This window comes from Colias croceus, chromosome 12 (assembly GCF_905220415.1).
Source record: "Colias croceus chromosome 12, ilColCroc2.1".
NCBI lineage: Eukaryota > Metazoa > Arthropoda > Insecta > Lepidoptera > Pieridae > Colias > Colias croceus.
Window position 1 is genome coordinate 10,015,994 of NC_059548.1, and position 130,539 is coordinate 10,146,532.

General features: G+C 34.0%; 12 protein-coding genes across 27 annotated transcripts in view; 7 read left to right on the forward strand and 5 right to left on the reverse strand.

The window, feature by feature from the left end:
* The window catches only part of LOC123696533 (Down syndrome cell adhesion molecule-like protein 1 homolog), a 52,030-nt gene extending 47,466 nt beyond the window's left edge, over nucleotides 1–4,564 (forward strand). Inside the window, exon 7 of the mRNA XM_045642807.1 lies at nucleotides 2,566–4,564. Within this exon, the coding sequence (XP_045498763.1) occupies nucleotides 2,566–2,717 (152 nt within the window). The 3' untranslated portion in view covers nucleotides 2,718–4,564. The remainder of the gene's footprint in view (nucleotides 1–2,565) is intronic.
* Nucleotides 4,565–12,991: 8,427 nt separating this feature from the next.
* On the reverse strand, nucleotides 12,992–20,180 carry LOC123696248. The gene is made up of 4 exons (XM_045642320.1): nucleotides 20,058–20,180; nucleotides 14,085–14,330; nucleotides 13,588–13,676; nucleotides 12,992–13,181 (listed from the first exon to the last, which is right to left on the reverse strand). The coding sequence occupies exons 1-4, from the start codon at nucleotides 20,178–20,180 to the stop codon at nucleotides 12,992–12,994; spliced, it is 648 nt and encodes a 215-aa protein (XP_045498276.1).
* A 509-nt stretch (nucleotides 20,181–20,689) lies between these two features.
* LOC123696249 lies at nucleotides 20,690–21,745 on the reverse strand. Its single transcript, XM_045642321.1, has one exon. The coding sequence runs from the start codon at nucleotides 21,743–21,745 to the stop codon at nucleotides 20,690–20,692; it is 1,056 nt and encodes a 351-aa protein (XP_045498277.1).
* Nucleotides 21,746–21,897: 152 nt separating this feature from the next.
* On the reverse strand, nucleotides 21,898–25,212 carry LOC123696250. The gene has a single exon (XM_045642322.1). The coding sequence runs from the start codon at nucleotides 25,210–25,212 to the stop codon at nucleotides 21,898–21,900; it is 3,315 nt and encodes a 1,104-aa protein (XP_045498278.1).
* A 2,394-nt stretch (nucleotides 25,213–27,606) lies between these two features.
* On the forward strand, nucleotides 27,607–58,839 carry LOC123696376 (6-phosphofructo-2-kinase/fructose-2,6-bisphosphatase). Of its 6 annotated transcripts, XR_006752069.1 has the most exons (11): nucleotides 27,607–27,989; nucleotides 49,221–49,346; nucleotides 50,007–50,167; nucleotides 50,700–50,834; nucleotides 51,133–51,393; nucleotides 53,008–53,226; nucleotides 54,627–54,861; nucleotides 55,621–55,748; nucleotides 57,039–57,068; nucleotides 57,654–57,737; nucleotides 58,149–58,839. XR_006752069.1 is itself a non-coding variant. In XM_045642511.1 (10 exons), exons 1-10 carry the CDS (start codon nucleotides 27,821–27,823, stop codon nucleotides 58,150–58,152), a joined length of 1,479 nt encoding a protein of 492 aa, XP_045498467.1. In that variant the 5' UTR covers nucleotides 27,607–27,820; the 3' UTR covers nucleotides 58,153–58,839. The 6 variants fall into 6 exon arrangements, 5 of the variants coding, with proteins under 5 accessions (XP_045498467.1, XP_045498465.1, XP_045498468.1 ...); XM_045642511.1 differs by lacking the exon at nucleotides 57,654–57,737 and having other exon boundaries at nucleotides 57,039–57,079; XM_045642509.1 differs by lacking the exon at nucleotides 57,654–57,737.
* On the forward strand, nucleotides 32,224–35,618 carry LOC123696378 (DNA-directed RNA polymerase II subunit RPB1-like). Its single transcript, XM_045642514.1, has 3 exons — nucleotides 32,224–32,729; nucleotides 33,697–33,855; nucleotides 34,675–35,618. The coding sequence occupies exons 1-3, from the start codon at nucleotides 32,487–32,489 to the stop codon at nucleotides 35,527–35,529; spliced, it is 1,257 nt and encodes a 418-aa protein (XP_045498470.1). The 5' UTR covers nucleotides 32,224–32,486; the 3' UTR covers nucleotides 35,530–35,618.
* Nucleotides 58,840–63,124: 4,285 nt separating the features above from the next.
* On the forward strand, nucleotides 63,125–72,378 carry LOC123696375 (muscle M-line assembly protein unc-89). 4 transcript variants are annotated; one of them, XM_045642505.1, is made up of 7 exons: nucleotides 63,125–63,352; nucleotides 63,426–63,511; nucleotides 67,345–67,509; nucleotides 68,800–68,903; nucleotides 68,976–69,116; nucleotides 69,222–70,315; nucleotides 70,485–72,378. In XM_045642505.1, exons 1-7 carry the CDS (start codon nucleotides 63,304–63,306, stop codon nucleotides 71,573–71,575), a joined length of 2,730 nt encoding a protein of 909 aa, XP_045498461.1. In that variant the 5' UTR covers nucleotides 63,125–63,303; the 3' UTR covers nucleotides 71,576–72,378. The 4 variants fall into 4 exon arrangements, with proteins under 4 accessions (XP_045498461.1, XP_045498463.1, XP_045498462.1 ...); XM_045642507.1 differs by lacking the exon at nucleotides 68,800–68,903; XM_045642506.1 differs by lacking the exons at nucleotides 63,125–63,352; nucleotides 63,426–63,511 and adding an exon at nucleotides 63,991–64,275.
* A 3,004-nt stretch (nucleotides 72,379–75,382) lies between these two features.
* On the reverse strand, nucleotides 75,383–76,800 carry LOC123696379 (acyl carrier protein, mitochondrial). Of its 2 annotated transcripts, none has more exons than XM_045642516.1 (3): nucleotides 76,561–76,800; nucleotides 76,113–76,226; nucleotides 75,383–75,710 (listed from the first exon to the last, which is right to left on the reverse strand). In XM_045642516.1, the coding sequence occupies exons 1-3, from the start codon at nucleotides 76,726–76,728 to the stop codon at nucleotides 75,531–75,533; spliced, it is 462 nt and encodes a 153-aa protein (XP_045498472.1). In that variant the 5' UTR covers nucleotides 76,729–76,800; the 3' UTR covers nucleotides 75,383–75,530. The 2 variants fall into 2 exon arrangements, with proteins under 2 accessions (XP_045498472.1, XP_045498471.1); XM_045642515.1 differs by lacking the exon at nucleotides 76,113–76,226 and adding an exon at nucleotides 76,259–76,375 and having other exon boundaries at nucleotides 76,561–76,799.
* Nucleotides 76,801–77,095: 295 nt separating this feature from the next.
* On the forward strand, nucleotides 77,096–87,599 carry LOC123696397 (protein HID1). Its single transcript, XM_045642542.1, has 17 exons — nucleotides 77,096–77,259; nucleotides 77,338–77,551; nucleotides 77,804–77,949; nucleotides 78,230–78,283; nucleotides 79,070–79,269; nucleotides 79,811–79,952; nucleotides 80,202–80,273; nucleotides 80,753–80,947; nucleotides 81,511–81,601; nucleotides 82,006–82,236; nucleotides 82,605–82,769; nucleotides 83,204–83,342; nucleotides 83,981–84,084; nucleotides 84,435–84,577; nucleotides 84,960–85,120; nucleotides 85,593–85,751; nucleotides 86,175–87,599. Exons 1-17 carry the CDS (start codon nucleotides 77,194–77,196, stop codon nucleotides 86,236–86,238), a joined length of 2,346 nt encoding a protein of 781 aa, XP_045498498.1. The 5' UTR covers nucleotides 77,096–77,193; the 3' UTR covers nucleotides 86,239–87,599.
* Nucleotides 87,600–87,711: 112 nt separating this feature from the next.
* On the reverse strand, nucleotides 87,712–94,591 carry LOC123695940. 2 transcript variants are annotated; one of them, XM_045641879.1, is made up of 5 exons: nucleotides 94,159–94,591; nucleotides 92,732–92,861; nucleotides 92,027–92,294; nucleotides 91,141–91,302; nucleotides 87,712–90,794 (listed from the first exon to the last, which is right to left on the reverse strand). In XM_045641879.1, the coding sequence occupies exons 1-5, from the start codon at nucleotides 94,229–94,231 to the stop codon at nucleotides 90,627–90,629; spliced, it is 801 nt and encodes a 266-aa protein (XP_045497835.1). In that variant the 5' UTR covers nucleotides 94,232–94,591; the 3' UTR covers nucleotides 87,712–90,626. The 2 variants fall into 2 exon arrangements, with proteins under 2 accessions (XP_045497835.1, XP_045497834.1); XM_045641878.1 differs by having other exon boundaries at nucleotides 92,021–92,294.
* Nucleotides 94,592–95,268: 677 nt separating this feature from the next.
* Nucleotides 95,269–117,590, forward strand: LOC123695942 (SPRY domain-containing SOCS box protein 3-like). 2 transcript variants are annotated; one of them, XM_045641880.1, is made up of 6 exons: nucleotides 95,269–95,591; nucleotides 97,513–97,709; nucleotides 100,389–100,611; nucleotides 103,918–104,148; nucleotides 105,607–105,680; nucleotides 117,493–117,590. In XM_045641880.1, exons 1-6 carry the CDS (start codon nucleotides 95,453–95,455, stop codon nucleotides 117,577–117,579), a joined length of 951 nt encoding a protein of 316 aa, XP_045497836.1. In that variant the 5' UTR covers nucleotides 95,269–95,452; the 3' UTR covers nucleotides 117,580–117,590. The 2 variants fall into 2 exon arrangements, with proteins under 2 accessions (XP_045497836.1, XP_045497837.1); XM_045641881.1 differs by lacking the exon at nucleotides 117,493–117,590 and adding an exon at nucleotides 115,672–116,873.
* A 2,344-nt stretch (nucleotides 117,591–119,934) lies between these two features.
* Nucleotides 119,935–127,413, forward strand: LOC123695943 (annexin B10). Of its 5 annotated transcripts, none has more exons than XM_045641882.1 (8): nucleotides 119,935–120,114; nucleotides 120,702–120,878; nucleotides 122,037–122,241; nucleotides 122,483–122,562; nucleotides 123,867–123,992; nucleotides 124,617–124,749; nucleotides 125,587–125,768; nucleotides 126,977–127,413. In XM_045641882.1, the coding sequence occupies exons 1-8, from the start codon at nucleotides 120,103–120,105 to the stop codon at nucleotides 127,034–127,036; spliced, it is 975 nt and encodes a 324-aa protein (XP_045497838.1). In that variant the 5' UTR covers nucleotides 119,935–120,102; the 3' UTR covers nucleotides 127,037–127,413. The 5 variants fall into 5 exon arrangements, with proteins under 5 accessions (XP_045497838.1, XP_045497839.1, XP_045497840.1 ...); XM_045641883.1 differs by lacking the exon at nucleotides 125,587–125,768 and adding an exon at nucleotides 125,191–125,372 and having other exon boundaries at nucleotides 119,936–120,114; nucleotides 126,980–127,413; XM_045641884.1 differs by having other exon boundaries at nucleotides 119,936–120,114; nucleotides 126,980–127,413.
* The last annotated feature ends 3,126 nt before the right edge of the window (nucleotides 127,414–130,539 follow it).

A 130,539-nucleotide genomic window follows, 5' to 3' on the forward strand; every position in this document is an offset into this window, starting at 1 on the left:
ACTTCACTTCAATATTTTGATAAAATGCACGCTTTTCTTTAAAGTACTAAAATGACAAGTGCCAATATATTCGGCTGCATTAAATTTTTCAAATATTATTAGGATTATTTAATGCGTTTAAAAGATACGCTTTATGTATACTGTAATAAGATAACTAATTTTTTGAAAGCTAAAAGCTATATAATTTAAACGTTAAATTGGGCTCTAGTGAGAAAGGTTTTGTTAATTTTTTTTTTTTTTTTTTCTTGCTTTTTTTTTTGTTTCAAATCATTATTTTGATTAAAATAAATGTGCAAATTGAAGCATTGTGCCTTCCCGTTTTTTGAAACAGCGTATCTTTTAAATGCACGCTTAAACGGCTTAAGGTTTTTAATCAAATGTATTCCACTTTTTCACGTATTCTTAATATATTCTTAGGTAAGTCATGGACCAACGGCTACTAAAAGTCAATTATTCCGTAGTTAGCTAATCGTAGATTTCAATTATATTATTTTTTGTGCCTGGACGTCAGTCCTTTGGCAAATTAATATTTTTCGCTAGTTTTTGCTAGAGTAGTTTTAAATTTTGAGGTGTTGGAGATCAATAATAGCTTATGCTTCCATTAGAGGGTAATAAATAAAAAAAAACAATGTCATAGACATGAGAAAAAAATGTTTTAACTAGCCGTAGGAATTTTATTAGCGTATACGACGGTCTTGCCAAAGTATTAGTTAAAAAAACAATAATATGTAGTGTTTTTTGTGTGAAATTTAGATTTTTTTTAAGAAAAATAATAATCCTTGCAAAAAATGTATAGCTTTAATCGAGTTTAGCAATAAATGGAATCAATAAATAAATATAAGCATAATCCCATTTCCGATGCTAAAGTTAATATTTTAAATGATATTCGACTCTATCGATATTAGGATAAGAGCTATTTTGGCACTAATCAGCTTCCAGGGTACTTTTTATCTAACTCCAACTCTTATGACCGCTTAGGACCACTTTACACATATCTTTTAGCAAACAATTACCTTAGTAGTGCCTATAAAAAGCACATTAATATTTAATTAAATTAAAATGTATTTTAGGTACTTATTAAGTAAAAATATACTGTTATCAAATCTATACTGTATATAATAAATGTTCTATAGTTTCTAATGTAAAAATAAATGAAGCATATCAGTCTATACATTTTTTTTTAATATTTGTCTGTGATTCGATTTAAAATATTAGAGAAAATTAAAAAAAAAACTTTTGAAACTTCATTTAAAATGATTCTATAGAATCTAATAAATACATTTCTTTTTCAACATTGTAGTAAGCTTATTATCCTCTCTTGCCTCGTGAGTTCAAACTTAATAAGTACCTATAAAGCATACAAATATACCTATAAGACATGCCTTCAATATTAAAGTCCCTATTAGAATGTTCCACGCGAAAATATACCTATCCTACTACACAATAGAGTCTATAATTCAATGCACATTTCAGCTTTAAACTTTAGGATTTTCTACATTATATTTACACTATTAGATTTTATTATACACTTCGTAGATTCATAGATATATTATTTGAACATAATAATTTAGTGAAATCTCATTTATGATAGGATTCAATAAACTTAAAAAGAAAAGACAGTGAATTAAGATAATATTAATTATTATTTAGTAACTCATGAGGCAGAATAACGTGACATTAGAGTTATTTACCATGTACATATGTATATATACATATGTATGTATATATTGTATATGCATAAATATAAAAAGTCCAGATCATATTATAGTCATCAAGTAGATAAAAAATTTAAACCACGAATTACAAAAAAATTAGAACACCTAAATATAAGAATAACCCGTGCCAATAAATAAATAAATCGAATAATTAAGTCACAGTCCATATGTGTGAGCGAGACAGTGATATGTTTATAGTGTTGGTGCAAAAGAGATAGCTGCAAAGAATTATTTATTAGCACAGGTTATAACAGAGTATTACCTTACATATACAGCAGAATTAGATATAGATTCAATTCCCAAAACTATTATTATGACTAATTTGTATGCGAAAGAGAATTTAAAGCGTTTAATATGGGAAGGTTCACTCCTGTGGAAGCGTCAACTTCTATAATAGGTAAGGTTTCTTTTTTTATGGTTTTAGGTTATACAAGTATTTTTTTCTAATTTTCTATTTTGTTAGTTAAAGAAGCAATAGCGGTATCCATTCTTGGATGAATTTACGACAATCTTTTTGAATTTTTTCATGTTGAAATTGATTGCCTTTTTTTGCTTGAAAAACTACAAAAGAGCTCTTTAGGTCATAGAATTTAAGCTTCATCTCTTTACGTATTGCTTCTTCAACTAACCGTTTGTAATTTCAATTTAAACTAAAAACCTCTACTTGCATTGTCCCAAACTCCGCACACAGGAGTGAACACCCTACAGCATGATGCATAACCTCAAACGCAAATTGATTCATTTTATTCATTCAAAATTTTTCTTCTTTCCTTCTATCGCACGCTTGGATCGCGGGACACTAACATTGGTTATGGTATGTATGATTTGCCCTCTGCATTACTCCATGTAGATTTCACAGAGGAACAAGATGTCATGGAACTCGTTCCTAACATTATACTGAACCCGGGCTTCATGGAAACCGACCCGGTGCCCAGGGTGGGGCATGGGCATATCATCAAGTCGGCGGAATGCCCCGGCCCCGGGAAACCCAGGCGCGTTTGATTCTCGTCCATACTCAACCTTAGGATATTCTATCTGAGCGATCCTGGCCTTTTGTCATGATCCGAAAACGATGGTAGAATGGGGAATTTTGCGAGCGATGCTAATTTTTTTTAAGTACTGTTTTTTATTTGAAAGGGTTTGGGAAATTATAACTTGGTGTAACCAGCTCTTTTTGTGTTACAAGCATTGCAAAGCGAAGTTATTGATTAGAAGTTATGTCCAAAGCATTTGGCAAGGGTAATAATGGACATATCAGAGTGTAATGTGGTGCGGATAGAATATCCTAACGATTGATGACTTTTGGAAATGTAACTAACTTTAATACATTGCGAGTTGTTTTTTAAATGGTCGTATTATACTATTTCAACATACACAGGGATGTCTAAAATTTATCTACCTATAAACGTTTCAATGTCAATCAAATATTCAGTCAATTATTTTTCGATATAGCAACACTTGCACATTTAAAAAACAACTCGAATGGGCTTAGCTTATAAAACTGAGAGAGAACTTAGCGTAAGTTTAAAAGTATTGGGGCTGCCATATATATTAGAATTGCAACTTGTTATGAATACGTAAATTCCGGCTTTTCGACTGTGGCAACCCTGGCACGAGGTTTTTTAGTGATATTGCTTACCGTTCGCAATAAATTGTTAATGTTGCTAGCTGTGTACATAGATAGTAATACTTGTGTTATGGATTTACAAGTGTTAATATGGATCTCAAGTGAATGGATTGATATGGTGTTTTATTGTGATTTTTTACTGTGATTATTTTCCTTCCAAATATTATTGCAGTTTTATTTTAATAATATTATACGATATGCTTATATATTTTTGTATTTGTGTCATTGTTGCTTATGATATAAAAATGTAAGTAGTATTTAATGTGAACGAGTGACCGCGTTACCACAGCTTAGGTATATATGACCCGCGACCAGAGACAATATGTTGAAAATGTTGCTAGTAGTGAAAATGTGCTCACGAGTAAAATTTATGAAGCATATAATATCATCACATATATTTGTGCAAACAATAGTATAAAATTGTAATATTATATAAAGTGGTTGTTATTAATTATTGGTAGAGCATTATTTTTGTACACGTCATAAGCATATCACAAGCGCCTTAGAATAAATAATATGAAATATATCAAATTTTAACCCTGTCCTTTAAAAACTATGCGCTGTTCGCAAAATTAAATCATATCGAAGATTTTTCATATATTTGACGGCAAATTATAAAAATAATGAAGCAATATTTGTACAAAATCTTTAATTTGGTGAACAGTGCTCGTTTTTTTCTTAATCTTGCTGGCTTCGTATTAATTGTAAATGATATTATTCTGGTCAAATTATCGGTCTTGTGTGCGTGTCTCAGAAGCACTTCCTAGCTGTGTTTATCAAATATTTCCTAGTGCATTAAACGCACAGTCTTATAGATATCCTTGTATATTATGTACTGTCTTCTATTTTATTTTAATCTAGATTTTAGAATATTTCCTTTATCCTTTTCTTAAATACCTCATTAAATCCTGTGTCTAAGCTTCTATCATTCTAACGTCTCTATATACTATTCCATTCTCATTAATTTAAAGAGCCAGTCAATTTCTCTAGTACACTCGTAACAGAATATTTAAAAATTTTAACCATAATTAACTTATTTTTGTATGAGCGTAATAAATCAAATGAAGCGTTGTTAATTGTAATTTACTTATAGATAAGTGCTTTTATAGGTTAGATTTAAGCGGTTTATCAGTGAAATGTTGGGTACTGGTAGTTTTTAATCTAGAATTTTTGACGATGGCAATCTTTACAAGCGATGCTTTCTGGTTTTATTTAAATTAAATGAAATAAAAAAAGGTATGATATATGTATGTTTACTACGAATATGTTTTCCACATATAAAAAATTAATATATTTAATATAGTATTTTTTTTATTCGTTATAAAAGTTTTCACGTTATAATTTGTGTTTTTGTTGTGAAGTTTTTGCGGCACGCTTGTGACGTCATTGCCGTCAGTCGAAATGAAATTTTGACGCGAAAACAATACTAGATAAAGATAATATATCGTTAATAGATTTAGGTGTTTTCGCTAGATCTAGACGCACGTAGGATAGCCCGAGAATCAAGACTGGGTCGGTGGGAGGTTTTATAGGCGACAATATAATATGTGGGCTGCTAAATTGTTTTTTGTAACTGGCAACTTAATCGAGTAATGTTGTTTGTGTGAATACACTATACGCTATAGTCTATACTGGTGTGAATACACAGAAACGATAATATTGTTAAAGCATTCCTATTGTTAACTGGTGTTTGTAAATTGTAATGCTGTGGTCTGATGCTAAAAGTGAAGGTTTTCGGCAAATTGCCTAATCAGCTAAAAATACTACTAGGTAACTAACAATATTCAATTTCAATGAAGAATGTTGTAGTGAAAAATTACAGCGATATTCTTTTAACCTAAAAATGTTTAAGACAGTTTAAAAGTTCTATTACTAATGTTAAATAATATAAATATTGCCTCATTACTTCAAATGTCCTTTTAGTTTCAGGCCTCGGTAATAAAATAAATATCATTATCCTTACAACAGTTTACAGGTTGCATGAAAACTTAGCATGGGGGCTACGTGGCTTGGTAGTTGCACATGGCAATGGTAGCTTTTTAGTATACTCTGTATTTTTTACCGCTTTATAAAAAGGTAAGTTCTTACACCTACAGTGTTCATAGCTGCTGTGAAATTGTGTCATGCATTACCTATGTCATAGAATTCCTTTTTTTTTTTCGTGCAAATGTCGTTTGTTGTCTATGATTCTACAGTAAATTACTCTATCGAAAACGCACATAGAAAATATAACCATTTTTTTTTAATTATTAAAGATAAACTTCTGCGTTTTTGAGTTGATCTATAGTAAAGTATTTTTTATTTCAATGTTTGAGAAGAAAAATAAGCTGAAAATTTCACTTTTTATAAGCTTATACCAGATGCATTTATTTCTTAAAAGACATTTTTAAAATAGTAGACTCAAATACTTCTATAAAAAGATAATTATAACACACTAAAAATATTCATACAATAAATATTTCACATGTTTTTCTGTGTATATATTTGAGAACATAAAAATAACTGGTTTAACTTTACAAAAGTATGGATTATTAGATAATTTAATAAATCCATATAAACGAGTCGACGTCACGTTATTTTGTCTCATGTCGTAATATGATAATTTTAAGCAACCCACCATTTAGAAAATACGTGTGGCTTTTTATTTTAGTTTTATAATTAATATGCACGATTGTTGTGTAAAATTATTTGTGTTTATATATTATATTCAGTGATACTTTCGCTGTGATGTTATCGTACATAATTATATACATATATTTATTGCATGAAAGCATAGACAACAGAGGCGCAACAGTTTATGGCAATAAATGTGTTCGTTTGTCATATTAAAAAATATCACGGTTCAATGTTGTCAGCCTATAATTATATTATGTTAGAGATAAGAGATGTTTCTTAGGGGGCTTACAAATGTACTGTAAGAAGATAAATAATTAATTAAAGAGCCATGAAATGAATAAGTTATTTTATAATATTATCGCGCATTGTTTTGTTTGTTTCTAAATATTCATACTAAGTAATAATATTAAATAATCCGCAGAAATCTTCCAATTATAAATATATTGATATTCTTCTCAGGACATTTGGAAATCAGTTATTTTTCGGTGAGCCAAAGCTCCATGCCTTTTGAAACATCTCTATTATGAGCATTCCGACGTTCATAAAACATTCCCTTGAAATTTGTATCCACGAAATAATAATAATCAGCTAGTTCATTCACCAAATCTCAATTAAAACTATTTTACTTTATATTAAAGTAATATTTTAGGTTAAGATCGCCTTTTATAAGCACGTCCATGATATAGGGCAGCGAATGTATGTTACTTTGCCTTTATATAACTTATACTTAAGGCTATGTTACCAAATTATTCAATTGATTGGCAATATTTTTCTATAAGTAAATTTAAGATTAGCTTTATTCGGACCGGACGAGAAAGGCAGAATGGTTATTTGTCGGTGCCTACTTTAAAAAAAATATTCTGTCTATGGTCACATTGTGTTCCAAATTTGAAAGTTTGGCGGTAAATTTTGGTATGAAGTAGACTGACCAACTTTTAATTTTCTGTCTTCCTGATTCGGGTCATCCTAATAGATTTAAGCTTTACAAAACAACACTAAGAAACAAATGCGAGATTAGACGACAAAATGCTTTAAGTGTTCTATCAATGTTAAATAGAAGTGATCAATAACCCATTTCAAGGCACCCTAGACAATTTTCGAGATAGGTAGAAAAAAAATGTTGTAGAGTTTTACAACTATTTTCAACAACAAATGTGTTTTCTTTTACACAGTTTAAATGATTTGCGTATGTATTTTAATTAAACAATAAATATCGATAAAATATGCCTTTGAAAAATTAAATTCCTTTTTTTATTATTTAAGGGTCATCTGTAAGTACAGACGGTACCTATAACTTTTGAAACAATAATAAAAATGAAAAAATTGTCTATGGTGTTTTAAAAATTACCAACAAATTACAAATTTAATCACGATTTGGTTTATGACAAATTTATGCACATTGTTTTAAGTAAAAGTGATTTTATAATGCTGTTTCACTCTGACCCTTTAAAATGGTTGCTCGAATATATATTCGTCCTGCTTACTCTTTGTAAGTTAACTATGAATCTCATTGGATCCAAAATAAAATGTGCAATATGTATCTTTTTAATTATATGTTGAAATTGGGTTAAATTTATGTAAAAGTTTTTTTTATATTACAAAATGTATTATTTTTTAGATTTTTTCGTTACTTGGGTTAAGGAATTTATGTTAAGTTTAATCTAAATTTGTATGTTAAAAATTGTACACACAAAATACGAAATACGTCATGTAGAAATTATGATACCAATATTTTTAATACAATTTCTTATAAATAATTCACGTCTTGGCTCTGGAATTTAATTTCATTTATAATCAATTAATGTTCTTATATTTTATGTTTCAAAAAACACAATTAACTTTTTCATTGAATTTCCGATTAAGTAGTATGTTATATGACGTATTTCGTATGAAAATCTCATTTAGTTTTATTATTATATAATAATTATGTAAAGAAAACTAATAAAACTGAAGTACAATGCAGTTTAAACAGTTGTTGTGATGTTGGCAGCCATTCCCATTAAAAATACTTTTTACACAAATATTTTGTTTTATTTTACTTTACCCTATCGGTGTCTGTGTCGGTGTCTGTGTCTGTGTCTGTGTCTGTGTCTGTGTCTGTGTCTGTGTCTGTGTCTGTGTCTGTGTCAGTGTCTGTGTCGGTGTCGGTGTCTGTGTCGGTGTCTGTGTCGGTGTCGGTTCTGTGTCTGTGTCGGTGTCGGTGTTGGTGTCGGTGTATGTGACTGTGTCTGTGTCTGTGTCTGTGTCGGTGTCTGTGTCGGTGTCGGTGTCTGTGTCTGTGTCTGTGTCTGTGTCTGTGTCGGTGTCTGTGTCTGTGTCGGTGTCTGTGTCGGTGTCTGTGTCTGTGTCGGTGTCTGTGTCTGTGTCGGTGTCTGTGTCGGTGTCAGTGTCTGTGTCTGTGTCGGTGTCTGTATCTGTGTCTGTGTCGGTGTCTGTGTCTGTGTCTGAGTCTGTGTCGGTGTCTGTGTCTGTGTCTGTGTCTGTGTCTGTGTCTGAGTCTGTGTCGGTGTCTGTGTCGGTGTCTGTGTCTGTGTCGGTGTCTGTGTCGGTGTCTGTGTCGGTGTCGGTGTCTGTGTCTGTGTCGGTGTCTGTGTCTGTGTCTGTGTCTGTGTCTGTGTCTGTGCCTGTGTCTGTGTCTGTGTCGGTGTCTGCGTCTGTGTCTGGTTCTGTGTCTGTGTCTGTGTCGGTGTCTGTGTCTGTGTCTGTGTCGGTGTCTGTGTCGGTGTCGGTGTCGGTGTCCGTGTCTGTGTCTGAGTCTGTGTCTGTGTCGGTGTCTGTCTGTGTCTGTGTCAGCGTCTGAGTCTGTGTCTGTGTCTGTGTCAGCGTCTGTGTCTGTGTCTGTGTCGGTGTTGGTGTCTGTGTCTGTGTCTAAGTCTGTGACTGTGTCTGTGTCAGCGTCTGTGTCTGTCTGTGTCTGTGTCGGTGTCGGTGTCGGTGTCTGTGTCTGAGTCTGTGTCTGTGTCGGTGTCTATATCTGTGTCTGTGTCGGTGTCTGTGTCTGTGTCGGAGTCTGTGTCTGTGCCTGTGTCGGCGTCAGTGTCTGTGTCTGTGTCTGTGTCTGAGTCTGTGTCTGTGTCTGTGTCGGTGTCTGTGTCTGTGTCTGAGTCTGTGTCTGTGTCTGATTCTGTGTCTGTGTCTGTGTCGGTGTCTGTGTCTGTGTTGGTGTCTGTGTCTGAGTCTGTGTCAGTGTCTGAGTCTGTTTCTGTGTCAGTGTCTGTGTCGGTGTCTGTGTCTGTGTCTGTGTCTGAGTCTGTATCTGTGTCTGTGTCCGTGTCTGTGTCTGAGTCTGTGTCGGTGTCAGTGTCTGTGTCAGTGTCTGTGTCAGTGTCTGTGTCTGAGTCTGTGTCTGTGTCTGTGTCGGTGTCTGTGTCTGAGTCTGTGTCTGTGTCTGTGTCTGATTCTGTGTCTGTGTCTGTGTCTGTGTCGGTGTCTGTGTCTGAGTCTGTGTCAGTGTCTGAGTCTGTTTCTGTGTCAGTGTCTGTGTCGGTGTCTGTGTCTGTGTCTGTGTCTGTGTCTGTGTCTGAGTCTGTTTCTGTGTCAGTGTCTGTGTCTGTGTCAGCGTCTGTGTCTGTGTCGGACGTCGGTGTCTGTGTCTGAGTCTGTGTCTGTGTCTGAGTCTGTTTCTGTGTCAGTGTCTGTGTCTGTGTCTGTGTCGGTGTCTGTGTCAGCGTCTGTGTCTGTGTCAGCGTCTGTGTCAGTGTCAGTGTCTGTGTCTGTGTCAGTGTCGGTGTCTGTGTCTGTGTCTGTGTCTGAGTCTGATTCTGTGTCTGTGTCTGATTCTGTGTCTGTGTCTGTGTCTGAGTCTGTGTCTGTGTCTGAGTCTGTTTCTGTGTCAGTGTCTGTCTGTGTCTGTGTCTGTGTCGGTGTCTGTGTCTGAGTCTGTGTCTGTGTCTGTGTCTGTGTCTGTGTCGGTGTCGGTGTCGGTGTCGGTGTCTGTGTCTGAGTCTGTGTCAGCGTCTGTGTCTGTGTCTGTGTCGGTGTCGGTGTCTGTGTCTGTCTCTGTGTCTGTGTCTGTGTCGGTGTCTGTCTGTGTCTGTGTCTGTGTCTGTGTCAGCGTCTGTGTCTGTGTCTGTGTCTGTGTCGGTGTCGGTGTCTGTGTCTGTGTCTGTGTCTGTGTCTGAGTCTGTGTCTGTGTCGGTGTCGGTGTCGGTGTCTGTGTCTGTGTCTGTGTCTGTGTCTGTGTCTGTGTCTGTGTCTGTGTCAGTGTCTGTGTCAGTGTCTGTGTCTGTGCCTGTGTCTGTGTCGGTGTCGGTGTCTGTGTCTGTGTCGGTGTCTGTGTCGGTGTCTGTGTCTGTGTCGGTGTCTGTGTCTGTGTCTGTGTCTGTGTCAGTGTCAGTGTCTGTGTCAGTGTCTGTGTCTGTGTCTGTGCCTGTGTCTGGGTCTGTGTCTGGTTCTGTGTCTGTGTCTGTGTCGGTGTCTGTGTCTGTGTCTGTGTCTGTGTTGGTGTCTGTGTCGGTGTCGGTGTCTGTGTCGGTGTCTGTGTCTGTGTCGGTGTCTGTGTCTGTGTCTGTGTCTGTGTCTGTGTCTGTGTCTGTGTCTGTGTCTGTGTCGGTGTCTGTGTCTGAGTCTGTGTCTGAGTCTGTGTCTGATTCTGTGTCTGTGTCTGATTCTGTGTCTGTGTCTGTGTCTGAGTCTGTGTCTGTGTCTGTAGTGGTGTCTGTGTCGGTGTCTGTCTGTGTCTGTGCCTGTGTCTGTGTCTGTGTCGGTGTCTGCGTCTGTGTCTGGTTCTGTGTCTGTGTCTGTGTCGGTGTCTGTGTCTGTGTCTGTGTCTGTGTCGGTGTCTGTGTCTGTGTCTGTGTCTGTGTCGGTGTCTGTGTCGGTGTCGGTGTCAGTGTCTGTGTCTGTGTCTGTGTCTGTGTCTGTGTCTGTGTCGGTGTCGGTGTCTGTGTCTGTGTCGGTGTCTGTGTCTGTGTCGGTGTCTGTGTCTGTGTCTGTGTCTGTGTCTGTGTTTGTGTCTGTGTCGGTGTCGGTGTCTGTGTCTGTGTCTGTGTCTGTGTCTGTGTCTGTGTCTCTGTCTGTGTCTGTCTGTGTCTGTGTCGGTGTCTGTGTCGGTGTCGGTGTCTGTGTCTGTGTCGGTGTCTGTGTCGGTGGTCGGTCAGCCACATATTTTGACTAAGGAGTAGAGTTTGTGAATTTAGGCCTTGTAGAGTTAGGGCGTGTAGTGTTTAGAAGCTTGGCTCTACATTAGATCTGATAACTTTTTGACAGTGCGAGTCATATGGGTGAGCCTGCATGGGTTGGCAACATTTTACATGAAAATGTTTTTGGCGGGATTTCATTTCTTTTTGTAAGTTGTTTGTAACAAAAAAAATTTATATTTTTTTCTTCTTTTTTTGGGGTGTATTTCTTGCACATCAGAGACGCCTTTTTTATAGCCCACTCTCTTATTTTTTCTTATTCTTATTTTTTTTTTATTTTTAGCTACTGTGTGGACGTAAGAGGCAGGAGACGTTCGCAACACTTCTATTCATATTTATATGATCTGATCTGAAGTAATGTCTCGATATATCTTGCATGTCGATTAAATTTTTAAATATTTTTTTTTAACAAGGAGTACCTATACATATATATATCTAGGGGAACCAAGTTTTAGATTATTATATTAGACCTCTAGCGTCATCAAAATTTAATTTAAAATTACAGGTCTCATACAAACTCCCATCCCCTAGTTTAAGGGGTTGGGGGATGAAAGTTACAAGTTTTATAATTTTTTTGTTGTTTGTGTGCTAATACTAGCTTACATACAAAATTTCAGCTTTCTAGGACATTAGGAAATACCTTAAGAATTTTGATGATCATCAGTGAGTCAGTGACGAAATTAGCGTTTTTTAGATATAAATAAAATCTGAAATATAAAAGCTAATGTAATTAAAACTTAATATGTTCAATAAGTCCGCTATTGACAATATATCCCGAAAATTTTGTTGATCTAGCATAATCCAAACCCAAGTTATGAGGGTTCAAAAAAACGTCGAAGCGCTTCGAGAAAAGATAGGTAGTGCCCGTGCGCTTCGCTTTCTTCTTTGGCTAGTCTTGGCGGGGGCACTACCGTGCCCCCAGATATAAAAATGAATCGCAAAATGTGTTGGTAAGCGCATAACTCGAGAACGGCTGAACCGATTTCGATAATTCTTTTTTTATTATATTCCTTGAATTACGAGGATGGTTCTTATGTAGAGAAAACGTAAATATGTACCAGGGGCGAAGCCGGGGCGGACCGCTAGTAGAATATAAAAATAAACATTTTTACAGCTCCATTTAAATTGATTTATTAGTACTAGGTACATTAAAGATTAGCAAAAAATATTATCCATAAAGTACTGTAGATTTCATAATATTATCACAATATATTATTGAATTTCATCCGGTAAAGGAAAGCCTTTGCAACTCTTGTAACAAATGACAAATCTTTTATCACACTTGTCAACTGTTTTATTATTATTTATTTCATGTGTAGGTAATCTTTACACATACGCACGCAACATTACGTTAAACCACAGATAATATAATACTACCTATACTAGTAGTTAATAGTTAAACTATGAGTCATATTCATTTGAAATCTTGCGAAATTCATTCATTTTGTTCCTAAGCTATGGTCAATGTATTTGAATCGAGTCACATCGCCTCGTTTGTGATGTCAATGAATTCTTAGAAATTAGATTATTGAACTCTGATTCATTATTACTTGATTGTTTGATCAGTCTAGTCCGAGTTTAATTATTTTATTATTTTAAATAAATAAATAAAAGATTAATATAATATAATAAATAAAAGTCATTGCATAGGTACGCAATTAATGTTTTTGCAAACTTTAATTTTATATCGTTCTTTAAAATTTAAAATATCTATTTTCTTGCGATTGTGTAGGAAACGTAATAAAACCAAAGTTATAATAAATATTAAATACGTTTAAAAAATTAAATATAAAAATATTTTAAAGCGTTTTATTTTTTTATCACTTATGTAAGTACGATTTTTTTAAATAAATGGATACTGGCAAAAAGTGTTTTATTTTTTTTCCTTGACAAAATTATACCTTTACTTCCGAATCAGCTAGAGCCTCCTGAAGCGCAATGTACCCAGGGTCATCAGGACTGAACGCTCTGCACTCCTCTTCGAAGAACCGCTCCATCTTCAGACGTAATTCCTCATTGTAATTGGGTTTACCGATTATTGAATCGGTATCGGTACATTCGGATTCTGATTCTTGATAGCTGAAACTGTAAAGGGATGTTTTTAGTAGATGACTATTAACCGCTACATAGTAGGTATGTAGTTACTACAGAAGTCTGTCCGTCCGCATCTTTAAAACTATGTAACGGATTTTGATACGGTTTTTTTTTAAATAGAGTTGTTCTTCTTGAAGTTTTTAGTACCTAGGTACCTATATATACTTTTTTAAGTTTTCGACAAAGCGAGTGAAGCTGCGGGCGGAACTCTAGTATAGTATAAATTTTGAACCGATGAACTGATATTTAAGATTTATAATCATTTAAAGGTACTTTTTAAATCTATATTTAATAAATAAAATTAAACGAAGTCTTTTGTTCATCTATTAAATTGAAATAATGAAATGTTTGCTCTTGCTAAAATATAGATAAATATGGACAAATTAAAATTTCTTACTTATTCAGTGAATCTAAATATCCAGGGGGAAAAGAGTTCAAAACTTTTCTCATTTCTAACCACGGATCACTGAGAGTTCTTTTCTGAAACTGATTTTTAAAAATTTATATTAATTTAAATTTACTATTTGCCGACATTTACAACACATTGTCGTAATATGTAAGAATATACTATGTTTGTTTGTTACTCTTTCACAATGAAACCACTGAACCGATTTTGATGATAGATACATTGCACTAATGTAACTTATAATATCAGAATAACATAATATATTATAATAATCTAAAGAAATACTTGCTTTTGCTTATAGGATCATCACATCCTTGGTGTTTACTGTTAAATTACATATTTTATCAGTTTTAATTTTTAAAAATATTTATTGTTTAAAAGTTAAGAATTTATTTAGGTAGGTAAGTAGGTACCTACGACTTCAATTTACTAAAATACGTAATTATGTAAATCTTCAATTTAATTAACCTTGCTTGAACAAATCTCACCCGTCTAAACCTCTCATAATCTATCTCCGAGTCTGTCATAGCCCTGGACAGCGCTAAACTTGAGTCAGACGACTCTGTCCTAACTTCCTCTTCACTGAGCGACGATATACTGTGCCTTGGTGACACCTCTGGAGTCCAGATGTATGGAGTTACAGGAATCTCTGGTATGTCCAGGTCATTTACGAATTGAGACCTGGTTTTAGGTACTGAGTCGAAGAGCGATGGAAACATGTCCAATTGTCCATGGTTGGTTCAGCTTCTGTGTTTAATTTTATTATTTTTTGTGTTAAGACAAGCAGCCTGAATTGGAATTAAATTAAAATAAGGATATGTGGTAACTCTCTTTTATAAACTCTTAAGATTATACTATGGTCCACATCATATGGTAGCTCTCTTTTTTATAAACTCTACTTTTGCGACACGTTTTAATTAATTACAAAAAAAATTATGGTGACGTTATAGTAACTAAATTATACTTGAATTTATTAATTGCCTGCTGTAAATAAGCAATACTTGAGTCTTTTCTTCAAAACGACTTCGATTGAAGTTTTAAACTAAAGTCAAATTTTATTAAAACTTTGAAGTACAGTAGGTACTTATACCACTAAAAAAGAAAAAGAAGAAGAACGAGTACTTACGAGTAATCCACAATTTTGTAAATTAAACTACAGACTGATTTTTACCTAACTCTGATAGACGAGGCAAAGGTCACGTAACCCTGCACTGGCTAAGACTTTCGTCTTCAACTTTGGTCGATACGTGATCGTAACCACGCAACGGTTGCCCAAAACATCTCGATTAAGATGATTGTAAAAATGGTTGATAAAGATTGTAAAAAATTGTCAGTCATGCTGTAGGTAATGTATTAAATATGGAAAAGACCAAATTATGTATATTCGATTGTTCATATAATGTACGACCAAAAATGCTCAAAACTGTTAGTAGTAAAGTAAGTTTTGTTTTCCAAAACCTATGAGTTTTTTTTATTTGTTAGAATTTAGTTGTTCTTGGCACCTAAACCTAGTATCTAATCTGTGCCTAAACCTAAGAAATGGTTCCTAAAATCTTAATTTCAGACTCCCTAAGTGGAAGGCAGGAAAAGAGCGGATTATCAAAGAAAAATAATTTCTGTAAAACCGCAGCGGTGACCGACGCAGCGACATCTTAATTTATTCATAGCTCTAGGCTAGGTTAATAATTATTAATTGCTTAATAACAAGGCTGGAATTTAAACTACTACTACATACCTACATATAGATAGTTTACGATGGATATAACAGTAGTCAGTAGGTATTGTCTATTAATTGAATAGATAATATTAAATAAACAATGACTAAGCGCAAGTCAAACATAAATTTATTTTGTAGAGTTCAATATTTCACACTTTATGTAGTTACTTATCGGGATTCCCTTTAGCCTTTAGGTAATTGCTATACTTAATAATAATAATTTGTCATTGACCGTCTCCTTTGTACAAAACCTACCATCTAAAGGCTGTAAGTAATAACTAAGTAGTTCTAATTAACAATTGGGCAGACATGATTTCGATTTAAAAAATATTGAAAAGTTCGGCAGTTAAACAAATGTGAGATGCATATTTAGCATAACACACAAGATAAATTAGAATTTTATTGTATAAATACCGTGATTTGTACATTATAGACTCTATATTATAGAATATATTGTATTGACGAATTCAGGACACGTATATATAGGCGTGTTCTATTGGCAAACTATGGCTTAATACTGTGCTTAATACAAACAAGATAAACAATGAACTTCGATGACGTCAATACTTTAATCAACAATTTATTAAAAGCACTACATACTTTATCGTATTATACGCTCAATAACAATTCTCTCTATTACCCAGAGCCACACCTTCCTAATAGATGAAGTTGATACGCTATTATTACATTTATCCATGCCTACTTCTATATGTACAATAAAAATGCGAGAATTTTTCCTTCTGTTACGCTTTCCCGGATTAACAAGAGCAATTTGTATGAAATTTGGAAGAAAAATATATTAATTTAGAGAAAAATAGGCCACGTTTATCTCAAAAATCAACATCATATTGATTGATTGATTGATAAGACATGGGAGTCTTCCGTTGTTTTGCTAGCTTAGCTAATATGATACTTACTAACTATTAATATAAACTATCTTTTATCGCGACTTCGTTCATGTTCACTTCACTGTGGCAAGCGATAGTCTACTGACTATCGCTTGCCACAAAAAAATACAGAAATTCTATATCATCGTTAAAACTGAAAATACGTTCATGAGACATAACTACGTCATAAGAATTTTCATCAATAGAACATACAATTACATACTTGCATAAAATATTATTATTATAAATAATACTTGCACCATATACTTACTAAAGATAATTAGATGGGCGTCGTACGCGTGCCAAACATACCCTGTGTCGATCTCTGTGACTATGTAGTAGGTACATAATATTATGTAGGTAGGTAGGTAAGTAGATTTACGTCAATAACTATAAATAAATTCATTATGAACATACACACCTCTTGAATTCTTGAATACAAGTGCAACATTTTAATTATATAATTAGAAAGAAGAAAACAAAAACAACATCATAAACATCATGCTTTACGATGTGATTCTGGATTAAAAAAAAACACTTTTGAAACTTCTAACTTATATTTTCACACATTTTAAACAGATAAGCAAAACAGGACATATCCAAAGGTTGAGAAACTATCTTCAATTAATTATTATTGGATTATTATTTGTATTTGTCGGATAAGAGGCCGTTTCAATTTAATTGGACTTCGTATATCGAACGAAGATCACATACATTCTGTAACAAATACATAACAAGCTAATGGAAAAGATTATAATAATGAGTAGTATCTAATGTGGTATATTATGTTCAACTGCTTAATAATGTTATAATAATGTTGACGAATTTCTTTGCAAAGTGAAGTATTTTTTAAGAAGATATACCTACAATTTACATACATAAATATCTACTTATAAAGTGAGGCATCTTTTTTATGAAAAGAAAGGATATAATATTATCTTAAGATCTTAGGAATTTGAAGTATGAAGATACAAGTAAATGAAGAAGACCACTTAAAAATTCTCCTTTCATCTTTGATGAGCCTTCCAACCTATTGTCAATCTGGACATCCTGATGTGGCATTTTTTTACTGAATAAAAGTTATTGAAGTGAAACTTCTTTAGGCGCGTTGAGAGTAAAATTTCAAGGTCGCGTCATGGCAAAACCGTAACTTCATAGAGTATGGCAACGATTGTTGTGTCTAATCTTGCCAACGAAGTTTTAACTTTCACTACTGACATAATATTATGTGCTCACACGCTCATTTTTTTAAAACAAATCGACTGTAAAAAGATAGTGACATTGATTGAATTTATTTCAATGGAAACCTTATACGGATTCATAAGACGAAGCCTCCCAAGTGGATTATGATTGTTCTTATTATAGACTTATCCAGTGTATTTTCCAATCACAATAAATGTAATGAAATCATTGTGTTTTTATTTATTTTTAACTTTAACTTAGAAGACTAAGATGTTATTTTGTCTTCTTGAAAAAAAAAGCGCTCCCTATCTTTTCACTTTCGAAGCATCTTTTTTAGTAAAATAAAAATTTAAATAGGTAACATGTTAATTTATTTCCATATTAAAATCGGTTAATCAGAATAAATGTCGGTTCCGTCGTTTTGATTCCATCGAAATATAAACACTAACATACATTCATACGCGTTTATACCACAATAGATTTACTAGATAGCATAGAACCACAATTGAGTGGTAATTAAAAACCATTATTTATAATTTTCCTGTAGATACGTACCATGGCACCTTGAGGTAGATCACTTATTTATAAACGTCATTTCCTAGACATTTTTATAATATACTAACAATATAATTTATCAAGGCTTGTATTGTAATCGATGCTGTGACAGAAACTTAATGCCTATAATAGGCCTTCTGTTATGATACCCATCCTAAAATATCAGAGAGCCTACATACTTACATTTTATAACGAACTATATGTAAATGAAACATCTAAAATCAGTCAGCCAAAACGGGTCAGAAACAACGCGTATTAGAAATTCCAGATGAAAACAGGTCAAGCAGCAACCTTAGGATGACTGAGTTTTGAGACTATCCAGGCTAAAGCTACTTATATAGACAACTAGGTAGCTGCTCCGCGCGGTTTCACCCCCGTGGCTCCACTCCTGTTGCCCGTATCGTGATGAAAATAAATATTGCCTATAACCTTCCTCGATAAATGGGCTATCTAACACCGAAAGAATTTTTCAAATCGGACCAGTAGTTCCCGAAATTAGTGCGTTCAAACAAACAAACAAACTCTTCAGCTTTATAACACTGGTCAACAATGATTTTGTTGCCCTGGGTGTGAAAGTGGTTTCTAATAATTTAATGCATATTATAAATAAAACTATTAATGGTTTTGGTAGACTGGCTCTAGTTTTTTTTTAATCCTTATTTTCTTATTAGACTCTAAAACGCAGCATGAAATACTTAGAAGGTGTATTTGTTTAATATCATTTATTTATTACAATTTTTACTTATTTTTTTTGTTTTAGTTTTTGATTAATTAAAATAGATATGAAAATAGAGAAAAATCATCAAAACTTATGAAATAGTACAAGAAAATATATTTTATAAGCTTCTCTTCTATAGTTATTTTAGGGACAATCGTTTCTTAAGGACCATCAGCAATCTGCCATCAGTTGACGATCCCATGTACCCTGATACCTTTATTCCATAATTTTTAGTTATTTTTGGATGCGTTCTGCCTGTTTCTTAAAGAAATTTCCCAGATTTACTGGAAATATATCCAGGAGACTGTGGGGAAAGTATACCTTGATGTTCGTATCTTCGCTCATAAAATATTGAGTTTTTCAACACCTGTTGCGCAATTTCTATATAATTTGGTACTTTAAATTTACCTTAAATTTACCAATACTATGCCTCTCCATAGTTCACATTCAATTAATTTTGTTAATTTTTCATCTTTTATCAATTTTCGACACGTCCGACCTGTGGGGCCGTAGGGTACCTATTCTTCTTATACTTCTAGATTCCCTCAAAGGCCTAAATTCCCATTTTTATTAATTATTCCCAATGCTTTTGCTTTGTTTGATCCCATTAATAAAAACATCAAGGGAATTTGGTGTATCCACTTTGACCATTGTGCTACTCGGTTTTTTCAACTCAATACAAACCGAACAATTGTTGTGCATTAAAATGATTTTTTTAGAGAAACTATTAATTATTCTCATATTCTATAGTCAGTTTTATAGAATAGGGCATTGAGTCTGAGCGAAGAATGTGCAGAAAACGTAATTCACCAAAAAATAAGCACTTGTTAGCAACCCGTACTCTAAAGAGCCGTAAGAAAATTAAACATAATATGAACCCACATTAAAAAAAAACTAGAGCCAATTGAATAATTTTAAGGACTGTAGGGTTCGTACACCTGAGGATGTGCTGCTGCTGATAATAAAAACTAGGCTGCTAATATTATATGCTTTATTGCTATGCTGAGTTACACACGTACGCGGCTCGCGACGTTTTAATGTGAACTAACGCTATATGAAAATGAAAATGCTGTGGCATACAAAAAATGATGATGATGCGCTTTGAACGGTTGCACCGTACATGCTCCCGGGCAACAAGATGGAAATGAAAGCTATGAAATGACGATGAGCTAACCTATTACAAGGTGAAAACAATATTCTTAAAGCTATTAACAAATGATGCCCGACAATCATGCTATCGATCTTAAGGCTACACTTGTTCTAAAATAGGGAATTGTTTCTTTTATTAAGTGATTCACTGAATGACGCACACACACATTGCTCTGCTTTTTGTTACACACACACATTGCGCTGCTTTTTGTTTCACGCACATTACACTCACACACTTTTCACTAAAACTAACACATGGGTCACTGATGGCACGCTGCGCGCGGGTGCGCGGCGTGACCGCCGCCGCCGCCACGCACACCACAGGCCCGCTGCTGCTGCTATCCCCTGAATGCGCTTCCCGAGAGCTGGGAGTCATTGTAGCTTTTTACCCAGCTCCAAATTTGATGGGTACCGGTGTTTTTAAAATGTTGGTTGGATTTCGGATACACCTCCGGCTCAATATTTATCTTAAAAGTGTGCTCTTTATGTGAATTAATCATGAATATTTAGCTTTAATCTCAGACAATGTATTCGCAATAATATACCTGACACCATTGATAAGGCCTGGTCGCGTGCGCCTCATTGAATCGAAACGCTGATTCAGTAACATGCGGTTATGGAACTTCAATTGCTTAGAATCGTGGCTTATTTGTATAATACGATGTTACAATGGATATTACTTTTTAAAGTTTCATACAGCTGATGATTTCCAGATGATTGATATAATTAATTATAAATAAATTGGGTTGCTTATTGGAGTAGTTAATTAATTTCTATCCATCTTCAACTATGTTAATTTATTGAAGAATATAAAATGTTTGTCGACGTTTATTCTTGTTATATTGAAGTTGTTACTATGTATTATGTTTGTAGCTGACGTGAGCATTAAAATGAATAATGTTTACATGAACGATAGATAATAAGTGTATATGAATGTTTTAATTGGAATGCGGTGATTGCTGGTGATGAGCTGCTGGTATGATTTTGCTGATTTGTTTCTTCCGTGTTAACAGGGAGAATAGATAATTTAATTATCGGTCGCTTGATAATGCCCGTCTTAGTTTTTACGCTTACGACTCTGACGTAGCCGTCCGATCCAGGGTGTAATTCAATCACACGACCCAACGCCCATTTTCCTGGAGGTAGAAGAGCGTCATGTATGATCACGATGTCGTTCAACTTGATGTTAGGCTTTGATGTTTTCCACTTGCTTCTGGCTGATAATGACGTTAAATATTCAGCTCGCCACCGTTTCCAAATATCACTTAATATTTTTTGCGTCAATTGCCACCTCGTTCTCTCATCTCTCTCGGTTTCTATGATTGTTAAAATTGGACCGCTCGCTAAAAAGTGGGAAGGTGTGAGATATGCTAAGTCATCAGGATCTTCAGATAGAGGAGATAGGGGTCTCGAATTTAGACAGGCTTCTAGCTGATAAAGTAGAGTGGCGAACTCTTCGTACGTTAGCTTTTGATCGCCTAGGACTCTACGTAGATGATATTTTAGGCTTTTAACCGCGGCTTCCCAAAGTCCTCCCGCGCTAGGCCAGGAAGGTGCATTGAAGTGCCACTCAATTTGCATCTCGCTAATTTCCGTGAAAAAATCCTCCGTTAAAATAGATTGCTGGTCAATAAATTCATTCGCTAAAATTTTGCTGGCTCCTACGAAATTCGTTCCGTTGTCACTGTATAAGTGACGAGGAGTTCCTCTTCTTGCTGCTAATCTACGTAACGCTGCTAAAAAAGTAGATGATGATAAGTCTGATACTAACTCTAAGTGAACCGCTTTTGTGACCATACAGATAAATACGGCCACATATCCTTTGCTTGTTTTGATACCGCGACCCTTGCTTGATTTCACGTCTACATGTCCCGTGAAGTCTACCCCCGTGTGATAAAACGGTCTTGTAGGGTTTGTTCTAGCTCCGGGTAAATCTCCCATTATTTGTAGTTGTTTTACCGGGCTATGTCGCTTGCATATTACACAATTATATAAACGTTTCTTAACCGCTCTGTTTCCACCGAGTATCCAATATCGCTGACGTAGCCAAGAGTTCGTCAACCTCGCTCCACCGTGGAAAGTTGACTTATGTGCTAAATCAATAATAAATTTGTAAGATGACTGCTCTGTGGTATTATATAGGGATGTTTCATGTTATATGAGATGTTGCTGTTTTTTAAACGACCTCCAACTCTTAATAAACCTTGTTCGTCTAGAAATGGATTAAGACATAATAACTTGCTCTTTGAATCTACTCTACTTAAGCTATTTAAATCATTTATTTCTTGACTAAATTCTAAATACTGTATAGCTTTTATAATTTTTAATTGTGAATTTTGCAACTCTTGTGTAGTTAAATAATGTTGTTTTGTTACGGACGAGGATATTCGCAATATCCATGCTAGTACTCGTGACGCATATGTAAAACTGCTATATTTATCAATAAAATCGCTAATAAAGTTCGCTGAAATATTATTATTCTTTGTAACGACATTTGATAATATTTTCTTTGCTTCTAATTTAGTATTATACGTTAACTGTTGCTGATGTTTAAGATCGTACGTATCGCTCGCTAGGTTTTCTGCTTTATCAACGTCTTCTAATAATGATGACTCATTCGCTGACCATTTGTGGAGATTAAATCCTCCCGATTTGAGTAAATCGATGAGATCTCTTTGCAATTGCTTCGCTGATATGATGTCAAATGCACCGCTAAGAAGATCATCCATGTAAAATTGTTCTTCTAACACCCTCGCTGCTATCGGGTAACGGTTGCATTCGTCCTTGGCTAACTGCTTGAGCGTCATCATTGCTAAAAAGGGCGCTGCTTTTGTACCATACGTAACAGTTGACAAAGTATATTCCTTGAGTGGTTGATTCGGATTTTCGCGCCAAACTATTTGCTGATAACGTTGATCTTGCTTTGAAATTAAAATCTGTCGAAACATTTTTTCGATATCTGCTATAAATGCGTAAGGATATTGTCTCCAATTTAAAATTAATAATAAGATATCCTGCTGTAAATTCGGACCTCTATACATGACGTCATTAAGGCTTACACCCGTCGATGTTTTTTCGGATGCATTAAACACAACTCGTAATGACGTAGTACTCGAATCGGCTCGATGTACACCGTGGTGCGGCATGTAGTAGGCAGGTTTCATGTTACGCGCTATTGTTAAGTGCATGTGACCCAATTCTTTGTATTCGTTTATGAATGATTTATATTTATTAAATAAATTGTCGTCTTTTTGTAGCTTTCGTTCTAATTGATAAAATTGCGCGCATGCTTTTGTTTTCGATAAACCTAGCTTTTCGTCTGCGTCTGGATGTAAAGGGAGACGAACAACGTATTTTCCATCTGACTGACGAGTTGTTGTTGATTTGTATTGCTGAATACATTGATAATCCTCTTGTGATATATCTATGTTTTCGTTAATGTCTTCAATTGACCAAAATTTTTGAAGGCTATCCACGTCGACCATGACAACGTTACATTGGAACGACTTTACGTTGCCGCATAAAATCCACCCAAGGCGTGTTTGCTGCGCTACAGGAATAGATTCGCTTTGCTTAATAATTCCCTCCATGATAATAGATGAATAGACATCGGCACCTAACAATAAGTCGACTGGTCGGCGTCGATAAAACTCTGGATCGGCTAGCTGTATGTCGTTAATAAATGACCACGCTGGTTTGTTGAACGATTTGTTTGGTAGATTGTTCACCGCATGATTCATTATAAAAACTCCTGTATTTAATGAATAATCGCTATATTGTGAAGATATTTTTATGTTCATAAAGCCTTTACACGTGTTCTCTTTCGCTCCTAAACCTAAAATCACTCCCTTACAATGCTGACGCGGCAGACCGAGTCTCTGGGCTGCATTTTCGGTTATAAGGGAAGTCTGTGATCCTTGATCTATGAGAGCACGCATGACTAATGACGAACCATCTGCAGCTTGAACTGAAACTTGAGCTGTTGCTAGTAAAATTTCTTGTGTATCATCCAGAGACACGTTAGAGCTATTTTTCGGTTGTTTTTCGAGGCTTGCTGTGCTAGCTGTATTTTGGGATGTCCGCTGTGCGAACGCTTCATGAACCAAAGTATGATGGTTCTCATTGCATACTCGGCATCTTTTCGTGGAAAAACACTTATTACCATTATGATTATACAGGCAGTTTTGACATAGCTGTAACCTCGTAATTGTTTGTAATTGCAGTTTAGGTTGAGATTCCGCGAATTTATTGCAATATATTATTGCATGATTATTGTTGCATATTGGACAGTTTTGCGTTGTGTAATTGATACCTTTTCCGTTTTGCGATGAATTATTATGGTTGCTAGCGAATGATTTAAATAAATGTGATTTCTGGAATGCTTTAGGATATGCTGCTGGTGTTGGTTTTTGAGGGTGCTGGAATGTTTTAGGTGGCTCTTGCTTGCGCTTAGATGATTCTAATGCAGTAAATTTCATCTCGAGGAAACTTAGAAATTCTTGAAGTGTTGGTAGCTCTCTAGGATTTTTCAATGACTCGATGTAATCGTTATGAGTGTCAGTATCTAATTTGAGCGCTAAAATATGAACGATCATCGGGTCCCACGTGCTTGTATCAACACCAAGGTTCTTAATGGCATTCAGGCATTCCTTTGTGGCATCGTGCATGTTTTTAATTTGTGTTAGCGATTGCTGCTGCGTGTTGGGTAGACCTAAAATTACATTTATGTGAGATGTAAAAATAAGCTTTTTATTCTCGTATCTGTGATTTAATATTTCCCAACAGGAAGTATAATTTTGTGAGCTTATAGATAAATGCTGTATGAGGCGTTCTGCCTCGCCTTTGATCTTACTTTTCAGATACTGCATTTTTTGGGCATTCGATAAGGATGGATTTAGATGTACTGCTTCGTTGAATAAATTTTTAAAAGATACCCATTGCTGATAGTTTCCATTGAAAATCGGAATGTCAACCTTCGGTGTTATATTTTCTCTGTGAGAGACTGACCAGAGCTTTGTGTTTATCGCTTCTTTAAGGTTGTTGAAAATGCTTTCGTGGCGAGTGAAAGAATTCTCGTAATCAACGTCTTCCCCGTCCAGAATGCTGTCGATTTCCCAATGAAGGGAGTCAATAACGCTCCATCGGGAATTTAACTGATGCAGGGCATCCTCGAATTTCCACTTCGTGCATATTTTTTCAACATCGATACTTGTTACAGTTCTTTTAAAAGCCTTAAAGTTAATTGCTTGTTTATGTAATAATTCATCAAGTTTGCTCGATGTACCTTGCGATTTAAATGATGGCTGAGGATTAAAATCCTGTTGCTGCTTACTTGTTCCCGGCTGAGACATTAAGCCAGGTGTTGCAGGTATAGCGCTTTCCTTGCTCTCCGCTGGCAAGTGCCGCATTATGTAAGAACGCGTTTCATAATAAAAATCGGCCGTTCGCTTATAAATATTGTTGCTAAAATATTCATGCGATTTATCGTCATATTCACATATTTTAATATGATTGCATTGAAATTCTTGCCAGTAAGAATCTAACACACTTAATCGCTTATTAATATGAGCCGGGGTCTTTCGTTCGACACCGTCTTTCTTAAAATTGATTTGGAGCTTTTCTATCGCTTCGATGATCATGTTTTGGCTAGCTACTAGATCTTCCATGATGAAAATGCTACTTCGCTTCGATAGATAGTATAAGTAAAAAGCTGTGGACTCACCGCTGCTGCTGGAACTTACGTGGCAGTTCCCACTACACGAGTTACGCTTTAACACACGCGAATGGGTCCTGCTTACGGTTAAGCTCGAAGGACCATAAAGATTTACGGTTCGTACACCTGAGGATGTGCTGCTGCTGATAATAAAAACTAGGCTGCTAATATTATATGCTTTATTGCTATGCTGAGTTACACACGTACGCGGCTCGCGACGTTTTAATGTGAACTAACGCTATATGAAAATGAAAATGCTGTGGCATACAAAAAATGATGATGATGCGCTTTGAACGGTTGCACCGTACAAGGACTACATTCGCAAACTGGGTAGTTGAATTATATAAATCCGTAGAAATATCCAGGGCAACAACAAAAAACTTTTTTTTTGTTGAGCTGTGTAATATTAGTATAGATATGTAGAGGTCATAAGATATTGCCTTTCGTGTTCAATACTTAAGAGCTAAGATGATTTATTATTGTTTCATATAAAAATAGAGACGAAAACACAGTCTAACATATTATCATTTTCTATAATAGGTACTATTAACTATACTGTGGACGAAAACGGTCGTATTTCGACCACAGAGGGACCTTAAACTAAGTATTTACAATCAAACAGAAAACGTCCGATCCAATAAGTTATTGATGCAATTCTGTATTTGGCTTGAATTAACTTGAAGCTTAGAATATAACTTACGTCGTTTTGCCGGATCAATCGATCAATCGGATGTGGAAGCAGCATCTAATAAATAATAATCTGTATCAATGCATTCTTTAATAGGTACCTACATTTTTCGTCGCCGGGCGATGGAACGGGGAATGTAATCTATCGTCCTGTGCGGTGAAGTGGCTTGAGACGTGTTCCGCTCATGCCGCCAACAGGAGGGGAGAACAGGCAAACCACCGTTCCTGTTCTTGGCTTGCGCCTGGCCTGGAGACTGGCTGTCGCCGAGGGGGTCGCGGAAGAATTCCAACCAATACTCGCGGCCCCAGCATTAAAGCGGCTCGACGGAACACAGTGAGGTTTTAGTCGGTAAAAATCCTTCCCCGGGGGTACCTATCTTTGGAAGATTTCCCCACTAGGTAATTTGAATTTTAATATTATATAAGTTAGATATAAGTTACATATTATGTAATATTGACATGATTTTAAAAGAGCAACTATGGAGTTTCTTGCCGATTCTTCTCCATAGATACTGCTTTCCGAATCGGTGGTAAATGTTAAAAATACTTATGTAATGACGATTCGAAACTGCTACTAAATAGTAGTCTAATTGAATAAATGAATGTTTGAGTTTGAGTTTGAGTTTGAGTTTAATACGAATACAAAAATACATGATACAGTAGATAAATATATTGTGATATATAAGTAATGACTATCATCAAGAAACAAAACAAGGAATGTAGAGCACAAAAAGCTCAATTATAGAGCGTTTATATTTATATGTTCTCTATATCTAGTCTCTACATATTATGTAGAGTTCGAATAGACAAACAGTCTAACAATTTTTAATTGATAATAAGAGTCTATCAATTGATTTAAATCGAGGCACGTTTTTCTATTGTTTATTGTGCTCATCTTTAATTTCTTTCATAAAGATGGTAGAGTATCTATTATTTGTTTTGTATTGATCAGACGGAATTGTAAAAAAACATTTTATTACATAGAAAAGGATCTCAGGATTGATTATTATGGATCGTGTGTGTGGTGATGTGAATGTTTAATAATTAAAAATGATATGGTTGAATTCTGGCTGAATTCTTAAGTTTTAATAGTTGTTAATATCATCTAACTGCTGAAATTCAAAATTATAGAAAGTATGTACCTATGTAAAAAAAATAAAGATGTTGCTGGTGTAGTTATAGGAAATACCGGAACAATTATTCCAGAAAAATATAGAGCTCTCTATGTACTAGTACCGGCATTTACATAGAGAGCTCTATATTTTTCAGAACTTCGCCAAATTCACAGCCATATAGATAAAGCAGCCTACCTTGATTCGAATCCAGACAGTGAATCGAGTGACGTCACAAGAATGTGACGTAAAAATTGCTATCTCGTATTATGGCAATCTGCCGAAAATCGGTCCAGTCTCGACTGCGGCGCATACAGCATCGCGCGTGTATGCATGACGTTCCGGCAATCTTGTAACTGCGCATTTGTGCAAGCGCAACAAATCAACCGCGTTGAACGAATAATTCCACAAAATCAGCTGATATAAGACGAGCAAACCGACCGCTCGGAGCGCTCCTACATCTCTAGTCTCTAGCCGTCAGTCATGCCGCGATAGCACGCGCAAATGGACGCGTTGAACGGCCCGTCGCTGCGTTTACGCGGCGGCGTCAACGCAAACTGTGAGAGTAAAAAACATGAGTTGAATATGTGCACCAGTGCCATGTCGCCGGAGACGCAACGGCTGCTGCCGCCGACGTCGGAGACGATCATGACGAAACCGTTTCCCATACGAGGTAATATCGCCCGCTAAAAATATAAAGCGCTCCGTGACAGCTGCGGTGCGTTCGCGGAAATCTGTGAGATCCGATTCGAAATTTTTTGTGATTGAGGCAGGATCGAATTGTAGGAATGTAGAGTCGTTTCTCTTTCTCTATCGTCTGTTGATTTGTGTGTCTCTACATTTTTGTCATTATTTTTAAAAACTTTACATTTTGCCTCTATATTTTTAAAGGTATTTGATAAGTCGCTTTACATTTATTTATATAATCTATACAAATCGTGTCCTATTCTCAAGCTACGAAAAGCCCTTTTATTACATGTACAGTAGGTTATCTTCCCGGAGGTTTTTTTTGTAAATAAATATTTATGACAACTTCAAATGCTTGTAGTGTATTATTATTATAGAGCTCGCAATTATGTTTTCGAGAAATGTGCTCTCTTAAGTTGCAGGTAGAGTCATAAAATGTCATTTTAAAATATATGGTCTATAGAAAATGAACAATGCTGAAACCTATAAACATTATGTATTAATTTAATTTATTTTTCTATTACCTAACTTACCTTACTTAGGGCCGATTTTTCAATCCCGAGATAAATAGTCTAATAACTACCCCTCGAATAGATTTATTCAATTGTTTATCTAACTCATAACGGATCGCCTATTTTTCAATCGTGATTTATTTGATGAATAACTATCTGACCAAATATTTCCATATTGGCAGCTCTGCTCTCGGAGTGGCGAAACAAACATATTAAATTAGTCAGGTTAGAGCGGGATAGAGTCAACTCTTGCAATTTGTCAACAACCGTCATTATGACTCACGTCAGGAGTGCATTTTAAGTTTATCTTGTGTTCTATGATTGTTGATTATTGTTTTGATTCGAGTAAAGAGTTTGGATTAAATTTGTGTTAAAATTTATATATTTTACGATGGAAACGACATACAGGCAGCGTTCGGCAAATTTTGAATTGCATGGTCATCAATACTACCAAAAACATCAATTTCAATATGATTTTAGTTGATAATAATTTTAAAGAAAGAGGCTTAACTGTTAATAATTCTATGCTCTATGTTATTACATACGAAAATATCCCAAATTTGACGCGTCAGTTGTCAAATCAAACGCCTATTCGTCGAATAGCGCGCTATCTGGCCGTTGGAGCGGCAAATAGATTTATTCGTCAAATAACGTAGTTATTCGATAGATAAGTCCTATTCGTCTATTGAAAAATTGAATATTTTGTTAACTGAAGAATAAAGTCTATCTAGCTCTTTATCTGGGCATTGAAAAATCGGCCCTTACTCTATGAGATATTCGAATTCTATTCTGAAGTAATAATGTATTTTTATTTATGTTAAACACCTGTCAATCAAAGTATTTTTGTTTTTTTTTCAACTTATTTAATTTTACGTGAATATATTACATTTTCTACATATTATATAACAATAATAATGATGATAAGTATATACATCTTCATTCAAAAAAATTTCTTGAAAAAATAGCTAAGCATTTTGTATAATATATAAGTATAATATATAATATATAAAACTATTGCTTAAGTATATATTTGTATAATATATAAGCATTATATTATACAAATATATAAGCATAAGTGTTATATATTATACTATTTGCAAGGTCATGATCAACAAGTTGATGATTTTATTTTCATCCAAAAGCGAAACCCGGATTCCCTTTGTGATAGGACAGGTGCATTTCACATCTGTTTAGCCAATCGATTTTATTTACATGCATCATGCATGTAATACCTAGGCCAATATTATAAAATAAAATAGCTTATTCTTAAATATAACTCCATAACCCTGTACCATAGATAATTTAATTTTAGTATGTTAATACTATCAGCTGTGTTTAGTAACTCAGGTACTAAAATCAGGGTTATTTTCCAATAATTAAAACATCTCCCAACACCATAATAAAAAAAACTGTTATATAAAATAAACAATAATGTCTTATCTAGATTATACTATACATCAACTAATAGAATACAGACCATCTACAGACGATTACTAATATAACGTCGATATGATACAGTCACGCTGTATTTGACCTTCAATAGCAGTTACTCCTTGACCCACAGTCTATCTATTTATGCGTTTTTTTATTATTTTTTGTTTGAACGTACAAGTTTAACGACCTCGGATGTACTTGCATATATTTTACACGTTTATATTTTGGAAAAAAATGTTTCTATAAATAGAAATAAATGAATAGGTAGGTAAGTACTTACTGAATAATTTGAGTTGAACATTACCCGCAGTTCCAATTCAATTTATTGTTTAATAAGTAAATAAATATAGTGTAATTTAATATTATTAGTTATACCAATTTTAAATGACTGGATAAAAAAATCATGTTCGATATTATGTTTATGCAGCTTTTGTGTTTATTTTTCATTCGAATTTTTTAAAAACGTTCCACAGAGAAAGTAAGAATTGCCAACGTTTGGAATTTTTTTTACTTATTATATAATATTATATTATCTATAATATCAAAATACATTAATGCACTTCATGACCATATAATATTTAATTTAAAGATTAAGGATATAAAATAAATATCTATGTCAGTAAAACGTAATTATCAATGCACTCAAATGTCACATGATACATGATAAGTGCAGCTTTTAGGTATAGAGGTTACGAATCCTTGATATGAAAGACTATATATTATGTTCAGAAAAATAAATTATACATTCACATACTAATATAATTATTTTATAAAATATCGATCTCATAACTGGCAATATTAATTAAAAATTATGTTATGTTTAGGGGGGAAGGGGTCATAGTTTTTGTGACGATATATTTGCAGGGGGGGTCACAGAAAGTGTGACACAGCGTGACAACCGGGGAGGGAGGGGGTCGAAAAACGTTAATTTTAGAGTAACGTATTTTATGAACTTGTCCCTTACTTTTTTAGAGAATCATAAAAATGTATTGTTGCATTAAATGTGTTGAGTAAATCATTCATTTTATCAAGAATACCTAATAACATTCGTTCAGGTTATATTGACTGGCAGTCGTGCTCTGTTATTTGAGCCGCAAGTCATCAGTATTTACTGGTCCTCACTGAAAACCAGTGTTGCAGAAACACTCTGTAACTTTTGCTGACGTGGGGATCCTTTTGGCATCACTAATTATATTTATTTCTTTCAATTTTAATTTTTATTTTGTATTTCTTCTTTTTGTTTGTTTTAATTACCTTATTTTTGTAAAAATTGGTGCCAAATAAATGAGATTGAGTTTGAGTTTGAGATTCCCGCCAAAAAACTTATCAAATACAAAGCCGGTTTGAATAAAATTGCGCGGTTCTCAACCGAATTTTTAATTTGTTTTTTCGTGCGAATACCACAGTCAAATCTATAAATACAGAAAGCAAGTAGCAACGAATAAAACTGGTACTAAACACTATTCTATTTTGATAGCAAATTCGGCTATCATGAATGTCAAACGTGATTGCCGCGTATTTTTATTTTTATGGCAACTCGTATAATCGAGCATTCGTTAGATAATCTGTGATGACAACCACCGCCCGTCATTTTAAATTAAATTTCTTGTGTAGTAAAAAATACGATCTTTATCTGTGATCTTTATTAGTAACTATAGTCTTCAGCTATGATGATTCCTGTGACACTTCATCGTGTTCCGAATTACGTATTTTATGTTTAAAACGCCAAAATAATTTTAGTGCATAATATTTTTATTTTATGGCGGCATTATTACCAAAAATATAAAAATGAAACATCTTAATCTTATAAATCAAAAACAGTATTGTTTAGTTTAATATAATGAAAAATAAAATAAAATAACACAAAAATGTAATACCTACGTAACTCGTGTACATAAAATGGATCGTTGAAAAATCATAGAGTTGGAAAATCATATAATCGGCGCCCATCTTGTGATCGTTTGTCAATCGAGTCAATCGTCTGTACGAGTGCGTCAGCCTTGTATACAAGTTGTATTTTTATATTGATACTTTACGTGGTATTCTGCTATTGTTACTAATTGTTATTGTTGACTTTTTGTTGTTGTTGTTTGCTAAATTTCCTTAGTTAATTGATGGCGAAATGCCGAAAAAACTAATTTTGGTACATTATTCAAATCGATTTCATTTCCATATAAAATATTATCGATTATCGGAAAGAATTGATATGATTTCAGTACAGACATCTCTACACGTGTCAAAAATCGATGTGTCACAGAAATCATCTTATAGCATCTACAGACGCTCCGATTTGGTTGGTGCCAACCATCCGACCACGACCAAATCGGAAAGTGTAGAGAGCGGTCGGTCCGACATAATTATTATTAATATTGGTTTGACGTGGTCGGATGCGCCAGCGATACCAACCAAACCAACTTCCTATCCGACCCAACCAAATTGGAACGTTTGTAAGCTTTGTTCCGACCAAATCGGCTCATTCCATAGAGTAATATAGGTAATTGACTCATTCGCATTCGCAACGCCGCCGGTGTGTCAACATGAACGCCGAGGGAGTTACAGTCACCGAACGTGATATTATAATAAAATTACTGGAAGTATATAAAGACTTTCCCTGTTTATGGGATTTAACTAATAAAGATTACGCAAACAGAGATGCCCGAAATCAAGCATATATTATTATGTTAGAACTATTAAAAAAAATTGACAGTGGGGCTACATTAAAAACATTAAAAAATAAGTTAGATAATATGCGTACATCCTATAGGAGGGAGCGAAAAAAGGTAAGCAAATTCAAGTCAAATATCCTGTTATGTATATAAATAAATAATGTGTTTTATATGTTTTTAATTTATGAGCATTTTTGTCTGATCTCGATGACATATAAATGAAATGTAGAAACTTTGATTCACTAAAAAGTATTTAATAAATATCAAACCTATTTAATAAATAGCACATCTAAATAATATGTAGTAGGTAATTAATAATATCAAATCTTTTTTATTTTTTACTTCTCCGTTTTTCAAGTCGGTTGTTTTTAACGTAGTTATTTTTATTGCGTTTTATTATGAACTAGCTGAGCCCCGCGGTTTCACCCGCGTGGCTCAACTCCTGTTGGTCTTAGCGTGATGATATATAGCCTATAGCCTTCCTCGATAAATGAACTTTCTAACACCGAAAGAATTTTTCAAATCGGACCAGTAGTTCCCGAGATTAGCGCGTTCAAACAAACAAACAAACAAACTCTTCAAGAAAGAACTCTTCAGTCAAAGAAAAACCCGCATAGTTCCCGTTCCCGTGGGATTTCCGGGATAAAATCTATCCTATTTCCCGGGGTAAAAAGTAGCCTATGTCCTTTCTCGGGTATCAAAATATCTCCATACCAAATTTCATGAAAATTGGTTCAGTAGTTTAGGCGTGATTGAGTAATAGGCAGACAGACAGAGTTACTTTAGCATTTATAATATTAGTATGGATGACATGATTGCTAAAGGATTTCGCCCATTCCCTAGACTGGCTTCTACAGTCTAAATAACAAGAGAAATATGAAGTGATATACGGCTGCGCAATATCAAAACATGTCTTGATGTAGCAAGACTAGCAAGTATACATAGTGGTAAATCAAAACATGTTTTGACAATACTTAACAAGTAAAAAAATCATTATAATATATTCTAAGTACTTTATTGAAGAAATAAAACAACTATGGGTTTCAGTAAACAATAAATTTGGATATTTTACATATTTTAGGTGGAAGCTAGCAAGACTAGTGGCGCTGGAAACGATGAGGTGCATACGCCATCACTATGGTACTATGAACACCTCTTATTCTTGGATGAAAAAATCACGCCGACGACAGAGGTTATTGATAATATGGAGACGGATTCTTCCCAGTCACATAATGATGAGGTAAGCTTTAAATATTCATAGTATTAATCATTCTTTCTTGAAAATGTACCCGGCCCTGATTGTTAAAATATTCAGTGAATATTTGTCTAACAGAATTACCATCTGCAGTACGTTGCCTTTCTGTTCTGTTAAGGCCTACTAAGTTGTCATTTAATCTCCAGTCTCCTGGCCGAAAAGTACATGTTTCAGTATCCTCGGTATCAACACAATTTCTTGTTATATAGTTTGATGACTTTTTTCTTAAATAATTGTGCAGTGTGCATGAAGCCATTACAACTTTGGGTACATTATGAACATTAATTTGAATTGGTCTTTTTAATACTCTAAAACGTTCAGCTAAAATACCAAATGCATTTTCTACAATTCTTCTTGCTCTGGAGAGTCTATAATTGAAAATTCTTTGATCATGTGTCAAATTTCTTCTTGGATATGGTTTTAAAAGATTTTCATTAATGGCAAATGCATTATCTGCCACAAAACAATATGGGGCGATAACATTTGATTGCGGTAAAATAGAAGGTGATGGTAAATTTAGTTGGTTCGATTTCATTTTTTCATGAAAAGTTGTATGTTTGAATACTCCACCATCAGAAATACTGCCATTAGAACCTATATTTACATAAATAAACTCGTAATTTGCATTCACAATACCAAGCAGGACTATGCTAAAAGTTCCCTTATAATTATAGTACAGTGTACCCGATTTTGGCGGCTTCTCGATAATAACATGTTTGCCGTCAATAGCACCCAAGCAATGATTAAATTGCCATTTTATTTCAAAGTCTTTAGCTATTTGTAACCAGTCATTTTCTGTTTCAGGAACCTGCAACAAAAAGAGAACGCGTTACGAGAAGAAAGCAAAATGACATTTTAAAGAAACAGTCGGAATTACTAGAGTCTGCTAAAATATTAATATCTGGTGACGGCACATCAGCTGATGCTTTCGGGAACTCCGTGAGTTCTCAGCTCAAGGAGCTCCCAAAAGTACAAAGATGCCTCGCCGAAAAATTAATAGGAGAAACATTGTTCTATGCAAAACTAGGAGTGCTTACTTTTGAAACCTCAATAAATATTAAAAGAAGATCAGTACAATATTTAGGTCAGGGGTACGCGTACCAGCAGCAGGTGCCACAAACATATGCACCATCACCAACACCATCACCTCAGCATCACCAGCCGTCACCATATGCACCATCACCATCACCATCACCACAGCATCACCAACCGACACCATTTGCACCATCACCAACACCATCACCACAGCATCACCAGCCGTCACCATTTGCACCATCACCAACACCATCACCACAGCATCACCAGCCGTCACCATATGCACCATCACCATCACCATCACCTCAGCATCACCAGCCGTCACCATTTGCACCATCACCATCACCATCACCTCAGCATCACCAGCCGTCACCATTTGCACCATCACCATCACCATCCCCACAGCATCGTCAGCCATCACCATCACATAAGTACTCACATACATCACAATCACTTCAACTCAGTCAGCCATCAACGTCATCAACATTACCTCAGCTTCCACCATCATCATACCAGCAACAATTAGATTCCAATTCATTAATTAATTACATAAGCAGCAATCAACAACAGGTAGTCAGAGGAAAGGGGAAGGAGTTAAAAAAATATTTGATTTTTAAAAAGTAATTTTTCAGTGATATTCGTACTTTTCCATTTTAATTTTTACTAGCTTTCCGCCCGCCTTTGTCTAAAACCTAATAAATTATGTACTAAAACCTTCCCCTGAATCGCTCTATCTATAAAAAGAGCAACTATGGAGTTTCTTGCCGGTTCTTCTCCATAGATGCTGCTTTCCGAATCGGTAGTAAATGTTAAAAATATGACGTTTCAAAAGTGCTTCTCGAAGAAGTCTAATTGAATAAATAAATGTTTGAGTTTGAGTTTTAGGAGCCATTATTTAAGAGAAGAAGAAGAAGAAGAATTTGAGTTTGAAAAAAAACCACGTCAAAATCCGTTGCGTAGTTTTAAATATATAAGCATACAAAGGGACATAGGGACAGAGAAAGACACTTTGTTTTATACTATGTATACTATTACTTTAGAAAAATAAATAAACTATTTTTTATATATTAAAGTTGTTTTATTGAATACATACCTTTAGGTAATCTTTGAGTACTCTAATGATAGCTTCGCAGGTCTCTGGTATTATCTCAGACAGTAGTTGTGGTGATATACATGTGCTTAATTTAAGATCATTATATTCTCTTCCTGACGCGAGATATTTTAAAGTTGCCACTAATCTTTCTTCGGCAGTTACAGCTTGCCTCATAACTGTATCGGTTTTCGCTATATATCTTTTCAAAAGATTTAATATTTCATCGAATGATTCTGGAGTCATTCGAAGATATGTTCGGAAATCTTCATCATCCAATTCCTTAAGGAGCCGCATATGACTGTAATTTTCTCTATTTCTATAGTAGAATTTAGCCTATTCTCTTCGTTTTTTCCTTTGTTCCTTTTGCAGCGGTGCTGTAGCAACAATGGTTGCTGCAACCAACGCTATTTTAGCATTTTTCGATAATACCGGTGGCATGAGGCAAGACGTCCGTTCACTACTTCATAACAAAGTCAACTGCATATATTATATTAACTCTATGGTCAACTGACAGCTGGAAGGCCAACCGTCGGACAATCTGTAGCAATGTCGGAATGGTTGCCATGTCGGTTCCAATATGGTTGGCACCAACCAAATCGGAGCGTCTGTAGATGCTATTAGGTGGAAAGGACTATAGCTTACCGCCCGCGGCTTCGCCCGCTTGGTCTAAAACATAAATAAATTATATACTAAAACCTTCCTCTTAAATCACTCTATCTTTTAAAAAAACCGCATCAAAATCCGTTGCGTAGTTTTAAAGATTAAAGCATGCAAAGGGACATAGGGACAGAGAAAGCGACATTGTTTTATAATATGTATAATACCACAGACTAATAATAATATACTACGTATACAAATAATACTATTAGATAGGGAGGCGAAGAGGGGAATTTTCTGTAATACTCGAGCGTGGCAGTTTAAGATATGAGAGATACCTTAGACCTAATAGAACAACCTTGTTAACTATTTAGCTCTATATGTAGTGACGCGCGCCTAGGATAGACGATCAGATTAGTAAAAAAAAATCGATAGTCTGAAATACTCGAGCGCGTCAGATTAAGATATTGGGGGTTGATTTTAGTGTTTTAAGACTAAATTTAACTAATCTGACCATAAGTCCTTGACGCCGCCGAGTTATAGGGTCGCGAACTTGTAAAAAAAAAACGTTAATCCGGCATTCTCGAGCGTGATTGTTTTTATTTTTATTTTGAAGAATATAATCTAAAACTTATTAAAAATACAAAATCTGCCGGTTTTCGCATGACCGGAAGTCTGGAGGAGCCATTTCATCTTCCGAAAAACGCGTTGCAGCATATAAGTCGCAAACTTTACTTTTTACAAAAAAAAGATTAAATAAACAAAAAAGATAATTTTATTTTACAAAAAAGGTCTCTTTTCATTTTTGTCCAAAGTTAAAACTTTTTTTACTTGAAGCATCGTAAAAACTCAAACTCCCGGTTTTTTGAGTATATCTCGAAAACTGAGGGAGTTAAGAAAAATTGATATGAAATAACGATGATTAAAAAAAAGAAACCCACAAACCTTTTTCGGTCAGATTAAGAGAACCCACCAACATTTTTGGCAGATTAAGAAAATATGCTTTCAGGATACCGAGATAAACCTCCCCTATGAAAATCTGACGCGCTCGAGTATTTCAAAAGGACTCTTTTTTTCTGCATTTTCAAAAATTCATCATAACTTATCGTCATGTCGTAATCGTCAGTTTTTTTAAGGGGAGCTTCCTTGGGGCCTACTTAACACCCCTTCCGAAAATCTGACGCGCTCGAGTAAATTTTTTTTTTGTGCATTTTTGACGAATTTATATGCCTAGCCCCACCACGCAAACCGGCAGATTAGTATACCGTTGTTATCAGAGGGACTTGGGGCATACGTAGTATGAATATCTGACGCGCTCGAGAATGCCCAAGTAACTGTTTTTTTTTACATTTTTGAAAATCCGTATACGCCAAACCCACCGCTAAAATGGTTTTTACCATAGAAGCTTTTCTTTTCGAAATTATTTTCTCTTTCGATTTTGATAAGTCTCGACGACGCCGTTGAATTACGCCATTTAGCTACCTCGCCTCCCTATCTATATGTATGTTATAGTGATGATAATTTAAAATTCCTAATCCAGTCCAAAGGATGAACAAATATTTATTATTTATATTTCAAAGTGCTTATCTTATTTGTAAGTAATTAATTTAATTTCATATAGTTCGTAAGATTTTGTGTTCCTCTAATATTGTTTAATGCTACCTATACTTATCGGAGAATAAACTTCACGTCTTGAGGAACATATCCTAAAGTGATGTTTATGTTTCGATTTCAATCTGTTTAAATCTTTTATTTCTAATACGTACAATAAATGTTTAGATTCATTCCACATGAAACCGAATTTGTTTGGTGTAACCAAATACGAACCCGCAATAACTGGTTGTAGCCATTGAGATAATATTACTACGTATGGAGGAGACACCACGAACAAAATCTGTGCGCCATTTTTTTGCTCTAAGTTTTAAAAATTATTATCTGGTTAGGTACTTACCGATGAAAGTTATTCCTTTGCACTTTTCCGTATTATTTGTGCAATATCATTACACACACGAAGGCATATTTGATGCGTTTCACTTTAAAACAAATAAAAAATGAGCGTGCAGTTACGCCATATGGCGTATGTTGAGCGGAACATAAGTGATGTAGGCGGTGTCGTCTCCATATGTATATCTCAATAGTTGTAGCAGCTAATTTTAACGGAGTAGGTATCAATTTGAACGAATCTATAGGAAAAAACGATGAAAATTTAAAGTGACACTTGAAATAAATTACCTCAGTCATCACCAATGAGATACTAATTGATCTTTTTTTTAATTGATCTTAATTTGTTTTAGATACTATCGCGTCGTAGTAAAATATTTAATACTTAATTTATTTTGTTGTTTAATGTGGAAAATAAATAATAATGCTCAGATAAATAATTATTTAAATAAATTATGGTTTAATTTAAATACCTAGTCTATAAAAAATCATTTTTTTTAGACTAGGTACAATAATTACTACTAGGTAAAATTTTAATACTCAGGTACTAACTACCTTGTTGTTAGTACCTGAGTAGTAAAATTTTCTTTTAACGTATTTTTTATAGGATTAAGTATTAACTAAAGATGATAAAAATGACAATCGAAAATCGAAAAACACATATGAATATTCATTATGGTAGTTAAAACTACTAACCACAATATAGTGTCGGTCATCACCGAATATTTTGAATAATTTGTCGAATGGATTAATTCTATTTGATTGTATATTTATGTATATAGGTCGGGGATAAACAGTTCATTGACCGTGAGTTTATCGTCCGCGAATTTTTATTCAATATATTCCAATACGTCACTCGCGACACTCGTGAAATGTCTTACAAATTATACAAAAAAATATCTAAGTAAAAAAATACATAATTAACAGTAGTACATAGTAGTTACCTACGTAAATAAAAAATGTAGCCATAAGATTAATGAATTAATGGAACGACAGGGAACGACATTTATTAAGTTTTTGAAAGACATTCCTTATCTATCAGTTGTTCACGGTTACAATTTTTCATAATTTATTTTTCTTAAACCGGCACTTGAACAACTGTAAAATAGTAAAAAAAACTTCTCATTCTTTAAATGCTTTTCATTCAATTTTTTTTTATCGTATAAATGATAATCAGACAATTTTCACAAAATCTTGGTACCCTATAACTATATTCTACCTATAACTATATTCTAATAATTATAAAATCAACCAACCTCCAAAAAATTCAATCAAGAGCAATGAACCATCTTTGTTGTAACGTTCTATATTGTAATACTGTGACGTAAACAACATCGCTAGACAAAACAACATGTTTAAAAATTAAATACCTAATAAGTAATGAAATATTTGATGTAAATTATTTAGTCGACCCGCTTGAGTCACGGGCACGGTTCGCCCGCGTGGTCGTCTATCAGGCCGTTATAATTTATTTGGCTAAGTGTAAACAAACAATGCTATTTATAATTTTGTATTGTACTGTATATGAGGAATAACTATCGTCTACTTAGAGTTCTTATTAGAATTAGAACGTACATATTATTATGAAATTGTAACAGGCCGATGCCTGTACAATGTAGCCATGTTCGTATTTTTATTACTTACAACAAATAAGAACATTGTACATACATAAGTCGTGATCGGCAAAGTCAAAGATAACACAGATGAGGTACTCGTTCTTCACTATATAGTATAAAACGTCGCTTTCTCTGTCCCTATGCCCCTTGGTATGGATTATTAGGTTTTAGACAAATTAAGCGGGCGAAGTCGCGGGCGGTAAGCTAGTAATAAGTATAAAGCAACTGGCAACTAGTATATCTATATTGACAACTGAACTTCATCGGTTAGTCCCTAATAAGATTAGAATCAATTATTAAATTCCGATTTTGCTATACTTATAAAAGTTTATCATATAATTGTTATTTGTTATGCCCCATATAAATGAACACACTTGATTATAATCATTATCTGTCTAGATAAAGGACTTAAAACGTTTATGTTGGATAAGCTAGGATAAAGTTTGGATAAAGATAAATACATTAGACTTAGAGTTCTGCAAGATTTGTTTGAGTTTACAAAAATTCCCATAGGGTTGTCAACTCACAAAATTAGAATTTACTAACTACCAAAAATTACTAAATGTCAAGTGAAATTTTGGTACCATCAAGTCGCGATAGCATAAACGTCACAGGTTCTAAATTATTCATAGATTTTATGTATAGTAGAATGCAGATTATTCCAATACAGTAGTATGTTTCATCGCGATACGTGGAACGGAGCAATCTTTACAAAGATATAGTCGAAAATCTACCAATTAGTTTAAAATATAACATAAAAAAAATCATAAAAGAAACATTGTATTTATGTTTGTGCTAGTTTTATGTATGGAGCTACTATTAACTATGACGTTATAGTTGATTATGAAATGAAGACTAATCATCCTTATTCCTTATATTATATCCGCGTTATTATTTTACTAAAAAGTAAAACCAATGCTTGGTCAATGGTCGGCTTATAGCCGGCCATATGTACCTACTAAGTACTAACTACTTACAACAAAAAGTATTTTCTTTTTTTATACATATCGCACCTTCGGTAGAACAAGGGCATAATTGTCATAAATTGCCAAAATGACTTAAATATGCAGAAATGCTTTAAAAAGGCCCTTTCAACTGGAGGGACAAAGACATTCGTTTAATTCCTACAAAAAACAGCCAGATTGAAATAGTGGCGTTGTCATTTTGGCGCTATTTTGTTTCTCTCTTGGCGAGACAAAGTCTCATTGGTTAGTTGTGCCATCGGCGGGGACTGAGCTAGCTGTCACTTGGAGCGCTAACGTCGTTTATGTAAATATGCCCTATAATGTTTTTGATTTCTGGAACGACAAGGCCATATCTGTCACACTTATGCCTAGTTTACGATTTAAAAATTGGGAGGACAAAATCGTTCAGACAATTGTGCCCTTGTCTGTCCAAGATTTGTTATACTCCATGGTCTTAAAAGTAACATTTTATTCCGATAATTGCTGTAGAGAGCAAAAAAACAAGTTAGTTTTTTAGAAATTTAAACGATAGGACTGCCAATCAAAATACAACAAACATACCCTCACACCCACAAATCTATCCTCAAAAACTTTCGAGTTTACATAATAAATAATAATATTAGTAAGATATTTATTCGTAAATAATTATTTTTCTTTTTCAAATTTGTTTTTGGAATTTATTATTTTGCTGTGAACACATTGCCTATAAAATCGATCATACATAAATTAGGGGACTCAGCATAAAGCCGATGCCGTCCATTCTGGAATGTAAAACGTGCAAAAAAAGCTGGCCCAATATCAATATGCACTCCGGCAGAATACATAAGCCTTTTAAAAAATGCCACGAAAAAGGAGGAATTATTTAATGTCAAGGAATTGAATTATGATTCTTTCTTGTTCTGTTATCTTAATATAATATTATTCCAATTTTTAAAGCGATTCCAAAGAATTTTGCTAGGAAACATAATAGTTTCAGATTGTTGAAGATGTGTAATGGCTGATTAGTAAGTTTTGATCTCTATTTTTGTGATAAAGTACTGCGGCTTTCTAAAGTGTTTAAGAAAATAAAACATTTATACAAAAAAACACGTTATTATCATTCCAAAATTATTAACTTAAAACTTTAGATATGGCCATATTTACAAATTAATTTTCTTGTTGGTGGAACAAGGGCACAAATGTACACCTACCTAAGAAAAAAATATTATTAAAAAAAAACTAGCAGTTTTTAATATTTGTAAACGATACACCTAAAAGAATATAGTATATAGTTTATGTCATTCAAAGCAGAACAACCATAAAAAATTATTATCATAGCTAGACCACATTAAGTACTACAAATATCTTAAAATGGCTCTCCTGTAAAATTGCAAAAACTGTAATTGTGCCCTTGTTCTACCGAAGGTGCGATATAATGTTGAGTTCTTTTCAAGAAATGATATATCGGATATTGACTCTCATGAGTGACATGGTAACATTTTTAAGGAATAAGTATTATTCAAACTAGCTGCTCCGCGCGGTTTCAACCCCGTGGCTCCACTCCTGCTGTCGTAGCGAGAGCGTGATGATATTATATTATATTATAGCCTGTATAGCCTTCCTCGACAAATGACCTATCTAACACCGAAAGAATTTTCCAAATAGTTCCTGAGATTAGCGCGTTCAAACAAACAAACTCTTAAGCTTTATAATATTAGTATAGATTATAATAGACTTTGGTAGAAACAAAGGTACTAACCTACTAATTAATTAATTAATTATTATTCATAGTTTACAATTTTTGACGTTGGTTATTGTCTTTTTTGTTTAATACATATAACTACTTACTTATTTAAATAACATTGTTAGTTTTCCATTTGTTAAAAATAAATGAGAAAAATTTATGCGTGTACTAGTGTACACACGTAAGAAGTGAAACTTCTTTATGACCTTATTTTTCAAAAAATAACTTACTACATATATGCAACTTTACAGAAATTATACGTCAAATCACGCGTGGTAGGGATAAGAAAAAGATGGCGCGTAATGGAAAAATGTTTACGCGTGACATTTTACGAAAAAATGCACTAAATTTTTTTCCAGCCCCGATAAAGAAGTTTCACTTCAATAATAATTTCAATGGACAATGTTGTGTTTAATGTGTTTTAAAATTGCACATAATTCTTTACGAGTTACATAATACATAAAAATGAATATAAAATGCAGTTACCACCGGTTTTGTCGTACCCATAAAGATAATATTATATTATCTCTTGCGTTACAAAGGTCACTGTAAGTGCTGTAACATTGTTACTGTAAAAGTTGTCGCGGTCAGTGAAAGGAATTAGCAACCATTATTAAATCGATACTAATATTATAAAGCTGAAAAGTTTGTTTGTTTGAACGCACTAATCTCGGGAATACTGGTCCGATTTAAAAATTCTTTCGGTGTTAGATAGCCTGTTTATCGAGGAAGGTTATAGACTATTATCATGCTACGGCCAAGAGGAGTGGAGCCACGGGGGTGAAACCGCGCGGATCAGCTAGTGTCTCAGGAAATATTAAATCACAAATTGAAATTTGAAGGCCTTCCATAAGCTGGTATTTGTGTAAGACATATCTGCCAATCGTTTCACTATGTACTTAGATACAAAATGAGAATGTGCGCCAATAATTTTAAAATAAAATTAATTATTATTAATTCTTAGTTAGGTAATAAATAATTCTACATGTAGACTATAAAAAAAATTCACAAGAAAAATATCATTTTAAAGTAATGTGTAAATCACAGAACAGAAATTAATTAAAAATCCTTTGATTAATTAAAAAAATACCAATGCAAAGACAGATCTTAGGTAGAAGGTTAGAATTACAATAAAATCTGTATATCCTACTACCTATGTAAGAATAACATATAGATAGCAAAATTCACACTACATAGTACCTAGTGAGAATTATGTCCAATCTCACTACTACAAAGTCGTTTTTTTTATGTTTTATCTCACTACAAAGTCGTTTTCTCCGGCCTAAGTCTCAATTTATGCTTAAATATTTAAAACTAAACAACGGTTTTTATGCGATTTTTTTAAATACATAGACTGATTCAAGAAGGTTTTAGTATATAATTTATTATTTTTTAGACAAAGCGCGCGAAGCTCCGGGTGGAAATATAGACTACAACACTACTAAATTAATATTCTTAATTGCCTAGACAGTTAATTAAGATCTTGTATTATATAAAAAGCGGTTATTCCCACATATCTCGACAACAAGAGGTATTATCTCCTACGTAGGTGAATAAATATGCAATAGGTAGGTACTTGGGCTTATAGGTATTTTTTGGGAATTATATGCCTAACTGCCTGAAAACTAAACTAAATTAAGTAATAACTCATTTTTTTCTATAACGTACAAAATTTAGGCGCCGGCTGTTGACAATTAACTATAAGTTATAACATAAAAGAGTAGCAGCACTTTTTAAAATGCATCCTTAGAACTTCAAACAAAATAATATACCTAGATGAATATAGATATTATAATAGATACGTAGGTATGCGACGGTACATACAACTTACAAGAGCAATCTTCTATACATCTTAATCTACCTATGTACCCTATATCAGTCTCAATAAGTAATAATAATTATCGTTTGTCCATATCAACTTTACGATGTAAAATGAATAGACATAAAATAATTACATTCACATGACAACAGCACGTGTTTCAAATACAATTAAAATAATCTTTGGTTAATTTTAATGTTAATTGATTTAATGGTCATGTAAAAACATACAAAACTTATCATTACATATTATATCTATTATTTTTTTCGACGACTACGACTAACGATTTTATCTAATATAGTTAGACATAAAATTGCAATAACAATACAATAATAATTAGTAGTGGTTAAATTTCATTGTTACGTAGGTACCTAGTAGGTACTCGTTGGAAATTCTTATGCTAAATTCTTTAGAATATTAATTTATGCATACCTACATAACTACTTATTAGTAGATTTATTATGGCTCCCTTACGAATAATATATTAAATCTAGTGTACTTACTGACTAGAATTTCTTATTTTCTTGTCTATTGTTCTGGCGTTTTTAAATGCCTAATAAGTATAATAAATCTATTGATCGAACCCTTCGAACCCAATGAAAAAGAATGATCAAATTTTAATTTCTTCTGAATATCACAAAACAATACATAAAGTAGGTAGGTTCGAAAAGTTTCTAACTTTCAACGCAGAAATCAGAATCAGAAAAGAGCGGGAAGCAAAAAGTTAGTGTAGTGTAAAAAAAAAAAGAAAAAATACGATACAGAATATAAACTGTTCTAATTGATATAGTGCCATAATGTCATGTATTTCTTATCTATATTGTCGATGGTCAACAAGCAAAGGCACGTGAATTTAAACCATTGACGTAAGTTTAATTTGATAGCTTTAAAGTTTAAATGATAAAATATAATATTTTTTAACGTTGTTGATAAATTATTAAGATGAATCTGCAAATTCATGTTTTATAGAATTAAGTTTATCATAGAGCTTTCTGGATCTTTCTAGATTTGAGCATAAGTACGATTAAAGTTTTAAAAATGATTATTTGTAAACAAAACTGAGGTAATTGCACGGTAATTGAGTCCCACAAAAAAAATTTTTTTTTGAAGTGTGAAGTGTGTGAAGATTAAGTATTCATAATAAATAATCATAATAATTGCTAAATAATGATGGAAACTATTCTGACTGTGATTACAACGTAAATAAATCATAGAGTGAAAAAGGGGCATAGGCCATAAAGTACAGAAAACTAATAATAATTATAATATACCCTCCCCGCTTCTCACTAAATCTTAATACGAAATAAATATAATTCAATGTAATAAATAGTAGGTAATTAATTTTATAGTATTATATATGTACCATCTCCGTGGGGAATATATCTTATGTTCACCTACATAGATATTATAATTTAACAAAATCGAATAACCAATAAAAAAAGTGTTATCGTTGATAAGATTTATCTATGTATATCATAGAGCATTACGTATTCTGAATGTTTCCCCGATTATAAAACAATATAATCTGAGCACATATCTATATATAAACAATAATTTACTAATATCATCGCGTACATTCACTCTGGCTATCATACGGTAGACTCGTGATATCGGAAACTCGATAACTCAACTACATAATAATAATATAGGCTATGCAACTTGTTTTACTAACTTTATATGATTACAATGATGAATTGGATATATTGTTACCAGCGCCAGCGTTCATAATATGCATTTATATTTACCTGCACTTTACCTGTCCATCTAGAATATTTTTTCTTGCCTCCCATTAAGAAAAACCGTTTTTCGACCGACCTACCCGAATTCAAAAAAAAAGGAGAAGGTTATCAATTCGGTTGGTATATTTTTTTTGTCTAACCGCTATGACGTCCGAGACATGGTCAGTTTGAGCCTTGGTTTAAGCGTAGGTAATTAAATTGAAATGCCAGTTAAAATAAACTACATCAACAAAACTAGACGTCCCACATGAAAACGCCTACCGTCTGACTGAATATTTGAGGATATTACGTCCCACACATTGTAATAAAACATGACTATCTTCATTGTAATAATCAACTGGAATCAGGATAGTTTTGTCGAATCCTTAATTAAAAATAACGGATTTTCTGTATCCTGCATCAGATAAAATAAAAAATAATAATACGTCACAGGTGAAATTGCAGTTACCTTGTGACATGGGCATGTTGTAGTTACATGGGCGAGGATCTTCCCAGCTCCTTTCTTCCACGGCTTGATTACTATATCATGGAAATAAATGAAAATAAATCTCACATATTAGTGAGGGTAGACTGGTATGAATGCGAAATAATCAATAGAGAATTTTTTTTTCCCTCCAAACTTCCGTGGGTTCGGTATGGCCACAGACTACTAAAAAACTACCTATGTAATATAATATAAATTCGCTGCTGTTTATAAACAAGATGAGATTGAAAAGCAAAAACACCAAAAAGCTGATATTTGTTTATCTATTGATAATAGACATCATGGTAAAATTCCAAAATTAGGAACAATAAAAATTAAAAATTAATCTTGGAAATTTATTATCTTTACAATATAATAGAAACTTCCATCAAAGTCAATGTGACATACACTGAATTGATTAAAATCGGCTGACCGCTGACACTTGACAGTCGCGAATAAGTATACAAGTGATACGGCTGTGAGTTGTAATAAAGCAGTGAATTAGAGTAATAAATTATAATTAATTAGTTATATTATCATAGACGAATTATCATTTGCGAATAAAGTTAGTGGTTACAATGGATCTAGAAGATAATCGCGCTGAAGGCTGGAAATATTTAAATAAACAGTATTTCGGTGATGGTTTGTATAATTTGATCAATCAAAAAGTGGAAAGGTGTAATCAAGGAATTTATAAATATCAAGGACATGTGTAGGAAATATTTAGATTCCTCGTCAATCCGTCTTGATATGACCACGAGATTTTATATTGAAAATTTTTGTTTTCATTACGATACACGTTTAGACTTTGAAATGATTACGGCGTTCGAATAATACAGACGGGGTCAGAAAGGTGTTCTATCTGCTTCTTATATACAACAATATTGGCTTGTTGTCTTTATCTCTAATTACTCGTCAGATAAACTATGTAATTAATCATGAATACTGCTTTTTCTGTACCTATATGAAGATGGGTGTATGCTGATAATTAACTTATTGGTTGTTTTCATTTTAATAATTAGCATTTCATTAGTTTATTGATTTTACTTTCTTAAACATACTTAATACGTATACTGTGCACCTAGAAACATATTCATTTAACCTACAATTTTGTATAATAACCCTTGTTTAGTACATACTTACTTAATTTTTCAAGCGATTATTATCAAGGATTTTATTATATAATGGTTATCAATTAAGCAAACATAATTTACTATATAGTACACAAGATAGTTACTACCTTTCGACATAATCTTATTTTTTGCATAGCGTGTAGAACATTTCAGTGATTTTTATTGATTTCAATTAATCTTTAGTAAATATATCATTTAGAACTAACTATTGAGAGCCAACAAAGATTTTTATTATCTAACAAAGTTCCTAGAACAACTTGTACACTCTAGAAGTTTAAAGAATTCATATTGGAAAAATCATACAAGACGAAACTGTATTTTATTGTACTGTACAGTTTATTAAACTAAAACTTTATTTTTAAATTGAAAAATATTTGAAAACTAATAAGACAATGGCCACATTACATATTTTATTACCAGAGAAAAACATACAATTCATAATAAGGAATATTTTCAACATTAGATTATTACAATAATACATAAGACTTAACACCTATCAAATGTGCTAATAAAATGTATATACTTAGTAGTTACATCTAGGTGTAGGATATAACTACTGCATACATAATGTCATTCAATATCAAAGTGGATATTGTTTACGTGTGTATTTATTCATTTGAAAATATAATCAAATGGCACTTAAACGTCAACCAATGGTACATAGAAATAACTGAAATAAAGAAAGGTTGATACATTCTGTTTCATTGTTTTTAGTACTGATTACAAAAAAATTTAAGATGAACCTCTATAAATGTTTAACATACATATTATTAAATAGATTTTTTTTTAATTATTTATTTCATTCTCTCCTGAGGATCCTTAAAGTTTAAACATTGTTTCCAGCAATATTATTAATGAACTGTTGCTCAAATAATATACCAATAGACAATCACACTTCTCTTCTGAGGAGCATCATCATTTAAACAAGGTTTCCAGGATTATTAATCAACTGTTTAACAAATACTTACCATGACTAGACAATCAAATAGATTTTTGAAGTTATACTTCTTTTGGCGCAAAAAATGATGAGAGTGTATTTATATGATGCGCGCGCACACCAATACCTAAATTTAACAGCATGAAGTTAGTTCTAGGTGGTATGAAAATTGATAACTATGTTCCAGTTGTATATTCTAGTGTTTTTCCATACAACAAGGAAGTATAACTTCTAACGCGTGTACATAAGTACACACACTCTTTTTTAACTATGTATTTCCTCTTTCCAGGTGAAAGGGCCAACTATGTAAACATTCCCCATGTAATCGCGATGGTAGGTCTGCCTGCGCGCGGCAAGACGTATATCTCAAAGAAACTGTCACGGTACCTTAATTGGATTGGAATAAATACCAGGGGTGAGTTGTATTGTGGATTAGTTTTAGTTTTAAATCCTTCTATTGATCAAGTTGAATTTTTGTTTAATATATAAAGGCCCAAATCACTACATAGTATATTTAAAACAAAATCGCTGCCTATTCATCCCTGTTTTTTTAAATCTTTTAAACTATGCAACGGATTTTGATGCGTTTTTTAATAGATAGAGTTGTTCTATAGAAATGTTTTTGTATATCATTTGGTAAGTTTTTGACAACGCAGGTGAAGCCACGGGCGGAAAGCTATATATTACATAGATATTCATTTCCAGATAGAATAAACAAGATTCAAGTTTCTGACTCAATACAGTGCTATCTAGTCAAAACATGTATTATTAGAATGAGACTAAACAATACTTGAAGCTCATACTGATAATCCAACAATAATGTGATAACGAAATGGGCAATGAATAAAAATAGAAACTACTTTACCCTCCCAATATTATTAATATTATAAATTGTGAAAATAACTCTGTTTATCCTTCACGCCTACTGAACCGATTTGAAGGAAATTTGGGGCTGGAACTATGCAGGTGGAAAGCTAGTCACGAATAAAGAATGATCAAAGTGAATAATAAATTTACAGTTTACATGTCAGAAAATATTATTAAATGCTATAAAACTTACTATTAAATATTTCAGTATTCAACCTCGGCGAGTACAGAAGGCATGCGACCACAGCGTACACAAGTCATGAGTTCTTCCGAGCTGACAATAAAGAGGCGATGGCCATCAGACAGCAGTGTGCGTTGGACGCCTTGCATGATGTGTGCGAGTGGCTGGTCAAGGGGGGGGAGGTGGCTGTGAGTATTACTTAGTTATATTGTGAATGAGTTTGTGTGTTTTTGTCTTTTTTCCAAGTAGCTCGTCAGATCTATGAGGATAATAAGTATTGGGGGATATGTTATGTGTTTCACTAATCCATTTTTCGTAGACGAGCAGGCAATTAACTCATCTCTATTAACAGTAAACTCATTTTCACAGCAGAGATGGGAAAAATTAGCCAGTCCCCACTGTGAAAATTATAGTGATCAGTCAACACTATATTATTATAAGGCTACGAATAAACTATCAATTATCTAATTTATAAATAAGCTATAAAATACTCTACCGATTGTAAAAACTCTTACCATTTAAAGATACCGAAAATACTTCTAAAATGGAGATTTTTCTATTTTTTTACCAAGTCAACACGGGCAAAGTCAAACATGTACAAGCAGCATGTGTGTACTAAAAAAAAAACTAAATTATTTTAGCTATCTTTTTCCATTTCATTCTTTATCTTTCTGGAAAACTTGTATGCTCACTCATATTTTAAATAACAACTCTTTCCAGGTGTTCGACGCGACAAACTCGACGATGGAGCGGCGGCGGATGATCCGTGACATCGTTGTTCACAAAATGGGCTTCAAACTCTTCTTCGTGGAGTCCATCTGTGACGACCCTAGGATCATTGAGCAGAATATTATGGTGAGTATGGAAAATTGAACCTTATTTAAAGGATATAGATGCGAATATGGTTTGGATATTTAATGCTATAAAATAAAAAATCTGACAAATCTTCAAACACTTTCATGTATAGGTTTAACTAAGTTTAATTAAATAAAAATATGTAAGTAAACTATTATCTTTTTTATTACCATGTAAAATATTTCTACAAATGTATTGGTAATAAATAAAAAAAAAATGTTTATAAAATATAAAAAATCTGAAACATCTTATTTATTCAATCCTTTATTTATAAAAAAAAACCGTATTACCTTTTCAGGAAGTAAAAGTCAGCAGTCCAGACTATACAAACATACAGAACACAGACAACGTTCTAAACGACTTCCTCCTTCGCATAGAGCATTACATGGAAAAGTATGAGCCGCTCAACGAAAGCCTGGAGTCAGAGTATAGTTTCATGAAGATATATGATACGGGCGAGAAGGTGGTAGTCCATAAACACGAGGGGCATATACAGAGCAGGATTGTTTACTATCTGATGAATATACATATAGTGCCAAGGACTATTTATTTGACGAGGGTGAGTTTCGGTGACTTTTTCTTATATGTTTAGCGACTAATAAATTAGAAGTTATATAGACGTTATAACAATAAAATAACGACACAAGTCTCGTTATTTTATTGTCATAACAAAGTGTCTTGTGGAATTTTCGAAAAGATAGGAACTAATATAAGCATATATGTTTGTTTAAAAACAATTATGCATGCGTCCCTAAAAAATTATGGTTTAATACATTGACACAGAATACATAATATGTAGTAGCTAAACGCTACAGAACGGACACTCTCCGCCTCCCGCCAAAATTAAACACTTACCTCACCCCGCACGATCAGCCTGAAAATGGTCCGCATTTGTCTGCAAGGACGATACGCAACGAAGATTGACAACATTAATCAAATTGACTTAAAGTAATTTTATTATTTTGGATTTGTGATTATCGTTTTTCGTAGAAAATGGTTAGATATTGTGCTGTTTACGGATGTATTTCATCAGAAAAACGCGAATTTCTTTTTACGCTAGTCACAAATGTGCCAACCATAAAGCGTTAACACACACATTTGCAGTCTCAACAGTGTGACTGTGAAAACGATAATTTTGTATGGAGTGTCCGGGGTGTGACATTGAGAAAAATCCTTCATTGAAAGTCACAGCATCAGAAAGAGTGGCTAAGGGTATTATTTTATAGAATTTACGAATTTTCGCGTCATGGCAATACCGTTACGTAATGGAGTAATGTCACGATTTTGTTATCTTACCAAAGTAATTTCACTTCTGACACGTGTGCTCGGCACACATTTTTTAATCATGTGCAATATGTTATAATTCGTTCATTCGTTCACTCAACGGTTCGGCAGACGCTATTTTTTAATCATGTGCAATACGTTTTCTTTTTCTGAGTGGATATTATTCATTTTGTACCGTGTAACTAGTTACAAGTTACCTAATTTTATTTTATGACTAGCTGCTCCGCGCGGTTTCACCCCCGTGGCTCCACTCCTGTTGCCTGTAGCGTGATGAAATATAGTCTATAACCTTTCTCGATAAATGGGCTAACACCGAAAGATTTTTTTTTCAAATCGGACCATTAGTTCCCGAGATTAGTGCGTTTAAACAAACAAACAAACAAACTCTTCAGCTTTATAATATTAGTATAGATGTATTGGTATGCAATAAATTATTTGAAATTCGATATTTTTGACGTGATAACGTCTTTAAAATCGTTTTAGTCGGGTGACATGTTCAGAAACTTGTGTCACACCAAAACCTCACGAGCGCGATCGCAGGTATAACGAGAGACGGACCGATCTCCCGTCTCATCTCGAACGCTGCCACCAATAAGACGTTATCACGTAAACATCTCGACCGTAAACCTACTTTACAAACAACCAAATTTTTGACGTGACAACGTCTTAAATTAGGTTGCGGCTGGGAGTCACTTATGAAAAAGTGTAACGCTCGGTAACGTTACGATGAGTCACCGAAAGAGGCACGCGGGCATGATTAGCCCGCCTAAGAGCGAGAGAGACAGACATAAAAAGTCGTTGTCACGTAAAACTTTCGCCCGTACACCGACTTTACAAACAACCAATTTTTTTTGTTAAAAATAGTTTATTAATCTATCGTTCACGTTAGCACGGTGAGAGCATGCACAACCTGGTGGGTCGCATCGGCGGGGACAGTTCGCTGTCTGCCCGGGGCCGGCAGTACGCGAGTGCTCTGGCCGGGTACATCTCGCAGCAGCACATCCCGGGGCTGCGCGTGTGGAGCTCGTGGATGAAGCGCGCCATACAGACGGTGAAGGACGTGCGCGCGCCGCAGGAGCGGTGGAAGGCGCTCAACGAGATCGACGCGGTGAGCATTCAGATAATATTACTTCGTATGGAGGGAGACACCACGAACAAAATCTGTGCGCCATTTTTTTTTTTTTTTTTTTTTGCTCTATTACTAAGTTTTAAAAATTATTATCTAGTTAGGTACTTACCGATGAAAGTTATTGCTTTGCACTTTTCCGTATTTGTATTATTTGTGCAATATCGTAACACACACGAAGGCATATTTGATGCGTTTCACTTTAAAACAAATAAAAAATGAGCGTGCAGTTACGCCATATGGCGTATGTTGAACGGAACATAAGTGATGTAGGCGGTGTCGTCTCCATATTATGTATATCTCAATGGCGGTGAGTGACACAGTACATACGCGGACGGTATTTTTATTGAAGTTATAAATAAATATTATTCGGGACAATTTTCACACATGGCATGATCTGATACCCTACTAAGCTTTCGCTTGTGTTATGGAAACCAGGTGGCTAATAAACATAGGTACTTATATAATTTTAAATAAATACTTATATAGATAATTAACACCCAGACACAGAGCAAACATCTATGTTCATCACACAAATATTTGCCCCGGATGGGAATCGAACCCACGACCTCTAATGGAAGGCAGGGCCACTACCAAGCAAGCCATCCGGTCAGTCAACGCGTAAGTCACTACAAAGATAACTTTGTTAGTGCTCATGGGCGGTGGTGATCACCTCATTAGGTGACCCACAATATGCTCCATTACCCGATCTTTTATATTTAAAAAAATAAATACATATACGCAGACAGTACCGCAACTGGTCGCGAAAGAATACTAACCAATACCCGCGGCCTCATCATTAAAGCGGCTCGACGGAACACAGTGGGGTTTTAAGTCGGGCTTCCCCGGGGCCGTGGGTAACTATGCAAGATTTCCCCACTTAAAAAAAGACAATAGCGCAACTCCCGAGGCTGCGTGTGTGTGGTACAATAAACAGATACGGACAGTAGCAAAATTAAAAGACGTTCTAGACGGACGCGGCTCCGTCATACAAACTTACCTATCTGTTCGTTTGTTTACTGCGGTTGTAGCTTGGTGGCGGCGCATACGCAGATCTGGTCTCTTACGCACACAATTGTGATAAATAGAACGTGTTAAAAGCTATATTTCTTTCTTCATCAAGCTCTTCAACGTAAGTAAATTAAGATTAAGTGTTCAAAATTGTTCAGAAATTATATTAAAAAAAAATACAAGCCTTCTTTAAAGTAAAATAATACTGAATTGTCAAATCTACCGTAATAAACCAAACCTTTTGAAATAAAATTTCTTTAGGCGCGTTGAGAGTAAAATTTCAAGGTCGCGTCATGGCAATAGCGTCACGTCATGGAGTAAGGTGACGATTTTGGAATAACAATAATAAACATTTCCTATCTTCAATCCAGGGCATCTGCGAAGAGATGACATACGCTGAGATCCAAGAGAAATACCCGACAGACTTCAACGCTAGAGACGCGAACAAGTTCGCGTACCGGTACCCGCGCGGGGAGAGCTACGAGGACCTGGTGGCGAGGCTGGAGCCCGTCATCATGGAGCTGGAGCGGCAGGGCAACGTGCTGGTGGTCTCCCACCAGGCCGTCATGAGGTGTCTGCTGGCTTACTTCCTGGATAAGTCCGCTGGTGAGATGAACGCTAATATGATCGACCCACATCAGTTTTATACAAGTTTATTTATTTTTAGTGTTCCGTACCCAAAGGGTAAAACGGGACTCGCACTTGGCCGGTTTTATTTTTATTTTAATCGACCCACATCAGTTTTATACAAGTTTATTTATTTTTAGTGTTCCGTACCCAAAGGGTCAAAAATGAGATTTTCAGCACGTCACTAACTACCCACTAATAAAGTATTAATAAATAGATTATAACAAACTAGCTGTGCCGCGCGGTTTCACCCGCGTGGCTCCGCTCCTGTTGGTCTTAGCGTGATAATATATAGCCTATATTACACGTGGATAATGTAGCTTTCGAATGGTGAAAGAATTTTTAAAATCGGTCCAGTAGTTTATGAGCCTATTCATTACAATCAAACAAACAAACAAAGTTTTCCTCTTTATAATATTAGTGTAGACATGACACTTTCAGTGCGGATCCAGTACCCATGACTAAAATCCATACTAATATTATAAATGCGAAAGTAACTCTGTCTGTCTGTCTGTTACTCAATCACGCCTGAACTACTAAACCAATTTGCATGAAATTTGGTATAGAAATATTTTGAGACCCGAGAAAGGACATAGGCTACTTTTTACTCCGGCAAATAGGATAGGTTTTATCCCGGAAATCTGACGGGAACGGGAACTATGCGGGTTTTTCTTAAACTGCGCGGGCGATGCCGCGGGCGGAAAGCTAGTATTCTATAAATTTTTCTGAAATCCACAGAAGAGCTCCCCTACCTGCACGTGCCACTCCATACTGTGATCAAGCTCACACCAGTCGCGTACGGATGTAGAGAAGAACACATCAAGCTATCCGTTGATGCCGTGGACACACACCGGCCTAAACCCTCTGTGAGTAATCTATATATATAAATATATATATAAAACTCAAAGGTACTGGTGACTGATATAGTGATCTATCAACGCACAGCCCAAACCACTGGATGTATCGGGCTGAAATTTGGCATGCAGGCAGATGTCATAACGTAGGCGTCCTCTAAAGAAGATTTCCCGAAATTCTTGCGGGAACGGGGAAAAACGGGGATGCACGTACAAAGTCGTGGGCGGAAGCTAGTTCTAGATAATGTGGTATTGACGAATCATAACACAATGTAAAAAAGAGTGTGTGTGAAAACAGGTGTCAGAAGTGAAACTTCTTTGGCTTTTGAAGATTCAAAAGATACCAAAATCGTCGCCACTACATGATGTGACGGTATTGCCATGACGCGACCATGAAACAACGTGCAAAAAGAAGTTTCACTTCAACTAAGTAACAGTCAGCAAGAAGATAACATGGTATTTGACTAATCAGAATACACTATACACAACATGCAATATAAAACGACCAATCAATGACGAGCTAACACGTTATTGACCAATCAGAACACAACATAAAAATAACTTGTGAGTACCAACAAATCAGAGATAATGTGTTATTGATCAGTCACAACACATATAACACTAACTAAAAATCTTTACCTTTTATCTTTACCTAGGGCAGCCTGGAATTGATCGCTAATAAGCGATGCGATTGCACTATGTGCTTTGTTAATCCCTTATGTATTGAATTTTTTTGAAGTGAAACTTCTTTATCGGGGTTGGAAAAAAATTTAGTGTAACATTTTTTCGTTACGCGTGACATTTTTCCGTTACGCGCCATCTTTTTCTTATCCCTACCACGCGTGATTTGACGTATTTCTGTAAAGTTGCATATAGTAAATTATTTTTTGAAAAATAAAGTCATAAAGAAGTTTCACTACTTACGTGTGTACACTAGTACATGCACACATTTTTTTTATAATTCTTAATTTGTTATCCAGACAAATCAGAGACGACATTGTATTGACCAATCAATAACAAGCTAATAAGTTACTGACCAATCATGCTTTGATCTTCATCCAAAACGTGACAAAAGAATTTATCAAATATTGTACAGTTTACATAACATACGAGCAAATACATAAACATGTGCATATAAAATATTATCAACCAACAAAATATAGGTTGTATAAAATAAAAAATAAACATAATATTGTTTTGAATTAGGTTATGGATTCTTGTAACTTTTTTTTTGTTTTCATTGTTTTTATCTTAATTCAATTATAACGTACTAAAACATTCATTAATTATAATATTTAACAGGATGAAGACAACGCTGCCGTCGAAAATAACGTATGCAATGAGTAAATGTTACCTATTTTATAAGCTTATACTAACAAATAACATGAATCAATACAAAAAACATATTAATCTAGTACAAAAATAATTATAATTACCTTATTTATGTATTTATTACTATTATTCTGAATAAGTTCTTATCCATACTTCCATACGTAATATTATAAATGCGAAAGTAACTCTGTCTGTCTGTCTGTTACTCAATCACGCCTTAACTACTGAACCAATTTGCATGAAATTTGGTATAGTGATATTTTGATACCCGAGAAAGGACATAGGCTATACTTTTTACCCCGGGAAATAGATGGATCTTATCCCGGAAATCCCACGGGAACGGGAACTATGCGGGTTTTTCTTTGACTGCGCGGGCGAAGCTGCGGGTGGAAAGCTAGTATATTATATATTGCACAATAATATACTATTAAGTTTGACTCCACAAAACGCACAATATTGTAATTTTAAGTTATAATACTGAACCTTAATCTCTTTTGGCCAACTTTTTTTATATAAACTAGTATATTTTAATAAAATATTTACTATATGTAATTATTATTTTACAACACTCGCTTATTATTATAGGTAACATACTCAGAAAAATAATTACAATGCATCTCAGTAGTAGACAATAAAATGTATGAATATCGCAAGAAATCACATTTGAAGTTAAGTTTTTCAAAATTTTTATACATACGGATGTGGATATTTTTGGAATTTTTGAAAAGTGTGATGTTTTCGTGTGATTTTCCAAAATGGGAGAGGCTTGGGCACTTGGTTTATATTTTGCATCCATTGTTGTCAAGGAATTGCTTGTGGTATTTTTTTGGTGAATTTTGGATGGGGTTTTAATTATTTAGTTTAGTTTTTTTTTTTTGTAAATCACGAACACACATTGTAGCACAGTTAGACAGTCATTTTGATTTTTGACAGTTATTTTCGCGCCTTTTTTTACCTACATTTGTCACCTGTCACTTTTACTTTTTTTATGTGGGGTTGCGGATGGTTTTAGGTGTTATTGGTTTTGTATTATTTGAAAATATCGATTTTGTATTTATCTAATAAACTATTTGATTACAGGTGATACCAGCCCCGCCTATAAAGCCTCCCGTCCCGCCAATTTTGAATGGCGATACGAACGGCGAAGATAAAGACAATCAACATTAACATAGATAGATAATCACCATAGACAAGTTTATCATTTTAGCTTCTGACCAATAAATCGTGAATGGTTAATATGCTGGCATATGACTTCAATCACCTGACGACCTTCTATTTAATACATAATAAAATATTTTAAATATGGTATATTTACAAAAAAAATACATTTAATTGTTCCAATTTCAATTTTGTACCCTCAGTGGGTATTCGTATTTTACTATATTATTCCAAAAAAATGTATGTTTTCAAGATTATGTTATTTTTTGTTAGCATAAATGAATATATGTATATTTTTTGGGTTGCCAGGGAAGTCACAGAATGTCGACATGAGACTGATGTTAAGTGAGTGTACTCTTAAGTCATATTAAAACGCCATGATAAAAAGTAAAAAAAAAATGAAATTAAATTTCATCAATTTCCATTGTATATATTATTATGAAAAGTGCGGAGTCACATTTATATTAATTATTACTTACAATTTTAATATTTTTTCGTTTTTATTGCAATAGAAAAATGATTCCTACATTTGTAGTTGTTCAAGAGTTATAAGAAATGAAAGAATAAATTCTGTATGGTATTGTAAAAGAAAGCAATAAAAAATAAAACTTTATTTTTATTTTTTTTGTCTACCAATTTCAAGTACACGAAGAAACGCAATTGGACAATGTGTATAAACACAAAAAACCGTTACACGGCCTATGGAACTAAATTCGGTTATTATTTGAATGTATTATAATAAACACTTCAAATAATTTTACTAGTCTCTTGAGATTAATTTCGGTATAAAATACCGACTAAACTTCTTATTCTTTACCAAAGATTCTCATTTGTTATATCCTGCTCTAGCTTCATGAATACTGATAAATGTGTTTCGATGTATGAGTTTATAATAAGTTGATTTTTTTTTTCCAAAATCACAGGCTGAAGACATTTATGTCACCGTCAAAATTGACAATACTCTTAAACATAGTGTTCATATTTTAAAAACTATAAATTTGTAGGTACATCGAAACATAAGCCTATTTCTCTATTTTTAAAGTGAAACTTCTTTATCGGGGTTAGAAAAAAAATTAGTGAAACATTTTTTCGCACAGAACAGTAAGAACATAATAGAAGTGCGATGTGGGCGTGGCCCACGTGTCACTAGTAAGGTAAGATCACCTAACTCGCTCTCAGTTGTGCGCAGAAAAATATTCGAGTCGGTTGTCAGCTGTCAAACCTTATTTCCATATTTATTCATTATTTAGAGCGTGTTGTTCGGTATTAGAGTGGAAAAATGATAGCAGACGAAATAATATCAGCAATCGAGGCATTTCATACCATCGGTAAGTCTTATTTTAATTTATTTTAAATATATTTTACGTTACAACTTCGCTCGTCATATTTGTCAAAAATTTATAAAAATATTAAGTCAAAATGAACCTTAATCCATAAGAAATAAGTACTAATATAGATTGAACAGCAAACAAGACTTTCTGGAATATTATTGCAATAAACAAACGAATGTTGGATTAGTGATGCATGTGGCGCATATCGACAGTATCGATACTTTAGAAAAGACAAACATTATAAATATTAAATTTTATTCTATTTTTCCTTAGCTTTCATTTGTCCTATTTATTTATAGATTTTCGAAAGAGCCTAATTTAAAAGAGAAATGGATAATAAATGCAACGTGACGAGTTAACTGGATGCCGAACAGCAATAAGCAGTCTAACAAAGGCCACCGATACATCAAACCTACGGCAGTTCCAAGATTTAAAATAATGCGTATTTTCTGTTTGTTTTGTAAATATAGATTTATACTATTCTATTCCGTTTTTTATTTAAATATAATAATATGAAAAGACGTACTTAGTAGTAATAAACATACTCCAAAATGTGACACATTATCCTATACTCATATAATAGAAAGAAAAAAAAATGCACAAAAATATATTAATTTGTGAATTATCGATAACAAGGCTGACATCCCTTAGAGCATAGCATCAGGTTAATGTCAAGTTAATGTCATTAATTTAGAGTGACACAAATTTCAACCTTATTTCTATGTGTTGAGGTTCAAAGTTATATCTATCGAAAATTAACGCCCTCTGTTGTGGAGTAGCTGAATGTTTTCGAATTTGGAATTTCTGAACAAAGAGAAACAAAACAGCTAATATACCTAGGGATGTTATACTAAAATAAACCGTAACATAGTGATTTAGGGTACATATTGAAATGCTGAATTTATAACCTTAGTCGGTTTTTACTCAAATTAAGCTGTCCAATCAAAGGCATAGTTTACTTGTAGTGTACTGTATAACTATCGGTTTAAATGTGTGGGTTTGGCGACACTGGTTTTCATACTAATTATGACATTATAGCACTTCTATTACCTATGTTCTTACTGTTCTGTGTTTTTTCGATACGCGTGACATTTTTCTGTTACGCGCCACCTTTTCCTTACCCCACCACGCGTGAATCGACGTATTTCTGTAAAGTTGCATATAGAAAATTATTTTTTGAAAAATAAGGTCATAAAGAAGTTTCACTTCTTACGTGTGTACACTAGTACACGCACACTTTTTTTTGTATGTGACTCCGCTATTGTATATTTTTATAAAGCATCAATTTGTCTATACTTCCGTCATCTTAATGATAATACATTTATCTAATATAATATTTATTTATAAGGGTTTTTACAAAGTGGCTATACGTTAATTGTACTATTATTGTAATTGTTTATTTAAATTTTAAATATAAGCTTATTATAAGAGAACTTGTTGTTTTTATTCTCCTGAAAATTTTATAAAATCAATCTGCAATATTAAATTTATATTTTATAACTATTTTTGGTTTTAATTCACACCATTTAAGTTGCTCTACATTCAAATTTATTAAGGATATATAATATATAAAAATGAAACCCGTTTCGCGTTGTCACGGCATCACGCGTGAACGGGTGGATCGATTTCGATAATTCTTTTTTTATTTTATTCCTTGAAGTACGAGGATGGTTATTATGTAGAGAAAAAACGTAAATAAGTACCACGGGCGAAGCCGGGGCGGACCGCTAGTTAAGAATAAAAAAGGCACATTATAATATACTAATTAATAATTATATATATAATAGTATATAGTATAGAAAAACAGTTATAAAAACATAATGCTGTTTTTATAACTGTTTTTCTGTAGAATGCAAACTGATATTTTTTTATGCTAAAAGATAATATACAAAAAAATCTGACCAAATTAATCCTATCCTACTAATATTCTAAATGCGAAAGTTTGTGAGGATGTGTATGTGTGTGTTTGTTACTCTTTCACGCAAATACTACTGAGCCGATTACAAATCACAAATAAAGAGGCTATGTGGGTTTTTCTTTGAAAACGCGGGCGAAAGCTAGTGTTGTATAAGTACATCCTAAGTGTGTATGAAGCTAATAGAATATTTTTTAACAAAAATAAAAATGTTGTTTTTTTGCTCCTGTTAGATAAGTATTAAAATATAATGTCTCATTTTAGAGCAAAGAAGGGAATAATTATTATTTCATTCGTTTCCATAGAGAAAATGTTAGTAATAATTATTGAATAATAATTAATAGTATAGTATTTATTACATTATCTGTGATAGTAATCTTCCAAAATAATATATCCCTGTTATTTGTTTTAAACGCCATCTATTCTTTCGTGAATACTATATTTCAACCTTGAATACACTGACGCAGACATCGGAATAAATAGGTACTTACCTATCTATCGAGTATCGATTTATTTTGTTACTATGCAATTTGTATGCCTGAATGGAAACGGCCCAAAATAGTTGGGTAAAAATAAATGCCTTGAAAGTATGTAATATTGTTATACCTATTGTTATACTTATACCTGTTATCAATTATTATTCTGGTTAAATATTAAAGGAATGTTTAAATTATTTATATTTCTAAACTTCTAAAAATACCTCAAAACTTCATCAAAAGTTTAATGAATTCCAAAATAAAATGAAAATAATTTAATATTTGAGACGTCAATCATAATTTCCCCTAATAGAAGTAGGTAGTTAGGTTAGCCCATTGATTCACATATGCAAAACAGCTCCAAACTAATTACCAAAAGTCAGAGACGTTAATTTAAATTTGCCGCTCATTAGATGAATATTGTTCAGATAACACTTCATATTTCTAAAAATAAATATCAACGAAATTGATATTTGAATACACTAAAGTGTAACATTCATATGACCTAGATTAACTTGTTACGAAATAGGTCGTATTCCCAACTACCTATGCGTGTCTATAACGGGTATACAGTACACAGGTATTACATATATATATATAAGTGTAGGTGCGTCAGACGTCCACTCCAATACATAAACGCCTAGCATTGAACACGAGTAATCAATAAAGCACGTATATAAAAACGATGTATGTTCTATCCCGGGGCTCGTCAATTCGGTGTAGCATTTGCTACAGAATCACGGGCTATAAAATGAATGGAGATGCCATTTATGGATATCATATTATTACTTATTGTAGGGAATACAAACTACATTGCAATTGTCACGATCATTAGACATTGATAAAATTCAGTTGCGTAAGTTATATTTGTTTATATTTTATACTATCAGCCCCCCTAGACAAGGTAACTTTTGTAATAATAAACCTTACGAAATGGAACAATAAGTCCTAATTAAGTATATTGATAAAATTGTAATATAATTTAGTTTAGTTACATACCCACATTAATACCTTAATGAGTAAAATGAGTAAAATCACAGAACAGTAAGAACATAAGTAAAATCGATAAATATCGATTGTCTTATTGATCATCTGCCATAGATCATCGATTTTTGTTTATCTGTCATAAGTCATCACAGCTGGCACTGACATTTCATCTTTCAAGGGTCGAACGAAACAAGGGTCATTCGAAAAATAGTGTGAATTTTGCACTTTAAAGTCTTGTTTAGTTTTTAATTATATAACGTTTTACAATATGTAAATAAAATGGCATATAAGTGCAATATATTTCATGTGTTTAACATTGCAACGTGGTAGTGCAACGTATAGATAGATATTGGTGACAAATATTATTCATGAACACGATGGTTTCGACTTTGCAACTGCAAGAAAAATATAACAAGAGTATGAATTATAAATTATAGCATTGATATATTTTTACATAAGAAACGATCCCTAAGCTTTTCTGTTGTTACAGTTCGTAAAAACTTCTGCTTTTATTTGGATATACAAGAACCATCTATAGCGCGATCTCTATCTCGAAGACTGCAAGACATGGGCTTAGTAAGTATTTTATTCATTTTGGCGCGAAAATAATTTGTTTTTAATGTCTGAGAACCTTGCTATGCATACCTAGAATTTTTTGGGTTATATGTATAGATACAATCTGAATATTATGATGTTTCATAAGATACGTCATTAGTTTCCTCACATTTCAAACAAATAAATGAATATTTGAATTGGCTTCTTATACATCGTGCACGTTCAGGTTCACAAAATTTTGTCTTAGAAAAGCAAAACTTATATTTAATATTATCAATAATTCATACAACTAAATTATTAGGTTTAAAAATAATCAATGTAAAATGAAGTGCGAAAAAACATGTGCATAATTATCAAAAGTTTTAGTTTAATAATTAAATGTAGGTAAAAGTAGAATAATAATTTCATATACAAAAAATACATAGAATGGAACGTAATCAGAATCGGCCAATCGCATGTCTTTCCCCTTCCAAGCGACACTAGCGCTGCCAGTGACTGTAACAAAAACTACAGCAAAATATCTCCATCTTGTATGACAGATTTGTGTTTGTTGTTACTTTTTCGATTTTATTAGGCAAATCTATATAAATAAGACTAAAAAGTAGTTATTACGCGATTGTATGTGATAGTGCTTGGAAACAATATTCAGTGCAGTGGACGTATGAAGTGTACATTGTGTTTCCATGTAATTCAAGCAGTGACGAAGTGTCCCGTCTCGGTGACTAGTATATAGTTACTTATTTTTGTGATAAGCGGTGCGCGGGGGCCTTCCGGACGGCTTTTGTGTGAGTATAAGCGACTACCAATATCCACACGTGCCGTGTTATACTTGGTTTTAGTTACAATGATTAAGAAAATAGTTTAAAATTGAGTTGTTGTAGCGGCTAGTAGGCGCGTAGCTAGCGTTCGATTTTAGGTCATCTTTTGTACGCTCGCGTTAGAGCCGCTGTCGCAGAGCGAAATGCAACGGGCCGAGGCCGCGCGCCGCGTTCGATCACGCTGCGTTGCAATACATCCATATAAAAGCTGTTTGAAATGTAGTTTTCTTTGGCTAACGCGTGTGTATGCTTAATTTTTGACAGTTGATATTGCTTTTAGACCGTCAAGGCGATATGATTCTTAAGATTGTCATGCTAAGGATGAAAATAGCATGTAAGATCGTAGTGTGTTATTTTTTTGCGCGGGACGGTTGGCGCGATACAGGGTACCGCGCGATGCTCGTTCCGGCGTCAATTTCGCCGTGTGTATTTCAAGGAAAACTCCATGGTTGCGCACGGACTCGGATTGCATAGAAATAATCGGTCACTTGAGTGCCACGACACGTAATTCTCTTGTTTTGATGAACAGTCCGTTGTCGAGTCTGTTTATAGCCGTCGTCAGCATTCTGGACGGAAATTTTCTTATATTACGAAATCACATACGTGCACCTTTCAGGTCAAAATACGTGTTTTTGATGACTTTCACATTACATTTTACCAAACAAAATAATATGTCACAACAATTCAAATTGTCTTGACAGTTCTTATAAGAGTTGCCAGTTTATTTAGTGTCTTTAATTATTATAATTCAAAAATATTAAATTGATTTTGTGTATTTTTATCAGTGATTTTTTTATTCACTAATAAATCTTTATTTATTTTATGTATTAATTATTTTGTAAAGTTTAAAATCTTTTTATGATAATTTTTATGTTTGTTATAAAATAAATTACTTATATATAAATATTTTTATGAATTTACTTTCAAGAAACAGTAAAGTGAATAAAAACACAGCATATTGTTATTTAATTTTTTTATTAATTTAATATACTTTGTCAAACCATTGTTTTAATATAATTAAACACTTATTTCATATTACAAAGGTCTATGAATAGTACTTAAAACATATCCAATCAATTTTTTACAAATTGCAATTTTTTTTGTTAATTATTGCTACATTAATGATTATTTTTAACAGTTACGGTTAGTATAAAATACCAAATTTTATATATTTTTTTTATAAAAACGATGTGTGGCACTCAGGGACTGCCGCGGTAAAGCTATTGCATGCTATGCCTTCAAGCTACACCTCCGCCCGTCGGAGTGGGGAGCGTGAGGTTTTTTCGTTACGGAATTTCCGATTCGGTCCCCGCGCTCAAGGCCCGCGATAGAAGCTATGCAATAGCTTAATAATTTAAATTCTATATTATTCAATTGCAGCAACATGATTTAAGTCATATTAATATAGAAAAAATATATATACAGAGACATATAGACAAAATATAATGGGTCAGTCAGGTTATCTACCTGGTGCATATTATCAGTAATATTATATTTTATAACAATGCTTACAATACCTATAAGTTTAAATATAAATGTATGATTAAAATTTTAAAACTACTTAGTAAGTTGTCGGAACATTTTCAAATGACATCAATTTATTTATAACTAGCTGTGCCACGCGGTTTTACCCGCGTGGCTCCGCTCCTGTTGGTCTAAGCGTGATAATATAATATAGCCTATATTACTCGTGGATAATGTAACTTTCAAATGTTGAAAGAATTTTTAAAATGGGTCTAGTAGTTTATGAGCCTATTCATTAAAATTCAATCAAACAAACAAACAAAGTTTTCCTCTTTATGATTATTTCTGTGTTTAATTAAAGTAGTTTATTTTAATAATCATAGGAATAGAAAAGTGATGTTATTTGGTGCCATTTTAAACCCTGGAGTGGTACCACTTCCAGGAATATTGGTGACCTTTTTTGTTATTTAAGTAGGTAAGACATTTTATAAAATTTAATATTAATAATTTCAAATATATACTAATATTATAAAGCTGAAGAATATGTTTGTTTGTTTGAATGCGCTAATCTCAGGAACTACTGGTTTGATTTGAAAAATTATTACAGTGTTAGATAGCCCATTTATCTAGTAGGGCTAAATTATATCATCACGCTAAGACCAATAGGAGCAGAGCAATGCGGATAAAACCGCAGAGCACAGCTAGTAATAAATATAATATCTTCACTAAGTATAGATGATTTTTTATCCATGTTTAGAAATAAAATAATGTTTGAAAAAAAGTTAACAGAAGATTAACACTCATATAATGGCAAGAGATCAAATATATCATGATGCTGGTTTACACCGGTTATAACCCATAGTCAATTCATAAACAATAAACAATTCATAACTTATATATTGCCTATATGAATGAAAAGACTAAAGATAGTGGAATTAAAAAAAAATACACATGGCTACTGTTAAAATACAAGTCAGGTCTACAACATTGTCTATTCCCAAAGGTAGTTTCGGCTTTACTGTTAACTTAGATATAACTCTTCATTTATACACAATTCTCACTTATGTGTTGTGAATACCATTATAACGATTGGACTTAATTATCAACTTATAATTATTCATGCATACATTATCTCTTTCCAAAAATTATTAAGCTTGCTGTGTCCCCTGTGTAAACCCAGGATACAATAAACTGGCCTATCCTCCTCATCTGTACCATGACTACTAGAGCTAGGAGTTCAATTTTTAATAATTATTATGTTAGTAATAACTTGACCTAGCTTCACTTGTGTTAGTTACTACCAAGATAAAAGTGAACTATCATTATTCACCCATTACCATTAACAAAACATTTATTTATTCAATTAGACTTCTTCGAGAAGCACTTTTTAATTCTCATTACATATTTTTAACATTTACCACCGATATAGAAAGCAGTATCTATGGAGAAGAACCAGCAAGAAACTACATAATATAGGATACTTATTACTAGGATAAAGCTAAAACGATCTATCACTCTTTACTCTGCTCATATTATATACCCAAAACTTCAACAATAATATTCCACCAACAGCGCGAAGAAGTGTTCCTAACATCGCGCGTCACCCACGTGGTCGCGGACGAGCGGCCGGCGGTATGGCGTGAGAGCCGCGCCCGCGCCGATGCCATGCTCGAGAGACTGCGCGCGCAATCGCCGAAGCACGCGCAACATAATTACGTGCAGCTCACCGTGCAAAAGGTATGTGGTGTTCGCTACATATGCCATACACTTTGGCAGGTATAATAGGAATGTTCATGTAGCCGTCACATGGCTGAATCTGCTATTTGATTGAATGACTAGCGGAGACTTGATTCAATGTACGCGCTAGGCATTCAACAATATGCCGAGCGTTGTATCTCCTCTGTTCAAAGAGCCATGTTTCAATAAAGTAGCTAGTTAGACGTTGAGTGACTTTTGTTAAATCAATGTTCAGCCTAGTCATTCAAAAAAGGCGCTAGTCATCTGATTCCTTTACCTGTAATACTGATATACACCCTACAAAAACTGCATGTTCTCGTTGGTCGTCGAAATTTACAAGGAATATAAAAAAATACAACATGGCCTTTATCAATAAAAATGTAATTACAAGTGGTTATAAATCTTTCTTTGTTTTTATTTAATAATTAAATCTACAAAAAAGTGTCCAATCTTTCTTCTTTATAATATCTGTTAGTCTAAATGTGTGCATAGTTTTAAAAACTTGAGCATAGTGCTTCTAATGTTGTTTTTGTAAATGTAATTGGGGTATTTAGAGTAGTTTCCTATATTGAATTGAAACCTCAAGTACTCAATTATTGCATGACAAGTTGAAAAGAGTGTGTGTACACGCGTTAGAAATTATACTTCTTTGGCGTATGGAAAAAATACTAGAGTATACAACTTGAACATAGTTATCAATTTTCAAACCACCTAGAACTAACTTCATGCTGTTAAATTTAGGTGTCGGTGTGCGCGCGCATCGTAAAAATTCACTCTCATAATTTTTCTCCATCGCGCCAAAAGAAGTATAACTTCAGAAATATTGTCCATGAAAGTATTTTGCAATCAATATGTCAGATTTTTTTATAAATGGCAAATTTATTTGGACAAGGATGCTCCATTTTACACTGCATGTGACCTATTTTGTAGATATTGTAGTTTTGCAATTTTACCAATATACAAGAACCCTTGCAAATTGTTTGATTTTATTGTTGTTTCTTGTGCTATAAAAAATTTGCATAGTTGCAACTTGAAAAATTTGCATGTCAACTAATTTTATTAATAAAAATAACTTTGTGCTAGATATTTCCCTTTTTCAACTAAACTTTTATTACTAATATTCTTAACTTATTATTTCTCAACCTGCAAGTAATAAACTACTCAGAAAATAATTTTTGATTGTCATATAGTTTATTATTTGTTTTTTTAATAGGTCAAGGTTGGGAAATAATACGCAATCTCTTCGCTATATATATTATATATCCTTACAATGTATTTATCATCTTTCAGGCTATAAGTCTATTGGATAAACTGTATGACACATTCTTCACGCAGCGTAAAGCGCAGGTCAACTTCTTCAGTAAACATTTTATCAAGATTGAATTTTTGGACAAGTATGGACCCCTATAATGAAATAAAAATTTGATGTGCGATCAATGGTATTTATAAATTCCCTCTTTCTGCAGACCGTGCCGACCTGTGTATAAGGAATTTGATGAGTGGCCGCAGATCTCACTAGAGCCGGATCCTCCCAAGGAGAAGAAAGAGAAAAAAGAGTCGCCGGAGAATCTCGTCGCAATTCCTTCTAATAATAATATCGGACACAAGTAAGTTTTTAACAAGAAATGTAAATTTTTCTAAGAATAAGCTTGTCAATTGATTGTTACAGTGTTATGTGTTTGTTATTTATTGTTGTTTTTGTCTTGTTACAGAATGACGCGGAAGAGTCGACCTCGTATAAAAGAAAAAGAAATAAAAGAAGAGAAGGGTGGTTATTGTGAAATGTGCAATGTTGATTACCCAGATGCCACCACACATCGACGGACGCCCCACCATCTTGCGTTCGTCAGGAACCACGCTAATTTCTTATCTCTAGACTCTCTTATAACCTCAGGTGCAGATGTCAACACCTTCCTTGACAAAGCCACACCAGTAAACGGTGAAAGACGTTCGTTGCGCAAATTGTGCAACGGAGACTCAGAACCAAAAAACAGACGTTCCAAAAGATCTCAATCGCCAGACGCTATAAACGGCAATATAAGCCCGAGACGTAATGGCGGTCTCGATGAGGAAAAGAAACACAACACCAGATGCAGTAAGAAGACGAGTGAGTCCACACAGTCAGAAGACCGCCAGTATTATAAAGTAGTCGGTGTCAGTACGAAGCTTCGGTCGAGCGGGGGATTCACCAAGAAGAAGGAATTGCCTGTTTGCAATGGAACAAAACCTTTAGTGGTTAAGTTCAGAAAAGTGCGGCGTTCAGAACTATCAGTGTTGAGCGATGAGGCTGAACAATTCATGTTTCCAAAACGCGCCAGCTCCACTAGTTCCACTTCTTCCGATGATGATGACGCGATAATCAACACAAAAACAAGGAAAAAGGCGTCACCACAGCTCCCACCGCCCGCAGCAGAACGGCAGAGGCTAGCGAGGCCCGTAGCGTTGAAAGAAGAATCCTCAGAAGAAGATAGCTGGCCGGAAGAAGATAAGAGGAGAAGGAAGCGACGGGCACCACCAGTGATTAAAAGGGCTAAGAGAGGGTGCGGTAGACCAAGATTACAGCCACCGAGTAAACCGCCTGAACCTGAAGAACCACCCCCACAACCTGAGCCAGAAGTCAGTCCACTCAGAGAAGAAGCCTCAGAAAAGTGTATGAAGTGGGAAGACGGCAAGTTGAAATACACTCCGGCAGTGGAACAGTTGGAATTTGCTTTTGAATCTGTGCCACATAGCGAGCCTTGGTTTGAGACATTCAAGCGGCAGGATCAAGACAAGGTTGTTGCTAAGAATGTTCCTCAGTATTTTGGTAAATATGAATTACTAACTATGGATTTTAAGCATGAAACAGCTATTACTATTTGTTTATCGTAATCTTGGAAATTACATGATATTATTATCTTATTATTTATTTTATAAAAGCTTAGATGTATTTGTATAGTTCTCATTATTAACCTTATCTTTTTTTTTTGTTACAGCGCTTTACTCAAAGTCACCAAAGTTACCATACGAAATTGGTCAGTTACCACCTTTGAAGCCAAATTGTTGTCCATTAAGTGACCTCGTTCGCCGCGAGGAGAAACCTGGGCCTTCACGTTCATATGGGACTAGGGGAATGAAAAAGCAAAAGATTAGAAAGCGCACAGCCGCCATTCTAGCACTTGAAAGTCATCCCAGGAAATCTCCAAGAGAACATGCTTCTACGTTAGCCATTTTAGGCTCAGCTGGCCTCCTGCATCGGCGGAAAAATGTTGACGACTCTAAATCAACAGCTTCCGAAGAGACAATTAGTGATACTCACTCCAAAGTAGAACCAATACTTACAGAAACTCAAGAGGCTTCCGAGAGGTTACAACAATTCCTCTCTGAAGTGTTCGAAGACGCGTCAGATTACGATGTCTCAGAGGATTTAATGGACTGCGATGCGTCCGTTATTACCTCGAAAGCCATCCTAGATATGTCCAGTTTAGTGTCAGAGTGCGAAAACTGCGATCTTATCCGGAACGAAATAAAACAGGACACGGGCAAGACGAGAGACAGACGCGGCAAATTCAAAAAGAAGAACCGGACCGGCTGGCCGACGAAGAGGAACAAGAAGAAAGGTTCCCGAAACAGCAGCACGGAGGGGGAAAAAGTTGATGGCAGTTTGGACAGATCGTCGGCGGAACCAGATCTCGGAACGCTCAGCGAAGCAAATGAGAACCATTCAGACGGTGAAAACGATAACACTCTAACCGAAGAGACGAATTCTAAAGAAACACCCGTAGCTAATAAGAAATCGTCTGATCCTGAAGAGTTGGAGCTGGCGTGTCCCATAGACGTGGAAGAGAATAAGTCTGAGAATGTAGATAAGAATTTAATAGAGAATAAATGTAGCGAGCGGTCGTCAAAGGAGTCTGAAAAGCGGACGTCGTCAGAAGGCGAGGAGAAAGTGGATTTCAAGAAGAAGAAGCGAGCGTTGCAGGGTCTGTGTGACTGGCTGCCAGTAGTGCGCGTGGCTAGAGTGGACCCCAGCGCGGGGCGAAGGCTCCGTTCGGCGGGCAGGGCTCGCTCCAGCAAGTTCAGATAGCGCCCGGCCCCCACCAGACTTAGTGGCTAAATAAGTGACTAGGACAATTGAATTTCAGATGTTGAAGCACCGGTACAAAGTTGACAGTTTATGTGTACTCCGTACCATCTGTGTTATATAGACGCATTGGTGTCCATTTTTTTTGCTACCGTAACAAATAGATGTTGAATTTCGATGTGAATATTGTTACTTCCCGTAAAGTTGTGATATTGATTAGTATCACAAGATTTTTATCTAAATGTTTTAGATTCCACTTTCCGTGTATAATAGATATTACCAATTGTTATTTGTTAATTGAATACGTCTAATATTAAAATGTCGGCGTATTCAAAAAACCGATTTGTATTTTCAATATGAATCCACACATACTAAATAATATATGAAGGCATAATTTGATACCACGCAATTCCTAGAATTAGTTCCGTATATGATACTGCATTCATTCTCTCGATGTCTGTCTGAAACATCTGAAATAATCCTAAAAATAACTTATTAAATACATATTTATTTTGTACGTTTATAAACTGGAGCTATATTATTTGAATGTTAATTTAGTATGAAAGTTTCAGTATTTATATCTCGAGGCTCTGTGAAGCCGTTGTAAATATATGTGTAATATACTTAGAAATTTTATTATCTATTTAGTATAAATGTTGTGATTGTATGAAGAGTGTCTCAAGAGCGAGCTTACTCTGTACATAAATGTTTTCGTATGCTTAAAGTATGTTGCTTTTCTTTAAATGAAATTTGTTTACTGTCAGTTCATCAGTAACATTGTATAAATAAAATAATTACTCATAAAATTTGTTGTTATTTATCCTACTCTATGTCCTATATAATATATGAAAAGTATAGTAGTTCAATGATCAAACAGATTTTAATAATTGGCACAGCTATGTAAGGTTATAACAATATACATCACAATTTTCGTATAGGAATCATGATAATAAGTAATATGTTGCAGAAATGTTAAGCTTATTCTTGCAACAGCTTGCAACTATCAATGACTACGACAGATCTAATAGGTAGAAAATACATGGTAATCGAAAAAAAAATGATAGGTAGTGTAGTATAGCAGATATCGGTGAAAGTCGGGGCATAAGCTACAAAATAAATTAGTTCGCTTCAAAATGGACTTGCTAAATACCTAACATGGAAATTAAAGGTTTTTAACGCGATTTATTCATTGTTATTATCCCGACGTTTCGCACACTTAGCAGCGAACGTGGTCACTAGGGATACACAGGATAATAAATAATGAATAAATCGTGTTAAAATCTTTTATTTCTAAATGTATAATAGGTACTCGCGTAAAATCAAACACAAGAAAATACTACCTAACATGAACTTGAACAAGGACGGCAAAAATTACATCATATAGGTATTATTTACGAGTAATAGAGCAAATTCAAAATACCTTAAACATTCTTATTACGAGGATGAAATATGAACTATTTGTATTTATTTAAATAAAACTGATTACGAGTTTCTGAAATAAAAATAATACGATTCATTTCATGGAACAGTGTCAATTTTATCAAAATTGGTTTAGTAGTTTAGGACATCAAAAGTGAGCAATGGTAGAGGAGACCGAAAAATAGTGCTGATTTACAAACTTATTACTGAATAATATTATTTTCCTTTTAATTGTCTTACAAATTACAATGATGATAACTCGATAACAATTAATAAATCGGTTAGTACCTATATCATTTCAACGAGACCATACCTAACATTAATTATTCCATAAAACCAAAGACCTCAAGTTTCTTTGCTTGTGCTAATGCGATACAGAACAATTACCAATAAACTCAAACATTTATTTATTCAATTAGACTACTTTTAAGTTTTAGTAGCACTTTCAAATCGTCATTACATAGGTAGGTAAGTATTTTTAAAATTTACCACCGATTCGGAAAGCAGTATCTATGGAGAAGAACCGGCAAGAAACTCCATAGTTGCTCTTTTAAAATCATGTCAATATTACATAATCAGTAACTTATATCTAACTACATAATATATCATAACTAGATTTCCGCCCGCGGCTTCGCCCGCGTTTGCAAAGGGAAACCCGCATAGTTCCCGTTCCCGTGGGATTTCCGGGATAAAAACTATCCTATGTGTTAAGCCAAGTTAACCTCTATATGTGTGCTAAATTTCATTGTAATCGGTTCAGTAGTTTTTACGTGAAAAAAAAACAAACATCCATACAAACTTTCGCCTTTATATTATACTAGACTAGACTAGACTAGATTTCCGCCCGCGGCTTCGCCCGCGTTTGCAAAGGAAAACCCGCATAGTTCCCGTTCCCGTGGGATTTCCGGGATAAAAACTATCCTATGTGTTAATCCAAGTTACCCTCTATATGTGTGCTAAATTTCATTGTAATCGGTTCAGTAGTTTTTACGTGAAAGAGTAACAAACATCCATACATCCATACAAACTTTCGCCTTTATAATATATACATAATAGAATATTAGATATGCCAAAGAACTGTCCTGTGGTTCTTACGCGACAACCCTCCATGGATTTTCATCATCCATATTGCAGGTATTCCAATAGGCTCTCTGAATTAATATATTTTTAACATAAGTTTTAAATTTAGCACTACCAAACTCTTTAATACAATGTGGAATTCTGTTGTAAAAGCGTATACAACAGAACAGCGTACTAGACCCATAAATGAATTTTTAACTTTGGCTAACCGGTAAAATGGCATTTCAATTTTATTTCTGTTCCTTGTGCCATAACAGTGTCTATCTCCTATTCTTGTGTGTAAGTCGGCGTTTTTGTGTACATGCAAAATATTATTAAATATAATATGTAGTCAATTTCTAAGTGCGCTCTGTATAGCCACAATATAATGAACTGATGACCCATCAATAAACAGGCCGCGTATAGGTTTACTTAACCTGCGGATCGTCTACGATCAATAAATTGAAAATTGTGCTCTGGCTCACACTCTGGCTCTGTGCAGCTGTGCATAGCCGTGCATGCCGTGAGCAAATGTTTAGTGATAATTAATTGAGTCATCGGGGCTATTTATTATTATGTATTCGATATTCCACTAATATATAATTAAATAACATCTTATACAGGGTGTCCAACCAATAGTAACCATTAGTGGGACACCCTGTATAATAAAATACATATGTAACTAGGTATATAAAATACGTGTGGCACTCGAGGTCCGAGGACTGCCACTTTGACTGCCGCGGTAAAGCTATTGCATAGCATCGATGTGCCGATGCCGGTTGGACGGAATTTTTACATTCGGTCGCCGCGCTCAAAGTCAAAGTCATAAAAGCTATGCAATAGCTTAAAAAAATATTATAATTTTTTGGTTTTGGAAGCAGCAAAAACAAGCAAGTCAACAAGCAGTCTGCAGCAGTTGTTTTATTTACTATTTAATTGTTGAGGTTTTGATACTGTTCTTGTGTGACTTTGTGGATCCTTCTTAAGAAATCTATACATTTGAGAAATCTACATACATAAAGGAATTACGCATGTTTAACAAAATAGATACGTATCATCTCGTTAGGTTTAGGAAACAATCTATACAAATATGTATTATAAAGCTGAAGAATTTGTTTGTTTATTTGAACGCGCTAATCTCGGGAACTACGGGTCCGATTTGAAAAATTATTTCGGTGTTAGATAGCTCATTTATCGAGGAAAGCTATTGGGTATATAATATATATCATCACGCTACGACTAACAGGAGTGGAGCCACGGGGGTGAAACCACGGGGAACAGCTAGTTATAATATATGTATCAGAGAATGGGGCATCAATAAAAAACCAATGATCTACTCTAACAGGCATATAATGATAAACAATTTACACTTTTTACATCCCTTGATGTCCAGCTGTTTGATGTTTGTTCTTTAAAATTAAAACAAAACTAGATGCTAAGCTGATCGGTAGACCAATTGGAATATTACTGGTCTAATAGCTTATTCGAAAATGTCTTCCTTGTCACAAATGTATTGTACTATGTCTTTGGGTCGTAGGAGCCTCTCCGCGTCTCCGTCGGGGATTTCAAAGCCAAACTCGTCTTCCATGGCCATTATAACTTCAACATGGTCTAAGGAGTCCAGACCCAGATCTTGGATGAAGTGTGAGTCCAGGGAAAGCTGAAATAAAATAAATACATTAAAATTTTATAAAGTGTTTTATTTATCTTATTTATAGGAATATGAAAACAATGATGACCACTGATATTATATTTACTGTTTATTAGTTATTACAATGAAATTGTATGTCATCTGCAGAATATTCAATTAACTTAGCAAAATATAATAATTAATACATGAGTATATAACTACACTACCTAAGTACTCGCTAAATTAAAAACTAAATTTATTTATATTCTGCTGTATTCTCAACCGATATTGATCAAATTAGCCTGGAGAAAAATATTATATTTATTTGATGGTCTTCTAGCTATACATTGAAATATTTGTTCCAGCTACATACATAGATGTATATATTAGAAAAAACTTCAGTATAAAGATTCTGAAATAGCTTGCGACTACCTTTTCAGGGTTAACTTTATCATAAAGTTGCAGAACAAGGAGCACCCTACTTTTAATAAGATCGATTGTTAGCGGTGGGCCACCGCTGTAGTTTCGTACGGCCACTTTCGGCTTCTGAAACAAGTGAAAAATATATGAATATGTACCTGCACACTAGTTAGTTTGTCGTATGCCTTGATAACTTTCATCACTCGGTCCGCAATGTCCTGCTGAGTGACTTTGTGCACGGGCCCGGTTGCATATTGTCGACTTGATCTATGAACCTAAACATTGGAGCACTTCTTTACACATACGTTATGCAATACATTTGAGGTTATATTTGCTTTATAGTTACGAGAAAAAACAAATTATGAACTTGCAAAAAAAAGTTTTGAGCCACCCGGATAAAGATTTTATCTCAGTTAAAAATTAAGAAAAGATATCGCCTCAACTAGATAAAATGTCTTACCCCATTTTGTATGTGGTTGTTGTTGTAAAGATTAGCGATGGCTTTGACGGTATGGAATTTTTGTTGTAGAGCTACAGTAGATAGCCGGCATACAACCGGAGTTTTAATTGTTGTGGATTTTCGGAGTAATCCACTTACAGCACTTCGAACAATATTCACTGCAGCCATTTTTTGGCTTCAATATTTTTCACTGACATGAAATAAAATTGAGAATGGAACCGATTTACTTTTTTCACGCAGAGATAAAGATTTTGAGTGTTAGATACTAGGTCATTCGAATTATATCAAAATTTAACAAAACACTTGATTTTTAATGAGAACCTATTTTACTACATTAATAATTCAAAGCGAGAAAAAAAAACAATTTATTCGTGTTTGTTTCCTTTTTAACTTAACAAATTTAAACAAACAAGAAAAAAATTATGGATCGTTTTTACGTCTAGAAATACCTATATTAATGTCAATTAATTATATTGATGTCAATCTGACATTGATCCTACATCGCACAGCTGTCTTATTTCTCCTGTCTAGTGTCTTGTCCTCATATTTGCCAAATTCGATTTGTTTTGTGTAGACGTATGAAATGTCCATAAGTTCAATGTTTTGAATGTTTTGTATTATATCATTACAAAAATGGGTAATGCTGACACAAAATTGAACTTCCGAAAAGCTGTAGTTCAGCTAACATCGAAGAATCAAGTAATGGGCACTAATGATAATAGATAAACCCACTCAGATATGGATGACTGTGTTTATTGATTTTGATTATTTTTCCAGCCTATCGACGCTTCTGATGATAATTTCTGGGATCAGTTTTGGTCGGAAAGCGTGACGAATGTCCAAGATGTGTTCGCTTTGGTTCCGGGAGCGGAGATTCGTGCCTTGCGTGAAGAATCGCCAAATAATTTGGCGACCCTGGTGTATAAAGCTGTGGAGAAAATGGTTAAAATTGTAGATAACAGCTGTCGCACGCAACGGGATCAACATACAGGTACATGCTCAGTATTTTTTATATAAATATTACAATAAACTTGCAAGGAACTTGTTACTAAACAAAAACAATTGCCTATTCATCATCTGATTCGTACTAATGCGTATAAAATAAGAACTATTTCCTTTTTAAATTGCAAAATCATTGTCTCTCAAAGATTTTTCAAGCAAATAAATTTTAAATGTTATATCCTTACAGTATTTTATTAAAAAATCAATTTTTTATTACCTTCATGTTATTTTATTGTTCTAGCATTAAACTGTGCAAGATTGCTGACTCGAGTCCTACCGTACATGCTGGAAGAGCCAGAGTGGCACAGTTTCTTTTGGTCGTCACTACCAGCGGCCGCAGAGAATGAATCTATACCGCTTGCTCAGTCGCTTATAAATGCTATTTGTGTAAGTTATTAAATAAAACTTAAACCAGGGTTTATGCTTTATTATTTCATGTTTTAAAAGTTTTGGAAGTTAAGTTTTGTTCTTATAAGAAAAAAATAACAAAAATATAAGTGTTCAACAAATAACTAGTTTATAATTTTATTAGATTTGATTGTGATATTTGTCCTTTTACAAATTGTGGAGGCCTATATCCCTGCAGTAGGAACATGAAGGTCTGATGATGATTATAAAAAATAAAAATAAATATTTTAAAAATTTGTGCCTTTTTTTTCTATTTTAGGATCTGCTCTTCTGCCCAGATTTTACAGTGACCAGCACAAAGAGATCAGGTCCAGTAAGTATAATTATTAACTATCATTATCATCGTCAAAATCTTATATTAAATACGTTTTTCTGCCCCAATATAGTACCTGCATTCCAAACCATTGCTACAAAAAGAAAACTACTCAATCTATTAAATTTTAGTTTTATGGCATTCAAATGTTTTATAAATATACTAGCTTTCGACCCGCGTCATCGCCCGCGTTTTTAAGAAAAATCCGCATAGTTCCCGTTCCCGTGGGATTTCCAGGGTAAAATCTATCCTATATGTTAATCCAAGTTACCCTCTATATGTGTGCTAAATTTCATTGTAATCGGTTCAGTAGTATTTGCGTGAAAGAGTAACAAACACACACATACACATCCTCGCAAACTTTCGCATTTATAATATTAGTAGGAAATGTTTTAATACGGAACAGATAATCTGTAGATAATCCTTAGATACAGAAAACCGAAAGAGTAGAATAAATTCGATTAATCTGGCGGGATCACGTGTGGCAGAGGTCAGCTGCGTTCAGACTCATGAACAAATTTTTTCTATTTTATAAAAATTTATATTACAAACTTCATTAAAATAAAAAAAGACGTGTGGCACTCGGGGACTGCCGCGGTAAAGCTATTGCATAGCATGCCTTCAAGCCACACCTCCGTCCGTCGGAGTGGGGAGCGTGAGGTTTTTTCGTTACGGAATTTCTCGATTCGATCCCCACGCTCATGGCCCGCGATAGAAGCTATGCAACAGCTTAAAAATACTGAACTACTGTAGTAAAAAAAGTAAATAATTTTGTTACCCACCCAGGAGCGTGCCGAAGAACTATCCTCGCTAGACAGTTGCGAATACATCTGGGCGGGCGGAGTCGGTTTCGCGCGGAGCCCCGCGAGCTCCGCCCAGCATGAAGCAGCTAGGACGGAACTGTTGAGGCTATTGCTTACATGCTGCAGTGAAACTGTGTACAGGCCTCCGCAGCAAGCCGCGACGCATCATAATAAGTGGATCGCGTGAGTGTTTAGAGAGTTTATTAATATTTGTTATATTTTCAAAATGAAGGTAAGAATTTTTGTGTTTAAAGAATAATATAACAGATAAAAAAAAATTAAAGTTAACAATAAATATTGAATTATTCCAAAAAATTTATTAACAACTGAAACTGCTTGGAAAATTCTATCGAATTGCTGTTTAGAAATATACAAGAAAATATATTTAAAGCTCTAATATGAAACTTATGAAAATATTAAAATACCTGTCAGTGTTCTGTAACATTATTCAATAATAATAATCAAGAAAATAAAATACCTTCAATGCAACAATAAAAAAATATTCATAAACTAACAAAACATTTTTGAAGTGAAACTTCTTTATCGGGGTTGGAAAAAAATTTAGTGTAACATTTTTTGTTACGCGTGACATTTTTCAGTTACGCGCCATCTTTTTCTTGTTAAAGTTGCACATAGTCAATTATTTTTTTTGAATAAGGTCATGAAGAAGTTTCACTTCTTACGTGTGTACACTAGTACACGCACATATTTTTTTTTATTACAGATATCTAACTAGCTCGGAAAATCGTCACGCGTTACCGCTATTCACATCCCTACTGAACACAGTGTGTTCATATGATCCTGTCGGTTTGGGCGTGCCTTACAATCACTTATTGTTCGCTGATACACTAGAGCCATTGGTTGAGGTTAGTTGGAAATAAAGCCACCATTCACGTCAATACTTTGTGTATATTTGAAATTTGAATGATGGAAATATAAAACTACCATTCACGCCACTATATCACGTGTTTAATACCTTTTTTAATAGTTGCTGCAATTTTTAATGTATGGGATAACACAATGTACTATTTAGTATTTATTTACTATCAATTTTAATTTTTTTAATTTATGGTTTTCCAAAGGCTAATTTGTATTTGTTGTTATATTATTTACAGGTAGCATTACAAGTTCTAATCGTCACATTAGATCACGATACAAGCAATGTAGTCAATGAAGATTCAGATGAGGTAAGTAATATGTGAAATTACATATTGAAATTGGATAAATTACATATTGAAATTGGATAAATTACATATTGAAATTGGATAAATTACATATTGAAATTGGATAATTAAAACAAAAACTATTGTATGTAGTGTTGTATGTAAAAACTAGCTGCTTTCCGCCTGCGGTTTCGTCCGCTCCATCTAAAACCTAAAAAATTATATAAGTACCTTCCTCTTGAATCTCTTAAAAAAACCCCATCAAAATTGGTTGCATAATTTTAAAGATCTAAGCATACAGATTACAGATAAATAGACAGCGGAAAGCGACTTTATGTTATACTATGTAGTGATGTTCACTTAAAAAAATAGTTTTCTCGTCTCGCAGTATTTACGACTAAATACTTTTATATGTAGTTTGCTGTACAAAAGCGACTATGACATATATACTTTCTGCCCCTCTGCAAACGCTACCCAGAAAACATATAACTAATTTTCCACAGAGTCTCCCGGACAACTTATTTATCAACTATCTATCCCGTATCCACCGGGATGAGGACTTCGGTCTGGTCCTCCGTGGTGTCACCAGATTACTGAACAATCCCCTACAACAGACCTATTTACCCAACTCGAGTAAGAAGGTCGCCTTGCACCAAGAACTGCTCGTGCTGTTCTGGAAGATGTGCGACTATAATAAGGTTAGTCAATGAATGAATAATGCTTGAGTGTTTCTGAATAATCTTCTACAGCAGACCTACTTGCCCAACTCGAGTAGGAAGGTCGCATTGCATCAGGAATTGCTCGTGCTTGTTCAGGAAGATGTGCGACTATAACAAGGTTAATGAATGAATAATGTTCGAATGTTTCTGAACAATCCTCTGCAGCAGATATACTTACCCAACTCGAGTAAGAAGGTCGCCTTGTACCAGGAACTGCTCGTGCTGTTCTGGAAGATGTGCTACTATAACAAGGTTAGTGAATGAATGCATAATGCTTCAGTGTTTCTGAATAATCTTCTACAGCAGACCTACTTGCCAAACTCGAGTAAGAAGGTAGCCTTGCACCAGGAACTGCTCGTGCTATTCTGGAAGATGTGCTAACCAAGGACCAAAGGAATTTAAATTTTTCTCAACTTGCGACAAAGATCGCGTAAAGCCATATTCATAGTATGAAATTTTCAACAATAATCTAGAGCGACTGTTACTCGACAAATTTCGTAAATTTTTCATATGTTTGGTATAATTTTTTCTTTAATTTACAGAAATTCATGTACTATGTTTTGAAGAGTAGCGACGTGTTAGAAGTGCTTGTGCCTATACTGTATCATCTCAATGATTCAAGAGCTGATCAATGTAAGTACTATTTAGTCCTCGTTTACTATTGTTGACTTTAAATGTTAACTTAAGATCACGTTGTAGATAAAAAGTCCTTTTACGTATTCGAAATCGTTTTTTACACATAAAGCCAATCATATATAAATAATGAATAGCAAAGGACCAAAAACTCAACCTTGTGCAACCCCGTATACGTTTTTATTATGATTTCTATTGTAATTTTCAATTTAAAGTAAAATGCCGAGGAAATTGTATAGTTAAAACAATTGCAATATGCACGGCGTTTTTAACACTCTTATAATCATTTCATTGTTATAATAAAAAATAACTACCTATTGTTTACTGTTTTTTTAAGTACACAAAGAGATCAGAACATAAAACGGCATTTAGCTACAACCATAAATATTTTAAATTTCCTACAGCTCGCGTAGGGCTCATGCACATTGGGGTATTTATCCTCCTCTTGCTATCCGGGGAACGGAACTTTGGGGTCCGTCTGAATAAGCCGTATACCGCCACTGTGCCTATGGACATACCGGTGTTCACGGGAACCCATGCTGACCTGCTGGTCGTGGTGTTCCATAAGATCGTCACCACTGGACACCAGAGACTGCAGCCGCTGTTCGACTGCTTGCTGACTATTTTGGTTAATGGTGAGATTTTTAAGGGTTGTTTTGTTTTTAAAGTGCATATTGTTTGTTTGCTGTTTTCTGAGGTTGATCTGGTTACTAAGAGAAGTAAGTTGTATGTTTAGTATAACTAAATGAATGTGAATGAAAAAAGTCGTTAACTGTATAAAATTCGCCACTCTCCGACTGTTTGACTAAAATAAATTACCATAAAATGGGACAAATACAAGTTATTTTAAGTGTCGTAAATATTAATTTATCTCTGTCTAGTTTGCTGTGAATTATACCTTTTTTTTATTAGTACTCTTACTCATTTCCATATTACAAGTTTATTGAAAACTAGATGGCAGACAGGAAACATCAAAAAATCTTATTAAACATGACAATTTCAGTGTCCCCATACCTCAAGACGCTATCCATGGTGGCGTCAACCAAGCTCCTCCACCTCCTGGAAGCCTTCAGCACCCCCTGGTTCCTGTTCTCGCAGCCACAGAACCACCACCTGGTGTTCTTCCTGCTCGAGATGTTCAATAACATGATACAGTACCAGTTTGATGGTGAGTCGTGATGTGCTGGTGGGGTTATGTGCAAATTGACACATTCAATTTTACCACAACAAATTTGTTAAAATTTTTTATTGAAAAAATTTTAATGAAAAAAATCAAATTTTTAAGTGTTTGATAAGAATACTAGCTGCTCCGCGCGGTTTCACCCCCCGTGGCTCCACTCCTGTTGGTCATAGCGTGATGTTATATAGTTCTTGAGATTAGCGCGTTCAAACAAACAAAAAACTATTCAGCTTAATAATATTAGTATGTATTTAAAATTGGGGGTAATTGATTATAAAATATTTTTTTTTTCGATGAGGTTTGTTTTACATTAGAACTTTGGAAACACGAGGGTAGTTTTAAAATGTTCGTATTACTTTGAGGGTAGTTTTAAAATGTACTTTTTTATGACGGTAGTTTTGAAATATTGCTCTATTTCGCAGGCAACTCGAACCTAGTGTACACGATAATACGCAAGCGGGGGGTGTTCCACAACCTGGCGAACTTGCCGCACGAGCACGCGTCCATCGCGCGCTCGCTCGCCGCCGCCTCGCGCGCAAGGGACCACACCGCGCTGCCCAGGTGAGGGGCACGGGCAGGGCAGGGGCAGATTAGTGCCTTTTGGGGCAGAAGGGAAGGAAGAAATAAGCTGGGACCTTTGAAATAGGGCAGGAAGCAAAGAGCATTTAAGTGACGTTTGGTACATAGGGCAAAAACCAGGGGCAATGTGCAATTTTTTTGGCAAGAAACAGGGGCAAAAATGCATTTTTGGGCAAAGGGCAGGTAGAAAATGACAGGAGCCTTTGAGACAGGGCAGGAAGCAAAGGGAACTTTAGTGACGTTTGGTACATAGGGCAAAAACCAGGGGCAATGTGCAATTTTTTAGGCAAGAAACAGGGGCAAAAATGCATTTTCGTGATAATGTAATGTTTGACTTTTTCTACTTACCGAAACTACAGTAGCGACCGTGGACGTCTATCACAAGCTGGTGATGCTGTCCCATGAGCATGTGTCGCGATGTCCCATGAGCGTGTTGCCGAAGTTTTATAAAAATTGTCTTGATATTATGTTATGATACAAACTCCTATTCTTTGTCTCCTGGTAATATCCATTAGCCATCTTTTCGTATCTGCGAGATAGTGTTCAATTATCGTAAAAAAATATTTTCCTTACCTTACCCAGTTCATTTCTTTATTCCCCCGATCCTTTAATTTATCCAGGTCTCGTAGTGCAGAGTCAGTTGTGGAAGCGGCGATGGAAGGTTCGAGACCGGCACAACCTGCAGAACCCGGCACACTAAATCCCACGTTACCTGATATACCAGGTGAGAAATTTTAGTTTTCACTTGATATTCTCTACGTGTCTATGATGGTAAGGAAATTGCTTTACATATCTATAGTCTATCAACTCTATGGTTATTTTTACGTATCTATTATCTGTTAAATGTCTATGGTCTCACCCACATATCTATGATTTTCTCTACATATCTATGGTAGTACAATGAATAAACGTTTATATTCTATGTCGTCGTTATATTATATATAGTCGTGTTAATTATTATTTTTAGTCGATTATTATTTTATTGTTGAAGGTAGACATATAAAATCATTTTGAAAGGAATAAAACCTTTCTAGGTTGAATTTAAAAACCCTAAGAGTATCATTTAAATGGCAGCGATCGCGACAATGACAGAGCGTGAATCAGCCCACCCGCCCGCACGCGAGCAGCTGTTGCCGCGCCGCGCGGGGGACGGGGAGGAGGGCGGGGACGGGGAGGGGGAGGGGGAGGCCGTGCGGGAGGAGAGGAGCGTGACACATGTGAGATATAAAATCAACGAAATTTCTAAGTCTCGTATAAATTAAAAATGAAAAAAAAAAATTGTCTCTTGTAATTTTTGTAGTAGGTGAGATTTTTTTGTAGATTATTTTAAAAGGGATTTTTTTTCCAATATAAGTAATTATGTAATGTACTTATTGGGGAAAAAATTGTAATAAAAATTGGGGCTTTTGAACGTCGCAAAGGAACTTTACGAAACATTCACAAGTATATTATTTAATAAAATTCGTAAATTCATTACAAATATAAGTGGCAATTGAACTAAAAGTTACAATAGAATTTGCCTTTGCCGCAATGAAACTGCGATTTAACCCGCAGTGGAACTGGGATCATAAATATATTTTTTTAATGAATGTTCTACAGAGGGACAGCCTCCGCGTAAGCGAAAAAGACGAAGAGAAGCCCGAGGGCTGGAAGGCCAGCAGCGAGTGGGTGGCGAGCTGGCGCGGCAGACTGCCGCTGCAGACCATCATGCGTCTGCTGCAGGTGCTCGTGCCGCAGGTCGAGAAGATCTGCATTGACAAGTGAGTGGATCCAGGGCTAAAGGGATTAAAACCAACGGGTATTGAGTAACATTACCTATGTATTTACCCCTATAGGTGTTTTGATAAGAGTGGAACTAGGGGTAAATATAGAAGTGGAGTTAGCTGATGCTGACCATCATGCGGCTGCTGCAGGTGCTCGTGCAGCAGGTGGAGAAGATCTGCATTGATAAGTGAGTGGATTCAAAGACAAAAACTCACTTTTTAAGCCCATTTCCCTTTCCTTATCTTGCCCAGTTCATTCCTTTTTTCCCATTGTCAATACTTTTTTTTCCTTACCCATGAACCTTTGCAGAGCTATTTCTGCAGATTTCCATAGGATTGGATTGATGATTGGAGTTATTGCTTAAAAAGTGTGTAGTAGTTCAACTTATTTGTGTTCTCTCTAATGGCCATTTTCAGAGTGAATTTATGAGGACATCATAGTATTTTAATACACGTTTCCGCATTCCAGGGGCCTCACCGATGAATCCGAGATCTTGCGTTTCCTACAGCATGGGACGCTGGTCGGCCTACTTCCCGTACCGCATCCGATCCTCATCCGCAAGTACCAGCCCAATGCCGGTACTGCTGCGTGGTTCCGCACTTATATGTGGGGCGTTATTTATATACGGTACGTATTGACACACATACACATAACACGCACGCACACGTACACACAAGTAAGCCGCACGCACACATACACAATACACAAAGACAAACGCGCACGTATATATATACTCACACATAAACGTGGACGCACGCATGAACACACAAACACGCAAGTACGCACGCATACATACATACTAGCGCTCACACATGCATATTTCCAAAAATGTGGTGGTCATAATGCAGCTGAAAATAAAAAATTTACAAACATAAAACGCTTACACAAGAAATGACAGTAACACTTGTTTATTTTTCTTTTTATATTTCATCAATAATTTAATATAATTAAAAGAATTTGATTTTTTTTACCAGCCAATACAGAAGAAAATTACTTGCTAAATAATTAAACTATTTCTTTTTTAAGACATTTATTATTTTTCACTTACAGAAACGTGGATCCGCCGATTTGGTACGACACCGACGTCAAGCTATTCGAAATACAACGGGTTTGAGATAGATAAATTATATTTAAAATTTCAAGTAGTTATTTATTAATCACAATGTATAATTATGTTATTACAGATACACAACCAATGTTTGGTTTTGTTGAGTTTTAGAATATATTAGTTGCAATTTATACGTAATATTCATTTTATACTTCCAAATTGAATTGTTGTTACCAACTTTATTTAGTCGCATTATAATATGTATTCGAACATGCTTATAAAAGCCTGTAACCGGATTGATATAACTAAGGTAGCGAGTTTGCGTGGATTCATATATGACATTAGAAGGAATGTTAAAGCGGAAAGACTAGTAACTTCTTGAAAAGTATGAAATTGATTTCCGTAATTCTTCTTTTTTCAAGTGGCAACTCCCGATCCCAGTGAGGACGGATTTCCGTAATTATTATTGTACTTTTCTAAACTGTCAAGTTGACATTTCACGCATATCGTTCAATTCAATTCAATTTTATGAATGGCAGTGCTGCGTTGCCACAATTTTGCCAATGTCACGTTGTCGATAGTTTAATATCTCAGAGATTTATAAGAAGCTCAAATGTATATAATATCAATATATATAAACTACCAACACCAAGTTAATTTAATTATTATAAAGGACGAACAGCAACGTTATTTTATAATATGCGTGAAATGTCATTTTGACAGTTGAAATGACAGTTTTATTTATATTGTATGTACATAAAATGCGACTAAATTAAATTAGGTTTATGACAATGTTAGAATAATACATATTATTATAGTTATGTTAAAACACATTACGCTTTAATTTACTTTGTGGCTTAGGAAACCATTTTAATGTAATATATATAAATTTAGACTGTTGTTCCACCTGTTTATATACGTATTTTAACAAGGCATAATAGACTAAATTCTACCATCTTTGTGATAACTTATTTCCTGTATTTTAGTAAAATATTTTTGCTTTGCATTTTAAATAAAGTAATATAAAGTGAATGTGAATGTTTGAGGCATAGATAGCTTTAGAATAATTTACTTTTTTTAAGGTGTTAAAATTTTAAAGATTTTTATGAATCTATGCTTTATTCTTCTTATTTGTAGGTCTAGTCACTTCCCGTGTATGTATGTTCTTTGATGTAATTCCCATACAAATATGCTTTAATTCAACAAACAGACAATGAAATATATTCGATCTCTGTTAAAATGTTTCTTATGAATTATTTATATATTTATTATCATTCCATTTTAAATTTTTCCGCCTATGTAGAAATCGGCGAGGTAAACCTTATATTGGCTACATTCCTTGTTTTTATTTTGAAACAAAGTATACCACATGACAAAATGCATTTTTAATATGTTACGTCGAATATTATATAAAATAATGTTAAAATAAATCTATTTATTTTATAATATCACTAATGTACTTAATGTTATTGAAAATAAATGGAAATATGAGCTTCGTTTGTTTGTTTTATTTTTTCAATGGTGAATAAATAAAAAATATCACGTGTACTAAAATTTATTTCAAGCGTCTATTACAGAGACGATTTTATCTATACCATACATAAATATAAAAATAACAGTACTAAAATAATTACATCACATCGATTTTGCTATGACTAGACTATATACGTTAGTCTTATACATTGTTATAACCTTGGCCGTTTTAAAAGTCATTAGCTTTTTGAAGAGAAATAACGCTATCTCTATTATCTATACAGAGAAAGACAAGGATAGCATAAATCGCGAACAAAAATATATGCATTTGTAAATCGGCCGTAGAATACTTTCAACATAAACAATACTCATTGAAATATAGTCCTTATTCTCATAGGAGTAGGGTCTGTTCAAGGACGGACGGCGTTCTGCTGAATTTTATCTGCCTATAAGGACTATTTTTGAATGTCATTGTCAAAGCTCGCGTATTTAATTTTGTGTTAGCGAATTAATTTTACATTTGGCCTCAACTTTACAAACAACAAATTAACAATTTATTTTGTAAGTTATTAAAAATGTGCAAATGAGCATACATTGGAATGTTTTAAAGGTTAACAAATTTTGTATCGCATACTTTTTTTAAATAATAAATACATACTTGCTTATTTTATACATATAATAAATAATGAGGATATAATAATAACAGTTTATTATCTGTATTTCGAGTATAAATCATGGGGAACATAAGGCTGCATTCATTATCGTTGTTTAAACAGTTAAATTTATTTTGAGATCAACATATAAGTATAGGTAACTTGTAACAAGCTGAAATATATTTATTATAAATCTATTGGGGTTAATTTCACATAATATTTAAGACTTTAAGAAAACTATGAACTTTTTTGTGATTTTATGTCTAACATTTACCGTTAAGCACACATATTCCGTTCGAAGTAAAAACCGCCAAGTTAATTTTTAGTTTTTACTCAATGATAAAAACTAAAAATCAACTTTTTCCCTCCAACTTGAAATTTGACAAACGTCAAAAATTCAAAAAGAAAAAGTATCGTTTTAAAATGTCAAAGGACATTACACTTGTCAATAAAAGTTGTTAAATGAATACGGCGCTTTTTTACTCAACAATCAAATTATATTAAAATGGTTACATTCCCTCCAATTTAGCTTAAATTTTATACACACAACTATTTTTCTACACACTTATCCACATAACTACCGTTATAGTATAAAATACGTTATACATAACAAAAAGAGCTATAATACAAAGCTTGTATATTATTACCATGTTCAAAAATGTACGTTATATTTTTATTAGTAATGAGTAATGTGAATAAAAAACAAATTAAAACAAAAAATAAATTATTAATAAATAAAAATTACGATTTACGTTTGGTTACGAACATTTTATTTACATGTTTTTCCCGACTTATATAATTACTATATCTAACACACATAGCATAGTTTATGGCCTAGGATCAAAAGGGTCCAAAATCCTTAAAATTGTCGTAATTTTGTGCACTTTTAAAACAGAAGGTGGTTGTAAAAAGCAATAAAAAATAACATATAGAATAGAATAAATGCTAAATAATTTGTCATAAGTTACCGAGATCAAAACAGCTTTGGTTGACAGCTCAAAATCAAATAAAATTAAAATTGTAATATGTACTTACATCGATACTTTTCTAAAAAGTCTAATTACCCAAAAAGCCTTCCCACACATTTCCCTCAGTTCTTTCAACTTCTTATCTATAGCTAACAAATATTTATTTCTTCAAGAATAAATAAAAAAATGAGAAGGAAATAGCTATTTTATTAAAATGCATATTGTGCGTATATCAACATTTTATACTTAAATATTAAGATTCATATTGAGATCGTGTGAAATAGAATAAATATATAGCTATGGGTATGTTCTTTTCTAAATACCCTCATAACACGATAAAAGTTAATGGAAAGTCATAGTATACGAGTTTTCACGTTTAAAGTTATCGATTAAACAATATAAAGTAAATGAGCAACTTTCGCGGATCCTTCACAAACATCTAACTACCCGCAAAATCAGAAACAAAATAGAGACTAGATTTTGGTATATTTTATTTTAGGCGTTTATAACATTTAGATATTTAATTCTAAACCACAACAAATTTAATACCTACACGAAACCCAAATATCAAACTAACGCAAAAAGAAAAACGAAACCAAAAATCGAAACAAAAAAACCAAACTACCCACATTAAAATCGAGTATTACAAGGTCCCGGGTACACCGTGGCTCGTGAGCCAGTATACCAATAATTTATTTAAATGACAAACTACTTGCTCACAGGCCGCAAAACGAAAAAAAAAACTCGCACTAAAATCGAAACACTACAAGGTCCCAGCAGTCCCAGCACTGTGAGTCAGCGTACTTATAATGGTTTAAATGAAAAACACTTGACTGACAGGCCGCAAAACGAAAAAAAAAACCACACACACAAAAAATCCGAAACTACCCGCACTAAACTCGAGTATTATAAAGTATTAAATAGGCTCCGTGGGCCAGCGTATACCACATTTATATGAAAAAGTCCTCTTTTTGGCGGTAAAACGAAAAGATCCAAACTACCCGCACTAAAATTGAGGATTATATGATATTAAGAGGCTCTGTGAGCCAGCGTACGACATATACCATTTTCATATGACATACTCCTCGTTTGCCGGCCGTAAAACAAAAGAAAAAATCCGAAACTACCCGCACTAAAATCGATTCAAAAGTCAAAACTACAAGGTCCCGGGAGCACAGTGAGCCAGTGCACCACAAGTTTACAATATAAACTTGAAAGAAAGCTCTTTCTTCGTATAACAAAGAAAGAAAGTTCTTTCTTCGTATAACAAAGAGAGAAAGTTCTTTCTTCGTATAAGAAAGAAAGAAAGTTCTTTCTAATACGTTTATATGATAAACTCCTGGCTCACAGGCGAGTGTAGCTAGCTGAGGGCCGAGTAGGCGGGGGGTGGGGGGGACGGGGCCTCGCGCCCCGGTAGCAGCACCGCGATGTGGTACGGCGGCGGGGCCTCCGGGGACGAGGGGCCCGCCTGCTCCGAGCCCTGGAGTAAGGTGGCTAGCGATATGTCCTCGGAGGGCTCGGAGGGCGGCTGCAATGGAATAGACACGTGTTAGACAATGTTCGGATAACAAAATATTATTATAATTAAAAATTATTGTGAGCCACATGTTGAAATTTTGCTTGTCGTTAAGTTCACACATATGCGTGTATTTGCATGCTTGTCAGAATGAAACATATCAATTATGATAAAATTTCTGGGTCAAATTGATCAAGAAAGAAAGAAAGAAATGATATTAAAACGAAAATTTTTCAAAATATGTTTAGAATATTTAACCGTTAAAACCGCCAATTGTTTTAATATATACCTAAATAGCTTTGGATAAGTAAATAAATAAATAAATAATATAAAAAATTTGTAAAATAACGCCACTCACCATCCGATCCCTAGTACCCGTAGAGCAAACTCGATCCGGCGGGAACGCGGGGGGCGGGGGTGCGCGGGGGCGGCACAGTGACAGCGCACACCCCATCCCGCACACGCACGCCATGGCCGCGCACATCACACCCGCTTCGCTACTACCCGCTTCGTGAATTACCTGGAGAAAAGTGGCCTATATGGAAAAAACTGCCCAGAAGTTGTGATTGTAGCCTACTATATGGATATGGGAAAACTGTCCGGAAGTTTTTGTTGAAGCCTGGTATATGGATACTAAACTGGGATAGGGTGCACACTTGTAATGGGCGTGTGTAGAAAACATTTGAAGATGCTACAGTCAAAAATATGCACACGAGATAACGTACACGCACGCTATAGCCGCGCAAATAATAGCCGCTCAACTTCTGCCTGCATTCTATTTTACTTAATTTGATTGTTCGGCAGGAACAAATTATTCCTACCATATTCGTTGGTTTACTAAAATTTAAAAAACGACTCGAAACAACGACTTGACTTCAGATTTCAAAGCCAAAGTTAAAAATTCCACCACCGGACCTCACGCCGTAAAAACCAGTTCCATCCGCACCATCTGGATGGTTGGCGCTCCACCACTGTCCGCTTCACCCGCAACTTCCTTCCGCGTACGGTGAAACTGTGGAACGATCTGCCACCTGCGGTGTTCCCGAACAACTACGACATTGGGGCCTTCAAGAAAAGAGCGTATTTGTCCATTAAAGGCCGGCAAAGCACCTGTAACACTCCTTGTGTTACAAGTGTTTATGGGCGGTGGTGACCACTTAACATCAGGTGGCCCACCTGCTCCTTTGCTTGCTCTGACATTAAAAAAAAAAAAAAAAAAAAAAAAAAATTCAATAGACCTTTACCTGTCGATCGAAATAGTACTTCGCTCCAGCAATGAACACTGTAGCGAGCGCCAACGACACCAGTATCCCAAACTTCAAATGTGGGGCCATCATGGGCGAATGTTGTAGGCCAAGTGCTGCAGTACGTAATAGCGTATCTGGGGTAACACTTCTAGCAGCAGCAAGGCTGGCTATAGTTGGTTGCGGCGGTTCTAGTGGTATCTCCACGTACATGCTTGGCTCTTCTACCGTCCGTCGGGAAGTGTGTACGGGTGGCACTGGTGGCGGGCTGTTCAGAATAAGATTCGATATAGGTATTCACAAGGGCAGAAACAGGAAGTGAAAACAATAATTATAGGCCATCCACACGTCTGCCGAACAACGTGACAATCAGACGTGTGGATGGCCTATAACAGAACAAAATTTGCAAAATTTACATGTGATGAAAAAGGGTGTTCAAATATGAACTATAAAATCAATTCATTGTAATTATGAACATTGAAAACCAATTCGAATGTATATTTTCGATAAAAGAAGTAGTTAATCGTCATGAAATTAATTCCAAGATTAAATTATCAAAATTATAGATGGTCAAAAGTATAAATGAGAGGGTACCTAAGTGGTAAAAAAAAATTTATGCCTGCCAAAAGAGAAATGTATTCCATCATCATCACGATTCACGATACATAAACAAAACCGTTTAAAACCTTATTACTAGCGACTCACTTATACTGCCTCTGTGTACGGGGCCGCCTGGGCGCACAGTCAACGGGCACGAAGCGGTGCACGGGCGCCGCCATGCCCTTGCGACCGCCCGGCGGGCCCGCGCACACACGACCACGTGATCTACCCACCCCTGATAACCAGATACACTCAATAAATAATCACGAACTCACGAAAACTTTATTACGCTTTTTGTGCTAGGCAAATGAAATAATTATAATCTATATTATGATGGTAAGAACCAAATATGACCAAGAGATTTGTAAATTAAGAATTTATAAGTAGCAACTAGTTAGAAGAAATTTAATTAAAATGGAAGATATAAAAGAATCCCAATAAATTTAAATAAAAAATTCTCATGGGACAAGGACACAGGCATGTACAATAACCCATAATGACCTAAGGCACAAACTGTCAAAAGAAATCAATTTCCAAGAAATGTTTTACATGATTGATATTATACTTCACTAGCTTACCGCCTGCGGCTTCACCCGCTTTGTCTAAAACCTAATAAATTATATACTAAAACGTTCCTCTCGAATCACACTATCTATAAAAAAACCGCATCAAAATCCGTTGCATAGTTTTAAAGATTTAAGCATACAAAGGGACATAGGGACAGAGAAAGCAACTTTGTTTTATACTATGTAGTGATACTGCTATGCAACAAAATCGTGAGAACTATCTATATTATCAACAAATGTGAATTCTGTATAAATAAATAAATAAATAATAAATAAATAAATATTATAGGACATTATTACACAAATCGACCTAGTCCCACAGTAAGCTCAATTAAGGCTTGTGTTGTGGGTACTAGGCGACGATAAATATAATATTTAATTTAATAAATACATATATAGATAATAACACCCAGACCCAAGAACAAATAATTGAGTTCATCACACAAATATTTGCCCTGACCGGGGATCGAACCCAGGACCGTCGGCTCAGTAGGCAGTTACTTTACCACTGCGCCAACCGCGTCGTCAGAGTATTAGTAAAACACAAACAAATATGTTTTATTTATTTACAACTAATGACTACTTGATTGGTACAATAGTTTAAGTATGAGTGTACACTAGAGGAAATGGGTTCGCTCCAAAAAAATCTATGTGGAAGGCAATAGAAATTTGATTACAGCCTTGACTATAAAGAGATATATCATTGAAACAGATATGTTATGTATATGCCTTATAGAACATACTCCGGTGCACCCCTGACTTAGCTGAAGTGTCAAACATTGAATAATTGGCAAGTAAGCATTACTGAGAAGCTGATTATACTCTATACCTACTTATTATGTGAATGTCTACTATTGCTGTTACCAACAACAATTCCTATTATAGAGAAGAGATAAACAATAATTCGATGGAAAATGAATAGCAAATTATGTACTTATTTCCTGAAGCTATTGTAAAATTAATTACCTGCAGATAAAGAAGACGGCACTCTATGACGACCACTATAGCACTGACTACGTTTATCTATCCAAAAATGCATTTGGAATAAAGTTTGTTATACCCTAAACAATAAGCTTAAATTTTAACAATAACTAGTGATTAGCCTCAACACTAGCATATTTACTATAGATACACATAGCGATAGCAATAATTTAATATACGGGAAGCATGAAGTTTCACAATAAAATTGTTTTATTTCACAAAAACAATAACCACAATTTCAACAGTATAGATCCTTCAGTTTTGCCGTCAAAACACAATTAAAGAGAATTAGATGTTATTTGAACAACAAGAAATTGATAAAAATATATAAGAATATAAATTTAACGCATTTATGTATGTGATTTTTAAATAGAACCGAAATATACGCGAATTATGACAGCCATTATTCGCATTTCAACTTGGGGGCTGGAGCTTTTCAGCTGTTGAAGGCGGGGATGGGGTGGGGTCAGAAAGAAGGAAGGGGTTGCCATTGCAATTTTCCCAATTCACTTTGCGAATTTTCATATTATATCATTATATCAAGTAATAAGAGCAAATGTATATTTATATTTGAAAATAATATTAAACATACATTTACTTGTAAACACTAGGTGTATCTATCCTTATAATATTTTGTCACGAAAACTAAGTTGTTTAAGTTTACCGCCAAACAATCTATTGTTCTGGCCGAAGCGAGGTAGAGAGAGAATGTTTCCGGAAAATTCTATATCTTCGTTCAAAAACTTTTGAAGCGTGTCAAAAAACATGATTTAAAAATTATAAAAAGACGTTAATTGATAAAATCTACAATATATACTATATAGTATCATCAATAACTTAAACAATATTATATATGCATAATAATCGTCCTATAAATCTTTTTTTAAAGTAATAAATACCTAAACAATAGTATGTTTTAGCATAAAAAGTTTTTGAACGATAACGGACATGTGTATAAATACGTGCGGAAACGGGCCAATTCGCTGGTTGGCAGTTGGCAAAAATCAGAAATTAATTTGTAAAATTGTATTTTGTGGTATTTTGTGTTGACAATTGACAGACGACAGTTGTGTGATTACTTGCTCTGTGGTTGTGTGATTTGTCTCGGTGATGTTATTGTGCTATTTGTCCCCCCAACAATACGAATTTTGATTATTTCATCTAATGATTCACTATGTACTAATCGTGCTTGTATAACGTGATAATAAACTACCTATCTGTGAAACTTGCAACACATAGAATATATTATTCAAGTAAAGTGCAAGAACAGTGAGGAACAATGCTGGTGGCTCGATCAGTTTCACCTTCTCGGACTAATGATCGCGAACGACGTGCCAAACCCTACTGCCAGTGCTGGAATAAAAAGGCACCAGTGTCGTGGACACAACGATCTTGTACCTGTGGAGAAGATAATGAAAGTATGTTTATTTTGAATATAAAATCAGCACCTAACATAGAACAATAGCACACCGTCAGTGATTTACTAAAATAACAATCGTTATTGTACTCTATGATCGTTATGGTAATTAATGATAAAGTATGAAAATGAATTATCAATACAAATAATATTGAGTCACATTAAGTTTCAATCAGATGTGTTTAAATAAAATAATTTGATTTGGCTATTTATTTTTATCAATTGATATTTTATATTAATAGAATAATAATTTCGATTAATTAATAAATAAAGCTGTTGTAATGTTTGAATATACAAATTAATTTAAAAATTTTACTTGAATGTGATATACTAGATTCATTTTTAATCCTTCAGCCCCCGGAATCACAGACACAATAGAAAATCGATAGTGTTGTGGTCTAATTGGGCCGCTCGGTGGTCAAGGGTTTAAATTAGTGCTCATATGTTACAACTGGCAGTGCCGTTATCCTAAGTTTAAGCTGGCTGAAGGAAGGTGATTATGATGCTCAATTTATGTTTAGAATTGGGTTTATTTTTCATAACACCAGTTATAGAACAAAGTGCAGCCACTCACCATAACTTATACCTAGTTTTATTACATTTATCATTAACTAGAATTAGGTTTAATGATGTTTGTTTTGAATTTTTTTTTAACTGCAGGAAGCAATAAAATATATTTACAAAAATTTATTTCTCAAAATAAATAACTAATCCAAATAAAAACATCATATTGAACATTTACACTATAATTTATAATATACATTTATACAATTTCTATGTTTTTTATGCCGATTTTGTAGCAAATTTTATTGATTATATTAGTAACTAATAACTATGTAGCTGTTTTCTGCGGTTTCACCCGCGTGGTTCTGCTCCTGTTGGTCTTAGCGTGATGATATATAGCCTATAACCTTCCTCGATAAATGGACCTTCTTTTTGTTTTTCAGATATTGTGAGTGAACTATTTGTCTCACAGACTTTGTTCTATGCTCTAATGAAAGAAAATTAAATGCACTACAACTTTATTATACGACCTTCTCATAGAACGAGCGGTTTTTGCCAATATTTTGCTTCAAACGGGAGCAAAACTACAAATTTTAATATTTCGGGAAAAATGAACCATCTTCGAATGGCCACAGTTTAGTCGTTATAAGGTTTAGAGAGCTGTAATTAGGCTTAAATTGTTGCAAATTTAATAACCTTAATTTATGTAGTGAATGATACTTGTCGGAAACGCATAGTTTATGACTTTTAGAGCAAAAAGTGAAAAAAGTCGAAAATTTTCGCAGTTTATCACGTGGTGCGCAGCGAGCACAACTTTTTCGAAGTTGCAAATTGGGATTTACCTCACCCTAACTGATCCAAACAACATACCAAAAATGCAGAACTACATCGTGCTTTGCGAATTTAGGGTTTTTTTGTGTCGATTTCTACTGGCCTACTGGCTAAAAATGCAAAAATAAAAAACTTGTTATTCAGCAAAAGGCGATTTTGTCTATATTCTATGTAGAGATATTAGTTGAGATCTAAAATGTATTAACTATTATGTAGTTGATATATTGCATTTATATTTTGTCTTGAAGATTTACGCGTGACCTCTCGTGCGACCCTGACACTGAAGTAGTTGGAATCTCGCCATACTTAGTTTCAACTGCTTTGTAGTGAGATTGTCTTTGTATTGGCTGAAATAGCTTGTGTATCGACGTTACTAGACACATACAGTTAGTTTCAACTACTTTGCAGTGAGATTGTCTTTGTATTGATAGATGAATAATGCCAAATGCAAATACCTATCTCAATTATATTTTATCAAATGCACCATATCTCATTAGGAAAAACAAGACTGCTCATGTGCCTGATATAAATAAACCTATGGAAACCGTTACAGTCACTATAGCTAATAATCTTCGTAATCCTTACAGTCAGCGAATGGAAATGGGAGCTGCCAAACGGCATCGGCTCCAGCTGGGTGATGGTCAGCGAAGACAAGAAGCAAGTGACGTTCCACCCGTTCTACAGTTCTGGGACTGCTGCCGTAAAGGGAGACACAGCCCTGCTCCACAACTACCACTACTACTGGGAGATAAAGATACTCACGGAAACTTATGGTACTGATATTGTGAGTAGATGTTTTTCAATATCCTACTTATATTATAAATGCGAAAGTTTGCGAGTATAGATGAATGTTTGTTACACTCTATCACGCAAATACTACTGAACTGATTACAATGAAATTTGGTATGTAGATGAAGACCTGGAAAAAGATGAATGCTAGAAGCTTTTTCTCCCGGAAATGCCACAAGAACGGGAACTATGCGGGTCTTTCTTTGAAAACGTGGTTGAAGCCGCGGGCGGAAGTCTAGTCAAAAATATTTATTCACTAACAATTTTGTATACACTTCTCTAGTCATTGAGACATCCGTTAAGTAATTAAATGCTCGAGGTAGAATATTTCGCTCTTCGTTAGACATAACATGAATTGTAATTAACACAAATATCATTTTCTTTAAATTCCTTCGAAAATCTATATAATTAATCGACAAATATTTTATAATTTTTGGTGTAGAATTAAGCTTTATCCAATCGACTGACTTATTTTAACCGACGTTACCGAAAAGACAGAGGTTCTTACCTAATTTTTAAAGTTTAATTTAATTCACCTGTACATTTTTCCTCATTTTAATTGCGATCAGACGTCTGCGGTTTACATAAATCACCAATTAACAATGAAATATCTAGGTCATTTGATGCTATTTATATGCATAATACTAGTTAAGGCCCACGGCTTTGTCTGTGTAAAATGAGACACCTACACAACACCTAAAAGTAAAAAAAAAGTAAAAATTATTTATTCTTTAAGACACGTATACATCAGTCATAATACATACATTAAATAGTGCTTAATACAGTTTCTTAAAGAAAAACGTTAAAACACAGGAAATAAAATCATTGGTTCCCGCACTAGGCAATGCCTGTCCTGCGGGACCGTGAAATGTTTAACAATTTTATAAACAGAGCGGCGATTATGTTATGGTATACATATATTTAAAATTCAGATTTAAATTTAATACATTAACATAATACAGATTAAAAATTAAATTAGATTAAAAATTCATACAAACAATAATTAAACAAAAGTGAAAAAAAATAAAAATAATTAAGAATAAAATGATGGTCATAATATAAAAAAAAAAATTGATATGATTTCATAGCAATCGTCAATGAAAAAGGCCTGTTTCATACCGATTACAATCACACTGGCTTAAACAAATGCCACAAGAAATATTCAAAAAAGTTGAAGACGAACAAATTGCTCAGTCTTAGCATAGTCCCAGGAAAGAAGCAATTTTGTTAGCATGTCTTTAGTTATGCAAGTATTTTTAGATAGGTTCAAGTGTCTGATAATTTTATTATGTAAGAGTGGCCACATATAATTAGGTGCACGTTTTGCAAAAAAGGTTTTTAACCTACCTTTCCTTATTTGAAAGATTTTTTCTTTTTTCAATTGTCATCTGTGATCTGCGGTCAGTTTAATATTGTTTAATATTGATGGTTAATTATTATTTATTATCAACTGTATTTCAAACAAAGTTATGGAAAAAATAAAAATACTTTTTCCATAACTTACACAATCAAAAGGTTGAATATGGATTATGTTGACGGTCAAAGATATTGTTCTCAATGATGATAATGAAATAATTTTCCACCAGAGATGTGCGAGGTTGCATTATGCATAGTGGGGATATGTTTTTTAAAGAATCAATAGTTTGTAAGTGGAAAAGCACCTTTAAAGCTAATATTTTTTACCTAAAATTTCAATATTTTGTTAATTTTAATATAGCTTTCGTTTATTAACTGTTAAGCTATTGCATAGCTTCTATCGCGGGCCTAGAGCGCGGGGACCGAATCGAGAAATTCCGTAACGAAAAAACCTCACGCTCCCCACTCCGACGGGCGGAGGTGTGGCTTGAAGGCATAGCATGCAATAAGCTTTACCGCGGCAGTCCCCGAGTGCCACACGTCGTTTTTTTATTGTTATATTATCGCTCCATGAGTATTATGCGTAATAAATAGTAGTACTAGGTGTTTAACCTATAATCTAGCTTAGTAGTATAATCTAGGTTTAACAACCTCAACAAATTTGAGTCATTAACAATTAAAAGATAAGATAATAAACATTAAACGCAGAGCATTGTTATGGTTGTGAATTTAAATAGAGCGTTATATTATTTTATCATTCGTAATCTCGTTACTTGAGTGTTTTTAAAATAGATAAAAATTACGAGAATTATTTTGTCAAATTATCAAAACAAGGATTATTTGTATTTTTGCTTGTTTTTTTCGTATTTATGTTTACACGAACGTACTCAATATTGTTATCTTGACTGGCCGATTGGCTTGGTTGGTAGTGGCCCTGTCTTCCAAGCCAGAGGTCGTGGGTTCGATCCCCACCCGGGGCAAATATTTGCGTGGTGAACATAGATGTTTGCTCTGTGTCTGGGTGTTAATTATCTTTATAAGTATTTATTTAAAATTATATATATGTATGTTTATCAGCCATCTGGTTTCCATAACACAAGCGAAAGCTTAGTATGGGATCAGATCGTGCCGTGTGTGAAATTTGTCCCGAAATATTTATTTATTTTATTTATCTACATACATATCTATGTTTGAAGGCTTACAACTACCAATGCCCGATAAATTTATTCCCAAATTTTAAGAGTTTGTTTTTCGACATTTAATATAAATTGTTACATAATCTAAGTTAATAATAAAAATATAATCCCTCCTTCCACAGATGGTAGGCCTCGGTACAAACAAAGTGAACACAACGAACTTCGAGTTCACATCCCTTTTAGGCCAAGATGGCGAATCGTACGGTCTCTCATACACGGGGGCTGTGAAACACAACGCTACAGAGATGCGAGAGTCGCCCGGCTTCTGCAGGGGCAGCATCGTGGGCGTGCGCGTAGACATGTGGCGGGGCACGCTCGAGTTCTACTTGAACCGGCGGGCGCAGGGTGAGTGACGTCATCGCACCCCACACACACACCCACGTACACCCACGCCCGAACACACACACACACACACACACACACACACACACACACACACACACACTTATTTACTAGCATATAAATTGCATTACGAATATGGGACATAACATACACAAGATGAAAAATAATTATGAAATAATTCGATTTGTTGTTTTTTTATTAAGTTTTCCGCGATTGATTTTATTTATAAAGTTTTTTCTAGTAGCTATAGATCATCATCATAGATGTTTACGGAAAAAAGTACATATCATAAAATGTAATAAATTAAATAGATAATTATCTTTATGTTGTTAGTCATGATAAAGGCGTTTGTCGATGCGTTGCACTCGGTTGCGGTCAAACAAGGTTAATCAGGCATATGTTTATGATTTATGGTAGTTACTAGTTATATACAGGGTGTTTCAAAATTATAAAAAAAAATGTTTGGAAGTAAAATGGAATTATTTCGTGTGGCAACAACAAGGACAAAATATCCGTTAGAATACTTTTGTAATATTTTTTTGGTTATTAAAGTGAAACTTTTATTACATCGTCTCAAACTTTTTGGTCTGTGTAGCGCATGTCGCGTGACGCTCGATACGTACGATAATTTTTAGTTAAATGTCTGTAGTGTGAAAAAAAGTTTCACTTTTAACGTGGTTTCATAAAACCACACAACATTTTTTTTTAATAATTTTATTGTCTGTATTTACTATTTTATTTTTAATTTTGTTTTATATCGATTTCTTTACCTAGGTTAATTATATATAGCTACTAGCTGCTCCGCGCGGTTTCACCCCCGTGGCTCCACTCCTGCTGCCCGTAGCGTGATGAAATATAGCCTATAACCTTCCTCGATAAATAGGCTATCTAACACCGAAAGAATTTTTCAAATCGGACCAGTAGTTCCCGAGATTAGTGCGTTCAAACAAACAAACAAACTCTTCAGCTTTATAATATTAGTATAGATTTAATAATTTTAATCAGTTTTTTGAGCGTCCGAGATTGATTCAAACGCAAGCACAACCCTTATGACTGACATCACTGGCGCGTTTAACGACCGTTTTATGACACCGCATGCCGCGTAGGATCTCGTCGACAGCATATAAACTTGCATTATGACTATGAGTATGGGACATGACAGACACAAAATGAAAAATAATTCGATTTGTTGCTCATTATTAAGTTTTCCGCGATTGATTTTATTTATTCAGTTTTTGCTAGGAGAGATAAAACATCATAGATGTTTACGGAAAAAAGTACATAATATCATATGTAATAAATAAAATAAATAATTATCTTTATGTTGTTAGTCATGATAAAGGCACCTATCGATGCGTTGCACTCGGTTGCGGTCAAACAAGGTTAATCAGGCGTAGGTACTATGTAAATGATTTATGGCAGTTAGTATTTATATACAGGATGTTTCAAAATTATAAAAAAACTAGCTTACTGCCCGCGGCTTCGCCCGCTTTGTCTCGAACCTAATAAATTATACACTAAAACCTTCCTATTGAATCACTATTGTGTATTAAAAAAAAACCGCATCAAAATCCGTTCCGTAGTTTTAAAGATTTACCTAAGCATACAAAGGAACACAGGGACAGAAAAAGCGACTTTGTTTTATACTATGTAGTGATAGTGTTTGGAAGTAAAATGGAATTATTTTGTGTAACAACGGCAACATATCCGTTAGAATACTAGATAACAGAAATAAATAAATACTGACTTCAATATTTTTTTTTATGTATTAACTAATAAATCGTAATAACACAAAATGTGAGCGAAACGGAAGTGGCTACTGGCTAGATAAAGTGCGATAAACCCGCGTTAATAACAGTATACGTAGTGTGTTTATAGCTTTATCTATGAAGATTATCAAAATGTCAAAAGAATAACAAACAAAGGAATCAATTCTTTACAAATAATTAATCTAATAATTAATCGTCTATACTGTACGTCACAGACAATTGATTAAACTAGCCGTTTAATAAATAGCCTGGGCTCTTTATTAAGCGCCGTTTATTTAAACCGATGATAAAAGTTTCGCGACTAGACGTTTTTCAAAACTACCGTCCAGTATCACGCGACGATAAGACGCCAAATACATTGTAGTTAGATAAAGTGCACTTAACCTCTTAACATTGTACCCTAAGTTTCCACTCGAATGTTTATCTGTATTAGTTTATCACTGGCTTGATTGTAGCTATCGAGTATTAAGGGCCGTTATAGTAGGAACTATGGTTTTAAATTAAGTAATGTCTCATTCAAACTCATGGAATTTAATCCTTTTAATCTACTTTACTCGCTGATTCCGCGTTCAAGGATAAATTCGGTTGAGTAGTTTTTATACCATTCAAGAATACATTTTTTTAACTACATATCTACTTCATACACAGAAAAAACTCCCTCTGACATAGCCAAATTCGATCTCAAAGGATGGTCACCATGATTTTTAAGAAAAAATAGGTAACTTAGCTTTAGAATCAATGCTCAAAACTATACTAAGAGATTAAACCTTCTAGTATACATAGTTTTAAATCGCGGATTATCCTCATCTAACGTTTTTATGTAATATCCGTTGCATAACACAAGATATGTAGGTAATTAGCTTGAGGTAAAAGTTACTAGTCACGTATACATGTGTTTCACCAGGTTTAAGGTTAATACACGGCAGCTTCCAGGTAATGAGATTGTGCAATTAGGACGAAAATTTAATTCGCCGAATATTTATTGAAATCTATGCTAATTTTATAAAGCTAAAGAGTTTGTTTGATTGTTTATTTGTTTCAACGCGCAAGAACTACTGATCCGACTTGAAAAATTGTTTCGGTGTTTAATAGCCTAAAGCCTAAGACCTGCAACAGGAGCGGAACACTGCTTGTAAAACCGCGGGGCACAGCTAGTTATCAAATAAAATTCAAAATGAAAAAAGGATTGAGTGATTCCATAAAATAAATGAAAATTAAATTCGATCTAAATAAGAAAAGGTTGACCTAAACGGAGTTTTGTGTCACTAATGTTGTTTGGTAAAACTTTAAACAAAGGATCTCTGCGAAACGTTCCTTATGTCAATTTAAAAACATCTAGACCAGTTTACCTGCGATTACTTACAGTGGAAATGTACTTCCGTGACATTTGAATTTTATACATGGTGTTCTACAAACCAAGATATCCATCAGAGTTCACAGCAGTTCTTACACAGCATATTTCGATAATTTTTTATACATCGAAGTTCACTTTAGCATCATTTATTTCGATCATCTATTTATACAGGGTGTTCTCCAACAGGTATATCCTTCTACAACTTGCGAAGACACCAAGCACTATACCCCATGCTGTGTTCCACTGCCGCTCAATCGAGCATGTTGCTAATATACGCTGCCTCCTGGCGCGCCTCGCTTTTAGTGGACGCGGCTAAGATACTAGCAGCGTCGTTAAGGAATGACAGACAGAAGACGTTACCGCCTGGGTTGTGGTATATGTGCAGGTCGCAGTTCTGGCTCACATTGCCTACGGATGGTAAGTTTGATATGTTAATTAACTTCAACTGTATGTTTACCGACTCTTTTACACTCGATTTTAATTACAATCAACTTTAAACGGATAGATTTCATTCAAACTTTCTACTCTTATCAAAGATCAGTGATAATATATATCTATACTTACATATAATAAATCTGTAGAAGGGTCAATTCTGTACATTGGAAATATTGAAAAAATAAATAGCATAGTGTAGTGTTACTGGATCGATACCAAACCCAAATATGTGATTAATTTTTTTTTATAAGATGTCATTGTCAGAGTTACTCAAAATGGAGAAATAAACCATCCACGCGAAGACCGAAATCCGCGCGGACGGAGTCGCAGGCGGAAGCTAGTAATTTAATGAGTTTAAGTATATTTTTTAAATTAATGATTATTTTAGTAATGCTAGTCAAATTATTTGTATTTGTAGCTCAATATAGTAGTTTTAATAAAAAAATATTGGCAAAATATATTACTTAGTTGTAATAAAAAAAAAAAAATTGTGTGGTTTTATGAAACCACGGTAAAAGTGAAACTTTTCGTCAGACTATAGACATTTAACTAAAAATTTTCGTATTTGTACGATAATTATCGTACGTATCGTGCGTCACGCGACTTGCGCTACACAGACCAAAAAGTTTGAGACGATGTAATAAAAGTTTCACTATAAAAAATATCTAACAGAAACATGCAGGTCGTTAACATCCAAATAGGATGAGGCGATTAATGTTCACTTTTTTCAAAACAAGTGATAAAAATATATCATTCGGAAGTGACAGTTAATTTGGGTTATCGTCTATTATTATTACGGAGAATTTTATTAATATAGATATAGTAAATCGTGTGGAATTTTTGGATGTAAGCTATAATATAATACTAGCTTTCCACCCGCGGCGTCGCCCGCGCAGACAAAGAAAAACCCACATAGTTCCCATTCCCGTGGGGTTTCCGGGATAAAACCTATCCTATGTCCTTTCTCGGGTATTAAAATATCTCTATACCAAATTTCATGCAAATTTTTTCAGTAGTTAAGGCGTGATTGAGTAACAGACAGACAGACAGAGTTACTTTTGCATTTATAATATAAGTATGGATGTTCAATTATGTTTTGATTGTTATAATGACGTTAATTCTTATCACCAATTATATTTTAGTCGATATTATAACAAAGCAACTTTAAAAAGGAAAACTTACGAAAACTTTTTTGTATAAATCCAAATCTAGACTATCTACGATATCCAATTACTACAATATCTAGAATCTTTATTGACACCGGCATTTATTATTAATTTAAAAAAATGTGTAGTATACATGCAAAGCAGATGAAAAAAAATTTTTTTTTATAAATTGTATAAATGTCCTAACGGACAAAAACGTTCAATGGACGTAAGTACGGACAGAAACGTATGAAAAGTAAATCATGAATCAACAATTTTATACTATATTTTTCAGGCCAAGTAACTAACGATGATGATGAACAACCCAGTGCAGTCGAATTGCAAACAGTCAAAGTTGCATCAAATGTGGTAAGTTTATTTTGTATATTTACCAAAACAATTAATTAGTCCATCATTCGTGTCACTATTTAATGAGTTTACACATATCAATTTTTAAAATGGCTGCATTGATTTGATATTATTTTACGATCATGTAAAGAAGGAGTTGTAAAAGTTAGAATTTTATTTTCCGGTCGCACACATCAAAACCAAAAAAAATATATAAATGTGTGAGTATATATTTGTCTGAATCTAATAATAATCGTTGCAGCCATGAAATAAAACATATAATAATTTAACACACTCCATGCATGCTATAACTCGTATAACCCCTTATCAGAATACATAATATTTGGAAAATCCAAAAGTGCACGACTCATAATGCTCATTTAATTATGAAATATAAAAATATATATATATATATAGATATCTATATAGATATATATCTATATATAGATATATATATAGATATCTATACATATAGTTAGTAATTATTTGATCCGTTTTCACTTGTTGATCCGGTTGGTATTTGTGGATCCATTGCCACACCACCGTCCGTATGTGGATCCGAACGGAGCCACAAGTGTCACCATCAGTAATAATAATAATTACGTGCTTTTTATACAAATCCACCTTTTTTGCGTTTTAGCTCTTGTTGATCCGATTCAAATGAGCCAATCAGAGCCCACCGAGCTCGGCCATTGGTCGCTTGCGGCCTTAGCCATTTGAAGGTTTAAAGACATTTATTCCCGTTATAGAAACGTATGTTGCCGTTCGCCTTCCATAATTTGTTCGGATCTTCGGGAGGGCAAGATAGCTAGCTCGTCTATTAGGATAGTGGCGATTTGATGTTGAGATTATAATATTTGTATTTATGTTTTTATGTAGCGCTATGCGAATGAACATACACGTATTATAAAAGTATAATTGTTTTAAAATCATTATTTTAGTGTCGTCGTAGATTTTATTTGTAGAAGTTAAAAAAGGATAGTTAAAGATAGTTTTAATGAATTTATTGTGTAAAATTTGGAGTGGCGCTAATTTATTTTTGTAAGCACTCCCCCATACTTCTATTAAATACATTAGGTGCGGCTTTACACGTTTAAACGTGTTGTAGATGGTGTGGCGTAATTTATGAGGAATGCAAGAAGTAATATTACGCAGAGATCTAAGAAGTGCTGATAATTTATTTTTTAGGTGGTCGATGTGATAATTCCATTTCAGAGAGCTGCCGATTCGCAAACCTAGGTATTTCTCGTGGGTTTTATGTTCTAATACAACACCGTTTATTTTAAGTGGAGCGTGTGGTGGAATAATTTTGTTATGACTTATGAGCTTTGAATTTAGATATTTTTATTTTTAGTAGATTGCATTGAAACCATTTATTTAATTCATTTTGTGCTTGCGCTATCATGTCATGTATAGAGGGAACAAAATAAAACAGACAAGTGTCATCCGCATAAAGTGTTAGGTGACCATTTAGCTTTAAATCTTGTAATTTATTAATATAAATTAAAAAAAGCAATGGGCCTAGAATCGAACCTTGTGGTATGCCACATGTAATTGGTAAGGGAATGCTATCGTGGTTATCTATTTTAACTATTTGTGAAATATTTATCGATTTTTTAAATATGATTTCAGCATATCTAGTGACTTACCATTAATGTTAATGGATGTTAATTTCTTTATTAAAAGTTCGTGAGAAACGGTATCGAAGGCCTTTTGTAGGTCAATAAACACTCCCAAAACTATATTGTTTGCGTCAATGTTCTGTTTTATTTTAATAGTTAGGTCCATAGTCGCTGACAGAGTGTTACTTTTTGGCTAAAATCCGTATTGACGCACTGAAATAAAATTAAATGAGTCTAAATATTTTTCTAATCTCGTGTGTAAAATCTTCTCCAATATTTTTGACAATACTGGCAAAACTGAAATTGGCCTATAGTTACCAGGTTCAAATTTTGAGCCACTCTTATAGATAGGAGTTACCTTCGCTATTTTTAACGAGTCCGGAAAACGTCTTTGAATTATGGCTTGGTTAAAACAGTCGCTTAAGGTATTATTAATTTTTCTTTGATGCATTTAATTGCTTTTGTAGTAATACCATCAAGACCTGTACTACAGTTCTAAGTAAGTTTTTAAGCTTATTTATAATTATATATTTTTACTGGCTTCGGTAGGTCTGAACTTATTAGTGAGGTAATTTTTAAAATTTCGTAGTTGTCTTTAGATTTCCTCTCCTCTGAGTTATAAGATGTCAATGCTGGGAAACCAGCAAAAATTACATTTTTTTGCGGCTCTTTCTGTCCCGTAGTTCCTTGATTAAGTTTTAATTTATATGAAGTTGATTTTTAGACGTAGGTAAAACCCGATGGGTTGGCTCATGGCTGACTGATTTATTGATTGAAGATTTAATTTCAGTAATTTTATTTTACTCTCACCCTGGTTTATGTGGGATTCTAATTGAGAAATAGTACTCTTCAATATGTTTTGTTCAGTAATTATCATACATGCTGATGACTTAATTTCATTGATTTGATTCGTATTTTGGCGAATTAAATTCAAAGATTGTTCGTTGGACGATTTAAATTCGGTAATTTGTGTTTTTACCTCAGAAATGTTTTCATGAATTTTGTTTACTATTTGTTCATTTGAGCATACATATTTTTCAAGTAATGTACTAATACGGCTCAACTCCGACCGAATATCCTTCAGATCATCACTAAATCTGCAATCTTGTTCTAGCGGTTGTTTCCGTTTTCTGTAAGTAATATTTTGAGTATCAGTTGGCGTAGAACTCGTAGAAAACGAACTTAGCTTCCATAGATCGGGATGCGATCCACCGGCAGTACCCACTGCACCACTGCTCGTTAAACGTGTTGGCGATCTGCGTACACTCATATTTACTCCGTAATGGATAATTTGTGCAGGAATATGAGTCGTCATTTGTTTGACCTGAATCTAACATTTTAATTATTTTATCAGATTGATTTCAGAATCAGGGCATAGGCGAACGCTACACGTCAATAAATATTATGATAATTATCTTGATATTTACTGATGATTCAAGAGGTAGGTTGTTATTTGTAGGATGCATACTACTTGAGAATTATCACCGTCACTGTATGACGAAAGGTTCGTCCAAATATCTATATTTTTAGGGTTCCGTATTTTTAGTTTCACAACGTTTTCTATAAGTTTCAATTGAATTACGGTCGACTTCTTCAACTTCCAAAAAACTCAGGAGATTTTTTGCTAGCCCTAATTTCATATCCCCATGTCAATGTCATGCAAGTGCATATAAATGGAACAGATCAACATACGACTTATGATTTGGTATATAAAACGGAGTCAAGAAGTGTTTGAGCATTTCAAAATTTGAACCGTTACGGAGTCGAGTTCGTCTAGTCTAGGCGGATTTAGAAGTGTATGGAACATTAACTAACTATAATATGTTTGTGTACGGAGCCAACAAGTACTGTAGTGTTTACGAAAAATTAATCTACGTTACTTAATATACAGTTTCGTTCTGTCGGATCCAATAAAGCTGTAATTTTGATAATATAAATGGATCTGATCAACATACGACTTTGGATTTGGTATATAAAACGGAGCCAACAAGTGTTTATGGGTTTCTGAATTTCGGCCGTTACGGAGTCGATTCAGTTCGAGATCTTAGCAATAAAAATGTTGAGTACATCAATTTCTGAATGAATATGTTTGGCAACGTCGCCCAAAAATTTGCGCCGTTGCCACTCCGGGCAAGATCTATGCAACCGGAGTCGAGTAATAAGGGGGAAAAGGTGGAGTAAAGAATGCACGGCAGTCGGGCTGGATCAACTTAGTGCCCAAGTTGGTATTTATATATATATATATATATATATATATATATATAAATACCAACTTGGGCATATATATATATATATAAATACCAACTTGGGCACTAAGTTGATCCAGCCCGACTGCCGTGCATTCCTGACTCCACCTTTTCCCCGATATTACTCGACTCCGGTTGCATAGATCTTGCCCGGAGTGACAACGGCGCAAATATTTCAGCGACGTTGCCAAACGTATTCATGGAGAAATCGATATACTCAACATTTTTATTGCTAAGATCTCGAACTGAATCGACTCCGTAACGGCCGAAATTCAGAAACCCATAAACACTTGTTGGCTCCGTTTTATATACCAAATCCAAAGTCGTATGTTGATCAGATCCATTTATATTATCAAAATTACAGCTTTATTTGATCCGACAAAACAAAACTGTATATTAAGTAACGTAGATTAATTTTTCGTAAACACTACAGTATTTGTTGGCTCCGTACACAAATATATTATAGTTAGGTATAACGTTCCATACATTGCTAAATCCGCCTAGACTAGACGAACTCGACTTCCGTAACGGTTCAAATTTTGAAATGCTCAAACACTTCTTGACTCCGTTTTATATACCAAATCATAAGTCGTATGTTGATCTGTTCCATTTATATGCACTTGCATGACATTGACATAGGGATATGAAATTAGGGCTAGCAAAAAAGAGTTTTATGGAAGTTGAAGAAGTCGACCGTAATTCAATTGAATCTCAATTGAATTTCATTGAATACTTATAGAAAACGTTGTGGAACTAAAAATACGGAACCCTAAAAAGATAGATATTTGGACGAACCTTTCGTCATACAGTGACGGTGATAATTCTCAAGTAGTACGCATCCTACAAATAACAACCTACCTCTTGAATCATCAGTAAATATCAAGATAATTATCATAATATTTATTGACGTGTAGCGTTCGCCTTTGCCCTATTCTGATATCGATCTGATAAAATAATTAAAATGTTAGATTTAGGTCAAACAAATGTCGACTCATATTCCTGCACAAATTATCCATTGCGGAGTAAATATGAGTGTCCTGTCCAGGATTTTCCCAGTCAACCCATTTTTAACACATTTTTTAATACACTAAATTTATTATAAAATTGGTCTCATTCTATTATCACGCCGTTGCATTTCGACTTATATTCGGATCTTTGACCAGTACTATTTCTCAATTAGAATCCCAGATCAACCAGGGTGAGTGTAAAATAAAATCACTGGAATTAAATCTTCAATCAATAAATCAGACAGCCAATCCATCGGGTTTTACGTCTAAAAATCAACTTCATATAAATGAACACTTAATCAAGGAACTACGGGACAGAAAGAGCCGCGAAAAAAATGTAATTTTTGCTGGTTTCCCAGAATCAACATTTTATGACTCAGAGGAGAGGATATCTAAATACAAATACGAAATTTTAAAAATTATCTCACTAATAAGTTCAGACCTACCGAAGCCAGTAAAAATATATAATTATAAATAACCTTAATTCAAACTGTAGTACAGGTCTTGATGGTATTACTACAACAGCAATTAAATGCATCAAAAAAAATTAAATCATACCTTAAGCGACTGTTTTAACCAAGCCATAAGTCAAGGACGTTTTCCGGACTCGTTAACGACCGGACGTTTTAAAATAGCGAAGGTAACTCCTATCTATAAGAGTGGCTCAAAATTTGAACCTGGTAACTATAGGCCAATATCGGTTTTGCCAGTATTGTCAAAAATATTGGAGAAGATCTTACACACGAGATTAGAAAAATATTTAGACTCATTTAATTTTATTTCAGTGCATCAATACGGATTTAAGCCAAAAAGTAACACTCTGTCAGCGACAATGGACCTAATTATTAAAATAAAACAGAACATTGACGCAAAAAATATAGTTTTGGGAGTGTTTATTGACCTACAAAAGGCCTTCGATACCGTTACTCACGAACTTTTAATGAAGAAATTAGCATCCATTAACATTAATTGTAAAGCACTAGATATGCTGAAATCATATTTAAAAAATCGATCAAAAATAGTTAAAATAAATAACCACGATAGCATTCCCTTACCAATTACATATGGCATACCACAAGGTACGATTCTAGGCCCATTGCTCTTTTTAATTTATATTAATAATTTACAAGATTTATGCGGATGACACCTGTCTGTTTTATTTTGGTCCCTCTATACATGACATGATAGCGCAAGCACAAAATGATTTAAATAAATTAAATAAATGGTTTCAATGCAATCTACTAAAAATAAATATATCTAAAACATGTTATATTAAATTCAAAGCTCATAACAAAATTATTCCACCACACGCTCCACTTAAAATTAACGGTGTTGTATTAGAACATAAGACCCACGAGAAATACCTAGGTTTGCGAATCGACAGCTCTCTAAAATGGAATTATCACATCGACCACCTAAAAAATAAATTATCAGCACTTCTTAGATCTCTGCGTAATATTACTTCTTGCATTCCTCATAAATTACGCCACACCATCTACAACACGTTAGTAAAGCCTCACCTAATAGAAGTATGGGGGAGTGCTTACAAAAATAAATTAGCGCCACTCCAAATTTTACAAAATAAAATCATTAAAACTATCTTTAACTATCCTTTTTTAACTTCTACAAATAAAATCTACGACGACACTAAAATAATGAATTTAAAACAATTATACTTTTATAATACGTGTATGTTCATCCGCAAAGCGCTACATAAAAACATAAATACAAATATTATAATCTCAACATCAAATTGCCACTATCCTAATAGACGAGCTAGTTATCTTGCCCTCCCGAAGATCCGAACAAATTATGGAAGGCGAACGGCAACATACGTTTCTATAATGGGAATAAATATCTTTAAAACTTCAAATGGCTAAGGCCGCAAGCGACCAATGGCTGAGCTCGGTGGGCTCTGATTGGCTCATTTGAATCGGATCAACAAGAGCTAAAACGCAAAAAAGGTGGATTTGTATAAAAAGCACGTAATTATTATTATTACTGATGGTTACACTTGTGGCTCCGTTCGGATCCACATACGGACGGTGGTTTGGCAATGGATCCACAAATACCAACCGGATCAACAAGTGAAAACGGATCAAATAATTACTAACTATATGGCACGTTTGATCAACATAGTGCCCATGGAGATATCTATATATATATATATATATATATATATATATATATAAGTATATAGATATACAGTCTTGTAGTTTTCGTTTTTTATTAATTGCAATTAAACGACACTGAATTAATTAATCATTCGCATTCAGTGACCTACAATCGTCGATTAGAATATTTAAAAAAAAATTTAACTCAAATGATGGATTTTTTCACAAGTTATAGTGTTTTCAGGTTTCACACATGACGGACAGGAAAATTTTTTGACCTATTTCGGTGTTTTTTTCCAATTCTATTGAAGTAAATCAATTTTTAAAAAGTATGGGATTAATCTCCATTAAATTATCTCGACAATAGTATGCAAAATATCTTGATTCCGTGAACTAACAAGGCTATAATAATAAGAATAGCTGCAAAAATGAGGCGAAAAAAATTTTTCGATCGTAAAGCACTCTCTGATGCTTCGCATCGTCGTGCAAAAAAAAATTCTAATAATACGCCATTTTAATGAGCACGGGTAGTACTTTCATTTCTCTCATACTATTCTCATTAAAATTATCAACTAATTCGTGTTTAACATACAAATTGTACATTGTTTAGTCACGTGCTATTTCTTATATTTAGTTTATCTTGGGTTTTGTAAGACATTTTTTTTTATCTATGTTTAGTCGCGACTGAGGGCGTTCACATTATAAACAACTGTTTTTGTATAGATTTGTTTTTTATAGATAATGATATTAATAAACTGTTGTAAAGTGGAATATTTATGTATAGGAAGTAAATTGTTTACTGAGTTTAATGTGATTTAAGAAATACATTGGTAGTTTTGAACACGTAGAAAATGTGGGTAGATTGAAGACGTTACAAAGTAATTTTTTTTTCATAATTGTTTTTTCTATACTAATATTATAAAGCTGAAATGTTTGTTTGTTTGATGCGCTAAACTCGTGAACTACTGGTCCAATTTGAAAAATTATTTCGGTGTTAGATAGCCCATTTATCGAGGAAGGCTATATATCATCACGCTAAGACCAACAGGAGCGGAGCACTGCGGGTAAAACCGCGGAGCACAGCTAGTTAATCATATGAATAGATTAGATTCGGTTATTTTGATGCATAACTTAAAATAGTTTATAATGAATAACTAACGTGACCTAATTACGCATTTCTAATTAGAAGCTAAAACAATGCTGTTTCTCGTAATTATTAGTTTAATTAAGCTTGAAATTGATTAAGTTATTAATGAATTATAGTGATTAAATATTAGGTATGCATTGCATTGGATTCTTAGTTCAATTTTTTAAAGATTTGACGCTAGAGCGAGATTTATTATAACACAAAATTAATAATAATTGTCTAAAATAACATTAAATATGTTTATTTAATAAGATAAGGAACTAATTAAAACGATTCTGAGCTGACAAGTAACATATATATAGACAGTAGACACTTGCATGACTCAAAACTAGCCGCTATGGTTGTCCAGAGATTTCGATCCGCACTTTTAGGGAATAACAACAAACATACATCTTGACAAAGTACATCTATACACCTTTATTTTAAAGAATCATTCGCAACATTTTATACAAGTTGGTAAAGTCACTGATTGCCTATTAAACAACGCATATTTTCATACATGATACATTATTTTAACTGACAGATAAGCTGAATACAATATTTAGGGCTGATTTTTCAATCGTTGGTTAAAACTTATTCATCGAATAACGTATCCATAACGTACCCATTGAGCCCCAAGCGGCTCGATCGGTACACGACACAATAGATTTTCTATTGTGTCTGTGATTCCGGGGCCTGAGTTATTACACTACCATTTCAAAAATGTATTCTAATTGTCCGTATTTGACAATTTACAGGTGACATTTTAAAATGTTCGTATAATACTTTATTGGACGGATAAGTTTTAACCAAGGATTGAAAAATCGGCCCTAAATATTTTTTGGATACAAATAAAATTAATTAATCATAACAATACTACGTGTCATAAGGCAGGTATTGTGTACGTGTAGGGAACCATGGTCAAGACTCAAGAGGCTGTAGCATATTATAAAAGAACAAATTAAAGCGTAAAATTCCAGTTTTAGACAAACTAAATCGTTAATTATACTTATTTCCATTTAATCTTTGCTGTATTTCAATACCTTTTGATACTATAAAGTTTATAGTATTTTACAATATTTTACATTTCAATTTTATCATAGAATATAAAATCACTACATAGTATAAAACAAAGTCGCTTTCTCTGTCCCTTTGTATGCTTATATTTTTAAAACTACGCAACGGATTTTGATGCGGTTTTTTTTAATAGATAGAGTGATTCAAGAAGAAGGTTTTAGTAGGTATATAATTTATTAGGTTTTAGAAAAGCGAGCGAAGCCGCGGGCGGTAAGCTAGTAGTTCATATAAGTGTAAGACTGATGGGCGTTATTGTCGCTCCAGAATCGGGCTCTTTAGCCACGAACGACGCTGCCCTAAATCACGACAGAGTAGGAAAATTGTAACACTAATAAATATAATATAATATGATCTACTACAGATCAAATAGGCCAGCGACGATGAGATTTGGGTTTCACTAGTCAATTGATTCACAACTAATCTATTAAAACTTAAACGCTTTTGCCTTTGTCATGAATTTTATATAAATTAATTTTCTCACACTCTAGCGCAATGGAGGTAAAAACTGAATAATTTAAAAACTGTATTTTTAAGTATATCTCTCTCTTTCATTAGCATTAAAATTCTTGAGATGACAACATTCTAAAAATCTACACTAAAATATCACCCATAGAACTAACAACTATTTCCACACTTTGAGTAAAATTCCCATTGAAGATAATTATTTACTTAATTTTATGTAAATATGACAATAATATCTAGACGCCAAAAAGACAAATTACAATTTATTACAAAATACACACAACACCAGTTCTTCCGAATGTCATCCGTATTACCAATGACATTCGGTCTATTTTCAATTGTACAATATCTCTTACAGAATGTCACATCGTCGGGCATGAAACGACGCCATTGGCAGATGAAAGCGCTGCACGCACGCGCAGTACGCAGCGATAATATATGATGTACAGCGCTTTTTGCGCTTTATTGTAGACATTTGAATGGTGGAACAGGGCGGGAGTTTAGAACAATGGTTTAGAAATGTTTTTTTTTTCGATGACAACATTTAATTCGACAGTTTGCGTTTAAAGAACAAAAGAAAAGAAGGTTGCTCATTTCCACCAATAATGCGCGAGGATGTATAGCGAGGAATGTGTTTGTAAATAAACAATCATATCGCCTCAATTAGTTTGAAGTTTGTAGAGTTTAGCTGTTGAAGAGATTTTATTGGATTTTTACAAACATATGCCTCGCTACACATATTATACTCGCACATTATCGAAAAGCCCCCTATGGTGTTAGATAGGGTGAGAGGAATCTTTTTTATCTCTTTTTCACATCGTAGACTTTATGGTTGATAGTAATAACGTGACTTTTCAAATATTAAAAATGTGTTAAACAGAGGGGAGATGTGTAAATAATTCTACTTGTCTCAACCATAGAAATAATCGTGAATTGGGGACAGTACCCTTTTATTTAGTTTATTTAGAATTTAGATAGAAGAAATAAAATTCTTGAATTAGGCCAATCACATACTTGAATGTTGTGTTTACCTCACTTTCATCAATAAGACATTATTTTTAGGAAAAGGTTAATATAGATATTCCAGTTATTTTCATAAGCTCATAAATATTTTTTAATGCATCAAGAAAACAATAATTCAAGTATGAATCTGTCCCTTCCTTACACAAATAAGATAAAAATGTAAATTCTACAACAAATTTGTCAGCATCTTTTCTCGCTCTAGCTAACATAATTTCAGTGGGTTAGACAGAGATGGATATATATATTGGCATCCGATCCTATGTGCCTTATGAATAAATATTGCTCAAAATTTTGTCAATGAATTTTATTACAGGTTATAGTGTGATTATCTATTATGTTTAAGGAAATAAAACTTTATAGAGCTTAATATATAAAAAACTATGTACATATTTTCTATAATAGATTTGTAGATTTTTTGTTTTGAAAAATAAATACAATTTTAAAATCTCATTATTAATTTTAAGAAGTTCTTGTTTTAAGTGAAGACTGTAATTTAATATTTAAGTTTATGAATAAAATCTGTGATATGTAGTAAAACAGTTTTTTATTTTGTGAACGCCCTTAATGTAGGCTCAGTTGCCAGATTAGAATAAGGAAATGACAATCAGTACCTACTTTAAATGAACGAAACTATCTCATACAGGATGTTAAAATATATTATTGCATGTGTTAATAACAGTCATTTCACATCTTACATGTGATTATAATTATCCTTATCCTAGTTCTTGTGTTTATTAAATCACTTCCATAAAAACACAAAAGGACCTATTTGTACAGTCAGTTCATACCCCCGACCCCACAACTCAGATATACTTTTTAGATGTATATTTTTGAACAAACGCTTAATAAATGTACAATCAAACATTATGTTTTTGAAGTTATACTTCTTTTGGCGCGATGGAGAAAAATTATGAGAGTGAATTTTTACGACTCGCGCGCACCGACACCTAAATTTAACAGCATGAAGTTAGTTCTAAGTGGTATGAAAATTGATAACTATATTCAAGTTGCATATTCTAGTATTTTTTCCATACGCCAAAGAAGTATAACTTCTAACGCGTGTACATAAACATAAGTACACAGAACACACACTCTTTTTTTGGGAGGACCAGTTTATGAATTAATTATTTAATTATTTTACCACATTTTATTCCAGCTAGGTGAAATCTTGCCGAGTCCATACATGAATGGTTTCTACGTAGATAGCGTCGAACCAGACTATCGAGTCGTCGTGTGGCAGTAGCATAATGTAGATAAAAAAAAATTGGTTGCCTGTAAAGTCGGTATACGGGCGAAAGTTTTACGTGACAACGACTTTTTATGTCTGTCTCTCTCGCTCTTAGGCGGGCTAACCATTTGCCCGCGTGCCTCTTTCGGTGACTCATCGTAACGTTACCGAGCGTTACACTTTTTCATAAGTGACTCCCAGCCGCAACCTAATTTAAGACGTTGTCACGTCAAAAATAAAGTTGAATTGACAGTACTATTGGCGGCAAATAACTGTAGACTTACTGGTAGCGCTCAGTGAAATTTGGAGGGGATTACTAAATTGGTCTGTCGCGCCCATCATTCAATTATTACTCAGATACTTTATTTTTTACTTCTGCGGAGGTTCAGCGCTAAAGAAATTTGATGCTGGATTTAATTTTAATAGTAGGTACAAGTAGCATATTTTATGTATCTGTATGACTTGTATGCATAAAATATGTGTAAAATATGTGAGAAGAAAAAAGACATTGACTTGTAATCGAGGGAAATAAATGCGCAACTTGAAATTTGGTATTTTGGCAAGATGTACAGATAGTACGACTCAGATAAGTATACATTTTAAATGTGTTTAACTATTTTTCAATAAAATCCTTTAGCAGCTATTATTTTGATAGAATGTGAAATTGAGAATGTAAAAATAAATTCGTGATACGGCCAAAATTTATCTCATCTATTTTAAATATTTTAAACTTCCTGACATAATTTAAAATTTATATTTAAGAGGTTGCATAGGTTAATAAATAGTGATATTTTATTCCATGAATCCATGCAGGAGTTGTGTATACTAATCATAATACGTATTTCACAAGATTAAACAAATGTATCTCAAATTGTACACTTTTAAGTAGTATAATTAAGAAATGTTAAATCAATGTTTGTAAATGTCACAAAATATATTATAATAATAGTAGATTATATTTCTAGTGTAATTTTAAGTATTCGTTGTGTGCGCGATGACAGCGCCCCTAGTGGCCGCAACTATTCAGGACTTGTCATCTGTCAAATCATTATAACTGATGTCAACTAGATGATAAGATATTTTTGTGATATTGATTTTCGACTAGTTTTTCAACGAAATTGAAAAAAATAGTGTAAAAAGTGAATGTGTATATTATACCTAGCGATTTTTTCTCTTCACATCAGCTATCTATTTTTGTCTTTGCTGTAATGTCCACTTTGATGTTGGAAACGAATTAAACTTGCAGGAACTGTTTTTCCCATTGTTTTTACAATTTACGACACAGCATGTACTTTGACCCATATCGCTAATTTTTATGTTTTTACTTAAAATTATAAAGGAAGTTATGAAAATAAAGCAATTTGACACATGACAGCCCAGAATTAATTCACATTTCTGCCACGTCGTGCGCTACGGTCGATTTGCCGTTCCCTACCACCCACTTCGCACATAGCCAATAAAGTACCTAAGTGAAAACAATGCAGTCATCGAAAGTCGAAAGTCCATCAACTGTCGTAGTAAAGAGACTCGGTGTGAATGAATTCTTTAAATACCTAATTAATTATTATTTAGTTTAGTAGACCGTAGTGCTACATGTTTTATTATAAATACAATATATTATTGCATGATCTGTGTATGTATTGTATTTTATTGTGATTAAATTGTACGGTACATATTATAATAATTAAGTATCCGTTTTACATAATATACATTATGTTTTATGACTTAAACCATTCTTAATTTACACATTGTGTAAACGGTGTAAACTGGTATTTGAGTAGTGAGTACATGTTTTAATAATTATTATGATTCTGACTTTAATGTGTTCCCTAGTTTAGTATTTTTTTCGCATGAATTTATTCCATTCGTTAATTATAGTGTATTAAATATATTTTAATAATAAAATTGGTCTTTTATTCAATTTTTTTTAATATACTTCGTGTTTTTCCAAAATACTTTGGAATGGTGATTTAAAGTTGAAAATTTTAAATAAAAAGAAGACACTGGATTCAAAACAAAAATCAGGAATATATTTTAATTACTATATAGCGTAGGTAAAACAGACTGATCCATAAGAACCACCTTATACAATTTGCTCCTTCCAAATAATTTTTGGTGCTTTTAATTCATGAACAGCCAAGCAAAGAATGAAGATTATATTTTAGTGGCTAAATAAGAAAGTATGGAGAAAGTGGATAAATTGCTTTTGTGTATTATACATATTTTCGAGGTTTATATCTACCGAATTTCTACCGATATTTAATTTGGAACTGGCAAAAAGATTATGCTCCTTGCATTTGAGTATGTGACAAAAAAAAGCAGCTGTCATGCTGTCAACAGTTTAAACGTCATCTTTAACGAAGTCAATGTCAATTGTCAAACAGTTAGATTTGATACGTATGGGTTGTGGTTGTGTTGCTAATTGCCGCTATAAAAATATTAAAATAAAATTTTTATTAAAAGTGCTACTCGAAGTCTACTATTCGGATATCTTGCTGCTATCATTGTTTTAATTGATATCTACTCTAATACATCATAATGGCTACCGTGGTAAGTAAAGGTTTTATTTCAAACTATACTTTTTTATTCGTGGATTTAATAGTTCATAAGGGCGGTTGTGATGATGTCAGAGACAATAGCAATTATTTAAAGGGCAGTGCTTTTCTATAGGGTGTGGAATTGGCCTTGACAAGTCATTTCCCTTGTGAAATGTTATTCATTCTGTCTTCAATTAATAAATTGAGGTCACGTCTTTAGAAAGAAGACGAAGCATCATTACCGTTAATGTAGTAGCCCTTGAACTATACACACTTAAATTATCCGAATTATTAAAAACTAGTATTTTTTATGAATGTGAAACATGATTCATGACTCTATAAAAACTGTATTTTTACTTATGTATCAGTACAAACAATGACATTATTTACTTGTTAATTGTTATTATTGTATTAACATTCAGAAGGCGCAACTATAATTCTGTACCATATTATGAAAAGTATGTTTTGTTTAAATCAAATAATTATTTACTTTAATAAAATGAAAAATTAAATTTTAAAAGCACAAAGTTGCATAGCTCATATAGTATGTATCAGATTACAATTGTCACAACCTTCATTTCAAACATTATACAATTTCAGCGCGATCCTACAGTTGTGGGTGTGACACCGTTCAATGCAGTGGAGGATGCAGCAGCCCTCCGCTCCGCCATGAAAGGCTTTGGTACTGACGAGGATGCCATCATCGCTATCCTCACCAGCAGGTCTAATGCTCAGCGGCAGGCTATATCGCAGGCTTTCACACATGAATATGGAAGGGTAAGACTTTCTTCTTTTTCCAATATTTTGTTTAAAAAAAAATGCTAATCTGTTAATAATTAATATTTTATGTATGAAGTATAATAGATGTTATTAGTAATTCTGCAAGTGTCACTGTGATTGTAAAATACACAAATAAGCAAATTCATTATGCATGCCATATCCACTGAATCCCCAGTGAGAAGACTAGAGATTGTCTTGATTTATTAAACAAATGATGATTCTATATGCAATACAAATTGGCTAATCACTACATAGTATAAAACAAAGTCGCTTTCTGTCCCTATGTATGCTTAAATCTTTAAACTATGTAACGGATTTTGATTCGGTTTTTTAATAGATCTCTATCTATTGGTTCTTTTTATGGTTCTCGGGGAAGGTTTTAGTATATAATTTTTTAGGTTTTAGACAAAGCGGCAGAAAGCTAGTTATTAATAAAAAGAAAAAAAAGACATCACCTTTCAGATAATTAAACAATATATTTAAGAAATTTTTGGTAGTTTAAATAAAAGTGCAATGAACAATAGACACATCTAATTTAGACAATTTATGAAGGTCAAAGTAGGTTTGAAACAATGCCGAATGAATCATCACATTTTCTCATAGTTTATACTCTGTAAATGACTCATGAATAAAAACGTAATTGTATCATAGTTTTATAATTATATTAATCTATTAATCATGTTATTAATGAATAATGCAACCTAAAAACCGACATCAATAAATATGAGTTGATCAACATTATTTAGTGTATAGTGTTAATGGCTTGGCTTTTATGGGTATATTGTTAACAGATAAGAAATATTCAAATAGAAAACATCGATTACGAGGCGGGATTTGAACCCTCGCCTTTAGGCCAAACCGGGGTAATGCCTACCTATACGTGAATCCGCTTCAGCAATCGAATATCTTCCACTCTTTTGGTTTTATGTGCTTAAGAGACTCCCCACGCCATCTATTGAGATAATTAAATAACCATCTCAAGCAATATAAAATATTAATAATGTTTTATACATATAAATAACTTTAAACATATAAATATTGAAATAATACCACATTTGAGCAAATAAAGATATTTATTATTTATTATTATTTATTATTATCAAACAACTATTTCCACGCTTTTTTCACTCCAAGTTAAAATTCAATTTATTCTAGGACTTAATCGAAGATCTAAAATCCGAGCTTGGTGGTCACTTCGAGGACGTGATCATTGCGCTGATGCTGCCCCCAGCGGAGTACCTCTGCAGGGAGCTCCATCACTGCATGGATGGCATCGGCACTGATGAGAAGGTGCTCGTGGAGATACTGTGCACGCGCACTAAGAAGGAAATAGCGGAGATTGTGGAGACTTATGAGAGATGTGAGTTAATTGTTAAGGTTTGATTTTTGGGTAGAACTAAAACGACTAAACGAAAAAAAATCTAAATCTTATGTTTAACTAGAATTCCGCCCTTGACTTCGCCCGCGTTTTCAAAGAAAATCATACGCATACTTCCCGTTCAAATTTCCGGGATAAAAAGTAGCTTCTTCTCGGTCTTCAGCTTCCTACATATCAAATTTCACTATATTTTACTTAATAGAGTTTTATTTTTCTATTTCAGTGTACAACCGACCTTTAGCTGAGCACATGTGTTCAGAAACCTCTGGGGATTTCCGCAGACTACTCACTCTTATTGTTACTGTAAGTTTCAAATCATACTTATTATTACTAAATTCAAATTTAGATAAAAATGTGCCATTAAACAAATAAATTTACCTGTTCCAATATTAATTTTAAATTTAAACCAAAATAAATACCTCTGAAATGAAACCATTTTCATAACTAAGGAATAATAGGTGCCCTTGTTTACATCCCTGTGGCACACCCGATTCTTAATAAAAAAGTGTCTAATAAAACAGTTAATTAACATTACCTATTACAGCTTGAGCCACTTTTATCGCTACTAATAATATTAACCTAATAAAATATAGCAGACGAAAATACATCACCACACTTGGATAAACAAACATTTGTTTGAACAACTTGATAAAACGTCTAAACGAAGTTTAACCAGACTTCATCATGTCTATATTTAATATGTTGCGTTCATTTAATATGAATTTTTTTGCGTAATTTTAACGTTCACTGGTTGATTTTATTTCTGGAAATTTCTGATTATTTTTGTCAAGTATGACGGTCACATTTTAACGATTTAATAATTTTGATCCTGAGTTTCAATTTAATTTTTGTTTAAAGATAAAAGATAGATAGATAATGAAATTGATTAATTTCAACGCATATTCAATGTATTCTTTCTATCGCTTCTGCTATATTTGATTCTCGGTATAGTTGGTGCCGGTGTATCTAAAAACTATCCCATATGTTAAGCAGATACTATCTTAATTCGACGCAATATCAATTTAAACTGATTCTTCATATTCCTGACCTTTTTCATTTCCTGACATCATACCAACTATACCGAGACTAGAGGCCGTATCATGTTATTGCAATCAACTGCGCTGCGTAATAGTAGTAGGCTCCAATATAACTGACCCTGTCGAAGAGAACAATAGAGAAAGACTAGCGCTTTACTCAGAAAACTATTTCCACTGGTAATATGTGAAAGAGAACGATAAAGCACTTAAGATACATCCATCTCTGTCACATAGTGTAAGCAAGGGAAACTGGAAACTATAATGAGAAGATATTTATATATCTCCATCTAGACTGAAAATTTGTCATTTTCTAGATTTTCGTATTGTTTTGCAAATAACATTTTCTCGTTATTCCTAAAGTTTCACAAAGTAGAGTTTTCGGAGTTATTTTGACTTTTTGCCCAGTAGATTTTCTAAAATCGGTGTACATACATATAAAACCTGCCGATTTTTTATGTGTGTGTGATTGAGAAGCGCCAACTTTTTTTGAAGTCGGTTAAAAGCATAGTAGCTAGAAAAGTATTGCAATACATTGATACGGCCAGCGAACACAAAACACGAAGTAAGTAGAGATCGTCCCAGGGCGCGAGAGATGAAGAGGCTGGCGTGGACCAGACCCGGGCTGCGGAGGCAGCTCAGCAACTGTATGATGCCGGAGAGGCCAAGTGGGGCACTGATGAGGAGATATTTAATAAGGTAAGAGAAATTAAAAAGGTTTGAAAGGTGCGAGTTAACCCATTGAGCCCCCAGCGGCCCGATCGGTCCCACCGAATCGAATCACAGACACAATGAATTTTCTATTGTGTCTGTGATTCCGGGGGCTGAGTTATTAAAATGTGTTTGAGCTATTTTCATTGTTTTTCATTTCAAGCTACATCGACAATCTTATAAACTACATATTCTTTGTGTTTTATTATGATCTAACTCAAAAAATATTTGAACGATTTAATAAATTATTAAACTGTTTGAAAGCTACAACTTTATGGAGTAAAATAACAAGACTTGCATTTTTGCGCGTAAAAGTAAGAAACATCAATCCATCTTAGTTACTTTATAAACATCACTTCTTCTAAGAAGAGTTATTAAGTCCACCCCATAATAAAAAAAATGACTTATGCCCGATTTCACCAATAACTCTCGTGTCACAATGTTTGTCCTCAATGGACTCCTAAACCACTTAACCGATTATAATAAAATTCGCACACTATGTGCAGTTCGATCTAACTTGAGAGATAGGATAGTTTAAACATGTAGGTACCACGGGCGAAGCCGGGGCGGATCACTAGTTTTGTATAAATAAACGATGATATTTGCACTCAGATCCTAGCCCACGAGAGTTTCGGCCAATTGCGCGCCATTTTCGAAGCGTACAAGAACATATCCGGTCGCACGATCGAGCAGGCGATCAAGGCGGAGATATCCGGGGAACTCGCTGAGGCCTTGAGTGCTATTGGTTTGTATTTATTAAAAATAAATGGTTCTAATTTGGAGAATTACTACTACTTTTACACTTATGTTATTACTTAAGGCACAGACTTGATTAGTAATTGTAGAAGTAACCTATGGACATATTAAAACCGTATTGTTAAAACTGATTTTAAATTCATATAAATGGAAAAATAATTAGAAAAATTACAAGATTTTTTTTACATCAATAATATATAAAAAATATCCTTTTTAGGTTCATGTTTCACTATTTTTAGTTTCTAGACAAGTCGAACGTTCTGTGATAGTGTAAAACTTAAATTGCACTTAGTATTTAGATTCTGGACCATTATCCTAAGAGGACTTTTACTTATTCCACGAGTTTTGCAACTTTCTCTAGAGATTTTGAACTGAAAACAAAGTAGGAATGCAAAATACACGAGAACACGTGTATTCCGGCACATTTCAGTGGAGTGCGTCGAGAACGCGGGCGCGTGGTTCGCGCAACGCTTGCGGGACTCCATGCAGGGGATGGGCACAGACGACCGGACACTCATCAGAATCCTCGTCTCCAGAGCTGAACTAGACCTGGGCACCATCAAAATGGAGTACGAGAGGCTGTACGACAAAACGCTGGCCAGCGAAGTTAGGGTACGTCCCATATCCTAGCGTTCCTGTTGGAGGATGAATTTTAACAAAAGCAGCGCCATCTTGAAAGCGGCTCGACGGAACACAGTGGGGTTTTAGTCGGTAAGAATCCGACATAACCCACGGCTCTTACGTGACCGTGGGTATCTATGCAAGATTTCCCCACTTTAAAAAAAAGAAAAAAAGAAGGGTTCCTGTATGTAGGTATTTGTTGCAGTGGAGTGCGTGGAGAACGCGCCCGCGTGGTTCGCGCGAAGGTTGCGGGATGCCATGCAAGGGGGGGGTACTGAGGATCGGATCCTAGTCAGGATCCTGGTAAATAGATCCGAGATCGATCTCGAGGCTGTCAAGCGGGAGTATGAAGTGCTGTACGATAAGACGCTACTGAGCGATGTTGCGGTAAGTCTACGTGGTTTTGTGGGCGTTGCAGTTTTTGAATTTATTGCAGTAATAGATGATACGATATCTAAATTTATTTTTTTGGAAACGTAAATGTTGTAAATGCTAAAAAATGTTAGATAGTACAACTATAAAGTGCAAACTCATTTAAGTCGGCAAATTCGACTTTTTTTTAATTGAATTTGTGTAAAATTCAAATAAAAACTTTGACATCACAAAACCACGTTTATCATGGAAATGGAGGGTCAAACATTGTTTAAATAATTTGCTTCATACTTGTATAACTCGCTTTTTAGCAGCATTGTGACAGTTAATGTATTTCGCTTGTTGCGCATATTCTGAATAGTAATTGAATAATTATAAATTATGAAAATATTTGATGGTAATTACTAATTTTAATTACCATCAAATATTTTCAGTCAGAATAATTTTAGCTGAAAAAGAAACAGCTATTTCGACTGCTCAAACACAAGATAACTTGTAAACTAAATAAATAAAGATAATATATAATTTCGTTCTATAATACTTTAAAACTTACAAGTAGCTTAGTGCTTACGCTAGAATGTGCGTTTAACCACTTTTATTAATACGCATTATAAATAATTTGTAAATATGATCATAAAAAAAATTATTGCTTTAAATGTTGTACAAGATTTGTTTCAATTTATTTTGTTTTATCCATAATGTGTATTAATAAATGTTAAATTTCTCTTCAACTGCTTCTCATCGGATCAGGAGGTAATGTAACGCTAAATAATATATTGTTATTTCATCATTTCTATTCCACATTTATCTGCATGTCTATTATTTTATTTTAATTTTTTCTTATGAAAGAAAGTATCCGAAGTTCTTTTCCTTATCAATTTACATTTAGAATTTAAAATTAAATTACTTATTCAATTAGTATTTTTGTATAAAAAAATATTTAGATTTTTACAATACATGAATTCAATAGTCGAGTCTAATCAATTAATTACAATAGTTGAGTATCAATATTTTATTAAAATAGCATTATCCCTATCTAACAATTCATATTCACGAAAATCTTTCTCATTTGCAAACACTAATGTTGTCGCGTTTCTTCCACACGCACGTCCGCGCCGCTTGCCGACACGCCACGGAATGAAAACTTTTGCGCAAAAACACGCATTTGAAAATAACGCCATCTGTTGGATGAAAATGGAACTTTTTGTTTCGCGACTCGACAGCAGGGAGAAACTTCAGGCGACTACAGAAAGGCGCTCATCGCGCTACTCGGCCCGGCCTAAACAAGATTTTAGGAAGAGTTTTAGCAGCTTTTAGATTCATAGGAATCTCGAAATTTTTGCTCTTTTAATATTTATTATACAATATGTTTACGAAAGTATTTTGTAAGGTAACTAATCTTTGAAACATCCTACTAAAGCTACCTGATTGGAATATTTGTAGACAGAATATTTATTGTATGTAATGTTTCCTCAATTCGTGTGGCCTTAGAAAAGCCTAAAAGTGCTTTGATTGTTGTAATAGAATAAGAGATTATTTAGAGTTTAAAAATATAATTTTTGACATGTCAAGACAAAAATCATTCCACCGTTAATTTATTTTATCCAGTGTTGTAAGCTTTAATTCTTGTTTTCTTCTTAAATATATATTTATAATGATATATTGTGTTTCATTTCATTATCAAAATGGACATGGACTTATCCTGATAAGAAAGTAATAAATTTTAAGTAAGCTACGCTCCAAATACTATTAAACTGATTAGAAGCAAATCAGTAATGGCGAATAAAGCTGTATACAAACTCAGCTTTATTTTTATTACCCACTAACTGCGCTTCGTAGTATTTAAATTAAATTATAACAATTACTAATTGATCAATTTATAAACTGCAATGCAACTTAGTACTTACAATATGCTTGCACTCGCAAGAGCGTGTTAATATCGCTATCGCTATAAAGGTGCGTCGCAGCCTAAAAATTTAAAAAAAAATATGCCTGTGCGCAAAACCTGCGGCTATTCACAAGAGAAACTGTTAATAGAATATATAATAATATCAGGGGTGTAACCAACATTTTAAAGGAATGCAAATGGGGCAATAAAATAAACTAGGTACATAATCTTAATATATATAAATCTCGTGTCACAATGTTTGTCCTCAATGGACTCCTAAACCACTTAACCGATTATAATAAAATTCGCACACCATGTGCAGTTCGATCCAACTTGAGAGATAGGATAGGTTTTATCCCGGAAATCCCACGGGAAAGGGAACTATGCGGGGTTTTCTCTGAAAACGCGGGCGAAGCCGCGGGCGGAAAGCTATCTTAATATATATAAATCTCGTGTCACAATTGGTACGGGAGCTAGCAACGTTTAAAAAAAAGTCATTTTAGTATAGTTGGGTTTTTGATATACTGTTTCTCTTGCTATTTCGGTTAGAGTCCGGGCTGTCTGGCTGGCCGCAGTGGTTGCGTTTATTAGTGCGCATCTTATCTGCACAGGAAAATATCCCTAATTTAAAGTCATTTTTTAACGCGTAATTTTTAATCTTTTGCCTTTAGATAGATCCATCAGACATAATTTTTTTATTGCAAGACGTTTTTTTCGTTGTAAAATAGGTGCCATACGCAATTTTTATTTCAAAATAACTAAAATGTCATCGAAATAAGTGAAATTACATCAACATGAGTCCGCTTAAAAGGTAAGTAATAACTTTATTATTTATATTATATTATCCTTTTTTAATACTTATATTGAATAATTAGTAAACTAATATTTTTAATAGATGGTTTCATATTTATTACACTTTTGGGTATAAATATGAATTTGATGATATTTGTATTTTCTAGTGTTTGATTTTACGCGAGTATTATACATTTTGAAATTAAAGACTTGGAAAAATAATACAATGAATAAATCGCGTTTAAAATCCGTTAAAAAGTCTTTAATTTCTTGATGATATTTGGTTTTTATCAAGTTTACATTAACGTCCTATTTGAGGTTCGTTGAGAAAAAGGAGGCGATACGGTAGATTGTTGCAAAAAAACTGTAAATAGTAAAATGAATATTATATATAGTATAAGTAACACAGTGATTACTTATCCTTCACTGGGACTCATGTTGATGGAATTTCACTTATTTCGATGATATTTTAATTATTTTGAAATAAAAATTGCGTCTGGCACCTATTTAACAACGAAAAACACGTCTTGCAATAAAAAATGTATGTCTAATGGATCTATCTAAAGGCAAACGATTAAAAATTACGCGTTAAAAAATGACTTTAAATTAAGGATATTTTCCTGTGCAGATAAGATGCGCACTAATAAACGCAACCACTGCGGCCAGCCAGACAGCCCGGACTGTAACCGAAATAGCAAGAGGAACAGCATATCAAAGAACCAACTATACTAAAATGCTCACTTGTCAACGTTGCTACCTCCTAGAATAAATGTTTGTCCTCAATGGACTCCTAAACCACTTAACCGATTATAATAAAATTCGCACACCATGTGCAGTTCGATCCAACTTGAGAGATAGGATAGGTTTTATCCCGGAAATCCCACGGGAAAGGGAACTATGCGGGGTTTTCTCTGAAAACGCGGGCGAAGCCGCGGGCGGAAAGCTAGTAGGTATATAAATAGTCGTATGAAATAAAATTTCAAGACTCTGTGTTCACGGGGAGTACAATGTAGGTTTTGATTTTTGATTCCCTTGCTCGAAATTTGCGAAAATTTTCAGTATAATTACGGCTGTATCTTCTGATTGCGATGATATAGAAGTTTGATTTTATTACTGCTTAAAGGTAGCATATTGATGTGAATATCAATTTATTACATGGCGTTCATGAGTAAACGGGTTGTAAGTTTAAAATTATTAAAAACTAGCTTCCGTCCGCGCGGAAAAATTAAGATTTTTTTTTCTACGTATTTTTCCGGGATAAAAAGTACCCTATTTTATGCCCAGGATAATAAGGTATAATTATACCGAGTTTCATCAAAATCGAACTGTTAGTTTTTACGTGATGCCTTCACATACAGACAGATAGACAGACAAAAATTTATTTAATCACATATTTGGGTTTGGAATAGATCCAGTAACACCCCCTGGTATTTATTTTTTCAATATTTTCAATGTACAGAATTGACCCTTCTACAGATTTATTATATGTATAGATATTTTTCATGTAATGTAATTAAAAAATTCATGTTTGTCGTAATTATATCTATATATTCTGTGTTATAAGATGATACTTTGCACCAAATTTCAAGGCTCTGTGTTCATGGAAAGCACCCTGTATGTTTTGATTTCCTTGCGAATGTCGAAATTTGCGAAAATTTTCAGCAGGGTAGACAATAGACTGAACTATGATGAATTTTAAAGAACGTATATAATATTTTAGTTGTAGTTTAGTATTTTGCCATATGATTGAGTCTCGAGAACACTTGCTTTTGTTTACTATAAATAGATAACGACTAAAAGTATTTTATTTTATTATGGTAGGTACATAATATGGTAGGTCCATAAAAATGGAAGGTGTTGATGGATTTTTAAAATGGGTGATTCTCTTATCGTAAAGAAGACATCGTCATGAGACTGCTTTACTTCGTCAGTTTTTCTATGGTATTGTTTGGCAAAGTGGAAACGTGAAGAATGTATCACTCTTTTTAACCCAAATGAGTGTAATAAATAGAAAAATTGTAAGCTATAGAATAATTTAGACCTATTTCTCATCTATGATGTAATTATGTGCTTTATAGAGTTTGAATAACACTAAATTTTTTGCAA

Bases quoted from the DNA above. Each gene is read 5' to 3' on its own strand.
- LOC123696250 (XM_045642322.1), bottom strand. From the start codon at position 25,212: ATGCGGCACTTGCCAGCGGAGAGCAAGGAAAGCGCTATACCTGCAACA.
- LOC123696375 (XM_045642505.1), top strand. From the start codon at position 63,304: ATGAACACGATGGTTTCGACTTTGCAACTGCAAGAAAAATATAACAAG. The intron at 67,510-68,799 runs GTATGTGGTGTT...ATCATCTTTCAG, and splicing joins TGCAGCTCACCGTGCAAAAG to GCTATAAGTCTATTGGATAA. The intron at 68,904-68,975 runs GTATGGACCCCT...CTCTTTCTGCAG, and splicing joins AAGATTGAATTTTTGGACAA to ACCGTGCCGACCTGTGTATA.
- LOC123696397 (XM_045642542.1), top strand. From the start codon at position 77,194: ATGGGTAATGCTGACACAAAATTGAACTTCCGAAAAGCTGTAGTTCAG. The intron at 83,343-83,980 runs GTGAGGGGCACG...TAATTTATCCAG, and splicing joins GACCACACCGCGCTGCCCAG to GTCTCGTAGTGCAGAGTCAG. The intron at 84,085-84,434 runs GTGAGAAATTTT...TTTAAATGGCAG, and splicing joins CACGTTACCTGATATACCAG to CGATCGCGACAATGACAGAG.
- LOC123696378 (XM_045642514.1), top strand. From the start codon at position 32,487: ATGAACGCCGAGGGAGTTACAGTCACCGAACGTGATATTATAATAAAA. The intron at 32,730-33,696 runs GTAAGCAAATTC...TACATATTTTAG, and splicing joins ATAGGAGGGAGCGAAAAAAG to GTGGAAGCTAGCAAGACTAG. The intron at 33,856-34,674 runs GTAAGCTTTAAA...TTTCTGTTTCAG, and splicing joins CCCAGTCACATAATGATGAG to GAACCTGCAACAAAAAGAGA.
- LOC123696379 (XM_045642515.1), bottom strand. From the start codon at position 76,728: ATGGCTGCAGTGAATATTGTTCGAAGTGCTGTAAGTGGATTACTCCGA. The intron at 76,376-76,560 runs GTAAGACATTTT...TCCAATGTTTAG, and splicing joins ACAACCACATACAAAATGGG to GTTCATAGATCAAGTCGACA. The intron at 75,711-76,258 runs GTACATATTCAT...ATTTTATTTCAG, and splicing joins ACAAACTAACTAGTGTGCAG to CTTTCCCTGGACTCACACTT.
- LOC123695943 (XM_045641882.1), top strand. The intron at 120,879-122,036 runs GTAAGACTTTCT...AATTTATTCTAG, and splicing joins TCACACATGAATATGGAAGG to GACTTAATCGAAGATCTAAA. The intron at 123,993-124,616 runs GTAAGAGAAATT...ATTTGCACTCAG, and splicing joins ATGAGGAGATATTTAATAAG to ATCCTAGCCCACGAGAGTTT.
- LOC123696249 (XM_045642321.1), bottom strand. From the start codon at position 21,745: ATGGGAGATTTACCCGGAGCTAGAACAAACCCTACAAGACCGTTTTAT.
- LOC123696248 (XM_045642320.1), bottom strand. From the start codon at position 20,180: ATGACTCCCAGCTCTCGGGAAGCGCATTCAGGGGATAGCAGCAGCAGC. The intron at 13,677-14,084 runs GTGAGATTTGTT...TTTAAAAATCAG, and splicing joins ATTATGAGAGGTTTAGACGG to TTTCAGAAAAGAACTCTCAG. The intron at 13,182-13,587 runs GTAAGAAATTTT...ATCCCTTTACAG, and splicing joins TATTTAGATTCACTGAATAA to TTTCAGCTATCAAGAATCAG.
- LOC123696376 (XM_045642509.1), top strand. From the start codon at position 27,821: ATGGACGCGTTGAACGGCCCGTCGCTGCGTTTACGCGGCGGCGTCAAC. The intron at 50,835-51,132 runs GTGAGTATGGAA...TTACCTTTTCAG, and splicing joins TCATTGAGCAGAATATTATG to GAAGTAAAAGTCAGCAGTCC. The intron at 54,862-55,620 runs GTGAGATGAACG...TGAAATCCACAG, and splicing joins CTTCCTGGATAAGTCCGCTG to AAGAGCTCCCCTACCTGCAC.
- LOC123695942 (XM_045641880.1), top strand. From the start codon at position 95,453: ATGCTGGTGGCTCGATCAGTTTCACCTTCTCGGACTAATGATCGCGAA. The intron at 100,612-103,917 runs GTGAGTGACGTC...GTTCTCCAACAG, and splicing joins CTTGAACCGGCGGGCGCAGG to GTATATCCTTCTACAACTTG. The intron at 104,149-105,606 runs GTAAGTTTGATA...TATATTTTTCAG, and splicing joins GCTCACATTGCCTACGGATG to GCCAAGTAACTAACGATGAT.
- LOC123695940 (XM_045641878.1), bottom strand. From the start codon at position 94,231: ATGCATTTTTGGATAGATAAACGTAGTCAGTGCTATAGTGGTCGTCAT. The intron at 92,862-94,158 runs GTAATTAATTTT...TCTGGTTATCAG, and splicing joins GCCGTCTTCTTTATCTGCAG to GGGTGGGTAGATCACGTGGT. The intron at 91,303-92,020 runs GTCTATTGAATT...ACTTTTCTCCAG, and splicing joins ATTTCGATCGACAGGTAAAG to GTAATTCACGAAGCGGGTAG.